The 144,179-nt window shown below is 36.5% G+C and overlaps 2 protein-coding genes across 5 annotated transcripts; both read right to left on the bottom strand.

Moving 5' to 3' along the window:
• Positions 1-15,971: 15,971 nt before the first annotated feature.
• On the bottom strand, positions 15,972-17,751 carry LOC131035581 (DNA-directed RNA polymerases II and IV subunit 5A). Its single transcript, XM_057967313.1, has 4 exons — positions 17,483-17,751; positions 16,421-16,597; positions 16,191-16,304; positions 15,972-16,097 (listed from the first exon to the last, which is right to left on the bottom strand). Exons 1-4 carry the CDS (start codon positions 17,687-17,689, stop codon positions 15,972-15,974), a joined length of 624 nt encoding a protein of 207 aa, XP_057823296.1. The 5' UTR covers positions 17,690-17,751.
• Positions 17,752-52,895: 35,144 nt separating this feature from the next.
• LOC131034392 (hydroxyproline O-galactosyltransferase HPGT1) lies at positions 52,896-114,296 on the bottom strand. 4 transcript variants are annotated; one of them, XM_057965861.1, is made up of 13 exons: positions 113,978-114,296; positions 113,145-113,580; positions 112,467-112,530; positions 111,570-111,619; positions 111,217-111,410; positions 95,218-95,281; positions 95,035-95,107; positions 79,671-79,794; positions 76,903-76,990; positions 76,668-76,718; positions 54,355-54,426; positions 53,682-53,794; positions 52,896-53,478 (listed from the first exon to the last, which is right to left on the bottom strand). In XM_057965861.1, the coding sequence occupies exons 2-13, from the start codon at positions 113,249-113,251 to the stop codon at positions 53,456-53,458; spliced, it is 1,023 nt and encodes a 340-aa protein (XP_057821844.1). In that variant the 5' UTR covers positions 113,252-113,580; positions 113,978-114,296; the 3' UTR covers positions 52,896-53,455. The 4 variants fall into 4 exon arrangements, with proteins under 4 accessions (XP_057821844.1, XP_057821851.1, XP_057821862.1 ...); XM_057965868.2 differs by having other exon boundaries at positions 113,918-114,281; XM_057965879.2 differs by having other exon boundaries at positions 114,077-114,281.
• Positions 114,297-144,179: the final 29,883 nt, after the last annotated feature.

Raw genomic sequence — 144,179 nt, 5'->3', positions numbered from 1 at the left:
AATCATAACATGTTGAGCCAAGAATTCTAAATTGTTGAGTAGATGGGCAATAATCAAGTCAAACTTCATATAGAGTCACCTCATGAAGAGGAAATGAAGAAAACCTATCGTGAAGATAAATAATTATTTTTGCTACTTATGTCCAAAAATATCACTTTATTCCTTTGAAATATAACATTTCCCTCACTATATCTGCAACAATTCTATTCATTCTTTGAACTACATCATTTTTTTGGAAAGTAACTAGAATAGTGAGAATTTTCTTAATCCCTTTTGACTAGGATGATACTAAAAAGAGGTGAAAATTCTCCACCATTGTCTATTTGAAGAGTGTCAATTGGATTTAGACTTAGGGTTGTATATGGACCCTTATTTACCAATGTATCAAACTGCCATAATGCATCAAGGTCGTCAAAACTTGATTTATGGAGACACCCAACCGCTTCTCAGGGTTGATGTCCTTGGAAATCATATTCTATTTACCTATGCAAGAAATTAAAGCATATGGTTAGCACAAAGAACACTTATAGGAGGATAACCCAATTTTAAAGGGAGGAACATGTTAAAAGGGTTTTTCTCGGTTAATGTATGAGAGGGCTTTTGGCCCTACACCCTTAGGTAAACAAACTTTAGAACTATAGAATTAATCTTGGCAATACTAATGTAAATTGTAAAATCAATCAAAGAGTGTTCATCATACATGTATATTCGTATTAAATATGAGGATATTCTAAAATGGACAATTTAAATTTTGGATTAAGCAAATTCTAGGTACTTATTATGGTGAAACCCCTTTTAAGTCCTGCTGATATAGAATAATGAGTTATGTTATGTTAAAATAGGGAAAGGATCTCTAAGCTATTTTGCCAAAAATGAATTCTTCAAATTTCTCAATTATCTTGGTTGAAGTGGGAAAACCTACAACACCATTATGTGTATTATTTGAATCCTTTCATAATTAACATGCCCAAGTATTGCATGAGATAAAAGACTATAAAAAATATTGCCTTCTTAATTGAGGTAAGCAAAACTCCTTGAAATAGTTGAACCTCCTTTGAGTTTTAGTAACTTTAGATATTCCTAACTAGTTAATGTGACCTGATTATTAGACTTCTTTCAAACTACCATTTGTCCCTTTTCTAATAAAATGGAGTGGCCTTGTTGCCAAATCAATATTGGATACAAGTTGTGCTATAGTTGAGGAAGTTATAGTACATTATAAAGTAAAAAATCTTAAGTCCTAGCAAATTGAGCTAAATGGTTTCTTTTCCAACAAGCTTGAGACTTGCTTATCACCAAATAGATAATACCCAAGCATTATGTCACGACTAGATTCACTGAAGTGTAATAGGAAAAATCTAATATGAAATCATAGATTCATCATGGTTGCTACCATATATGAATTGAGTTACTCTTGATACTTTATCATCATAGTTGCTTATATAGTTTTGCTTGAAATATTTTTCTATTGTGCCACATGATGTTTATATTCATGGGCTTAGTGACTACCTTTTTTAGCACATCATTTATAATATTTGGTCTCTATCACTTTGGTTGTCATATTGAAATTGCCATCAAACAAATTATCTCCTCCCCCTTTATTCCTCCATCGGTCTCAACTTTTTCCTCAATCATTTTGACCACCTCTAAAAGAAAAAATATTATCATAAGGCATTCCTTTTGTTGGGAAATCTTTCTCCCAAATGTTTTCATCTTGACCACTACTAGCATCAACATCTTGTTTTATAGCTCAATTTTTCGAAGCTAGGCTCATGACATAACTATTTTTTCATTCAATGTTGAACAAATACAATTGTAATTGAATGAGTTTCAATTTGAATATAAAATTCATATAGAGTTGTTGACTTTTTAAGTTTATCCTAAACTATTTTACACCCTTGTGTGTGTTAAAACACATCTCCATTAACTAAACCTTTATGAAAAACAAAGCTTTAGAATTCTTATACTTCCAAACTTCATTATCTAGTAGTTGTTCGCTCTATATATTTATTGTCTCCATCACCAATATTACACAAAAAATGTTGAAAATGAAAGCAACTTCTATTTTTTTTTAGACTACAGGAATCGAGTAGTCCCCTACAAACTGCAATGCGCTGGGTAAACTTTTTAACGCAACTGGTGGCATTGGCACGACAAGCCCTTCAATACATATCATTCTATACCAATGTATTATCCAATTGATGTCCCATTGACCATTGTCATAATAGATTACATTTTGAATATTGCAATGCAAATGAGATGCTCCTTATGATTCCCCAACAATTTAGAGGTACAATGTCATAAAATATAATGTTTACAACTGTTTTAAGTGATAGATGTCATGGATGAATTGTAAATATGAATTAGAAGCACCACTAATAGCAAAATTACATCTTTTAAAATTTAATTATATTATAATACAAAAAAAAAAATCATTTCATAAAAAATAACTTATCTATATCTTTTTGGCAAAAAAATGGTTGTAGATTTGAAACCCCAAAACTTAAATTATTCAATTACTTGCACCACTCTTCTATGATTTTTTTTTACTCAATTCTTCTTGATCTAAAATATATTTTTTATTATTCTTTCTTTACTATTGTAAAAAAAGAAATATTGTAAAGCACAATGTTTTATGGTCTACTATTAATGAGTACCAAGCATTGCTCCAATTCATGAACCTAGGTTGTTTCCAAACTCTTTTAAACATAAATTCTATTTTCTTTTTAACACATTCATAAAGAAAGATAAGTTCTTAACTACATTCATAATTTGACTTGCAAATTTTCCAACAAATCTTTAGACTTTCCTAATATTTCAAATGATCAAAAAAAATGTGTATACGTAATAAGTACAATAAAAATTTTACTACATATTCGAAGACTTCTTCATACTACACCCATCTGTGTATACGTAAAAAGTACAATGAAATGTTTACTACATATCTGATGGGTTATTGGCCCTACACCCATCTGCTTCTTGTGGTTGATTTCCCTGGAAAAACATATTCCATTTGGAGGGTTCTTGGCAATATTGCTCAAGTACAACAAGAAGCAAGCAATTCCTACCACAGTGAATAGGATTACAAGATAGACCCCAAAAATAGTAAAATAAAGGACAAAAAGTTTACCACCAGCACACTTGGAAAAAGATATTAGAGATCAATTTTATTTGTCATTGGTATGCTTACTGTTGTTGATTGGGTTTTATCAAAACCAGAATGTCAGCACTGTAGAGATGAGTATGTCTCAAAATCCTCCTCTTTGATATGCTTCAAATTGTAATGAGTAATCCCTTTAGCAAGCAATTTTATTAATACACAAAAAGTAGCCCCAATTACACCAACTTTTGCTAACTTCCTTCATACAGGTCTAAGATTCAAGAATTGCCAATGCTGAAGTTTTATTGTAAGGAGTTAAATACTGGAAGCACCAAGAGTGACATCAGACCGTCTACTTTTGAATTGTGATTGTAACAATCGGTAACAAGCAATACATCCGACCTTGCAAAAAGGGTAGAAATGTCTTCATCTACACAGTTACCACTTGAGTTATACTCCTTGTTGGGCTCTTCAGACTTCATATTTTTTGCTGTGAAAATATGCAGTCAAAATATTAACACCCAACTCTAACAGCTTAACTTAAAATTGAATTATTTCTTTCTTAATTTTTAAATAAAATTCTGGTAGTCTACAAACATAACTCAAAAAGATACTTACTTTTTAAAAGGAACCAATATTTAACTCTCAAGAGAAGCAACTTTGAAATTACTGTTAGAAGCCTAATAGTGGAAGACCAAAATACCATTTAGAATTCTACCTTTTAACTGTCATATTAGAATTTCGATTATAGGTCTCAACAATGAGAATCTAACACTTCAATTATTTTCATCTCAAAAGTAAGCCAACCTAAGCATTGAAATTTGAAAAACAATTTGGTTACAATTACACAGAAAACCCTAATGATATTTGATCATCAGACTAATAAAGAATATTACCTCAAAAAATCCAGACCGATAAAGAATATTACCATAAATCTATAGCATACAGGTACAATTAATGCAACTCTTGGTGCTTCCAAAAAGCCTTTTGATATACACAAATAGATGAGAACATAATGCTCTATAGCAACTCAGACAAAATAACCAAAACTTGTATGAAAGGACTCTTAGATACTTGTAACAGTGATGGTAAACAACACTCTCAACTTTCTTTAAAAATTAAAGCTATATATAGATGATAGCATGTCACACACATTTTTAGATCAATACAGTGAATAACAGTGGAAAATATCCTAGAGATATGCTCATGGTTTTAATTGACATCGATATTTCCAGTTTCAAAATCCTAGTTCAAGAGAAATGCTTTAGCGATTCTATTAGCAATTCTACCACTGTTCATAGGTAATAAATTTGTCTACAAACTCAAAAATAAATGAAAAAACAGAGAACTTATTCTGAATTTTCATAGATCTTCTAATAGCAGTTGTAGCATCAACATATTGCACAAAGCTTCCAAGTGTTGGAGTGGCAATTTGTTCAATCTGTTGCCTTCTCTGTCTAGGCTTATTCCTGCTATACTATTTTGACACCTCTATTTCTTGGGCCTTACGCTCAATGGAATATGCAACATCAACATATTGCACAAAGCTTCCAAGTGTTGGAGGAGTCACACTTTGTTTAATCTACTGCCTTTTGTGTCTAGGCTTATTCCCACTATACTATTTTGTCACCTCTATTTCTTGGGGCTTACACCACCACAAGTAGATAATTCCGCAAGCAACTAAAATCAAAACAATTCCTAGTGCCACTTTAGTAGTTACAACTGTAACATGTTTCCATTTAATCCCTAGGGATTTATGATCTATACCCAACTTAACAGTAAGGCCTTCCGAGGTGGTATAGAAGGTCTCTTCTCTAACAAGAAATTTCATTGGCTCAGAGTTGAAATGAACTCATTTCTACTTACTTTTGGAAATGAACAATGTGAGCCCTATGCTGCATTCTTTTCACAAAACGTTGAATTCTCCTCATCCTCCACAACAATTTGATCGTGAGGTTCTTGATGAACATAATGTTTTACATCAATGGTAAAACTGCTCGGCTCTTGAATGGGAGAGACGTGTAGAGTCTGAATTCTCTAATTGGTTTCATCTTTATTGGCCTGATCAGTAGCCACAGTGGCAATCTTACTCATACTGGAGTCTATAGGGCGTGAACTATTCATGGGCAGCTCAAATGTTTGGTTTGATTTAAAACTAGAAGAACAAGAGGAAAGATAGGAGGAGTTGACAAGCTTTCCCACAAATTCAAAATAGTTTCAGCTGCATCATGATTCGGTCCTGATTGGGCTAAACGAAGACATGCTCTCCTTATGGAATGCTTCCAATACCCGACTAGCATCCTCACCAATTTTATCTTGCATTTGTTCAACCTTTCGAATTTCGTGCACCGGTGCAAGAGTAGCAGTGCTCGAATCTCTCACTGTTTGTCTCATAGAACTATTTTTGGGCCTGCTAACCATGGTAGGTTTTGTTTCTTCAACTATTTCTTGTTTCTTTACCTAAGAAAGGGATTCATTTTCTTTTTCTCTTTTTTCAACCTGTTTTAGCTCTTGCAAGTGAAAATCACTTAGAAGATATGTTTAGGTTAAAATAATACAAACTCTAACTTTTTAATCAAAAAAAGTCTTGGCAGCCATTTCTGGAGACTTTACTTGTTGCTGCTACAATTCCATTTTTCAATTTAATTCATCAAGCTAGGATTGAACAAGATCCCATTGTAATCTAAGTTCTTTCATTTCCATCTCCATCTGCAAGTTGACCTAACTTAAGTTATTTTCTGAATGGATGCAGAAATCCAAAATAACAAGAATTGCTCTTCATTTATAATAATCATATCCAATGAAAATACCTTTTGAATTTTCAGCTCCTTCTCCATCAATAATGATTCTGAACATGTTGTTGTGATCGATTCTTGTGTATGCAATTCAGCCTCAAGCCTTGCAACTTCTTTCTGCAATTGCTTGACCAAGTCCTTATCTGAAATAACCTATTTTGGGACAAACGATTCTAAGTGAGCCTTAAATCATATATTCACTTCTACATCTATTGAAAAAAGTACAACATACCATATTCACTTGTGCAGTGTTTCTCCTTGGCACGAGTAGCAAACATAAGTGTGTTTCAAGACTGCTCAACATGAGATGACGTGGGTTCCCATAACAAGAAGAACCCTTTCATTTTCTATGATAAACTCACTCTTTCTGTAAGTGGCAGAGGGCTCATATGGACACTGTGATGATACACAATACTGGCACCCAAATAATTATTATCCAGCACTAGCCAATCAAATCTAGAAGTTGTGGTGAGCAATGCAAGGAACATAAATAGAGGTAACATCATCTTGCGAATGACAGAACTATAGCTTTTGAATCCAGCAATGTTTGTGTTAATTCCATGGGCGAGGAGGAGTAGAGAATTGGGGTTGAGCTCTATTGTATAATCTGGTTCTTGAGGTTGTTTTGATTCTTGTGTAGTGACTTCTCTTCTTTGATCCTCCAAATTAGGTGGGTCTTGGGCTAATTGGGGACCATGGGACTCATTGAAATATTCTTCGATGACTTGAGATTTTTCTCCATGTTATAATCTTGATCTGCCTCTGCCTCTGCCTCTGCTTCAGACTCTGCCTTTGTCTTGGACTCTTCTTCTGATCTTTGGATGTCAACAATAGGCCGGATTTTGTGTATGGAAAATTCAGGAGAGCTCTTTCCATACCTTAAAAATCTAGGCTTGGGAGCGCATGCGTTGTGGAGTGGATGATAGGAAGCCACTCCTCTAGCTTGAATGATCAGGGGATTGTGCTAGATTCGCTCCTCTAGCTTGAATGATCAAGGGAATTGAATGATCAAGGGATTGTGCTAGGTTCGCTCCTCTAGCTTGAATGATCATGGGATTGTGCACTCAAATCCATTGTTATAAAATCCTCATCCTCTTCTTCCTCACCGTTTTCTTCTTCTTGTTCCTCCTTGAATTTTGTAACCTAAATCTTCAAATCCTCCAGAACTTCGTGTATAGATTGGACATCCCAATTCATCATTGAACCAAAAGCTATTAACATGTCAAAAAAATAATGTCTTCTTTTGTGCGGAAAAGTATCAAAAACATATGCAGCCTTATCATCCATCTCTTAAAACAGTCTTTAATAAATTTGAAAGTTGAATAACTTTGTCTTCTCAAGATTTGAAAGTTGAATAACTTTTGTCTGCTCAAGATTTTCAGGACATAGAAATGATCATTCTTAGTTAGAAATGTTCAAGATTTTCAGGACACAGAAATGATCGTTCTTAGTTAGAAATGATAAATCGTTTTGCTCAAGATATTTACAATGTAGGTTATGAAATCTGGTCATATGTAAAACTTATAACCATAAGTAACCTCCTTCGACCGCAGGCCATGAATTCTTTTTTCTACTGTTTCGTAGAAAATGGATTTGGACGAAATATGAAAACCTATGTAATTATTCAGATAAAAATGATCTTTTATCTTTCTATCTAACAATAAAATGATGTTTTTTCTATGCATTTTTTCATTTGTAAAATAAAATTCAAAAGAAAAAAGGTTAAAAAATCTTATGGACAACCACAATAATGATTTAATGATTTTCATCCATCCTTAATTAAATTACACTTTATCCCAATAATTATCTTTATGGAAAAAAGGTGTTAGGAAGAAATATATCTGGCATAAATGTTAAATTGGGGTACATATTTGTGAAAATATTATCTGGTTGAGAAATTAGTGCAAATTAGAATGAGAATATCATAAGAATTTACCTTTTAGGTTGATCAAATTTTTTCATTCATTCATACAATTTTTAGAAGTGTGAAGTCCTTCTATACCTATATGGCTTTGTTAATTGCTTGGCATCCTTGATCATGTATTTCATAGATCCAAGATTGAGTGGCTTGAGTCATTAACTTTGTCTTCTCTAATTCATCTAAAACATATATTATCAAGATAATATGAGGAATAAGTGTGCCATTATTCTTTTGGATGGAACACACAAAATGTTTGGTATTCACTTATAAATAGTTTAATTATGTCATTCATTATGCTTTAGTAAGCTCATCTTTTTTTATCATTTGCATAATTATAGACATTAAATCTTGTAACTATGTAATTTATTGTATTTTGGTGCTTAGACCAAAGTTTAATGTGGATATCTTGAAATATTTGCATCTCATTTTCTTATTATTCTTGTCAATAAGAAATATAAAAATATTCACAAACCTTGACCCTATGGTATCTCTAGATATATGAGAGTGCACCCTAGCCTTCTTCTCCTACTTTAGCTGCTCAATTTTGTATAGAAAAACAGCTAAATCCAAAGAAGGCCTATCAATTATAAGTTTTTTTTCTTCAATTGGGATTCTAATCATTCAAGAGCTATAGAATCACTATCAATGGAACATTGTTGAAGAGGAGAATGACAAAGTTATTTTTGGTCTTTTACTTCATTCACTTTAAACTCATTCCGACCGTAAGCATCTCTAAATTATTGTTCTTTTTGTATTTGCTCAGTTGAAGGAACCCCTACTACAATCTCCTCTGTGATTTCTCAAAAGGATAAATAGATTGATCCTGATTTATTTTCTCAAGAACCTTTACATGCTAATCCTTTCATTTTTTGATAGTTCAACATTATCATCCTGGGTAGGAGAAGAAGGAGGAGAATTCCTATGAGAATTCACTTGTACTTTTAGTCTCTCATAAATTTTATTGATTCCCTCAAAGGATGGAGGTTCACATATACATTACATGGAGGCAATGCCTTGTTATATTTTGAGATCAAACAATAGTAACTTCCCTAGGGAATTTTTTATTAAGTTGGGGGGATAAGTCACAAGAATGGAGAAAGGAAGGGGCACGTAGATATGGTAGTTGGTATGGTAGATATGGAGGAAGCTTGAACAACAAAAGTGATAGTCATAGACTTCTGGGGAAATGTGGATGATAGTACTGGAAGAATGGAGAATAGAGTTGAAGAAATGGGAACAAGAATGATGGAAGATGGTAGCAAGGTGGACTCAAGGATATAAAATGGTATGGTAGAATTCATAATCTTAATATTTTTATTTAAGAGGTATAATGTCTTGAGTTGTAGAAACAACCTCGTGTAGAGTAGAGGTTAGTGGTGGGTGATAAGATTTAGAACCATGCATAGGTGAAGTAGTGATGAGAGAAGGCATGGTGTCATATGGTAGAGTTGAAGTGGTATAATGTTCTTCACTTGAAATTTATTTCATGTTCCTTTTTTCTCTCTTTGGGATTGGATTGATAGAGCCTTAGTTTGTTTAGCTTAGTCATTATTTCTCTTATAAACATTGGTACACATAATTGGTTGCCTTTGAATTTCTTCAATCCTCTTCTTTGTTCCCTTTGCTATATCTACTCACACAGTTCATCAATTCATCAAGAATCATTAATTCCTCTTTAGACTAGCCTAGAAGAGGAATTGGTGTAGAAAATACTATTCTACATTCTTCATCCCATGTTAACTGCCCACTAACTACTATTTTATCAATTTCCACAATTTTTTTAAATTTTCTTACATAGTCTAGTGGAAGTCTAGAAAATGATATCTTTCTTGCCTCATACTCATTTAGACAACTAACCCATAAGTCCCCAATTTGTCTTTCATGTGCATAGTTCCTTTCAATATTCTTTCTCAACTTGTTGTAAAAGTCAAAATGTTTCCTTGCACTATGTGGTAGAGGATGATATATTTGCATCTCAACATTTGAATATTGTATTGACTAAGAGAAGGGACTATGAAAATAGTCCTATCCCTTGGTAAGAGCATAAGGAACACAAGCCCAAACTTTAATATAATGAAATTGTTCCCTAGTTACTTCTAGTAGAACCATTTTATTTGTGCCCGATACTATGGGAGCCTATTTTGTGCCCGTAGGAAGCATTCAATTTTGATATAAGTAAATTTTTCAGAAATAAATTAGTATCCAAATTTATTTACTAGCTCCATGTCTTGATTAGATAATACTTTTTTTAAATCACCTTGTAGCAACCTCATGTACATTATGATTGCATCATTCACCTTTTCATAGTGTGATAATGAATTCCATAATTGCATTTGTAGATTATAGTCATATATTTTTAGCTCCCTAGAGCATTATGAATAATTCCTTTGCAAGTCAATCCTCTATATCTTAAATTTATAACAAAAATATATATCGCATATGACGTCATGTGAAATATTGTAGTTTTCTTCATCATCATAAACTATTCAAGTATATTTTATCACTTATAATTCTTGTGCAGTAGATATTTGTATTACCATCAAATATTTTTTCAACAAAGTAGAACATCCAATATAAGTGAAATGAAAATTTTGAACTCAAGCTTATAATGTTGCTTGATATGGTGACCAAATTATTAAACTTGAAAGATAGAATCACTTATATACAAACTTTTTGGAATTTTACCTATTGTTATTTTGTCTTCTTTATCCAATTTCCATTGATGATCTTCAAGCATTTCTTAGACCCTTGATCATAGACCTTTCTAACCATGTTATTTCATCACATCTACTATAATCAGATAAAAAGGGATCTTGAATGTCTCTATAATTGTTGCAACAAAAAGATCAACTAAATCTCTTCTATTAAATGCAATAATTTTCCTTGATTCAACAAAGTAATATACCCTACATTCAATGAAAATCTTTGGACACTAGATCAACGTAGGAAAATTGGTAGTATAATAACCCAACCCTTACCAACTAAATAAAAAACACAAAGAATGTGTGTGTGTGTATGAATATATGTATATATGTATATATATGTGTATATATATGTATGTATATATGTGTATATGTAAAGGGCAAAATTTGATTTAGCAATTTGCAACATAGAAGGGAGAAATCACCAAATCAATTTCGCTTGAAACATTTACATTCAAAAGAGGGAAGGGAATCCATTGGATTCACTCACAAATCAGATAGAGACTAAATACTGAATGGATTGGATTAATTTGTGAATGTTTTTCCTCTCTTTTGTTAGTTGAAATGCTTAATTGAGACAAAGTACTAAAAAATAAAGGTAAAACTGAGAAAATAATGAGCTACAAATGTGGGATTTTCGCATGCACTTGGATCTGAGTAGTATAATCCGATTCGGATCTAATCTTCAGAAACGCTCCTAAAAATCTAGGACCATGGCCCATCACAACGGTTCTCCAAACTTTTTGTATTCCAAAGGGGGATGATTTGTCTCTGTGAATGAAGCTTATTCTGAAGAGTACAACTTTGTACCTATTTCCTACACACAAAAAGAAGGGGAAAAAAGTTGGGAATAGGGGCTTGCCTTAGGTCAAACCTTGGTTTTGGAATTAACCATGAAATTGAAATAAAGATAATTGAAATGACTGTAAGGAAAGATTCTCCTTTTGAGGGAGATGCTGAATTATGACTAAAAATTGAATGATGGTACCTCCTTTTGAAGTTTTGCTTACCTCCACATGGAATTAGGGTTTCATGAAATAGGATGCAAATCTCCACTTCAATGCTTGAATCTTGACTTTATTGCTGCTCCAAGGCTTGAAGGAAGACTAAAAATGCTCAACTGTTTGATTGCATGTGTGTGCTCAATACTTCTTGATTCTTCCTTGATCATCAAACGAGATGGGAAAACCTCTTTATATACTTTCCCATCAAAAAAACTCATTAATTTTCCAACATGAGCCAACACGGAGAGGGGAATACCTCTCAAATTTGAAATGTTGCATTGGGTTTTGGGTGGACCTAAATTAGGGTGGACCATGGCATGGTGTCATGGTCTTGCCCTATTTTTGGGTAGGCTTAAGGTGCTTGATAAGGTGCATTTTGAGATTTATGTCATTTGTGATGAAAATGAGCATAATTAGGTCTTCAATCAGGACAAGAGGCGCAAAGACTAAGGTGAAGACCCAAATATGGTCAAAATTGCAAAGGGGTACAATTTTAGGATGGTAGATTTAGCTCCCACTTTAGCCAGAGTATGAAGTCAATAATACTCTCGGTAAAGTACAAAAGGTTCACATTGAAAAAAAAAATTCACCAAATCATCGAGGCAAGATACACCAAGCCCCCAATGGACTTTAGGATCTTACAACTTCAATGATAAGTTAAAAGGGAAGATCATGAGAGAGAGAAAGAGAGAAACATGACTACAAACTAGTAAGGTTCTCTTACTATGACCCATGAAAAGAAAAATACGAAAAATTACAAAGAAAAAGATAAAGTTCGCTAAGGAACTTTAAGTATCAAGATATGCAAAGGAGAAAATCATTGAGCGGAGTGTATGCCCCCATGTTAAAGCGATTGCGTATAGCTTGTCAAGAGAAATTTCTTTAAAGTAGGATACACCCAATTGATGACTTAGTGGGAACAAGGTTCGATGTATCCCATACTACACTGGGTGTCTATCCTCATCCTAACAAGTCAACTATACCACTTCCACATAAATATATGCCCAAATTATACAAGGTTTGGTCAATTATTACCTACCTATACTTTATTAGAAATTCCCTTCCTTGTAGTCCATCGTACGACTAAGCAACAAGGACATCCATCACCGACATGTCATTGGCCCCAAGACCCACATGCTCCTGTTGGAATCTGTCCAAAACCCTAGATCCAAGAGGGGTATCCCTCGCCTACATGCAACTGGCAATAACCATCCGCTAATTAGGGGCTACGACTGATAGTCTACAGGCATAGTACGCTCCTTGAATATTGTCAATCTCGAGCGGATAAGCTTATCTTATGCAGTCCATATGATTTCCATTGGTGATCTCCTTAGATGGAGAAGGGTAGCCTATGCAATGAGGTATACAACCTCTACCTATGCCATCATAGGGCCCTTACTCTAACCATAACCATAAAAGTCAACAAAGTACATAGCTTAGCACTATAACTGGAAGAGAGGTTCCCAATTCAGAACAAATAGATCATAATTGTCTAATATAGGAATATACACAAGTCTTATAGGTCTAGGATTAAATCATACAACTGCATAAGATCACTTGAATCCAACATAAGATTGCCTCTACACAATGGCTAAACAAACTGACCATGAGGTGGTCTAACTTTACACTTAATTAACTTAGCATCCAAAAACATGAAATATTTTAAGTACGAGTTATAAGGCTTTCTTGACTCCTTCATAATCCTCTAATGCCTATTTGGCCTCATTTGAAGCCTACTAAAGAGGATAGGTTGATAGGTTAGGAACAACCCCAAACCTTGGAGTTATTCCCCCCCATAGACCCTACCCCTACAGACTTGAGGTCACAGGGGCACCCTTCACCTAAGGACCGCCTATGTTCCCGCTTCCAAATGGGTCAAAGTCACACGTAGTTCTCCTCACCAGGTCTCTCAAGGGGCCTACACACAACTTCCCAATTTTAGTAACCTTATAATACATCACCTCTATTCATATATGTCAAAATCTCTTATTAGACATCACCATAATTATTCAGCAAGAATATTCTAATACCTCTTATAGGATCACCTATTTGACACATATGTTCTCCATAACAAAAGGTTTCATTAATTAATAACAAATAGTAATAGTTTGGATATCATAGCAAAGTTCATACTTTACTAACCCATACTATAACACTTCCCTCCACATGGGTCGTTATCTCAAATTAAACCTGGTCCCATTGTTCAACATGAGTATTCTAAATCTATTATAGGTTCACTTTCGTAGCACAAAGGTTGGGTGGTTTCCTAGATTCTCTTTGTTCACATAAAATACACTAATCATTGGACCAAGACACCATTCCATGATTGGATCATAAACAAGAAATTACATTGGTGTAATCATAGTTACCAACTTACCACATCCAAGAGTTATATCTTGGGTGCAAATCATGTGAGGTTTAATCAACTAGGTCACCCATTAGACACAAGATTATAGAGTTGAGGTCCCTTGCTACTCTAATTTAAGTATGATTAGTGCCTAAGCCATACTCAAGATATATAGCATCACAATATCATTATATCATCGTATGAAGATGTATACTCAATAATATGATTAATAATATTCTTAACTCACTCTAGTTTTTCCTTTACACTAGCCCTATACTATAACCTCTTATTATTGTGATGGTCTAGCTTATAGACTAGATAATCTATTTACACTTAACCATTTAAATTCATAATATGACCTTAATGTCAACAATAAGGTATTAAGAGAGGTTGCATATCATGTTTATAGAAGGTAAAACATGGAAATATCTTTATTTCAAGAAACCTTAACTCTACTTATATTCAATTTATCAAATGAAATTCAAGTTCATTGCCACCCAATTTATTCAAACATGGACTAACATTATCAAAATACAATCATACTTAGGAATATAGAACATCATAATCAACATAACATAGTTTGAACATAATCAATTATGAGACATAAATGATCAAGATCTGTTTTTGAAGCAATAATTATGTAAAGCTTCATATTGCTCTTATGAATATGTCTTACTATATAACATGGGTCAATGATTTTGATAGAATATTCCTACAAGGTCCAATAATTATATATCTAAATGAAGCACTATCATTACTCATCAAATTCTTTTGATTTAATCTATTCAACATATTATCAACTTACACCATCCACAAGTAATTCATTAATATCCTATTACAATATATTGACAATAAAAATAATTGTCATGATATAAAGGTAGTAAGGTGTGAGACTATTGTCAATTAAGAATTTAGGTTCAAATTACCTCCTACCATAATTATATTACTTGCCATAATATTGGCCCAGTAATATTTATGGTATAACAGGTTATCAGAATAGCCAACATATTATAGTTGATTTTTAATTGATTCCTCAAATATATTGCTTAGTTCTTGAATAACATAATGGCATCATGCCTATATGCTTTATCTAGGTTCTTGACAGTGAAGAGTCAAGAAGCATAATCCCTTGCAGAATTTATCAAACTTCCTCAATAACCAGTTACCCTATAGTAGGAATCTTTTAACCCAAACAAAAAGTTCATAATAAGTTAAAATAATTATTTTCCTCTTAATATAATACTATGAAAATCAATCATGTGATGTTCTTATACAAGTGTCAAGGTATATGGTTTTGTCATATATATTTATCATAAAACTATATTTCATATATCTAACATTGGTCATAATAATGATACTTATCATCTTACATGTATCAAGGATATGGATAAAATAATTATATGCATTCTTGTGAAAAATTGTCAACTACTTCTATAGGATATACAAAAGATTTCCAACCCATGGTTACTACTAAATACATCTAATGAATATCAAACCGAGGGTTAAAATACAATTAAATATATTTTTGGTATTCTTTCTCCCAAAATCCACATAGGGCACAACTCGGCCTCATCCCTTATGGTGTTGGAGCCTTACACTCCGCAAGATTTGATCCTTGGTGGACTCAATTAAAACCTTTCAACTTCACCAACAAACCAAGGGCAATAATTTAATTTTAAAAAATAATATCTATTAAAAAATTCAACCAATAGAATAGTTTGTTTATTTATAAGAAAATAATATAATGAAGAACTTTCATTAATTGGTTAATCATTTCAAAAATAAAATAAAATATTTTTTTATTTTTAAAAAGTACCATAGACAAGATGTGTATTTTATTATCATATATTTGTTGAATTTTTATTTTCTTTCTATTATATAATCTATTTTAGATATTAAATTGTATTTTATGACAAAAAAAAATAAAATAAAATGATCATAAGACCATCAAATTTAAACATGAATACCAAAATACTTCAATTGAAAAATGTAGAATCCAAATGTGAGAATATAAAATCAAATAACATAACCATAGGTCACCTCGGTCAAATGATGAAATTTAGCAATTAAAAAATATACAATCTAAGTGGGAGAATACAAAATCAAATAACATAACGATAAGTCACGTATCTTCCTGCTGTTTCACTGGGTCGAATGATCTTTACAATTTGACCACGTACTAACCCTAAATATCTAGCCATTGCATCACTTTTCTGTATTCGTGGAAGCTGAACACAACAATATAATGAGATCACTTCAATCCAAATCAAACTGTGTAACAATTCTCAATATGCATAATCTTAGATGGTAGAATAGTTTACCTGTGTTTCTTTTAGTGTGTATCGATCCAACAATGTCCTCTTTTCTTCACTGGTTAGAATTTGATGTGTGGGAACCAATGTATGCCGGCTAATGTTAATGAGCAATTCTGTTTCCTGTGCATACAAATATAAGACTTAACACAGACTAAAACAATTCTAATTATAATAGTCATATAAATCTAGATCAAATTGATGTAAAATTTTAGACAATTAGTTTGATTACAACTTACGTTGAAGATTTCTATATTATGTTTAGTATGATTCAGAACGAATTTTCTGGCCATGGGAGAAGTGCTCTGCTTAACTACAACAACTGCCCGATTTATTTTGGCCTTTTCCAGATTTGAGTAGTAATCTTTTATGGTCGACATTCCAAGCTTTTCGTCCTCAGGGAACAGTACAATTATCTGCCAAAATCATAATTTATTTCAGAGAAAAGATTTCATCATTCTGAGAATTTTTAACAGAAACAAACTCCTAGTTAAGGAACTCTTACTCAAATTTAAGAAATGGATTAGACTGATTGAAGATACAATCTGAGAAGGATGTGCATACATTGGCAGAGAAAGATAGGATGAAAAAGAATAGCATGGTTTTCAGATGTTTGTGTTGATTGTATATAATTTTTGGAAAAAAAATTGATAGATCGTATAGGGTTCAACTGTGTAGTTTTTGAGTCAAACTCATTGATCCATGTTTCATGAGTAGGGGGATCTATAATGAATGGTTCATACGGCACAACACTTGCTGAAGGTTTTGCAAATGGGGCTGCAAGCTAAGTGGGTTTAACCTTGGAGAGAACTCTGTGGTTAAGCGTGCTTGAGTTGGAGTAGTAATGGTTCATATCTCAACAAATTGTTGTAATTTAAGTATCTATAGTATCATGTCTTTAAGACTCTCTAGAGGCAAAAATGAATTCTTTCTAGTTATTGATTTTTCTGGATTCAACTATGTAAATATTTTTATGTCTTATGTTTCAGATCAAACTCTATGATCCAACATCAGGAAATGAAAGCGTGATGGATCATAGAATTCTCTATCTCATTCTTTCATTCCCTCGTGATGGACCCATCATGCTTTCATCCTTTATGATGGATCCATCATATTTGTCAGAAACATTGAACATAAATAAATCTACAGTCTAATCTTAAAAAATCAATAACTAGAATATTATAGACTTCATGAAACGGATGAGTTCTCCCATTCATAACCTCACAGAGTAGGGCTGGTTAAAAGTTCTGTTCAATCAAAAACTTTAAGAAAAATGAAAAGAAAAAAAGAAGAAACCTAACCTCATCTTTGACAGCCCTCCTGGATTTGAGAATAGTGAAGTCTCTCCTTGTTGGATTTTCTCCAAACTTATTAATGAAATCTCTTTCGCTCATATGAATTTCAGTGTCATGAACATCATAAGCCCGGTCTTTGAGCATTTCCATTATCGTGCGGCGGATTCTGTAAAGCTTTCTTCCCTCCCCTGTTAACCCAACTGCACATTCCATCTTCCTTTTTCCTTCCCCCACACAGGACACAAATGATCATCAAAATTGGGAAGAGGGTTTACAGATTTTTGGATAATCAACCACATCTCAAACCAAGATTTTGTATATTGGGCCAAATTTAAAATTGGAATGTAAACTAAACAATTTCATATAAACTTAATCATTAATTAACTTGTCGGTTGTTTCAACTGTTTCAAGAAATTTTGGGCAATTGCAGAATCCAACTTATAACTAAAATTCACTACGTTAACCCCTCCATAGCCATGAAACTAATATTAGGTTTTTATTAAAAAATGTTTACCATGACAAAACACAGAGCATCAGACAACCACCACCTTCAATTTCTTCTTAGCCCACTCTTCTGCATTCTCCAACTTCTTGGGAAGCCCCTCAATCATATCCTTCAAGAAATGGAACACTAATAGTAGGAATGTTAGTATTGTTTAGATACAGGAAATAAATAAAAAATGTGAGGGAAACATTCAGAAGTAGTTTATGGTCAAAATAAGATGGGATTAAAATGTCTATGATATCAAATACGAGTGTAAATATTTATTATATCAAAAAATTCTATCAAATAGGAAGAGATCATAAGGAAATACTACCAAAAAAATTTAAAAAATTGTGAGAAGGTCTATTATATAAAAAATGGAGTTAAAAAGTCTATTACATCAAAAACTTCAATCAAGGAAATCATGAGGAAAAAGCCTACATAGAAACAAATATTAAATGCAAAGCGAAGATGCCAATAGCTCAATTGAGAACTATCACTTGAGATGTGAATGGGGTAGATGAATGATACCTAAGAAGAATGAGAAAAGAGAATGTGTGTCTATTTTACAACACAAGAGTGGTAGAGACAAAGCGACACTTTATCATGGAGTGCCCGACACATAGCGACATCCACAACAAAAATTAGGACATTCTAAAAACAAACAATTTGAACAATTTGTTTGAAGAAACAAAGATGAACAAAACAACAAACCTACTAAAAAAATTTTACAATCAAGGGCAAATCTAAAGAGGAGCTTACAAATTGTTTAAAGCTTTGGTGTCCTGTTTTTGGGGGTATGTGCTATTCTTGGGTCCCATAGGCTGCTTCAGCCTTGTAGACGTCATTAAAATCTATCATTCATTCATTCATTGGAGTATTTTGTTAAACTTCATGAATTTTGTATATCCATCTTATTTTCCATCATTTACTCGTGTTTATACAATTTGTGTGAAATCATTCTTCTCCTTATTAATTTGTTTAACTGACACCTACCCAAAATTATACAATTTGTGTGAAGTCACTTTTCCCTTCATGAATTTTGTATATACATCTCATTTTTCATCATTTATTCGTGTGCTGATACAATTTATATGGAGCATTCAAAATTTAGTTTGACTCCTATCCATTTCTTTCCCTTCTAGGATAATTTATGATTTATCGTTGTTTCTTTATTTTTAAAGGCAATAGATTATACTCATTTTTATCATGAAATAACATTGAAATAACATCTACATTTACAAAGGAGTGTGTTGGAAACATTTTGGTTGAAATACTTAAAAGAACTTAATTTTACATCACATCATTCTAAAACATTTACATGGTTGGAGTTTGATGTCTTCAATTATTTATACAAGTTTTGTTGGGGTTAACCTAAGAGAACATGCTCCCTACCAATAATCCTATATAATTCTTTCAAAACATTGCCGATCTTTAGTGGAGAGAAAAATATAGAGCAAATACAAGTGGACCAAATGAACTAAAGAGTAAAAGTGCACATATAGCAAAATTAGATCCATACAACAAAGGACAAATCTACAAACAACAAAAAAAAAAAAAAAAAAAAAAACCCTATTATCTTGACCCAAGATAGAACATAATTATTGCACATAATTGAAATGTTTAAACAAACGCATAGATATTATTTTTAGATTATAAATAATTCAAGGTTTATGTCCAAGACACCTATTCCTTATTCATAGAGCTACATGTACCCTTATTCTTTTTGCATTTACTTTTCCTAGAAGAGCAATTAAATTATAATTAAATTAACCTATGCATTTGTTAATTATTAATCTAGCTCCAAAAATCATATACTATAAAAAAAAGTGGAGGCCCCTTAACATCTTTTCTTAACATTTTATCACAACTAATTAAAAAAACATTCAATTAATTTCTTATTTTAACAAAATACAAACATAAAATACTTTAAAAATCTACATTTTAATTAGTTTACAGTATTTCAAAATTTATAACCTATATGTCACTCTCTAGTGGGCCAAATTAAAAAGTTAAAGCATTGTTTATCATTTCTCTAAAAAGACTATAAAACAAAATTGAACTTTCACACCATTATTAAGAATTTGAGGAGACCATTCAACTCAATTGACTGCCAAATAGATCTAAAGGGGAAAAGGGGACTATTCTTCATAGTGATTGTATATGATTCTACAAGAAAACCTTTTACTTATCTCAAAAATTGGGGGACAACTAGTATGAATCTTAAAAGATCAAACAATACCATGCCTTTCAAGTTTGTCTTACCTTTAGGAAACCCATTATAAATATTAATCTTTCATTTCAAGTAGTTATGTGCATTGAGAGGGAAGGAGAGTAGGAAAGAAAGCAATGGGAATGCGAGTGGAGCTATAACATTTGAAATTTTGAACTAGGATTCTAAGGAGGTGGATCATGTGAATGATCTTTTATAAGATGGATTATGATAGAATGCCCACTTCCTTTAATTAGAGATTGACCATGGGGAACCAAGGGGCTCCCTAAAATTTTGATAACTAATGTGGGTTGTGGTGATCTCAAATGAAATAAGTAGGATTTTAGCCAAAGTCACAAGTTGGCTAAGATGTATATGGGACAAGCTTCAAGGGCATCTTATGGAGAGCCTAACCTAAAAGAAAGTTGGTCTCCTAGTTAAAATGTAAAGTGAACCAGTATAAATATAAGGGAGCTATACCAAATCCCCTAGTTGCTCTTGTTGTGAGACTAAATAAAGGCAAGTAAAAATTATTGTAGATAGAGGGTTTTCTAATAGAGAAGATTATTTGTTTGGTATACTTTTGGGGCCCCAACCAAATATCGATTTAGTTATATCATGGGATTCAAAGAGGTGGAAAATCAAAGGAAAAATAATTGTTGTAATGGCTAGAGAGTTCTTTTCCTTTTCATTTGCATGTGAAGAAGGCCTTCGAAGTATCTTAGTTGTGGGTCATGTTTTTGGGGTAAGCCAAATGTTTTTATCAAAATATGGTGTTCTAGGTTTGATCCATCAAACAAATCTTTCAATGTGGCCCTAATACGAGTTCATTTCCTTATATTTTTCTATGGTGTTCTAGGAAGAGGAAATCTTCAAAGGCGTATAGCTAGTGTATTTGACCAACTTTTGGCCATTGACCTTGACAAAGTCAAGAAAATGTTTTGGCTATGCCGACCAACTTTTGACCATTGACCTTGACTAAGTCTAGAAAATGTTTTGTCTATACTATAACTTATGTTTGTATAAATGACAAAAATTTCTTCCTTCACATATTTTTATTGCTTCAAAGATTAGCTTATGGAAATGTGACCTACAATTTAAACAATCTACATTTTCATGTTTGATATGCAAAAAGGTTGGCCATTGGGAAGAGTGTCATTTGGGTAAGCTTTAACTAAAATCGACTATGGTACAGATGGAGTGAAATATGTCTTAAAGAAAGACTCTATGAATGGGGAGGATAATAGTGAATATTGAAAAGGGATCCAAGGACAAACCTTAGCAAATATTGATAATTAGGTAACTTTTATTTATGAGGATCTTAAAGCAGCGATTCAAGTTTAAGTTTCTAAAATTTTATCTAAAGATACGATTCTATTTTACGAGGTCTAGAGTTCTCAGTTGCCATCAAAATAAGTGATGGGAAGTGGGGAAAATGTTAACCTTGAGATTGGTATTAAAATGTCCGATAAGTATCTTAATCTTGAATCAAATATTGAAAATTAGATAATCATTTTTCTATTGATATTCCAAATAAAAAATGATACACGCTTAGTCAAGGTGGAGGAATAAAATTAAGAGAAGGAAGGACTTCAAATTGGAATAGAAGAATCCCTTTATTTTTATGTTAAAAGTGAAGGTTATTTAAATGACTACAAGGATGGAGAGCCTTAATATTATAGGGTCATTGAAAAAAAGTAAATCTTTTGTACTTAATTACAAAACAAATTTGAACTTTCACCATGTTGATAACATTGGGTAAATAAAAAAAATAGAGAAGAAAATCCTATTTTTAAGCAACTTAGGTGATAAAAATTAGATCTAAATAAAAAAATATATCTTTGGTGTCACTGCAATTAAATCATTGGGATCCATTGTGCCCAAAAGAGGTATTGAACCCAATACAACCAAAATCAAATTCATAATAGAAATGCCTCCTCCCCCATAACTCCAAGAAACTATACAATCTATAGGTAAAAATCCAAACAATCAGAAGGTTCATCTCAAATGTTGCAGCTAAATGTTAAATATTCACACGTCCACTCAAGATGAATATTGTATTTTATTAAAATAAAGAATGTCAACAAGATATTGAGAAACTTAAACAATATCTTTTAAACCCTCAAGTGCTAGTTCCACCTATTCCTAGAAAAATGTTCCTACTCTACATCTCAATGACACAATTCACAACAAGAGCTCTCATGGCCTGACATGATGATCAAGGATGATCAAGGAATAGAAAGTTATATACTATCTAAGTCAAACTATGGTATCATATGGACTCAATTCCCAAGTTAAGAAGGCATGTCTAAATGTAGTTTTGATTCTGCAAAATTATGACACTATATGCACAAAAACAAAACCTAACTCATTTGAACAATTTATCCTCGAAAGTATCTTCTATCAAAATCAACTCTCATATGAAAAATTGAAAAGTGGGTTTTGTAACTTAGTGAGTTTGATATTGAATGTGTAAACTAGAAATCTATAAAGAGGCAAGCCTTTGTAGATCATCTTGTTATTTAGAATCACTAAAGTATAATCAACCTCTGAGCATAGAGTTCTTAGATGATCCCATTTTATCTCTTAATTTTTTTGGGGGTTGAAAAGTTTATTTTGATGGCTCATTCACTAATCATGGGTCATGGTACAAATTGTGCTCCTTATGACCTAAGGTGACTTGATCTGTAAAGCATTTTGTACTAGTTTACCTAGCACCAACAATGTTGTTGAATATATAACACTCACATTAGGCCTCACACTAGTAGTCCAATAGAATATTCAATATGTGTCAACCTATGATGACTCTAAACTCATCATTAAACAAGTCAACAACAAGTATCATTTTAAATATGACAAATCTATCATTTCTAAAAGAATTGTTGATAGCCTAATAGGGTATTTTAAGCATATTATCTTTGAGCACATTTATCATAAAAATAATAAATCAAGAGATGCATGACTACTATTCATTCACTTCTTGAGATGTAATAGGATACTTGATATTCAAATTTTTGAACCTAATTTCCCTTGGTATCATGAAATTTACACATATCTCCATGAAAATGTCATCCCTCTTTCTCCCTCACATAACCAATGCAAATCATTTATCTAGCATGCAACCCTCTTCACCCTCATCACAGACACCCTCTATCAAAGGGGCTATGATGATTCCCTATTAATATGTTTAAATGTGGAAGAATTTATCTTAGAGATCAAGGAAATTCATGATGGATTTTATGGAGCATATACTAGTGGTATGGTCCTAACCAAAAAGCTACTTAGAACATGATACTATTGGCCTACTATGGAGATAGATACTTAATGTTAGAAGATGTCTATCTTGTCAAGAACATGGAGACCTCATTCATGTACCCTCTCAAGCATTACAACCAATAACAACTCCATAGCCCATCTCTACTTAAGGTTCAATCTCATTGGGAAGGTAAATCCTTCTTTACCCAATAGCCAGAAACATATCATGTAGATACTAAATATTTTTTTAAACGGTTAGAATCCATTCTCCTCACATACATAATTAAAAATAAAATATCCAAGTTCACCCTTAATCACCTCATTTGTCATTATGACATCCATTTTACACTTGTCATTGACATGGTATATCCTTTAAAAGAAACAAAGTTAAATCCTTTTTGATCGATACCATATAAAAAATAAGTACTCAAGGTAATGTTCAAGCCATTGTTTATGATAAAACAATCATTCAAATCCTTAAGAAGATTGTCACATTAGTCATGATTCATGTCTCCAACTCTACATATCTTATGAGCTTATTGTACTACCATTCACACCTTATTCCCTTATTTTTGGAGCTAAATCCATCTTACCCATTGAGATCAAAGTACCCTCTTGTGTATACCTTTGCATGATCTAATTGATGTGAAGAATATTAGGTTGCATGTCTTCATTAGTTGTAACTTAATGAAAAATGATTCAATGTACCTGATCATTTGAAATCATATCAAAATAGGTTACAAAGATGCTCCAAAAGGTATAAATCCAAAGAGTTTGAAGTTGGTGATCTTGTCCTTGAATAAAATCAAAGAAGTACATCAACCGGGATCATGAAAAAAAACTTGAGTTTGAGCCTAATTAGGTATGTCCTTGTGATATCATTGCCAAATTTAAGTTAGAAGCATATATAAGTTGGCCAAACAAGATGTCCATCATAATTATCATTGATCTCAAATGCGTCCATGCCTAAATGATTTTATGTTGCAAAAATAAAATTATAAAATAAACATAGTAAAGAGAAAAAAAATTGTTTATAGGTGAAATCCATTCGTATTATACCTTGGGGTGCAAGTACCATGATCAAAACCAAATTATGACATCTTGTATAATTTGTTATCTAAAAGTACCTTATGCTTTAGGGTGAGCCCTACTCCATTACAACCCTTAGTATTCTCAATTTTATTATCATAATTATTTTTACCTATCATTCCCTCCCACTTTTGATCTTGATTTAAGCATGGACTACATCTTGAGACTTTTTAAAAAAAAATTGGTGTATCAAATCCTCTTTAGAAGCACTGCTACCCAAATATAAAAAATAGAAATAGACAATAGGAAATTCAAAAAAAAAAAATCCAAATACAAGAAATTTTAAAAAGTCAAAAGCATGAAAATTCCAAAATCCAAAAAATAAAAAATAACAAAAAGAATCTATAAAGTTCAATCACAAATTTAAAAAACTAAACAATGTCATTGGTTCTATTAAAGTTGCTATTCATGTTAAACATATCATTGGAGTTCTATTGAGATATAGTAGTCCCAATCCAACCTCCTTACATACATTGTTACTTAGAGGCACTATCCTTCTCAACAAATCTTAGATTTTAAAATAGTTATGAACAAACATTTGACTTTCTTTTTTTGTTTCGTTTTTAGTTTGTTTGTTTTGATCATTTTGGGTGATTTCTTGTTAAATACTCTGCTTGCATTTTTGCATCACTCCTTGTAGCATTTCATTTCAGTTATGTTATGATGGTCTTCCATATCATAGTGCATCCTATTGTTAGTCTAGTAGAGTTTTATTCATGTATTACACAAAACAACAATGTTATCATGGTCTTCCATATCATTGTGCATCTTATCATCTGCCTACTTGAATTTTTTTCTTGTACTACACATGACAACAATGTTGTCATCATTATACAATCAATTCATTGTGGAGAAGAATGCTATTTTTTATGGGCTCTATTCAAGCAGACTAAAATAGATAGAGATGATTGGATAGCAAATTTCCTTGAGTTTTTCGGATTTTCTCAGCTTGCTTTAGAGGAGAAATTGAAGGATTGGGTTGAGGAGATCCGAGACATTTGGGCTAACAATGGTGTGGAACCAGATCATGAGATCGAGTGCTCTCCCAAGCCAAAGCAGATTGACTGGGGCAGTCACATTCCAACCATTCTAAATTGGGCGTCGACTGATTCTGCTTCCATCCTAGGTTCTCCATCCTCGGATAACTAATCTTTTTTAGAAACTATCTATGTTTTCCTATGCTATGCATATTTTGATTAAGTATGAATGGATAGATCTTCTAGATCTTTTTGTTCTTCAATTCTCGAATTTCTGGTTCGACCTAGCTCTTTTTCTAGGCATTTTGTATTTTTTTTGGTTTTCTCCTTGAGACTTTGAACTACTTCCTTCTGATGTATACGAGTTGTTTATATTAACTACTTCCTTCTAATGTATACGAGTTGTTTATTATTAATATACTTATATGTCGGCTATAGCCCTTTATTGATAAAAAAAAAAACAATGGTGTCATCATCTTTCATATCATGGTACATCTTTTTATATTTTATAATAAACCAAGATCCAGAGATTTAAAATTTAATACAAAATTTACAACATTCATGATTACACATTTCTTCTCATTAACTATTACTCTTCTCATTTTAATTGTCTATTTATAATTTCCATCCCCACATGTCCTCTCAAGGGGGCATCTCTCTAACCACCATGCCACTTGGAGTACTCTATTACATCAATTCTTTGTTTTCTTCTATTTTCTTTGAAAAATTATTTCTTTCAATAGCAACATGCTTTCAAAGAGAAGAAAATGTAGACACTTAAATTTCATGACCATTTATTATTAAGTCTACACCTTAGTACATCTGAGATAATTCACTTTAATATCACCATGTTGATTAATTAATTTAATTAGTTAATTAATTCCACCTTATTATCACATTGCATTAGTTGATTGTTTATCGTTAATTAGTTAGTCAATTCTTTCTTAATTAAGTAATTTATCAATTAATTAATTTTTTTCTTTTTTTTTTTCTTTTTTAATTATAATCCAATGATTAGTGATACAGAACCCAATCCCATTCCCTATCTCAACCAGCCTATTAACCATTTCCTCTCTCATTAGATCTTTATTTGTAGCCATATAGACCTCAAATTCATCCAGATTGCAGCTCTCACCAACACCAATCTTGGAAAGTCTCCATGCCTTGTTCATCTTAGTTTTCTTGCCTTCGGCATTCAGATCAAAATACCCAATCATGACTCCTAGATTTGGAACCACCTTTTAGGACCACCTTCACACCTACAACATTATCTTCCTCAACCATCATGTCCACCATACCATATGCATTCAACACGTACCCCAATATTTTCACAATCAAAGAGAACAAGTTCTCATAAACCGGCCATCATGGACATGTCCATTAGCCTAGAACTCGGTCTTGAGAATGTCGATCATAGTGAGTTTCAGTCATGGTTGAATTGGCTCTAAAACGGTACGAAAAGTCAATAATACGAAATTTGTCAAAAATTACAGATCTTTGATTGTGATCACCAGAATTAAGTGCGACTTTGATTCTTCAAAATAAATTGAAAAAATAAATAACACGAATTTTATAACCCAGTTTTGAAACCAATTTATCCACATCCATGAGTTTCTCCTCTTCTCCCCTTTCTAGAAAAAAGCCTTTCAGTTTGCTCTCTGAGGGACTCCTTGACCTCCTCCATCGATGCACAAATGCATTTCACCCCGAAGACCTCTGCCATTGCTCAATCTTCCCCAGAGAATTTTTGGATACCTGATTGTTACCAGCGGGTTCGAATATATAACAGAGAGGGTACATATTTCCAAACCTGACACAACATCAGTCAGAAAGCCTCCTTTTTTGAAAGCAAACGATGCCTCTTTGGAAACAATCTCATCCTTCAAATCCGAAATCAAATATGCATCGGGATATTGATGCAGCATAATCCTTAGGAGGACCGACTTTCTATGTTGGGTCTAATCTAGAACTTATCTTCGATTCTTTTCGATGGAATTCCTCCTCATATAGCTCTGCTCTAAATCTTAAGCTTATTTGTCCAAATCCTATGATTGTCTGATTTTTTGGAATCCCCTCCATTTTACCATCCCAGATTCATCACGTGATACCAGACTCTGCATTTTGTAAGATAAAGGAATCCACAGTACCAATCTTAGGCGTGTGACACTATTGGGATTCGATCAACAAAGCTCTTCTCTGTACTGAATCAGTCTTGGGACTTCTTATCCAATACCTTCATGGAAATAGAGCTCGAAGATTCATCGTCGATAATTCAAACTAACTCCGACCATTCAGAAATATTATCTGTAATTCCTCCCTGAACCATATTGATACCAATGTTCTCAATGAAATCAACAACCTTATTTGCTTCTGAAACACATGGTTGATCTTGAAATCTCTGATACTCTTTAAGGCTGGGGTCTTATGGAAGGGGGCTTCCTATAAAATAGAGTTGGAGTCTTTAAGATTTTTAAGGAAAATTTTAAAGCTGGTGGTCCCATCAAGTTTGTAGTGTAGTTCAGCTTCAAAATTTAAGCTTCACAATTTAAGGAAGCGGTCCCATCAAGTTTGTAGTGTAGTTCAGCTTCAAAATTTAAGCTTCACAATTCAAGGAAGCGGTCCCATAATATAATATCTTTGTATGTGCATAATAAAAACAACTTAAAATAATTTATTTCCCTCCAAAACTATTTTTTAATAGAAATTAAACTTAAATGTTTGACAAGTGGCAAAGAACATCCCTAAGCTGGTGAGGCAATTTCTAGCCCCACCCCTTTTTCACAGGCTCAAATTTGTATGCCTAAAAAGTAGGGGCTTCTATTTTTTTGGATAAGATTCCAATTAATCCCGCAGCACAAAAAAAATTTATTCATGGGACCACCTCTTCCTTAAAAATAGAGCTTAAGCCCCCCTCATGGGAACCCTGCCTAACCTTTTGTTGACCCTTTTAATCCATCTGTTTAATTTTTAATGCATTGTGTCTCCTTTAATTACAACATTGATAACAATCAATGAGTCCCCCTCAATATGCAAGGACTGAATGCCCAATGAATTGCAAAGGGAAAACTCTCCAAGGCCATAATCTCAGCCAAACTAATTGGTTGATATAATATTGATAGACAATTCCCTTTACAATCTCTAATAATTCAACCAATCTCAGCCTTACCTACATTACCTTTGATGACCCATCCAAATTCAATATGAATCTCCCCAGAACAGGTTTGATCCATTTAGCTTTGCTTCTATCAACATTATGTCTGATGAAATTCCCCTGAGGAGGTCTGAGTCCACTCCACTACTTTTGGATAGCTTCATCCCACTTGCTAACAAATTTGACCCTCTTAATTCTAACCTTTTCGATGACCACTTCGCAGATACCATCTTCAATTCCTTAATTAACTAATTCACTCGAAGAACCTTGTCTAAAAAAACTTGTCTATTTCTCTCTTTCCATACATGCTAGACTCCATTGATGGGGCAATCATCCAAATGTCTCCCCATAAGGACTTTTTATTGCAACCAACCAACCTTTGATGAAATCAAATATATTACTATTTATGGCGTTGCTCCATCCACAAGCCGAAAACAACCATTCCCAACAAATGGAGGCAAAGGGACACCAAAGGAATAAATGATTGTGTTTCCTCGACAGCTAAGCATAGGGTACAAGAAAAATGGTCAATCACACCGTATTGCCTTAATCTATCCCTGATGAGTGCCCATCCATGAAGTGTGATCCAAACAAAAGCACCTACCCGAGGTAAAACAGGGAAGCTCCAACAAAGATTTGCAAGCCAATCCGAACACACAGTAAGATTTCTTTGAACAACATATCCAAAATTAGCTAAATAATTCTTCGATTTAGCAGCACACCATATTATATCATCCTCGTCTGTGGAAATAAAGATCAATCTTCTTCCCAATATCTCAACAAGTATACGTTTCACCCAATCCAGAAAAATCAGCCTATCTAAAGATTTCCAACTCATATTGTCTAAGTTGACATAATTGCAAAGAAATTCTCCATTATTCTTCTTTGCCTCAACTATCCATTCTTTATCTTCAAATGCATTCATAATGCAATCTTCTCCATTCCATGAATCCACCGAGAACCCACCTTTCCTTCCATTTCCTATTTTCCAGGATAGATGATTGAATATCAAATGACGAGATTCCCATAAAAATCTCCAAACCACCAAGCCTCTAGATGAATTGATCAATGTCAAGATTCTTTATGGTTCATTACTATCCAAATATTTACATTTCATAATTTTGCACCATGGTTTGTTAGGATACTTGTATAATTTTCATACAAGATTTACCCCGAGAGCAAGATTCTGCAATTCCATATGTCTTAATCCAGCTCCGCCTTCTTCCTTTGTAAGGCATGTTGTATCCCAGCTAATGAGTGGGATTCATTTTACTTGCTTCACTTCTTCCCAAAGGAACTTTTTCATGAAACTTTCAAAAGCCGCCAACACTCTACAAGGCATTTCAAAACATGACATTGCATATATAGGTAATGCAGCTAATACAGATTTAATCATGGTTATTCTTCATGCTTGAGAAAGCCACTTATTAGTCCAAGCTCCTAATTTACTGCTACATTTAGCAATGATCCTTGCCCAATATGCAGATTTGGATTGACCCGCAAATAAGGGCTCTCTCAAATATATTCCAAGAAGCAAAGAAATTGAGAATCCTAAGATCCTTGCAATAATCTTTTGTTGTGCTTTTTTGGTATTGAAGAAATACATTGCTAATTTTTATTTATTCACTTCCTGTTCTGAAACTCTTGCATATATTTTTAGGGCATTGTCCATTACTCTAGCCTCTCTAACCTCTGCACATCCAAACAAAATTGTATCATATGGGAACTGAGAATGAGTGATTAGATCCAATCTATGATAAATTGTTATTCCTTTCCATACTTGTAATTATCTTAATTTCCTGATATGACGCCTCAAGACCTCAGCCGTAATTACAAACAAAAATGGGGATATGGGATCTCCCTATCTCAGCCCATTGGAAGATTTGAAGAACCCAAATAGAGAGCCATTTACAAGAACAGAAAATCTTACAGATGATATGCATACTTGAATCATCTTAATCCAATTTTTATCAAAACCAAATCTTTCCAAAACAGAGAACAACAAATCACATCATACCTTATCATAGGCCATGTTGATGTCTAGCTTTATAGCCATGCCTTTGATCTTCTTCAAATTGATTGAGTGCAATGTTTCTACAAAGATGATGCTATCAACTATTTCCCTTCCTAGAGTGAATCCAATTTGTTCATTTGAAATGAGTTTCCCCAATATTTTCTTTAGGCGATTAGCAATGGTTTTGGAGACAATTTTATATATGGTATTACATAGTGAGATTGGCCGAAAATCATTCATATCCTTACATTTGTTTCTCTTTGGAAGTAACACAAGTGTTGTATTGTTTATTTCTCTAACAAACCTCTTATGCCTTCTCACATCTTCAACCATTTTATGGATGTCTTGACCCATAAATTTCTGGCATTCTTGAAAGAATTTTGTTGGAAGTATGTCAGGCCCAGGAGTCTTTTTTGGATGTAGTTGAAAGACGACCCGTTTAACTTCATCCTCCATAAAGGGATCTAAAAGGAGGTGGTTATCCTCCTCTATAACTAGTTCAAGGATAGCATCAAGAAGTTCGCTATATTCCCCATCCACCTGAACACCATTTCCCAGTATTCCTTGAAAATAATTCATAGCAATTTCACTGATCATCTCTCTGTCCTTGCGTTCCATACCATCCTTATCCCTTATTTGATCAATTTTGTTAATTACCCACCTAGCTTTTAGCGAGGCATGAATTTTTTTTGTATTTGAATCACCATCTTGATCCACCTTTCTCTTACTTTGTCCAACCAGAAAACTTCTTCCCTAGCCAATAGTTCTGACAATTTTTCTTTTAACTCTTTCTCTTTGACATAGTTCTCCTTGAACATTCCTTTTTAGATAATTTTTTCATTCAATTTTTCCATTTCAAATTCAACTATGAGCTTCTCCATAAAAATGTTTTTGAAGACCTCCTTGTTCTACACTCTCAACTTATGTTTAATATGCTGCAATATTTTAATGAAACAGTAACTAACTGTGCCTTTGAGCTTGATGTTCTCTTTCCACCATTCTTCAAGGAGATTTATAATACTCCTATCTATTGGTGTAATTATTTATTCATTATCGATATAATTACACTTTACTTAAGTTTACTTAGGTACATGCATAACATTGTAGTTTGCATATAAGACACTTAGAAAGATGTGCATACATTGGGAGTGTGTAGGAGAATTTCCACCTTTTATGATTTGATCTTGTTATTACTCTATCATATTCACTTATTGTGGAGTGATAATTCCACCTTCGGTGGGTGATCCACCTCATGTGGAATATTTTACTATTTCTCCTACCTAGCCCTACCTACCCTTGCATCTCATTGAGCCACATATCATCATTGTGTGCTCTCTTGTCTCTTAACCTTGCCTTTATAAACAAACTTATCATACATTGTATGGAACAATGATTATTGATCCAATTGATCTCTTTTGTATCTTGATAAGAATACAGTTTATTTTTGTCACATTTTATCTTCTTGTCATTGTGCTATCTTATGGTCTCTTTGATCTTGGTTGCTTCAAGCATAATCTCACATGGTATCAAAGTAGTTGGAGAACCATTACATAGTCTTTGGAGAGATTTTGAAGGAGGTCAAGAGGCAGATCTGAGGAGCAGCATCTTGTAGAGGCATCCTAGACTAGATCCAACCTCACCATTGCATTCGAGTGACCGTTTCCATGAATTTTGACTACAAATATGTTTATATTCTGGGTAAAATTGTTTTTGTAGAAAAAAAAAAAAAAAGGTCAAAAGACCATTAGACCCCCCCTCCCAAATAGCAGCTAGCAGAAATTATCATTTATTTTCTGCAAAATTTTCTTAGATCTGGATGTAATACTCTGCACATTATTGTTCTTGGCAATATTTGAATTGTGGGCGCACATTTTTTTTAATATATCTGGACACATATTGTATATGTTGGAAATATCTTGTCTTTGGAGTATATCCTACGAGCAGGTCTGCAGGCTTGCATTATCGACCTTGTCAAATTCAAGTCGGATCGTATGATTCTCACCCCACTCTCAGATTTGTTGACAGGGCCATGTGTTGCAACATTTCAGTTGGCGCGCATTGATCGGCCTAAATATGTTGGCATATAGTCAGTGTGGAGGTGTTCTCAGTCCATCTATTGTCTAAAAATAATATTATGGATTGATCGGGTTCTATTGCGATGTGAGCACAAATGTAGTGCCGAAGCCTTCTTTACATGGAACAGCAACATCAAATGCATTGCGTCGGATTGGCAGTGAAGTCATATACTTGGGGCCCCTTACCAACTAATCGTTCGATATTTCTAGGTGCTTTATCTACTCGTCATCTATCATATTACCTCTGCCCGAGTTGGAATTTGGTGAAGTCTAAGTAGAGCTTACTGTTTGTACGGTGATCAAGTTCCTTTATTTGGAGATTTCCTTTTGTAAGAAGTGTGGGTGAGGCGCACGTGGCCCCAACATATTCTCTTTTTTAATTGTTTTTTTTTAAAAGCCACTTTTTTGAGAAAAATGAAACTTTTGCAATATAAAATGATTTTTTAATTCCCACAAGGAATATGCTGCAATATATTTTCTGATGACATCAGCAGGTCAATCTCCATCTTGGTCACCCCTTTCCATTGACAGTTTTCATTTTGGAGGCAAATTTCAAACATTCATATTTCGGTCATATGAGCTCTTTTTTCAGTGCAATTTTTTTTTATTTGGGGTAGAATTTCGTTCTCTTCGCAGTGGTGAAGGTGGTTTTCCATTTTGATGTATAGATTTTTCAGAAATGCAGATTTTCACCGTTGTAGCTGAGTAATCCATGTTTTTGCAACTTTAGAGGCTCCGTTCGGGCTCTTATGAACTCTTTTTCGAGTGCCGTTTTTTTTTAAAGTGGATGATTTTTCGTCTAATTTCATAATATGTTATCAGTTTGCAATGATTTTGAGTAGAAATTGTACTTTCAGCATATGATCATTCTTGGCCAATTTGGCACGTGTATTGCATAGATCTATCTTTCTAGTCTTTTGCGTTGTAGTTCTCAACCTATTGGAGCAGTTGCAAAACAAAATCAGAAGTCCACTTTGCCATTGTTTGCAAGTGGCTTATTGTACACAAATTACATATAAAGTGACAAAATCATCATTTTTTATTTTATTTTTTGTGTGTGTTGGGGGGGGGGGTACTTTGATTGAGTGAATTTGGGGGGGTGTCTCTTGTGCTCTTTTTCTCTTGTGTTCTTTCATTTTTTTTCTATGGGTTCTCTCGAGTTTCCTCTCTTAACTCCACATAATTATGCTACTTGAAAAATTGATGCATGGAGTAAACTTATGGAAAAAGGATTAACTCATTACATTGATGGAACTATTGTTTCTCCCGCTGATCCTAAGGCTGATCCCAATGGTCACTTGGATTGGCTCACTAAAAACATCATGGCAATTAATACCTTAAGAAAGTATGTATCAAAGGATCTCATCTTTCATATTGAAAAATTTACCTTAATTAACGATGCTTGGCAAAAGTTTCAAGACTTGTATGGTCAAGTTGATGAGATTAGGGGATATCAAATTGATATTGATATCACCATGCTAGATCCTAAGAACTTTGATACTATACAAGATTATGTCACTAAGGCAAATGAGTTGAGGGCACAACTCAAAGATTGTGGCATTGATAAGAAGGATACTCAATTGATCTTCAATTTGATGGGCAAACTTCCACAAGAATATGCAGCATTTGTTTCTAGTTTCCAAACCCAAAGGATGACAATGGGTTCAAGGTACACAATGCCTACCTTTGATGCTTTCACCGACATGTTGATGATATAACAAACTAAGTTGATAAGCATGGGCATTCTTAAGACTTCTAAGTCTCGAACATTAGTGGCAACTCAAGGAAACAAAGGAAATCAAGGAAAGGACAACTCAAACAAGAAGAAAGGCAAATCAAAGCCTAAGGACAAAGCATCACCTTCTCCACAACATGGAGATTTATCCTCTTCCAAGAAGGATAATTCGCCAAAGAAGGAGAGACCTACTTGTGCCTATTGTAAAAAGGTTGGTCATGAGGAGCGTCATTGCCATTCTAAGAAGATTGATGAGCTCATACATATCCTCAAAAAGCACAACATTGATTTGCCTAATGCCTACAAGAAGGAGGATTCATCACCTTCCACTTCCTCACACTCAAAGGGGAAAGGGAAAGCATTCATGGCCTCTACAAGTGGGAAGACTCACTCTTTTGGGAAAAGAAAAAGAAAATCTCTTTGTGCTACTACAAGTCATGATTCAGGGAGATGGCTTCTAGATTCAGGGGCTTCTCATCATATGGCATCTTCGTAGTCATGTTTTCTACATTTAAGCCTTGCACCATGTCGCAGATTTTGATGGGAAATCATAGATATGTGGACGTGATTGCAAAAGGAACTATTTTCATTGGGGATAACTCCTTCAATGATGTGTTGTGTGTATCCCATTTGATAAACAATCTTATTTCCATCTATCAAATCACACATGTGGCAGCAAAGAAAATTGTGGAGTTCACATCTGAGTCAGTTTTCATTAGACACTTGGAGAGTAGAGCTATCATTGCGACTCGGGTGGTGGATCATGCATCTCAATTATACTCTTTTTCAAATTTTATTGATGAGGATGATTTTACATATGATGATTCTTCACATGATGATTCAACATATGATGATTCAGATTTTGAGAACTTTGGGTACTTGAACTTGGGGATTCTCACATGTGACCCCGTTCTTGAGCCTTGCATTTCATCTCCTCCTATTAATATCACATTACCTATTGCACCTGATGATGCATATAGTGCGAAAATTTTGCCTTCTTGTGATTCAGTGCAGCAGGATATTCCTTGTCTTCCAGCTTCAGTTCATTGGGATGTCTACTTGGCATACATTGCAGGTTTGTTTGTGGAGTCCTATATTGTAGATTTGGGAGATATCATTGATGATATTCATCTTCTCTTTGATGAAGATTATCCTTCTTCGATTGTTGTGAGGGAATACTCTGACCCTCTTGTTCATTATCTACATGATCATTCTTTTGAGGTTGACATGATTGTGGATTCTTATGTAAATCAGTTGGAGGAGGTCTCTTTATCTTTAGAGGAGACATGTGATTCTTTGGGACTTGCTCTACTTTCTTCTCGTCTAGATCTTGGAGTGCATGTTTTAGCAGTGTGGAGCAGTTCGCCACCTTTGGAGGGGGTATCTTTAAGAATCGACATGGGGACACTTGAGCAGTTTTTAGAGATTCCATTCATCATGAGTTTTTCTCCTACATCTTCCCTTCATGATTGGGAGACTTCATGGCTACACCTTTGGTTTTGTTTCTTCCCAAGGGAATGAACGTTTTTCGGTGTTCATAGAGCATTTTCTTCCTTCATTCTCGAGCTTCTACTGTTGGTACAGATTCTACATTGAGGGGGGGCTACCTATCTTCTCTTCTTCTCTCATATGGGGGGGGACTTTTTCCTCACATGGGGATTTGTTCTTCACATACTTCTATGAGAGTTCTTTGTATATAGTTTTCATCTCTCTTTTGGGGGAGGGTTTTTTCCCATTGGGTTTTTCTCTCTTTTTCGGCTTTATGAGAGATTGCATTGGTTTGCATTTGCATTTGTACATGGGCACCTAACATGGCCTTGTAGTCGGGACCCATCTTGCATTGTAGACTTAAGTGCATTCCCCTAAGTTGCACTTAAGGGGGGGTGTTGGTGTAATTATTTATTCATTATGGATATAATTAAACTTTACTTAATTTTACTTAGGTACATGCATAACATTTTAGTTTGCATATGAGACACTTAGAGAAATGTGCATACATTGGGAGTGTGTATGTAGGATAATTTCCACCTTTTATGGTGTGATCTTGTTATTACTCTATCATATCCATTTATTGTGGATTGATAATTCCACCTTCGATGGGTGATCCACCTCATGTGGAATATTTTACTATTTCTCCTACCTACCCCTACCTACCCTTACATCTCATTGAGCCACATGACATCATTGTGTGCTCTCTTGTCTCTTAGCCTTGCCTTTATAAGAAGTCTTATCATACATTGTATGGAACAAAGATTATTGATCCAATTGATCTCTTTTGCATCTTGATAGGAATACAGTTTATTCTTGTCACATTTTATCTCTCTTGTCATTGTGCTATCTTATGGTCTCTTTGATCTTGGTTGCTTCAAGCATAATCTCACACTATCTCGCCACCACATACTTTCAAATTTAAAATAACTACCATTGAGCTTACGAGTGTACCCAAAATCCGATTGAATCGAGAAGTGGTCAAAAATAGAAATAGGAATGATAGAGGATGAAAAGAAACATCTTCTCCAAGCCACCTCGCCCCATAGAAAAATTGATCGAGTCTTTCCGCAATATTAGTAAAACCAATTTTACAGTTAGTCCATGTGTAGATCTCATTTCTTGGGGCACAATCTATTGCCTCAATATCTTCATGAATGATTTGAAATCATACATCACCTTCTTGACTTTATTTAAACCCCCTTTTTTCATACAAGTCCAAAATTGCATTAAAATCTCCTCCCATAACAAACATACAGTAACTTGACATTCTCAATTGATTGTGCAATTCATTCCATAATGTAGCCTTTTCATCAACCCGAGTTGGTCCATAGGTGTTGATTGAATAGAAGAAGTTTCTATTATCTCTAGTATGTATCCTATATTTGACCCATCCTTTACTATGTTCAAGCACCTCCACAAATACAACAGTGGGATTCCAAAGAAGCCACAATCCACTTGAATGTCCCTGAGCATCTATGAAACTACCTTCCCATTTGTAATAGTATTTCAGAAATTTCAATCCATCTTCTACACACAACTTAGTTTCCTGTAACATGATTAAATCAACTTTTACCTTCTCCAATTGACGCTTAATCAAGCGTCGTTTGTCAAAGGTCGTTAGGCCCCTGAGATTTCATGAAAGAATCCCCATCTCCCTCCAAGGGAGGCCTTTCCTCCCTTGGACCTTTTAAGAAATTCTGCCACATTCAACCATCTCTTCTTGATCGCTTCATCTTCTCTCTTTTGTTTATTGGATTTCCTCCCCTGCCTTTACTAGCCAACCCTAACAGTTTCACCACAAACTGGCTAAGGGTTCTTGGATCTAGTGTGTCCAACACATCTTCATCTGATTCTTCATCAACCATGTCGCTATCATTCTTAGAATTGAGGTTGTCCCCCATGATTTCCACATTTTCATTTTCACACCCCTTAGATGATTCTCCCTTTTTAGTGTCGTTGATTGGCTCTACATTCCGAATGGATTCCACACCATTCTTTTCTTGCACTGCCTCCTCATTATTTTCTGTACTAATTATATCTTCATTCAGTATGTTGGGAACCAATGGCAATTTTTTATTTTTATCAATTTTCACATTCCTTTGTTTATTCTTGGGGATCCATTTTTGAGTTATTTTTTGAGGTACCCTACACTCTATCTCAAAATGGTTTCATTGCCTGCATCTCTAGACAAAAGAATTTGTCTTCTTCAATTTCAATGTTCTGTATCCAAATATTTCCATTCACCTTCAATTTAATTTCTATCAAGATGGTTCTTATAGCCATGATTTTCAATCGTGAATATAGGTACAAGTCTTCCTCTACATTCCCCCATCAACCTCTATTAGGGTTCCCAACAATCTACCTATTTTCTCCAAACATTCTTCCGCCCGATATTCAATAGGGAGATTGTACAATTGTATCTAAATTGGGTTTTCATAGGGATTCAGTTTTGTTGGATTAAAACTAGGGTGTCATTTATGAAAATATAGGGGGGAATCATTATACCACCATATGCCACTTTGCAAGATCCTTGTTCCTTCTTCTTCTTTTGCGAAAATAACAACAAAGAATCCCTTAGTAGAAACTTCACTATGTGCTTTGTTTTCCATGTTCTCTGTATCCATTCTTTGATTTATCCCCTTCCAATTTGGGGGCCAATGAAACAACAGTATATTCCTAATTCCTCTAAAAAGAAAAGATTGCATTCATCTCCATCGTGACATCAATCATTTGAATGTCTACTCCAAGGTTTTGTCCATTCTTCCTGGCCGAGGGGCATGGATTTTCTTCTTTTAACGGATAGCCCTCGCAATCACTATGCTCTGCCAATGTGGGAGCCATTTTTTCTATATTTATTTATAATTAATTCTTATCTTTATCCAAGTAACATCACATTACAATTAATTAATAATCGATTAATGTTTTCCGAATAAATCTACAAACATATTAATTAATTGTGTAAATAATTAATTAATTATCTTCTCAATATATAATTTTGAAAAATCAATCTATAAATATTTATTTCTCTAATTTATGCTTGTACATGTCTAAGTGAAATAAAACAAACAAATTAATATCGTGCAAGTATGTTTTAAATTAAAACCAATAAAAGTAATTAGAGTTATTAAATCAAGGAAATCGACCTTGACCATTCATCTCCTCGTTTAACTATATGTAAACATGATGCAGGAGCATTCTAGGATGTGAGAGCAATATTGCATCAACCAAAAAAGAATTATTTAATTTTTCTATAGTTTAGTTTTAAATGTTTTGGTAAATTATTTGATGTAATAAGGACTAAATATTTGATAAATTATTTGACTAGGTCGGAAGGTTTTAGCATTTAGAAGAGAGTGACTCATATTAGTAGTATCTTCATGGCATATTCTTGAAATCTTCCACTTTGACCGTGGGTGGTGGTGGTTACAAGAGAGATTATTTTAAAATATTGCATTTATCATTTACAAGTGCATGTCTTCATAGGTAGGATCCCAAGGGACACTTGGCAATTTGTGTCTTATTACTGATTCTTGTGGAGTTATGGAGTTGTCATAGTTGACATGTTTGATTGGTTGTTAGTGGAGGTGGCCATGTGTAATATAAATGAAAATTTCTTATTTTATTAATTATTTTATGTTGACATTGTTAGACATGGGATTTGGAGAAAATATGATTTTACATTCATAATTTATGTTTATTTTCATTGGTGGAAATTGAGGTGGACTTGTGCAGCATTATGATAGCATTTAATGCAAATTTGAATATTTTTTGTCATATTTTCAATCTTAATGTGGGATTTGGTTGCGTTACCCAATAATGGGTAGTGCTAACCATAGGGGGGTTATTAATGGCATCACATTTCATAAAATTCAAGACAGGAATTGGAGGATTCGGTTTGACAATTACGGGTTGAAGGACAAAGATTTGACTGAGTTGTAGCTCAAGTGTGGGATCAATTCCTTATACTTTCCTCTTGTTTGTTTTCTAATTTATATTATATTTAAGATGTTCCTTTGATGCCCATGTGGTCATGTGATGGTGATTCAAAATAACTATGCAATTCAGAAGTTAGATTGAAGTAGAAACTAGAGAGGAAGGAGATAGTTTCTTCTAATTGTTCTTGTTTTCATGTGGACTCATTTTGATTCTAATTTATATCATATTTCAAATTATTTTCAATGCCCATGGGGCTGCCATGCGTTGTATTATTTCAGATTTGCATTGTACTTCCAATTTCAAAAGTATTTGAATAGAAAGAGCATAATCTTGTAGTTTTCATGCCCATTTTTTTGCATTTATGGGTTACAAATGTGTTTAAACACATTATGGATTTGAGAAATCAGAATTAAGTCAAATAATACAAGTGATTTACATATGTGTTGTGAGATAGGGGACTTTCCCTTCATCAATGGTATCAGAGTTAATGTTCCTAAGTGTGCAGGTAGAGCACAAACTGCGAAGCAATTTGCACCAAGACTTGAGGGTTGATGTGTGTGGATTTTGCTTGCAGATGTATGTGCAAGTTGCAAGAGGATCTACTTAGAGGATGTGTTGGACGAAGTTTCTTGTGGTTGTAAATAGATCATCGAAGGAGGCACTTTGCAATAATATTGTAAGAGGGTTTTGTAAACATATTGTTGAACGTGAGGGAATTTACTTGTGTTGAACCTAAGTGTTTTGAAAAAAAAAAAATGTGTTTTTGAGGCTTTGTGAATCCATGAGTATGGAAAAGGAAAAGAGAAAAATGACTTATTATTAGATGAATTTTGACAATTTTTAGGCTTGAAAAAGACTTTGGAAGATTAGAGAAATAGAATAAAAATATATGAGAGTTGAAATGATTAAAATGAAGCAGTAGTAAAAGAAATGGAAGAAGAAATTGACAGGAGAAAATCAACAAAGAAAAGAGTTGATGGTGATTTTTAATATTCTTCTAATGATGTTTTGCTTGTAAGGAAGAAAGGTGCAGCAAAGTGTCGTGAATGTGGCACCGAAGAAGGAGAAGAATATGCAGAAGTTGGTGAATTTGAAGCTAAGGAATGTCTATTGAAGGCATGTAGAATGAGATTATAGAGATTGAAGCGGCACAAAGTCTAATGGAGCACATTGAAGAATGGGGCAACCAAGTTGCGACAATAAAAGAAAAGGTTAAACTTACATTTTGTGAGTTCATTGATGATTCTAGTTTTCATGTGAATGATATGAATGGGGTGGATGGATATGAAGAGGCTGAAAATTATGTTGCAATAGTAAGGAAAAGAGAAATATCAGTTTTGATGAGGTTAAAATCACATATTATTTATGATTAAATGATTTCATGAGTAATGGTGAAGAAAGAATTGTAGCAATGAAGGTAAATGATGTAAAGTTTATTTTTTCTCAAAGTTATTATGAAAATGGATATGAGGATAATGAGGTTGCAGCAAAAGAGAATCCTTTAAGGAACACATATCAAGTTGATAATGATAATTTACTTTTACAGAGTGAAGAAGAATGGGATTAATTAATTGCAAGTGAAACAAGAGTTGCAGCAAAGGGTAATGTGGTAAAATCATATTTTAAGTTTGTTTTGACAAGATTGAAAATAATATTGCAAAACGTAGTGTGTAGGTAAAATCTTCTCTCAATACTAATTTTCATCTTTATTTGGAAGATTTAGTGAACTCAAATGAGATGGTTTAGTTAGATTTTGCTAGTGATGTATGATGCAAAAAAGGATTTGTCTGGTGTTGCAGAATTTAGTGTAGGTGCAATTTGGTGGAGGCAGTCGGATTATGGTGTGTTGAATCCCACAAGATTGGAGGAGAGTGCGATATACACTTGGAGGAGGTGGTCAATTTATGGTGGAAATGGCTCCATATTTAGGAAGTTGAGTGTAGAGTAAAGTTGTCAAACAAGGATGCTTGTTCTAGTTAGGTGTTGGAAGGGGAGAAAGAAAAACAAATCTGAGGTGCCAATTTCAGTGATGGAGTTTGTTGAAGATTCCTTGCAATTTGAACGGGTGTACTACCACTCAACTCCATTTTGCAAATCCATATTCACAAAAAAATTCCTACCTCAAGTATCTAATGCAGGAACATCCTAGGATGTGAGAGCAATCTTACATCAACCAAAAACATTTAATTTATTTTTTCTATAATTTAGTTTTAGTTTTGGCGAATAATTTATGTGATAAGGCCTAATATTTGATAAATTATTTAGCCAAGTCCTAAGGTTTTAGCTTACATAACAAATTGATTCATGTTAGTATCATCTTCATAGCATATTTTTGGAATCTTCCACTTTGATCAAGGGTGGTGGTGGTTATAGGAGAGTGATTATTTTAAATTATTTCATTTACCTTTTACAAGTGCATGTCTTAACAGGTGGGATCCCTATGATGCAAGAGCATCCCCGGTTCACAACAATCTTGCATCAACCAAAAACATTTTCTCTTTTGTTTTGTTTTCTATCTACAGTTTCAATTTTCCTTTCTATGTGTCCTGGTTTTGGCTCACTGGATCCTGTGGAGTTGGATTCTACTTGAAGACTTGATCATCTTTCTTGCTTTCGAACCACATCTCATTTGGATCACTTTCTGGCAAGATATCGCTACCGGTTTCCATGACAGTTTCTTGTTATCGGTTGTTCCTTTGTTACCGGTTGCCTGAGACCTATTTTGGTGATCTACCGGAACCCATTCTGAATCTTGCAAAGCCTTGGACGTTGATCTTGATGTTTCTTGGCGTGTGGTTGACCTTCTATGTTTCATCCTTTGGATTTTCCAGAGGAATCTCTTGGCGGAGGCCAACCTTGTTCATTTTTACATGTTAGGTCTTGTTCTTCGGGTTTTGATCCTTTTTGGGTCGACTGGATCCTTTGGATCGATATATATATTTGTAATCATGCTTTAGAATGAAATCAATTAGAATCAATAGAAGATCAATCAAAATCGATTGAAGATCAATTAGAATCAATCAGAGATAGATTGTGCCTAGAAGATAGATCTTTTGATTCGAGGTCCCGGTGTGACCTATTCTACCAGGCCTATGTGTCGGTATGTTGTAACCGGTTGTTACCGGTTGGATGTAATCAAATTTCATGCAATAAAAACTTTTTGTTCTATATTGTCTCCATCATATCTGTGTGTTTTTGTTGTGTTTACTCTTGTTGACCGGTTTGGACTAATCTCCTTGAGGTCCCTCCTCACCAGTGACTGCTTCAAGTGGTATTAGAGCGAAGTTTCATTCCGAAGGTTGCATGTCCTGAATTTTGTTGCAGGGTGGCGGATTGTGGATCCGACCTGCAATTGCAGAGGACTAGCGTGAATCAATGGCACGAAGAGGAATTAGGAATGGTGGAGCGCGTGGTAATGCAGACCCTGTTGTGATGGAGATGTTGCAAGGAATAGAAGCTTGGTTAGAAGTCGTGGAGACAGTCCAGAGAAGAGGCCGACATATTGAGGATGTGAGCGAAGATGAAGGAGAAGAAGCCCCGATAGGACAAGTGAACCTACCGGCAATCGATTCGGATGAAGAAAGGTTTTTAAGGGTTTTGAGTAGGGCAAACACTAAACCTCATTTTACCCCACCAGAATATGATGGGAAGTTAGATTTGGATGAATTGATGGATTGGATCTCAGAGATGGAGAAGTATTTTGATTTTGAAAACACTACAGAAGAGAGGAAGGTGAAATATGCCTGTACCCGGTTGAAAGGTCATGTGTCACGAATCGTTTTATTTAATAATGTGCAATTTAAATATGTAATGTGATTTTGAAATTTAAAATAGATTAGATCATTCATAATCTAGTATGAGGAAATATAGTATGCTTTTTACTCCTGCAATTGATATGAAATTCGACATTTAATATTCTTTTGGGTTTGTCAATACTAATAAACTTTTGAGTGCAAGTAATGCAGGATGAGGTGAAGGAGGTCGAAGGCGAGAACACGAATTAGGTAGAATTGCTTTTAACTAAACAACTTCGATGGAAATGGGAATCTCTCACACACCATAGTAGAAAAGTTTGTTTGTGCAATTGTGACTTCTTCAATGTATGATTTTGTATTAGAAACAAAATGATGTGAGTATTTGGTAATCGTTACATTGATTTCATCTATAAAAGTGAAAGTTAGTTTGCTATTTAGAGTTATGAAATTTATTGACTTAACGTTCTTTATTAGATGACTTAATGTTTCTAGAAAAAGAGAATGCAAATATAATTTGTCTTATTTTAAAGTGATTAAGATAATTTTTATTTTCAAATTGAAATATTATGTTTCAAATATTCTTGTATATGATTTAAGGATTATATATATATATATATATATATATATATATATATATATATATATATATCATCTTTATTTTTAAACATTTTTACAAATAGAAATAAATAAATCGGACATTAATATATATATAAAAATACAATTAATTTATATCCTAATGTTTTAAGTAGGTTTTCTTTTACATTTTTTAAAAAAAAACCATATTACAAATATATTATTATATATTATTGTTTTATTAAATATATCAATAGTAAAAGGTGGCGGGTTGAAAGGGTAAACGACTGTTTGAAGCCGAAGTTAGAGCCATTTTGGTCGGCTTGGTAGTCGACTTCCTCCACCCACGGTAGCCATTGTCAAACCATTTACGCAGGTCAAAGCACGATGGGAGACTTAACACTCCCACGACCCTTGGTGGGTGACTTGGCATGCAAACCCGATCCTTGGTGGATAAGCTGAGAAGTCGGCAGATAACGTAAACGCCTCCATGATCCATGTGAAGCATCGACTCATGCAGCAATTAAAGCTCCAACTGAAACCGGTGCAAGGTTTAAACAATAAAAAGTCTTGATCTTGCCACGAAACGAGGGTTTGTATTTAATTTAAAGACATGCGTGGAGATTATAGTTACAACCAACTAATAAACGTGACAATAGAAATAATGGTAACAGTAAATAAAGGCCCAAAGGATAGCAGAAAACGTAGCTTAGGATTAGAATAAATAGAAGTATAAACACACACATTCAGTCATTCTTGCTCACAAGGAGAGAAGAGCGATAATTTTTTGAAGGGAAGGTTAGAATAGTTGGAGAGAGGAGAAGATATTTGGATAATATCGTAGAGATTGAGCGATAGAGATTGTTGGATAGAGAGATAGTTTGATATAGAGATAAGAATAGTTGGAGAGAGAGAGACTTGCGATCAAGGCGTGGAATCATTTGACGAAAGAACGTCAAGGTCAAAATCTTACAAACCACTCTAAGTTTTCAAGAGGTTAGAATCCTTTGTTTATGTTTTATTTTATTTATTATATTTGGTATAAAATGTGTAAAAATGGAAGTTTAGATAAATAGGTATGTACGTCCAAATGGGTAGCAATTTTTATTATTTTATTTGAAATGCTTTGTAAACCATTGTGGAATAAAAGAAAAGAATTTAGAGAAAAGATGTTGTTAATATCGTATTTTGCACAAAAATAATTAGTTCTAATTCTATTTTAAGAATGTGTTTGCGTACTTTTGGTTATATATGAGATTAATTTCATACATGTATAACACCTTCTTTTGTATGTACCTTATTTAGTCAAAAGATTGATTTTAAGATTATTGCTTATAAAAATTTATCGTTTCCAAAATATGAAAGATTGTCTTCGATAGATATATTAGACAAGTAATGATTAGTAAGGAAAAATTATATCTCTATTTTTTGTTTTAAAAGAAAGATTGTATTCTCAATGGAATTTGTGTTTGAGGGAATCAAGCTAGGGTTAAGCTTGAGTTAGAAAATTTACCTTTCGGGACGGGTGCCGAATGTGGATTTTTTTAGGGAGAATAATTGATTTTTCCAACTATTATTTTGATGTGTATGGCATATACTCGGCCGAGTTATTGTTTGAATTATCTGTAGAAAATGATGGAAATTCCTTATTTATGCTCTCTACCACATCCTAGTATGATAGCAAATGCTTGTTTCTTAGAATGAAGTAGGAAAAATGAAAATGAATATATTATCTAGGCATGCACCAGATTCTCTCTTGCTTTCGAATTCTTTGGTTAAACCAATTCGTGCAAGGTCAGGTATTCTTGATTGACCAAGAATTCCGGGGAAGCGTAAGCTTCAAGGTTGGGCGGAAAAAGCGCCTGATTCTTGTTCTCGTCTGCGTTCAAAAGACAAAAGGAAGCAACTCAAACTAAAGATCGACGAATGCGTCTTATTGTATATTCTTAAGGCAATTTGGAAGCCTAAGTAGGAAATAAGAACTTCTTAGTATGAAATTGTATTATTCATGTGCATTATAATGATATATCTATGAATGCTTTTATATCCATATTCGATGTTGTTTATATCTTGTATAAAATATGCTTAGAGATTGAAATTTAAGTTTATTTATGAATAAAGAGTAGTTTAGGTTTAGATCCTAGAAATACATCTTTACATCATGCATCTCTTTGGTAGAAGCACTTGCAAGTTGATAGGCAAAGAAGAGGTAAAGAAAAGATTAAGACATGGGATAGGATGATTGTTAAGTTAAAATCAAAGTTTGTCTCAACAAATTATCAAGTGGATTTGTTCTGGAAATTGCAGAATCTAAGACAGAAAGAATCTAGTGTGGAGTACACCAAAGCATTTTACAAATTGAACATCAAATCCGGACATGTTGATGATGAAGTTGAACAGATTGCAAGATATTTGAACACATTGTGGATGTCTATACAAGATGAACTCAGTATGATCAAATTGGAGAGTGTTGGCTTATCAGTATGCAATAAAGGTTGAAGAGAAATTGAACAAAAGACATGAGCAAAGACAGAAAGGTAGAGGTGGAAGGTTTATCGGAGGAAAATTTCAAGGAGGAAGAGGAACCAATACAGATCAGAACAAGGACAAGAAAGTAAGCAAAGAAGGTAATTCATATCGGAAGGATGATAGAAATTTTGATCGGAGGAGAGAACCAGATGGTTACCGGAATGAGAACTTTGGAAGACAAGACAAGAGGACATTTAGAGGAACCTGCTTTAAGTGTGGAGGAGAAGGACACCGTGCATTTGAATGTAAGAAGACAAAGGCCACCAGAAGAGCAGCAATGGTGGAAGAAAACCCCACCGGATCAAATAGTAAACCGGAAGATGGAGAACTATTGATGATGAGGAGAGCTTTGTGTCATACCGGAGGAGATGGAGAACTCATGCAGAGGAAGAACCTATTCAAGACTAGATGTAAGGTATCTGGTAAGTGTTGTAAAGTTGTTATTGATAGTGGTAGTTCAGATAACCTTGTTTCAGAAGAGATGGTGAATAAGTTGAAATTGGAGAGATTGAAACACCCTAAGCCTTATTAGATAGCATGGATTTGGGATGAACATAAGTTGTTAGTAAGTGAACAGTGTTTGGTAAAATTGAAAATTAGGAATTATCATGATGAAGTTTTGTGTGATATTATGCCTATGGATATTTGTCATCTTTTATTGGGAAGACCTTGGCAATTTGATAGACAGGCAATACATGATGGGAGGAAGAATACATACACTATTGTGGCCAATGGGATTAAGTAAATCTTGTTACCTTTGGAGGAACCTTTGAAGAGTGAAGTATGTACGAATACCAAAATTTGTTTAGTAGATGGAAGGAAATTCATAGATGGACTGAGACATGAGAATGTGTGTTTTGCCTTAATTCCTAAGAAGACTGAGAGACCGGAACCGAAAGGAGAGCACCCAACAGAGATAAGAGATTTGCTAACAGGATATGAGGATATCATTTCAGATAATGTACCTGATGGATTGCCCCCTGTTAGAAGTATTAGTCATTGCATGGACTTGGTTCTCGGAGCGAGTTTGCCTAACAAAGTTGCACACCAGTTGACACCAGTAGAAAATGAAGAACTGAATAGACAAGTGCAGGATCTATTGAAGAAAGGTTTGATCAGGGAAAGTCTGAGCCCTTGTGCAGTAACAATAGTATTAGCACCTAAGAAGAATGGAGAATGGAGGATGTGTACCAATTCAAGAGCAATAAACAAGATCACAGTGAAATACCGGTTTCCTTTGCCTAGGATGGATGACATAATGGATTGTTTGAGTGGAGCAAAATACTTTACAAAGATAGATTTGAAGAGTGGATATCATCAGATCGGGATCAGGGAAGGTGATGAGTGGAAGACAACATTTAAGACAAATGAAGGACTATATGAATGGTTGGTGATGCCTTTTGGATTGACTATTGCACCGAGTACTTTCAAGAGGCTGATGAATGAGGTATTGAAGAAATTCTTGGGTAAGTTTGTTATTGTGTATTTTGATGACATTCTAATTTTCAGTAGAACAAAAGAGGAACATTTGTTGCAGCTAAGACAAGTTTTACAGAGGTTGAGAGAAGAAAAGTTGTTGATCAATATCAAGAAGTGCACTTTCATGAAGGATGAGTTGGTCTATTTGGGCTTTTTGATATATGAGGATGGTTTGAAGATGAACCCTGAGAAAGTGAAAGCCATTGTTGAGTGGCCTACACCGGAAAGCATTGGAGAGGTAAGATCATTTCATGGATTGGCTAGTTTTTTATCGGAAGTTTATCACAAATTTCAGTTCAGTTTGTAACCCTATGACTGAGACCATGAGAGGAGATCGGAAGGAATTCAAGTGGGCCACCGGAGAAAACAAAAGTTTTGAATTGTTGAAGCAGAAAGTGACCGAGCAGCCTTTGTTGGCTTTACCGGATTTCAATAAGGTATTTCAAGTGGAATGTGATGCAAGTGGAATAGCAATAGGAGCAGTTTTGAGTCAAGAAGGGAGAGCGGTAGCATATTTCAGTGAGAAATTGAATGATGTCCGGAAGAGATATTCAGTGTATGATCAGGAATTTTATGCCATAGTTCAAGCCTCGAAGAAATGCAGACATTACTTGTTGCCTAAGGAGTTTGTGTTGTATACAGATCATCAATCTTTGCAGTATTTGAACAGTCATAGTAAGTTGAATCAGAGACACATGAGATGGGTAGAATTCTTGCAGAGTTACACCTTTGTGTTGAAGCATAGAAGTGGGAAATCTAACAAAATTGTTGATGCATTGATTAGGAGAAGGAATTTGCTAACAAAGATGAGAGCGACAGTATTAGGTTTTAAAGATTTGAAGACCTTGTATGATGAAGACCTGGATTTTGCAGAACCTTGGAAACTATGTATAGAACCAGTTATGGTTGATAGAAGCAAATGGTTGGATTATTTCATTCAGGATGGGATGTTATTCAAGGGAGTTCAGTTATGCATACCTAAAAGTTCCATGAGAGAGAACCCGATAAAAGAGAAACATAGTGGAGGTTTAGCTAGACATTTTGGCATTGACAAAATAGTTGCATTAGTGAGTGAGCAGTACTTTTGGCCCTAGATTCATAAGGATGTTAAAAGATATGTGCAGAGTTGTAGAGTTTGTCAAGTTGCAAAAGGTAGTAGTCAGAATGTGGGATTGTATAAACCTTTGACAGTACCGATAAGACCTTGGGAGGATATAAGCATGGATTTTGTACTTAGATTGCCTAAGACACTGAGAGGGAATGATTCTATATTTGTGGTAGTGGATAGATTTTCAAAGATGACTCATTTCATACCTTGTAAGAAAACATCAGATGCATTGCATGTAGCAGGCCTATTTTTCAAGGAAGTGGTGAGATTGCATGGATTACCTAAGAGCATAGTTTCAGACAGAGACACTAAGTTTGTTGGCTATTTTTGGAGAACACTTTGGAAGAAGATGAAGACAGATTTGAAGTTCAGTTCTACTTTTCATCCACAAACTGATGGACAGACAGAAATACTTAACCAAAGTTTGGGAAACTTGTTGAGATGTTTAGTGGGAGATAAAACCGGAAGTTGGGATTTGATCCTTGCACAAGCAGAGTTTGCCTATAACAATTCAGTGAATAGAAGTACTGGAAAAACACCTTTTGAGATTGTTACCGAAGTGCATCCTAGAGGAATAGCAAAATTGAGAGACATTAGCAGTGAAGACCAGAAGAGTTCAAAAGAAGAAGATTTTGCAAATCACATGGCAACATTGCATATTCAGGTTAAACAACATTTGGAAGACATGAATAGCAAATATAAGGAGAAGGCAAATGAAAAGAGGAGACATAAGGAATTTGAAGTTGGCGATGAAGTGATAGTATACTTGAGAAAAGAGAGATTCTCGATTGGAACTTATAATAAGTTGCAGATGAAGAAGTTTGGACCCTGTAAGATTTTGAGAAAGTTCAGTTCTGGAAATGCATATGAAGTGGAGCTACCAAATAGTCTAAGTATTTCACCTATATTCAACATTGCAGATCTTCATGAATACCATGAACCAGAATTCAGTGAGGACAGTGTTGCAGACCTTGAGAAACAATTGCCCCAAAAGGAACCAGATCAGATTGAAGAAATTTTGGACAGTAGGATTGGATGTAGTACTCGCAACAGTCAATACAAAGAATATCTTGTGTAGTGGAAGAGAAGACCAGTTGAAGATTCATCTTGGATTTCTCAGGCAGAGGTATATCGCCTTGGTTTCCCTCTGACCCCAACAAAGTGAGAGGCTCACTTTTCATTAATCTCCAATGTCTCTGATGCACGAGCATCCCCAGTTCAAAACAATCTTGCATCAACCAAAAATATTTTCTTTTATGTTTGCAGATTCAGTTTTCCTTTCTGTGTGTCCCTGTTTTGGCTCACTGGATCCTGTGGAGTTGGATTCTACTTGAAGACTTGATCATCTTTCTTGCTTTCGAACCGCATCTCATTTGGATCACTTTTCGGCAAGATATCCCTATCAGTTTCCATGACAGTTTCTTGTTACCGGTTGTTCCTTTGTTACCAGTTGCCTGAGACATTCTGGTGATCTACCAGACCCATTCTATATCTTGCGAAGGCTTGAACATTGATCTCGATGTTTCTTGGCGTGTGGCCGACCTTCTATGTTTCAACCTTTGGGTTTTTTGGAAGAATCTCTTGGCGAAGGCCGACCTTGTTCATTTTTGCACGTTAGGTCTTGTTCTTCGGGTTTTGATCCTTTTTGGGCCGACTAGATCCTTTGGATCGATAAATATATTTGTAATCATGCTTTAGAATGAAATCAATTAGAATCAGTAGAAGATCAATCAAAATCAATTGAAGATCAATTAGAATCAATCAGAGATAGATTGTGCCTAGAAGATAGATCTTTCGATTCAAGGTCCTGATGTGACCTATTCTACCAGGCCTGTGTGTCGATATGTTGTAACCCGACTGTTACCGGTTGGATGTAATCAAATTTCATGCAATAAAAACTCTGTTATGCATTGCCTCCATCATATCTGTGTGTTTTTGTTGTGTTTACTCTTGCTGACCGGTTTGGACTGATTTCCTTGAGGTCCCTCCCCACCGGTGACAGCTTCAAATCCCAAGGAACACTTGGCATTGCACGTCTTACTACAGATTCATGTGGAGTTATAGAATTGTCATAGTTGACATGTTCAATTAGCTATTAGTGGAGGTGGCCATGTGCAACACAAATGGAACTTTTGTTTAATATTTATTATTTTATGTTGGCATCCTTATTTGGACATGGAATTGGAGAAAATCTGATTTTACATTGATAATTTATGTTTATTCTCATTGGAGGAAGTTAATGTGGACTTGTGTAGCATCATGATAACATTTAATGCAAAATTTGAATGATTTTGGTGTGATTTTCAATTTTAACATGTGATTGGTTGGGTTACTCAATAATAGGTTTTTGTAACTATAGGGATGTTATTCATGGCATCACATTTCATAAAATTCAAGACAAAAGTTCAAGGATAGTTACAAGTTGAGTTCAAAGATTGGAATGCAGCTATAGCTCAAGTGGTATGAATTCCTTGTATTTTCCTCTTTCTTATTTTCTTATTTATATCAGATAGGAGATGTTCCTTTGAGGCCCATGTGGTCATGTGATGGTGATTCAAAATAGCTATGTAATTGGAAAGTTAGATTGTAGTAGAAACCTGAGAGGAAGGAGATAGTTTCTCCTAATTGTTCTTGTTTTCATATGGACTGCTTTTGTACATGATTATATCAGATTTCAGATTATTTTTAAAGCCTATGGGATTGTCATGCATTATATTATTTCAAATTTGCATCATACTTCCAGTTTCAAAAGTATTTGAATAGAAAGTAGGAGCATAATCTTGCAATTTTCATGTCTATTCCTTTGCGTTTCTAAGTTGCTAATGTGTTTAAACCCATAATGGATTTGAAAATTCAGATTTAAGTCAAATTGTTCAAGTAAATTGCGTTTTTATTATTGTTTCTCATTTTTTTATTTCATTCTAAATTCATTGCATATAGTCACATTGGAGTCAACTTTCACCTTTGATTTTATTCTAAATTCATTGCATACAATCACATTAGGGTCAACCCTCACCAAAACCACATATGAAGTATTTGAACCTTGTTAGATGACATAATCAAGGAACATACTATCATCCTCACCAAACAAACAACAAACCACTACTAAAAATTGTTCTTTTCAAGCTTAAATCATTTGAATAACTATATATGATTTTGAAATCTCGACTTGCAACATCTCTTATAATACTTCAAACAAACTAAACATATTCAAAGAGTTTCATAATAAAACACTTCAAAATAAAATATAATAATTCTTCATATGATTTCAAATAGAATACTGTTCATGTAGACTTTAAAACGTGTGAGCTAAAGATGTTGAAGCTTAGCTTTAATATTCAGATGTTGAAGATGATAAACTTATCGATAATGTAATTAAAGTCCATATCCTTCTAAAGAAAATATATAAAATGATACATAAATTATCATCCATCATCATCCCCAAGATGACAAAATGATATAGGCATTAAACACACATCCGTCATTTCTGAAACAAGATAAAATTTAAAAATCAAGCATCATAATTATTCATGAAAAATAACAAAATACAAAAAAATTAAATAATGAATAATAGGAGATACGAGCTTATTTGAATTAGGAACTAGATACAGTGTTTCAGTTCGGTGCAAAGTAAATGGTCAGAGAGGCTCTGGCAGATTGACCTACCTATCTTTACGTTACACAACTTGAAAACCCTTACATTGAAAATTGGGAACATTATGCTGAATATGCCACAAAAAATGATTGGACTGGGATCTCCTGTTAAAATTTAAAAAATGATACTAAGCTCGAATTGCTTAAGAATAAAAATGCTTCTTTAACAAACAAGCAATGAGGATCCTCTGGGTCTCCATAGAGGATATTCGCGCTCTTCTGTAATTTTGGTGGATCAACACAAGGTAAAATTATATTCCTGAAGATGGATGACATAAGATGAAGAAAAAGGTTGAGGAGTTCTCTTTTCATTGAAAAGAACAGGCAGCATCCCCATGATGACAAATTAGCAATGATAAAACAGCATTCCTGAAGATGGTTTACCCACAAGCTGTAAAAACATAAGCCAGTGGGTTCCCTCAAATCTTTCATCCAAGAACAGGCAGCATCCTTGATAAATAACTAGGCAGTTGCACATATTCCACCTGAAAATTATTAAACAAGTCATGTTTGAATTAGAACTTATATGATATTACCACTACAAAATTATCAATGGAAATAATGCTAGTCAATATTCAAAACTTAATACAAACTCTCAAAATCTCTCCACTAGAAAACACTGACACATTTAGACAAAGGAACAGATTCAATAATATAAATGAATGACAAGGAGAAAATTAGAAAGAACCTTGTACTGAGCCTGAACAGCAAAGTTGAACTTCATCAATATGCTTAACTGATAAACCCAGCATCCACGATCCAACAGATATATCCTCATGTGCATACACATGAAGTATAGCACTGAGAGAAGCAAAAATTCAGAATTATGACAGAGTGAGATTTGAATTTTTTCTGAGAAGAAAGGAATCGATGAGATGGCATACATCACTCTCAATTTTGTAATGACATCCAGTCTTTGGAAAATTGAAAATTTACATATGCAAACATAGTGTACACATTTCAAATGTCATTTCACATGCTGTTGAATCTTATCAAAAGCATTTACAAAAAAGTATTTGCTTAAACGAAATACTTCAAAAAAATGCATGCACATGCTTCCTGGTGGAAAATGCTTGAGGTCAATATGATAACTTCCAACAATGTATCTAAAAATGTATAATAGAAAAGTAAAATTGTAGTGTTTTAGGTCACCACCAAGCAAGACATGAATTTGGTACACAAGGACACCCCTTTATGCAAAAAATCTGCAAGGGGATTGCTTTTTCCATTTACCCTTCTATTGTTCCAAGGTGTACAACCCTATCCCCCCCGCTTTGGATCAAAACATGTATGATTAAAGCTTTTCCTTGAGCATGCTCAAAAGCGATGTGTTTTTAGATAGAGTGGAACAGAATACTCACTTGTTTATTGAAATGAACTGTGCCACAGTTCGTGATATCACATACATTTCTCCAGACGCATGACGAAAATATCTGATTAAGCAATAACCACTATCAGACATATTATTGATGAACAGATGTAAAAATTATAGACATTCTACTGAGAATAGTGCATTTGAAGAAAGTGCACCAATCAACGTCCTAAACAGCTAGCCCAGTAAGCAATTTGACCCAAAAGAAATCATATTTTATGCCCACAAGAATTATCAGAATAAACTATAGTTATGTTGGCCTTTATTTAACATCATAAAATATTCATAACGCTACAGCTAGAAAGTTAGGTCACCTTCGTGATACAACATTAGGTTTGAAATTGCAAATTGCAGAAGGTAACACAGAAAGTTGACAAAATGGGATTATGTTTAATAAGCTTACTGTCAGATAAAGAAAAATTACAATTTGGAACATTCAAGTTCAAATAGCAAGTGATAGCCATCACATTAGATTAGTCTATAATTCTCCATCTGAACTGCATTGATGATTCTACAATCTTTAATAGAAATCAATCCTCAATTGACAACAAATATCTTGGGTGAAAAGAAGAAAACAAAAAGATGTAACTACTTCTTGTATTATTAAGTTGTTCAAGCATCATACCAAATTAAAGAGAATCAGGGACAAGAAGAAATTAAATTATATACAGATGAAAGTCTTCCAGGAAGGGAAGCTAAAGGAATCCTCAGATATATTTACAGTTAAAATTCCCTATAATGAATCACAATAGAAACATTCTTAAAAGTTCAAGGAGTCAAAAGGACACTAAAGGAAACACTGGATAGATTCCCCTAGAATGACATATTACTTTTGAGTACTCTATAATTGATGATTCAGATATAACTCTCAAATCTCAATTACATGTAGAATTATAGACTGATCTCATGTGACAGCCATCACCTATTCTTTAAGGTTCATTATTTTTATGACATCATTGTGGTGTAGAGATGGAAAGTGCATACTTCATTTTTTAATCTCATTTTGCACCTATTTTGGTGATCACCAACATACCAATGATAGGCATGTTTTCAACCATTTTTTCCCTCTCAAAACCTGAACTACCACAAAAACACCACACCAAAACCGAAATCAAACTTCACCTACTAAAAAAACCCTAATCTACCCATTACTCCTGAATCAATTAGAAGTAGGGTGTGTGGCCTAGTCGGCAAGATCTTCCTCCACTACGTCTAGAATTGGTAGGTTCCTCACAACCTCTACCAACTCATTCCACGTACAGAGTCTTCACCTCTCCCGACTACGGCTTCTACTCACACTCCTTCTCGTTGGACTCTTTAAACCTTCAAGGATTTCTCTTAACCGTCGTCTCCTTTCACTTTGTTCTCTCGGGCGGAGAGATCTTCGTATCGATGTTTCTCCCTCTTCCTAAGTGTTCCTAGTACGTCGATCTTTGTTTGGACGTAGGGGCATTAATTGTCGTGGATACGACGTCTGCTCGCATCTCACTCCTCTTCCTCCCTATAGGTCCTCTCTTCATATCTTTGCAGTATCTATTCCCGATGTCCTTCTCGGTTGCTTTCCTCCCATTGGCCTTCCAGTTCAATCAGATTCCATGCAAACAACTTTGGAAGACTTCCGAGTGGATCGAAGACAGCAGTGTTCATTGTGAGTTCGCCTAGCATCATGCCTTCAGGGACCGCTCTCTCTCGAGCTTCCCTCTGCACGTACTGAGTGACTGAAACCTCCCATAGGTCTACCAAGTCTTCCGTCAATTGATCCTCCCATACTTCCACCTATGTCACTTCTTCTTGGGTGTCACTTTCGGTTAGCAATCATAGAAACGAAAATCGCCATGAATCGCCTAAACTCGGCGAGTCCGAGTCTGAGTCATGCTCGCCGAGTCTCTGGGACTCAGACTCAGACTCGTCTGAGTCTGGCGAGCAAAATCGCCAGACTCGCCGAGTTGGCGGCGAGTCTTGAGCCCCAAACTCGGCTACTGGCTGGGTTAGTAAAATGACAAAAAAAAAACATTTTAAAAAGTTTTTTTTAAATGAATGGTATCGTCTTTGTTCACTACAACCTCCGCCTGAGAATGAGAAAAATTAGGGTTACAACATGCCAACCAATAGAAAAATAACACCCGACAGCTTTATTAAATAATAAGTCTTTTTGGCCTCGCGGGGCGCTGCCCCTCGACCCCGCCCTGTATCGCGACAGGGAGCGCACAAGGGGCGCTGCCCCCAAACCCCCATTGAAAAATATGGGGGGAAACTGCATCGATAGAATTAGGGAAAATTTAGCCTTTGAGTCTAACACTGATTGGATCGACCAGGTAGATATAGAGGCTGAGACTGTAGCCATGGCAGAGGAGGAGCGGAGAGCACGAGCATAGACAGGAGATTCAAAGGTAAATAGTGACACGGATGTTCCTGATGTTGGTGAGCATGGCATGGTGTCACGGGGAGCGGCTATGGCTGACGAATCATCCAAGACCTACCTTAGACACCTTCGCAGGGGGCCGAGGCCGGAGGGTGCAGGCTCCTCTAAGCCATAGGCTTGTAGTTGTATTTACCTTTGGTATTTGTATGAAACATTTGATGATGATCATATGATGACATGGATTTTTTATTCCATGAGTTTTGTAATATTGTATACATTTGACAATATTTATATATGTATGTTTGTTATTTCCTTCAGCTACAATTTGCGTTTATGCTTATGTGAGTGATGTATACTTGTGTATGTAATCAAATGAGCCAAGTTTGATGATGTTATTGTGTCTTTAAGATGTATTCAATGAAGAGTGCCTGAAACAAGTTTTAAATCTTTAAAAATCTCTAAATTTCTTGAGTTTTTCACTTTCCCGAGTCCAGCCGAGTCTGACGCCGAGTCTCGAGTCCCGAGTCCGAGTCCGAGTCGGCCTTGCCGAGTCCAGCCGAGTCTGGAGCCGAGTTTGACGCCGAGTCCCAAGTCTGAGTCCGAGTCCGAGTCGGCCTTGCCGAGTCCAAGCCGAGTCCAAGTCCCGTTTCTTTGCTCCTGATTCCCAGTCACCCTAGCGTCTAGACACCACTGCCAACACTCATGTCCCCTTGGGTGCTAGCACCTGCACTAGTGTCCCCCACAAAACCTGAACTACCACAAAAACACCTCACCAAAACCAAAATCAAACTTCCCCTACTATAAAAACCCTTTTCTCCCCATGACTCCTGATTCCCAGTCACCCTAGAGTCTAGACACCACTGCCAACACCCATCCCCTTGGGCACTAGCACCTGCACTAGTGTCCCCCACATTCAGTCCATATTTCCTACCTGATGATCATCTCCCATTCAACCCTAACACTAGTATGTTTTTCAATGGTCAAATCATCCCCAAACATGTCTATTTAACGAAACTTCCACAAAATACAAAGTTTACATCATACATATTCTCCTTCATCCTCTTGCACACATCACCACTACTACAACTCCATCAATACTCATAGGATCACACACACTCCAAATTTACCTACTTTCATGTTGTAAAGGGCTTGTCCAAGGGACACCATTTTCCCCTCTTAGATTGATTAAGTTTTGCCATTTTTGGAACAAACACGGCAGTGATAGAGATTAGCACTCACAAGTATAGACAAAATTCTGACACCAGTGCCCAAAGTCAACACAATTACACCAAAGGGACAAGAGTGTGGGACCTTGGGACACAAGCACATGGGACAAGACACTAGCAACTAGCATCAGACATTAAAGTTTTCTGATCATACTCTGACAATCCAAGACATCCAATCAACACTTGTTGTTTTCAACCCTCTGCAATCATCTAAGCAGTCATGCTTTTCTCACCCTCTCATTGTTGTTTCTACTTTTAACGCAACCTCAACTCTTGTACTTAGTTTACTTGTTAAATCTGAAATTGCTTTATTGTTATTGTTTTTGGTGAAATATCAGATTAGCAAGTAATTAATACACTAGTAATCAAATCTAAACACCTAAGCATAATAGTTTTCTTTTTTTCTTTTTTCTATTTTTACATCTTGGCCAACCCAACATTCCAACACTGCCAACCTTTGGCAGACACATTCTCCTCTCAAGCATCTTGATTGTCATGCTTCTTAAAAAGCCACTATTATAAAAACCCTATTATTATTCAAGGTAGAGAGGACCCCAAAATGAATAGGTTCTCAATATGAATGATGAGATGAATAAGAGATTCGTTCTTTTCTCAATTCTTCCAATTGTTCCTCTTAGGTTCCTTCATCTTAACATGCATGACTTTTCTTGCTCTTTTGATAACATAGGGTTTCAAAATGAATGTTTGTATTTACAATTATTACAATTCACACTTTAATGAAAACAAAAACAAACAAACAAAAACCTCATTCATACATCTTTCTCATACCTCAAAAATCTAAAATTAATTTTTCCCTCTTCCATTTACAATCCTGAATTCTTCTCTTAACATACACACAACTCTCCTTTCTCTCTCTCTATTACTTTCAATTTCAAATCTAGTGTTTTGCTCTTGTTTGCATTTCCCTTTCTCTTTCCGTTGCACCTCTCTACATTCTATTACCCACAACACCCTCTTCTTCTCCTTGCACTAGTTAGGGTCTCCTCTCCTTCTTTATTTCTTCATTTCCTTCACTTCTATTTATCCATCCATTCAGCCCCTTAAGTACCCTTTGCTTTCTTCTACACTTAACCATTCACTTCATTTTCAACATTTGACTTCAAGTTCATTTTAGGGTTTTCATATTCTCAAACCTACAACCCACCAACTACTCCCTGATTTTCCCTTATTCTTGTCCATCACACTCTCAAGCACTTTCCAACATTCCCCTCCAATTCCTATATCTTCTTCCACCCACACCCTTCTTACATTCAATTTGTTTAGACATTTCACTTCTTCCTACTCATAGCCTACCTACAATCCTATTCCCCTTGCCATTACTACCTTACTTCTCATTTCCCTTCCATTTCCTACTAGTTCCTTTTTCATACACATTGAACCTCTCTTGTTATGAATACCTTAGTTCCAAGTCCTTTTATTCTTCCATATTTCCACCTTCTCATCTCTTCTTCACGCTACAATTTCCTTAACTTTCCTACATTCACCACTGGCCACCCCTATCCTCTATGCTACCTTACCTCTTTCTACCCACCCATTATCTCCTTCTCTTTGCCATTGGCCTCTGCCATTTACGTTAACTCCCTCCATGCAAAGTTTATTGATGCCCACTTCTATTGCCAATTCTTCTACACTCACCCCCAAATTCTTGCACATGCAATTTTTTTCTTTGGCTTAAATGAATTTTCTTTCTCCCTCAATACTCTCGTGGATCACTAACCCATTAGCGTACATTTGTCCACTTCCTTGGCACTTACAACCAAACCTTAGATACTATTATGTTGTTTGCTTCTATTTCTAGTCCACCCCATTCTACTCTATCTCAAACTTATGTCCCACATTTTCAACATTCCTCTTATCCAATTGCTACTCCTCACTTCACAATTAACCATAACTCGTAATCTGAGAATGACAATACACGTTTCTTTTCCTACTTGCACTTTTCAGCATTCTAATTTACAAACATTTCATGGGATAGGAAATCTTAAGATATGGGTACAAAACAAATTCTCTTCTATAAATGAATTTCGTTATAAGAAGAATAACGTTTTCTTTCTACCTTTCCCCTCATATTAAATGATAATGCAATTCACAACACCTAACTAATCTAATAAGATGTCTGCCCATTTAACATTGATGGTAAAAGCTCTTACTGTCTCAGAGGTGTTTATAAGATATGACATTAATTAATAAAAGGACAGTACCCCAATAACAAATCATATGAATCATAGCTCCTACAAATCTATGATGTCATTGGGGTTTTGGTTAATGAAGATACAGTTCTGTAGGATAAACACCCCCATATCATTATTGAATCAACCATTTTCTGCTAACACAACTGTTATTAACAGACAAAATAAAAGAAAAGGGATGAATATAAATGCCACCAAAGTCTAGCTACTGCAGCAGCTAGACAACATGCTATTCAATTTCTTCATCACATGGTACAACTAGCACCATGATTTGTTGCAGCATCTACTTTCAAATTCTAGACTATTTGACAACCCTGGTTATATCACTCTCATTACCAGTAACCCCTGGCACAATTAAAGTGAACTACAGTGGATATCATTGATGTGGACATCATCATCGGAGCCTGTTTCAACTGCAACCACAAGCAAGAGAGCTTGCTAGGAAAGTGCTTCAATTCTCTCCTCAATGGAGTCACCCTGCAAGCTGAAAAGTATCAAGGAAAGTAACAGAATATTAAAGATGAATTGCATAAGTTGATACAACTTCTGGGATGAGCTGAGACACATCTCCAGATGGTAAGTATATGTTGATCAACTGTATTCTTAGAGAGATCAAAAAAGGTTAGAGATAAAACAACTTGAATCCTAAATGACATGCCATGAAGCTTTTCGGTTTAATACAACAGTTTTGGCAGCTGAGGATGCTATGCAGTTCCTATAATTGAAGAATTTTCTAGGTCCCTAGTTCAAAAATTACACACCTGCAATGTGAATATGGAAGCCAGAAAAGAAAGACCAAAGTACAAAACTATGCATAGCCACCTCTCTCATGGATTTGCAGTCATACTTGCATGCCACTTTCAAGACTGAACATAATTGATATTGTAATGTCCCCTTTTTAGGCATCAGCTATTTCTAGAAGTTAGCCTATGATTTTGGTCCCCGTAGGCTAACATGGTGATTAGGGGACTCTTCTGAGGGTGTTCTATGGCTCTATAGCTGACCTTTTGGTGCTTATCTCAGTGTTCTTCAGTTCAATGTCCCACTTAATTTGTGGTATGCCTTCTTGAGATCATTCAGGAATCAGGGCCCTTTAATACACACTATTTTTAGTAAGTCACTTGGAAGTTTGGACCATACTTACTATTTATAGCAAGTCACAAGATGATTAGTGGGCATCATGGATATGTCTGGAAAGTTGCAAGATTAGTCTCATGAATTGTTATTGGCATTTATCAGAGTTTAATGATTTAATTTAATTTACTAAAGTCTTATCAAGAATTGACTTTAATATTATTAATCACATTAAATGATTTTATGAGAAGGGGTTATAAGGGATTAAAAGAGTTAAATATATTAATCTCATTAAATGATTAAATTAAAAGCCATAAAGAGGGCACCAACATAGGGAGATATAAGGTGAATATAAAAATTAATTCCTAAAGTGACTTTATGCTAATTAAAAATTATATAAGGGGTCACTTTATTATTATTCCCAATTGCAAGTAAATATGAAAATTAAAAGAGGGAAAATTAAATGGGTTTTCCAGAAGCTTCCTTGGAGAATTATAAATAGGCTCATTTGGAGTTCATTTGCATATGCTTAGCTTATTTTATTTCTCTTTGAGAAGCTTGAGAGCTTTGGCTTTCATTTACAAGAAATTTGAAGACGGAAACCCTTTGAATTTCTCAGTGGTTTGGACGGAAACCCAAATCCATCTTTGGTGTGGATTCATCCAAAACTCATCGTTATGCTTCATTATCAGATTGTTGGAGGTTACAACTGGAAATCTCTCTAGAGGGTTTGACAAGCAAGTTCTTTTGAAATTTGTGAAGTTTTTGAAGATTTGACGTGCTACTATGCTAGGTCAATTTCAGTTTAGTTTTCTAGGGTTTTCGATGAATTGCTTTAGATTTGGAAGCTTAATTGCCATATTTTCATAATACCTTGGATGGCTAGGGTTTGGAGGTGAACACCATGTTTTGGAAGGGTTTTATGTGATTGTTGGCATCTGTCATCATTCAGATTTGTGTTTCAGACGTTGCAAAATTTATATCAGACTTCAGTTTAGAAGGGTTTGTATTCGTTTGAGCAAGGGCTTGATAGAATTTCATTGCTAAGTTGTACAAAAGGTTTGAGAACTTACCTTGGAGACCTAGAGCTAAACTTTGGAGGTGACTTAAGAAGCTATTTCAGACATTTGGGACAACCCCATCCTTGTTTCAGGTCTGCCATAAAAAATCAGATTTATATTCAGATTTGTAATCAGCATCTGTACCTTGTTCATTGGCATTTTATGCATCATAACATTAAAGGCAACAATCAGGTATGTCATCGTATTGAAACTCATTGAATTCAATAAGAAAACCTTGCTGTTCAGAACTATACCAGACTTCTGATTTTAAATCCAGTCCATATATTTGTTGTCATTTCTTATGTTAAATGTTTCTATAATTGCTTCATATCAAGGCAAAAACATCTACGCATTGAAAACTCATAAAAACTAAACCAAAGCACTCAAAAACAAACTTAGAAGATTCAGACCAGCAATCAGAAAAAACAGGGCAGAATAAGGGCGGGATATTATAGATATCATATTTACCATTTCTGTACATGTAAATCACAAACATAATGTCCATGTAAATTTCTTATTTCTGAGTCAATTTGTTGCTTTATAGCTTTTGTGATCTATTTTATATCTCTTGCACTATCCATCTAGTTATGATATTTATGATAGCAATATCTACTAGTTAAAAAGAAATGCATGTAGTGTCTGTCTTTTACAAGACTAGAGAAAACAGAAAAGTATGAAGTAAATTCATAAAGGTTAAAAACTAGCTCATTGAAAAACTGTCATGGAGAAATTCATTAAGAGTGTACTCTAGTTTAGATTTTTCATAACCTAGATTGTTTTACAATATAAACCAAATGCCATTTGACTCATCTAAAGCAATTGGTACTGAACCAAATCAAAACAGAAGGAGGTGCTATTCTGGGAAGATAACTAACAACGATATGAGAATATATAAGATGAGATGGCCCTTTCTCAAATTTTATAGAAATATCTAGGGTTCCACGGGGACACATCCCCCCAAAAAACTCTCGCATTTCCGGGGCAGGGGCATTTCTGGGATGTGGGGACCTAGGGCAAATATCCCCCCACCACACCAACCTCTCATGGTCCCCAATCAGGAAACTCCATGTGAAAATTAAAAAAAGGCAATAAATTTGTGAAAATGGCATTCATCATGAAGGTTTGTGAGGTATTGGAGGCCTTAATTTGGGCTTCTTGGTGGAGGCTCCACCCCTCGACCTGCACTATATTTCAATAGGAAGCGAGCCAGGGGCATTTCCCTAGGACCCCACAAGGGTCATTGCCCTTCGACCCTCGCAAGGGATGCTGCTCCTTGACCCCACTAGGGACTCTACCTCCAAACCCCTGCAAGGGACACTGATTGCAAAGCTCCACCCACCATTGTTATTGTTCAATACAATCATTGCCATGTTTATAATGTTTATTAGTTTAAATTTTACTTAGTATGCCAAAGTTTCATTTGCAATTCTTATAATTATTCTTGATCTGCTCCCATACTTCAAAACCTCTGCCCACCTTGTTAACATTCAATGCAATCATTGTCATGTTTTTAATGTTTATTAGTTTAAGCTTTACATGGTATGCCAAAGATTCATTTTCAATTCTTATCCTTATTCCTTACACATCTTTTTACAACTAGTTTTTCAAGTACTATATGTATTTGCGCCACCCCTACACCTTCGTCCCCCTGCCGTCTCCAAACTTAGGCCCTTGGTCCCCCCATCCCCAAAATCCATCTCCTTGTCCCACTGTTTCCCATCAAGAAACTCCATGAGACTAGAAATATCCAAACTTTGAAGAATTTGCCTGCAGTCAGTAATTAAAATTGTCATGCGTGCCAACCAAGAGAGTGGCTTGGATAATTCTTTATGCTAAAAGCATGCCATTCATAATTTCATGTTCTATTTAACATGTTTGGCAACTCAACCATTCAGTTAACTCTTTAATGCCAACTCAAAATGAAAAAAAATATCAAAGTAGAAGCGTGGCTTGAGCTCAATAATAAACAAAACTTGGTTTTCTTCATCAAGGTTTTAAACTTTTTTATACAATTTCTGGACCAAATAATGAAATCTGGCTCATTTTTTGAGATCTGAAACTCAGTATGAAACTCAAATTTATGTCTGTTTGGAATCTAATGGGACATAAGTTGTCTGTACTAAAATCTGATTTAGCATATGTGCTGTGTTCCAGTCATACACCACTGGAGGTGATGAAGGAGAAGCTTGGAGTATATTGCAAAGACAAGAATGGTTGCGTGTAGAATTTTTCATATTTGGCCTCTGCTCATTGTTGTTGATAGAATACGTAGTCTTTGGATGCATATCTTTAGTTTATGGTTGTATGTTTGTTCTGATGGATGCATGTTAGTATCCCTTATTTTAACATATAGAGATAACACCTCCAATTGCTCCATTTTGAAGCAATACTTGTCCACTTATGAGTCTATATTTTTCAACTTGGGTACGTGGCTTCTCCACATAACAGACTCCACAAACAAAATTGCACTGGCATTCATCATCATGTTTAAAGTTGTCCCCAAGGAACTCGATTTCCAAAAAAAGGCATATGGTAGTTCATACATGCGATCTGAAAATGATCAGACTTTATAGCACACAATCTCCATCACATCTTTTGCCCAATGGATAAAGCACTGGCTTGGAATTGTATTTCGCACCAGTCAATCTTCATGTGTCACCAAGTGGTCTAGCGGCCCCACTGTCATGTTAAGTTGGTCTAGGTAGGTCTTATTATATACCATATATCATTACAAAGGTCCCTCTTAATTTTTATTTTTCTTTGCAAATGATTAGATTTATTTAATTCTTTTTATAATTGATCAATGTTGTCGGCATAAATTGCCCGTTGTTATATTTGTTATCCGACAATGTATTAATTAATTGTATTAAGTGGGTTGTCAGTCTCGGGTAGTTATGTGTCGGTTGGTTGATGGTTGTGTACCTCTCGGCAACCATCGGGTCCTTTAAATATGTTGTGTACTGCCAAGGAAGTGATACGGTATTGTCGAATCTATTGTAATCCTTGGCCGACCATCCCTAGTCTCTTCTCTATAATAATTGCATGTGCAAATAAAGATATATTTTACTATCGGGTCTGGTATGCATTGTCATGTACATTATTATTTTTGTATTAAATTTACCAGTTGTAGCGGTAAACATTTTGGCGTCGTTGCCTTAAAAGAAATCGGGCCAGCCTTGAGTGATTCATGTCTGTAGATCCCATCAAAGGTGAGAAGAGGCCACAGGGTGGTCAAGACCAAGCGATTAGGTGATTTGTCGACCCTCGACCGGAGGGAGCACAGAGACGAGTTGAAGCCTGGAAGTACTCGGAGTGTTGGGACGCTGGAGGTGGACGTGTAGAGGACGCATGCATGTCTGAGAGTGCAAGGAAAGCACCGGAACGTAGCAGTCGGAACAGTTCACTCAGGTCCGACACACCTGTAAGTACTCGAAGTGTTGGGGACGCTGAAGGTGGATGTGTAGAGGACGCTTGCGTGGCCGAGAGTGCAGGGAAAGCACCAGAATGTAGCAGTCGGAACAGTCCACCTAGGTCCGGCACACAAAGCAAATACACACGTACCTTTCGAGTGGAAACAATGGTGAACACCCAGGAGAAGCAAAAACTGCCCAATTTCATGGGACACGGGTTGGAGGACCCGGTATGGCATTGCAAAACATGCATAACCATTTGGGAGGCAAATGGCCAAGATGACAAGGACTACTAGCTGAAGGCATTTCCCGCCACCCTTCGAGGGATCGCCATTGACTGGTACACAAACCTCGACGCCCAACACAAGACGAGATGGAGTGATCTGAAGAGGGCGTTCCAGGAGGAATTCAAACTCTTGAGGGATGATAATGAGATCGTGGCCGAAATCTATAATACTAAGCAAGGGGAAAATGAGAGTATACGCGCTTACAACCGTAGGCTCAAAGAACTGTTGAACAAGATGGAGAACCAACCAGCCGACGGGTTGAAGAAGAGGTGGTTCATGGAGGGATTGATACCCTCACTACGCAAGAAGATGAAAGTAGTGCCTCCATCCTCATACACCGATGCTTACAATCGAGCGATGGACATCGAGAGTGAAAATAAAACCTCCTCCCGAGAGAAGAGGAAGACAGATGATGATGAGAGCACCGAAGGTAGCAGTGACGAAGAATCCAAAACCATACGAGCCCTTCGACGGGATATGTTGAGAATGATGAAAGAATTGAAGGCTGAGAAAGGAACCAGCAAAGAAGGTAATGAACTATGGTGAATTGAGTGCAAAAGGGAGGGGCACACAAAAGGTAATTGTCCTAGAAATATGTTTTGTGAAATTTGCCAAATGTTGGGGCATTCAATCAAGGAGTGCCCGTACAATTTGAAGATGAGAAGTACACAAGTACTCTTCACATAGGGAGAGTCTAGCCCATCGAAATCACAAAATGTATCGCCAAGTGGTTATGGAAATCAATGAGGGCGAAACCAAATACAGTACGACTCCAGAGGACATCCTATCATACAATGTCGACAATGTAGTGAATGGGGACACTTTGCGAGAGACTGCCATAACAAGAAAGACACCGTACAATTATTGTGCAAATGGTGTGGACCAGGTGACCATGAAGACACCAACTACCCGAAGCAGAAGGGTATTAATATGTTGGACGTGGAGGAACAAGAGGACTCAGTTTTGGCAATCACGAGAGCATAGACAAAGAAGGCGATGTATTCAAACTCTGGTACGGAAAAGGAACGAGCCGAAGTAGAACAAGTGTTGGCAAAGGAACGAGTAACTTCCAATGGAACTACAAGTACGTCATTGCGGGAGTCAGAGAAGAACATAGTCCGGCAGGTGCTACAAACAACCGTACCCATCAAGGTGGTAGACCTTCTTCAAACTATGCCGCAACTGAGAATGGAAATTGCCAACACAGTCAGTGACGACACAATCATCCAGAAACAATGTAAGCCACACAAGGAGGAACTGACGGGAAAACCATCACTCGAAGGGAATGAGTCCAGTGATCCAATGTTGCTGATGGTGAGCATTGGGAGGAAGCCGGCGGTCGTCCAGATGGAAATAATGGGGAAGAAGTTGACAAACACCATTGTCGATGGAGGCTCGAGAGTAAACCAACTGCCAGAAGACACTTGGAAATGTTTGGGGAAGCCGATGCTCTGGCCGCCAACCTTCCATTTGGTAGGTGTCGACCAACACGGCATCCAGCCGTTGGGAACATTGATGGCACAAAAAGTAATGATTGGGACACAACAATTTTTCTTGGACTTTGTAGTCATCCCATTACAAAAGAAGGCGTACGACGCACTCCTCGGGAGGGGATGGTTGATTACTGCCAAGGCAAATCATAATTGGAAGCGCAACACACTCAATTAAGAGTGATGGGAGAAAGCACGTCATTGACTTGAGGAACTAGTCAGTGAGTGAAGAGCTGGAATCCTCCGACGTAGAGTCTGAGGGTGGAAACGGCATGGAACCCAACGATGAAGTGGAAGATTGCTCTGAAGATGAGACGAGTTCCTTGAATGGACTATTCCACTGGCAAATGGAGAACTATGAGGTATTTTCACCAACATGTAATTTTCTTGAAGCTACAACTCCTAGTGAAAAGCAATTGTTGGAAGCATGTAAAGTTATGAGCGATACATTTGGTAGTACGGAGATGGAAAGTGGACGGAAAAAGCACACCGGCGAAGGACAAGGGTTGTACAAACAAAGGAGCTTGCACAAAAGGAAATCATACCTGTACGAAGTCAGATCGTATGCAAGCATACTATCAAAGAATATGGAATTGAGAGGAAAAATCAAACAAAAGGAACCGTACAAGCCACAACGGATTCCATCTCAGTCGTATGGCACCGGATGTACACCCTACGCAGTAAGGGATCGCACAACAAGGAGACCATACAACAAACAAAGATACGCGGAGAACCTAACCCATACACTACATGGGGATGAAGAAGAACTGGCCACTCTAAGCACATTACGCAACTAGGAAGCAGGAGGAACTCAACGCAAAGAAGGCAATAAAGGCAGAGGAAGTAGTCCATACAGGGCCGTAACAGCAACAGGGAAGTGGACCATACACATCCGTATGAGCCACATCCGGCCATCCATACGGGGTGTGCAAAACCACATAGAGAAATCCGTACGGGGAATACGGAATTGCAAGGAGGAATCCGTACAGAACTGACTAAAGGAGAAATCCGTACAGAGTGCGCAGAATTGGAGAGAGAAATCCGTACGGTAATCCGTACAAGGCGTGAGGGTGTGCGAAGGAAATTTGCTGAGATTCATACGAAATTAGCTTGGAAGGTAAGTCCGTACAATGGCAAGCACAACGCAGTCCGTGAGGAGGACGAAATTGATCATGCAACAACCACCATCTGTCTGTACAAGAACCGTACAGAACTGCCAGACAAAATTGGAGAAGTGTGACCGTACGGCATCAAGACGAAGGAATTGGTAGAAGGCACCCGTGCGAAACTGTGCAAGGCAACAGAAATCCATACACAATCAGTACCGAATTCGCATGAAGGAAAAAATCCATACATAGTTCGTACACAATCAATTGGAGGAAGGAAATCGTACACAATTCGTACGAACTTAGCTGAAGGGGGCCACGCAGGCAGCGTGTACGGGGACCAATCGGGAGGGAAGCCTAGCGTGGGGGTAATTCCGTATGCACAAGTAGAAGAGGAATTTTCATACGAAGAGGAGAGGTGGTCCGTACGTAGTCCAGACCACATGCCGTGTGGATTTGAGGTAGAAATCAATGTTTTTGGCGTCTTAAAAAATCACGAAAATCATGTGCGCCATGGAGTTCTGTGTGGTTTTGAAGGTTGCAATTTGGTGTTGGCGGCGGGGGTGCTGCCCCTCAACCCTGCCCTGTACTGTGACAGGGAGCGCGCCCTGGGTGGTGCCCTGAGACCCCGTGAGGGGCGCTGCCCCTTGACCCCCATTGGGAGCGTTGCCCCCAAACCCCCATTTGATTTGGCAGGTACACTACAAGTTGGGGTTGTCCAATCGAAGTCACTGTCTGTCGTTAGTCTTCCCGAATATCACTTGATGTTTGCTTGTCGTTTGGAAGACGACTTTTTCTTTTGGGGGGGATGATGTTGTCGACATAAATTGCCTGTTGTTATATTTGTTATCTGACAATGTATTAATTAATTGTATTAAGTGGATTGTCAATCTCGGGTAGTTATGTGTCGGTTGGCTGACGGTTGTGTACCTCTCAGCAACCGTCGGGTCCTTTAAATATGTCGTGTACTGCCAAGGAAGTGGTACGGTATTGTCAAATCTATTGTAATCCTTGGCCGACCATCCCTAGTCTCTTCTCTGTAATAATTGCATGTGCAAATAAAGATATATTTTATTGCCAAGTCTGGTATGCATTGTCATGTACATTATTATTTATGTATTTAATTTACCAGTTGTAGTGATAAACAATCAATTATTAAACTGTGTAAAGATATTTAATTATGTACCATACTACCAAGACATTAATTAATCCTCAATTGTAGCTAAGGGTGTGACTAGAGGAAAAGTGGAAAATTGTCATACCATGCAATGTAATAAACAAGGGTTAGAAGTTCAAAGTTTCCATCTAGATACCAGTACACCCTTCTCTCTTACTATGTAACTTTATAATTTTCTAATTAATTTGAATCAAATAATGCAACTCATTTTTTTCTCATAAACGGAAGTGGTAATCTCCCTTTTTGCAAAATCTGATTTTTCACTTGAATAGAATCTATCATGCCCACTAAAACATTTTGAGTTGCGTGTCATGTTTTCTTTCTCTTTCATACTTTTTGAGGCAAGTGTTTGAATGGTGAAGCTTTGTATCACCTATTGCTAAATCTGGTCAGAATTTTGTGTTTTTGTAAAATTTCAGCTTGTCCATTATGCAATCACACAACCATTTGCATTGGCACTGGGGAGGAGAAGTTTTTGATATGATTTATTTGCCTCTTTTACTAAATTATCCAGGTGACCTACAACTCACTCCACCAAGGGTTTCTCCCTTTCTCTTTTCTCTTTTAATTTCCTGTTCCTTTTTCAGATTAAAATTACATAAAATACAAAGCCCCCACCATATGAGGGAGCTGTCTCTCTCAAATGCAGAGGGATATTACCTTGTTCATATTGACATTTCCATATTCTATAACAAATCTGCCGTTTTCCATTGAACAAGTCACTCATGTTTTGCAAAGGATCAATGTGGCAAATTTAAATGTTAACACATCCAGCTGGGATTTTCCTTGTTAATATTAGAAAAATAAGTTTTCACAGATCTTCCTCAATAGCTTCTAAGTTTTCAAGGGACTGTAGATCGTGCAAAAAGAAGAGAGGCAAACAGCCCCACCAGGTTCTTTCCACCAAGCAGTAATTGGTGAATGCTCAACTTTTCATAAGGAATTACCATCTGCTATAGGTGCAACAGGAAAGGGAGAGGAAACACATACTCAAAAGTTGAGGAATGTGTGTATGGAAGCTAGAGATGGTAGCCCAATTCTTAAGAGAAACTGCAAGATAATATCCACAGATTGGCTACCAGAGATTTGATTTGTCAATTCCTTGGCATGCAATTCTTTGTTATGAATGGGACAAGTTACCGTGAAATCAGATCATGTCAAGAAGATATTTTATCATCAATTTTGACTCCAAAGCTGAAATGTTCTAGCTGAATGTGTACTAACATGAATGTTTATTTATTTCTTGACAACACGTGTACAAACAGAAATAACTAATCTAATATGACTCACTGGAATGCCAAGCAAACAGATCCGAATTCTGGAGTGTCCTTGGTGCCCTAGATTGCAAACAGATTGCCTTGCTGGTTTTGGACGTCCTGGACAGTATCCACACTTGAGGGTTTTCATTCCCAAGGCTGTAAACAAGTCCGAACTTGATGGAGTAGGTCCTTGAATTCCATACTGTTGTAGCAGCCTTCCTCTTCCTGTAGCTGTAGTTGAAGTTTGTTTTGTTTTCATTTGCAAATGATTTTCTTCTTTGCCTTGAGTGCTCCCTTTAGACGCCCAACTGCAGCAAACTCCATTCAATGGAATTCAATTCCATAGTTGGTGGTAGTAAGTTAATAACTGATAACTAACTCCCTCTTAAATGGCATAACTAACGACAACTTCCTTAATTAGCTGAGATAACTGACAATGCTAACTGGGAACCAACTGAACACAAAACTGACAACTTTAACTGAGAACTCATTTTCCTTACTCCAGCTGAAGACTGAAGACTTAGTCCTATATATGACTTAACTGCCAACAGGACCTTTATATTCTAACTACTTGCTGACAGAAACTCCATTCAGTGCTCAGATTACGAAAGGGACATTACAAAGGCTGATCAAGAGAATATTTTCTAGGGGGAATAGTTTTACTGCAATGCAAGATATATTATGAAGTTTAGGCATGTTGGTGTAGCCTACTGTGCAGATGCCTCCTGAGCTCCCATTTATATTAAGATCATATTCTCTGACACATGATTTATCATCAAAGTGTGTCTTTACAATGGTGGGAGACTTCATGAGAGGATATATTTTTTTGTCTCAAGCAACCTTTGGTTGAGGGCCTTTAAACTATGCAAGAATATTCATTGATCTCAAATTAGATCTACTTGTTCTGAAAAGTATGAATCTGAAAGCAGAGGCCTTGAGTGGATCCAACCCATAGACTGTGAACGAATTCCCTCTAGATGCAAACTGTGCCATTAATGCAGTCATATGGCTCATAAATATCCTCTAGGGGTTAAACCTCAAACCATAGTTACACATAAAAATCAAGAGAAAATAGAAGATGGCTTCCAAAAGCCTCGAAGGAAACACATCATAAAAGATAACTGGGTTAGAAACTTAAACTTGTACAAACAAGCAATAATGATCCAGGAAAAGTGACAGATGCAGCAAGAGGCTCAAAAGAATCCTCATACAAACAGGGATGTCATAAAAATGAAAGAGTACAATGATCTCATAAACGAGTTAGATTTTGGAAGGAGATTTCTTTGAAGCTACAGTGAAGACATGAATAGATATAAAACTCAGGTAGAAAGTTACAAAGACGTTACGATATTGTGTTGAGAAATTGAACAACAGAGTGTTGGGGAATGCTAGAAATGACTGCCAAGATGATGAAATACAATTTAGAATCTTAGATCACCTTCAAGTTGATTTGGAAAATGATAAGAACAACCTAATATAGATGGTGCTATAAATAAGTCCTGGTGTGTTGCAAAACAAACAATAGATATCCAGAAAGTTGATTTTGATTTAAAAGGAACTAAGTTCCAAATCAATCAAAAAAATGGGAGGAAATACCCAAAAAGTATAAAAGGCAGTGGGATAACAAGCACGGAAAAATACATAAGGAAACCATGGCTGACTTCTCAATCTCAACTCAAAGCTTCCTTAAGAATATACAAAATACCCTATTTCTGCAACTTTGAAGATCAATGAAAAATGGCTGCAAATGAATAAGTTTTGGAAGACTTCAAGCAAAGAAATAAAGCAAAATTTGCAAAGCTTGTAAGCAATGAGAAATGATTGGAGAAAGCAATTGAAATTTTATGGAATAATACAAAAAGTATTGCATATTGAAGAATGTAAGATCCCTGCTGGTTCTAACTCTCCTGAAATACCATTCCTGTTGTGTTTTTGGATTTTCAAGGTTTTTGAACGATTTTAAAGCAAAAATAACACGTGCCAGGCAAGAATTGCACATAGAACCAAATAGAAATGAAATTGAGAGCAACTCAAACTATATTATGAATAAGATAACTGCTACAATAAATTCTACTGCTAATTGCATACCCACAGGTCCTTAGCTTATTTTAAATGAAGAATTCTAGTGTTTGCCACCCAAAACTAGGAAACTGACCAAAATTGGTGTACAAGACCGGAAAGTGATTTCTCTGAGCCAGAAAGTTGATGGAATAGCCTAAATAGGCTAGGCGTTGGGAACTGTGCACTCAAAATACAAATTAGGGAGGCGTTTCAGCCTCCAGCCAAAAATGTCCTTCCTAGAACCCCCACATGGCAAGCTGAAAGTGTACGGCCAGCAAAGGAGAAGTGTACGACTGCCTTTGTTGAATTCAAAATGTTGCAAATGGGACGTCTAAACCTGAATGCCCCTCTTCTTATTCAAAATCTGCAAATAACTGAATAAATTAACCTCTAATGAAGCACAATAAGACTCCTGAATGAAGCCTTCACAATTGCAATAATTCAATTGATCTTCCGCAACCTCACAATCACAGATCCACGAAGAATTTCCGTTCTCCAATGGCCAAACCTCTGAAACCCTTGTCAAGGAATTCCACAGAACAAAATAGAAGCAATGTCAAATAATCAATAATGAGTTTGAATTGCCTTCAATTCCCTTATAACCCCAAAAGCACAAATTCCAAGAAAGTACGCCCAAATGCATTTTTAAATACATTAAATGTATTTAAATCACTTTTCAATAGTTTAAATTCACCTTGGACACACTTTTACATTTAAATGATTTAAATTCACTTTTAATATTTTAAGCAAAGTTCCGTGACTCGCGGCGAGTCAGCAGGTCGAGTGACCCCTGTCGGGTCACGGTGACCCTGACCCAGGCTCGAACGAGTCAGGGGCCGTGACTCCCCTGACTCGCTGAGTCAACGAGTCACTCCATGACTCGCCGAGTCCGAGGGTCGTGACCCGGCCGGTGTCACTTAAAAAAGTGCAGTCAAAAAAACAAAAAAAAATAACATTTTTTAATGATTTTTTTTGCCATTTCCCTTTCTTATAACCCTAAAAGGGATTGGCATTCACTTTTTTGAGTGGAAGAGAGGAAAAAAGAGAGGAAGAGAGAAAAATAGGAAGCCATAGTTTTGCAACCAGCTGAGAGGAAAAGGTGAAAAGCAAATGTTTGGGCCTTCAACCCCAAACCTTCAAAAAATTGCCATCCGCATATTGAGCCAGCCATGCAGCGCTTCTGGATGTGAGCGCAACTAGAGCATGTTTGAGCACATCCACTCGAAGAGGCGAAATAGATTGTCTGTGGAGAGGTTGAATGATCTAGTCTTTGTTCATTACAACCTCCGTCTCAGGACCAGATAGATTTTGGACGCTGACTCCTCTTCGATCACTCTAGAGGAAGTCGACCCCGAGTCCGATTGGCTCACTGAGTCCACCGATCCAGTCTTCACTGATGAGGACCTTGAGTGGGTTGACCAGGCTGACAGAGAGGCTGAGGCTATGGCTATGGCAGAGGAGGATAGAGCACGATCAGGCACAACACCTATGGCTACTCAGACTAGCACATCACAAGCAGAGACTATGGCTACTCAGTCATCCATGACCTACCTTAGACGCCTTTCTAGGAGGCAAATAGACGAGCCTGAGCCATAGACTTTTTTTTGTTTACACTTTACAATTACATATATGTTTGGGAACATTTGAAGTCATGGATTTTATATACATTGGACAACATTTATAGCTCTATATATCTATGTTTTCTAATTCCTTCAGCTACAATTTACATTTCTACGCATGTGATGGATGTATGTTTATGTATGTGATCAAATTAACTTCTATTTGATGATGTTATAGTGTCTTTAAGCTTAATTCAATAATGAGTGTATGAAACAAGTTTTAAATCATTAAAAATCTCTAAATTTCAAGGGTTTTCTTATTTTGCCGAGTCACGAGTTGAGTCAGCCTTACCGTGTCAAAGCCGAGTCTGAGTCTGGGAACTTTGATTTTTTATAAAGTCACTTTATAATATTTAAGTGGCTTATAATTTTAATAAAGTCACTTTATGACTTTATAATATCCAGATAAGTTAATTAAATAACTTAACCACTAAAATATTAATATCTCCCTCAATATTCAGTCTTTTGACATGTTGTCAGAAGCTGGAATCAACACTGAATAACCCCCATGTGTCCAGGTGCCCTAACTAAAATATCACAACTGCCAAATTCCCTCAACTAAGCCCATACTCTGAATGCAAAGGCCCTAGAACTGAAACCAAGACTGAACTGAAGAAGTGGAACTGTCATTGAGACTCTCTATCCCGAATGTTAGCCTACGAGAGTCCAAATAATAGGCTAATCCCTCGAACTCTGATGCTCACGAAAACGGGGACATTACAAAGAACAAAAAAAGACATGCATTGAAAAATTAAGGAATAATTGATGCACAAAGAAAAGTGTGCATGCAAAGAAAAAAGATAGAAAGGATCAAAGGCAATCATGTGAATGTCATGCAATCCTAAAAGTAAAACCAACCCCTTGTATGCATGCTTTTATTTTAGATTGCTTTTAAATTTTTACTGGTTTAAATTTTTTTAATTTTATGTTGTTAGCATGTAAAGTAATAGTTTTACATCTCTTGAAGTAATTGTGGAACTTGGTGCCTTTTTTGATAGTATGATCTTAAGTTTGAACCTTTATCCAAAAAGAATCTGGTTAAGCGTTCACTATTTTCAATAGTTATCAACAAGATATATTGCGATATTGTCCCAATATTTTTTACTATAGAAAATAACAGGCATATTTTTTAATTACCATTCCTCTGTTCATATAGTTCAAGAAATGGCATAATTTCTCATCAAACTAAAGGAACTGGAAGTGTTAACAGATCTCTATAAAGTTGACATCCAACATTGGAATATTAGTTTATAGCTGGTAAAAAAGTCTATTGGATCGATTGAAAATATCCTACAATTTAGTCTAGCAATTCAAATCTCACAGACAAAGACTTTCACCATAGCTTTCCCATTGCAAGAAAAATATTGAGGGTAAAATAAATATTTCATAAGAAAACTTAGTAAAATATAAACCGCTAGTAAAAGTTGGCCAGGAAATGCCCAAAACTTTGCGCTTAAGAATCTTGCAATTATCTCAACAATTCAATCACTCAGCTTTCAATTTTACTTTTTGCCTGCAATAGACATATATTCATCTTATTAAAAGAATAACCATTGACTATTCACAATCTCTTCAAATAGGCTTTATAGTTTAATGTTTTTGGCAAATAAAGTATCATAGCTTGCGGCACTCCAAAGATAAAAGAGTTCAACCCTCTCATTTTTGTACTAGTCTAAAAATATCAAGAGTTTATTTTAGGATTCAAATTCTTTTGCTTCTTGTTTCTGGACATATGAGCTTTGGTTGCAAGTATTTAACAAAAGAAACCATTATCAAAATTTGCTTTTAAAAAAACCAATGAAGTCCATATTCAAAATGTTTCCACCACAATTATGACATGGGGGACAATTTGCACCATTAATCTCACCACATTTATAGAATATGAAATAACAGCTTGCAGCTCCTCCTTTCACAACAATATTTTATTTTTATATATTACAAAATATTTGAAAATACTTACGATTTACCATCACCAAACTTCCATGAGTCTGGTTCATACCACTTATGATTCCTGGAAAGAAAAGTCTTGAATGAAAACCAATACAAGGACAAAGCAAATTTTAAACCATAATTGTCTAGGTAAAGTACTGATATTTGATTAGGAAAGCAACTCTTAGATTAGAGAAAATATATCCTGTTTTCATGTCTTCTTGAAATTTACAATGCAAACTTCATGTTACAGAAAAATAACTTACGAATTAGTGAAAACCTCTCCTGATTTCATGCATCCAATATAGGCACGTGGTTTATCCCAATGAGTGGCAAGCATTGCCCCTAGCTTATCTGCAAAATGAACAAAACATACAAAAATCATAGTACCATTTCCATATGGCAGCTTAAGTAAAAAGGACCAAATGACAGGAACTGGCAATATACAATTATTACCAACATTTAAAAGTGAGTTGTCTGTGCCTAATTAAAATTCAGTGACAGAGAAATGAGATTTATCTGATGTAGACTCACTGTATTTGAAATTGCAACACAATATATAACATGTCATGACTAATAAGAATCTTCAGGAAATTAATAAGTCTATTCTCAACACAAGTTTGAATAAGTCCCAATACCAGAATGACATAAAGATAAACATGCAGACTCCAAGAACACAACCAGATAAACATATCGTGTTAAAATGGTCACCATCATCTCTAATAGGGAACTGAAGATGTATTTATGTTAATATCTGTGTAAATTCAATAATAATGAATATTGCATCTGAATGTGGATACACTGAGTGCATTGAAGCAAGAAGGGTTAGAATTGTTCAAGTTATCAAGATTGTCTTTTGACCTCTGTAATATTTATTCAAGTTGTCTTTATTTTTACCAGTATTAAATAAAATAGCACTGAAAAAAGTAGAAAACCAATACCCATGTTGCAAACAACATCCAAGTAAACTGGGAAGTACATCAAACATGAATTCAATGTCTCAAGAATCCAGCCATTGTAGGCATTGAAAAATGTTCTTTCTAAGTTATCTCTGAGGCTCCCCATTGACCTCCTTCATTGCTAGACCAGGCTAGTGAAAAATAAATTGAATGAATGATTCAATAATCGGATGATTACATTGAACGATATACACACGTATATATAGAGGTTACAAGACGATGTTCTATATTTAGAACATAACGTTAAAGTAAAAGATTAAAGAGCTAAACGCTAAATTAAGCGTGAAAGCTAAATTAAGCTTAAAAGCTAATTAACTAAAACGAAAAAGCTAAATGCTAAATAAAGCTTAAAAGCTAATTACATAATAAAAAGATAACTTAACAAGCTAAATAAGTCGACAACTTAAAATAGAAGATGACCATTATAGAAGATATTAATATTATTTTAACAGCTAGCACCTATACTCTTACAGATGAGCTCCTTAAAAAGGATCAACTGATACATCAAGAAAGAAACTATTTATATACTCGGTACAATAGTCTTGAAAATTCATTACCATGAGATGTATTAATTTAAAAATAATAGGCAGGGTTAATAAATTCTTCTGTTGTTAAACTTGGGTATCTCTTTGCACATACAAAAACAATACTTAATCATAAAGGCCTAAACTCCAGCATTCAAATAAATTTTTATTATTATGGCCTTCGCACCTTTTGGACTCCAGGAAATTCCACATCCTTCCTCATAACCTCTGGCATATTTGCAGCTTTTTAACCTTACTGGCCGAGGACACAATTTCATGAAGAACATTCAATACACACTTTGTGCTCTAGCAGATCTGTCAATACTTTTTGCTCCATATCAATGCAATACACTATTTCCTTGCTCAGCATACCTGCTTGCCATGATCAACAATCCATTTGAAATGTAGAAGCCACCTTGGCATGTAACAAATAAGAGAATCAAACTTTTGCTAGATTTTCCATTACATTCACATTTGTAGCTCGTTTACATTTTGGACTGCATAGATTGGATCTCAGACTACTTGTGTAATATTTTAACTCTAAGTTTACTGCGCACTTTGAGTAGACTCATATCCCATTTCACGATATAACTATGCAACAACAGTTTCTCATCCCCATGTTTCTAAGCAGGTGAGGAGGCTGCATCAAACAACTTTGCTTGTTTATGGTCCAGTTTGACATTAGATACACGAACAAGCAAACAAAAAGGTTTGTTCTCACCGCTTTTCTTTTTTTACTGCAAATCTTATTAGGCAGCCTTCCTTTTAGCCAGAAGGAACTTCCTACTAGGAATCAATTTTCCATTAGTACCTTCTAACCTGCCAATAATACCCTTCAATGGGTTGACCACATCATAGGCATGAGTAGCTACAAATAAGTGAGCCTGAATCCCAAAAGGTTAGATGACAGTCATGTCACATCAGTTGCTTCAGAAGTCAATAAGAACCCAAATCCTCATAGTGCTTGGTTTGGATGCTAACTACACTCGAACAGTTTCTCATTTCGCAAAGTTGATAAAGGAAGAAGACATTAAATAATTGTAAAAATGAATATATATAGTTTTTCCTACTTTTTCATTTCAATTTTTTTTTTTTGTATGCCACATTCCTTCAAAGAACAATGATCCACTACCACCTTCAGCCTCTCAGTAATATATTCTTGGTGTGCCATATATTGGCAAGATATTTTTCTCTTGTACTAAATTTTATGAGAAAGAATTGTGAAATGATTCAATTCCACCATGTTCCTAATGTCAATGAAAATATATTTTTCAGATATTCAAGGAATGCAAACATACATGTATCTTAAATAGTGGGGCTGCCATTTGGATCATATATGTGCTAACCATGTTTTGACAGTATACCTATCACGATTATGTTTTGCTCTAACAATCCTGTGTTGGTCATTGAATATAATCTGATTCAACAAGAAGTTGACAGCATTCTGTCCCAGATAAACAGTTTCTGTTATATTGATGTCACAATTTATGAGAGGTGAAGTACAGATATATTTCAAAACAGAATAAAAAATTTCCACTGCAATTTTCTCACCTATGTTAACATATACATTATCGTTAACCTTCGCATAGAAGTCAGCGTCCCATGTATCTGCTGCACTGCTGAAATATAACTTACTCTTTAGAGACAATTCTTCAGAAGACTCCACATGGTTTTCCTGCACAGTTAAAACATTTGTTGAAAAAGGTTAAAAGAAAAAGAAATCACAGCTGCATTCAAAGGTAACTTACACAAACTACAATATATTACAAGAAGTAGAATATTCATGCACTACTATTAGACATAAATGAAATGTGATTCCTCACAAAAATAAAGACTATAGATGCAGAAATAATATATTCCTAGAACCTTAGCTAGACTGCAAGGCTTCCAGAAGCTGCACCAATACCATGAATCCATAGAAATAAAGCAATAAATTAACAAACAACCCATACTTCTCATAAACAAACTAGCGTACTTTGGTATTTACTAAAATTTAAGAAAGCCAAACAACTTTTCAGCAGTTCAAGAGACTTACCAATTCAAAACAACTTTTCCTAAAATGATAGATGTCTACAAATAAGAATAGCATATGCAGCTATTCTTCTATTCACAATATTCTGTATATAACATTAGTTTTCACTGGGTAATAAAGATGACAAAATAAACAATCTCTACAAACCGGCACATATTTTGGAATTACTTGCAGGGAAATTGTACCAGAATCAAATGAGCCCTGACAGAAACAAATAAAGAATAATGCATATCCATCACACATAGTTTCAATGTCTTGGTACTTTGCAAATTATATTCCACATGGTATGGGGTTTTTGAAGCTTAGGCAACTGTGACAATTTCTGCTTTGGAGATAGACTTTCTCAATTCCATTTCAACTGTGTAATATCTAGTTTCTCTATTTTCTAAATGAATGAAGGGGAGGAGAGGAATCTCATCCCTCCCTATTTCATCTTTCATAACAGACGTAATAGCAAAGCCAACCATCTCCATGAAGGAGGTTGTGGCAGCAATGGCACCAGCTTGAAAAACAAAAAATAAAACATGGTGCAGAATCTAAAAACCCTTGATTCGAGCTCTATCTGAATAAGATTTCTATTGTCTTTTTGGATGAAAACAAGACAAAAAAGAATTTATTATCTCTTTGGCTGAATTTGAAATGCGAGTTCCAAGAGGTGCAGCTATTGTTGGAAGTTCTCTAAACTTGGGCCACAAAAAGCTGGAAAATGAATAAAATAAGTGGTGATATGATTGTGCCCGTAAGGGTGTTTTATTGCACTTTTCACTAGTCTGATTGGGATAAAGTCTTGGGAGGAGGACCTTATTTCTTCAGGAAAAGGAGCTTCTTAATGAAGCAATGACATTTGGGATTCACATCTACTGAAGAATTGTCTTTGACTATGCTTGTATGGTTCCAATTGTATGTTCTTAGGGTAGAGTTCTTGTCTAGTTATGTTTTTTATTCTTTTGCATATTCAATTCAAAAGGTGGTTGAAACCACAAAACCTTACCATGGAATGGAGTTCACGAAATAAGCAAGAATGTGTGTACCTGGATCTGACAAGTCACAAACCCACTCCCAATAAGTATCACTCTAAAAGCAACAGAAATCAATTGACCCAATGCCTCGACTCTGAATCTATTCTCCTCAGATGCAAAATCTGTCATGAGTATGATCATCTGAATAGAGAATGCTCAGCAGCTTAGGGAGCCTTCGATCCACCAAAAGTGCATAATTTCAGATGATATGATGGCCAATGAAGCATTCATTAAACTAAAAATTGAATGTGATGCAGAGAGAAAAAAGTTGCTAAAAAATCTACATTGGGAAAAGAAGAAACATCAAAAAGACAAAAGCCAAGAAAATGGAGGAATCTGTTTGAAAGTAATATTTTTTGAAGATGGAAACTGAGGAGGTGATGCAGGAGCATTGTGTGGGTGGTGCAATCTTGCACCACCGAAAAAGAATTAAGTTTTCAAGCACAGGAAGGCAAAATAAAGTGAGTTATTTTTATCAAGGATTCAAGATCATATCGAGTACGAAAGAAGGCTTCATGCCATAACAAAGAAGGCAAAGTAGATTCAGACAATGACAGATTGTGTAAAAAAATAGATGTTGTTCTGCAGTAATCACACTGTTTCTGCAGAAATTGTTCCAAAGCAACATCATAATTGGTGTAGAAAGTTGTTACACAACAACCGTGCAGTGTTCAAGTCACAAAAGGTTGTCCCACAATAGTCATAGTTGTCAAAGGTCATTCACAACAGCTGAAAAGCCATTGTTGAAAGTCATTGGCAGCAGTACAAAAGTACTGCAAAAAGTCATTCAGATTAGCCGCACATGGTGCAAAGATCATTAATAGTAGTTATGCAGGTCCTACAGGAAATTGCATAGTTGTTGCACAGAGTCATTCCCAACAATTGAAGAAGATGGAGCTGTTGTCACAGGCACAGATGAGTTCAGCCAAGCCAAATGAGCTTTGAGAGCATAAGCAACATGGTTAACGGAGATCTTTCCATCCAAATGGGCATTCAGAGTTGGCAACTACTATAGAGCTATGTACAGGAAAAGCAGACATGTGATTAAGTATCAAAATGAAAGTAAAAACATGTGCTTGCACTCATAGTTTCAGAAGCTGGCAGGAAGATATGCAACTGCAAGAGGATCTGATAACTGAGAATACAGAACACAAAAAAATCAGAAGACATAAATGATAGCGTGGAGAACCTGGTAAATAATATTTTTCTTAAAACAGCAGCAAATGATGGATGCCACCAGACTATGATCCACAAAGAACTGGACGCACAGGATATTACAGTCAATAGGCTTGGAATACGTGGCAGCAGTCTGAGATTTTTGAAATTGTTTATTATCTGCAGGGATGGTGCTCAAAGAAAATAAAGATGTATTTGGCATCAATACACAGCAGTTGCATTATCATATCTGGAAAAAGAAGCATCACAGCAGTTTCAACCCAAGAAGCAGATGAATGTGAAGAGCCAGTTCGAATGCAAACGGTTGGCCGGAATGAGAAGAGACATGAACTTGTTGACGTGTCTAAAGTCGCATTGCTGCAAACTCCATACGGCCAACGCAGAATAGAATAAACCTGCTGAGTATCCTATCCTCTCTTGAGATAAGGAAATCCCTAATGCTATTTTCTACGTTTGATCAAAGGGGATAACCTCAAGGTTTCGTTTGTCAGGTCTTGACTGCGGGATTGCTCAGTGGTTTGATGTGTTTTTGCTGGAAACACAAGGGGGACTTACGGTGAAATGGGTAATTGCTGGATGAGTTCCCCGGAACTTTAATGGTCTTGCTTATCAAATGGTTTAAGTCGGGTCGATACTGCTTTCAACAGGACTACAGATTCTCTTGGTAAAAAAAAGGGGGAAAAGGAGGGATAGAGAGAGAGAGAGCTACAGAAAATGTAAATTTTAACTGAGATAGCAGATTTAGTAAACAGACAGACACCTCCAAATAACTAAATTAAGCATTACCAGCCATTTAAGCACAATACTTGCATCAATTTAGTGCGATCTTCAAGGGAAAATTGAATTTTCATGTTATTAAATACAACATCAGAACTTTGACATTCATTCAGTGAGCATTCAATAACCGAACTAAGCATATGAAAGGTTCAGATTAACCATACAGAAGGAAAGACAATCAGCCATTCCTTAATGGTATGAACAACGAGGATTCTATCAGATGTTTACTTAGAAAATGCTATATAAAGGAAAGAAACATAACTGAAAATTCTAAATTAATGAAGAAGGAGACCATGCACTCACAGGGAAACTTGAAACAGTCTTAACTTTGCATTAAATCCTGTAAATTTCGCCAGAGCTTCGGCAACAATCCAAAAAATTCTTACAAAATGAGGGAAAACCAGTCCCTTAAATAGGCTTCAAAAATGGATGAATGGCCAAGATCTAATCTAAACTAAAGGCTCAGATTCATCCATAAAACATGGCTGCCCATAACCATAAATGGGAGGCAAATATTAGCAACTACCTCATAGGGAGTAATAACTACCCCAAAAGGTAATTAGAACTTATCCAAAAATAATCCAAAAAGGTGCATACACAAAGTTTTACATTTAGTTGACTTGGAAGTCAAACATGACCCTTTGGCCAAAAAATGCACTTTTCAAAATTCAAAAGAAAAAAGCACTTTAGGAGAGCACTTTTTCTTTTTCAGCTTCACACCCCTTTTCCAAGAATTCATCCTCGTCGTGCAAATATTCTCGCCAAAGGTCCCGACCTGCTGTACGTTCCTCACGAACATATTCCTGGAACTTGAGGCACAATTGGAATAGCAAACTGAATGGAGGCATTGGAGGATGGCGAATTTTATACTGCATGCCTTCAAGGTATTGGTCTACGTGCTTCAAACCATCCTTCCAGCTGGAACGATTACGCTCGAAGCACAACATGTCTGGCTGGAACTGACCAGCAAAACTTAGGTCCTTAGCGGAATAGGTGATCCTATCCGTCCCTAGTCTTTCCTCTCAGTCCGGCTGTATCACTTCATCGGATAGGGCATTTTGCCATCCCGAGACCATTGATTGGAGGATCATTTTGCCGAGTTCTTGCATGGTGTTCAGAATTGTCTCGCATGCATCATGTTCTTTATCAATGATTTCTCTTGTGTCATTCTTCATGGTGATAGTCCAGTACCATTCCTTAAGAGTGTTGATGTTATAAGGATCTAGGATGGTGGACAATGCAAGAATCTGTGCGTGGGTCCAGAAGAGAGCTCTCATGAGGGGAAGAGTAGTGGCAGCCACTTCATGCATTTTAACGGATTCCCTCTTTACCTCTAATAGCCAGACCAGGGTGGCCTCTCGATGGTGAGCCATCTCTTTTACTTCTTCGAGGATTCGTTCTCCCCTCCCTTTGATGCCCTGTATCCATTCTCTGACGGCCCTCGCAGTATCCCGTACTCCTTCAAATTCTGTTGTGGTCCTCTGTGCCAAGGTCGTCAGGGGAATGTGGGATTCGGAAGCATTGTGCAATGGTCTCAGGAGTTGATCAATGTATCCCTCGGCCTACTCGGCACGAGCTCGATACATGTCCTTTTCAACTGTTATCTCTTCAAGTTGCTTGAGCATGTTCTGTACTGAATCCTTGAATTCCTCCTTTTCCTATTCCTTAGTGGCTCGTCCGATGGAGACGGTTGTGATGCTATAATCTGCCAGTGTGATCTAATCTGTTGGCTTGTCTACAAGCGGGGTGGCGATGTGAAGAGTACGGTTCCTTTGCTCATCTTTGGTCATCCTGGAATATGCCTTGGGCTTTTTCTTTCCCTTGGCTTTAGCTTGATCTATACGTGAGAAGATGTCTTCCAAGTCAATGGGTGGCTTTGTGGCGCCCTTGCACTGAGCTCAAGCAATTAACCATTCTTGAGGTACAGTCTGGGCTAATGCTATTGTTAATTTTGCACTCTGTTCTTTGATGTTTCCAACTGACTCATCACAAATTTGCAGCTGTTCCGTTACTGGAGGAGTGGAGGAGGTGTCAAGCTCTTTGCTCGCAGCAGAGTTTTCTCCCACTTCATTGAACAATTGTCTGGTGCCTTAGTGTGATGGTAGCTCTTCAGTCTTTTCGAGCTCGCAGGTCTCCTCTGTCTTTTGCTCTCCTTCAACGATAGAGTCATCTTTGGCAGTGTTATGGAGCAGCAGTTCATGGCGACTCTGTTGGGTGGGTTCATGTACTTTGATCTCCTGAATGGATGGAATCTCTCCTTCCTCAATTTGGTTACCCGGCTCAGCTGATTCAATGACTCTTAGCTCGACGTCCAGCATGTCGGGTGCGGGAGGATCATCAGCTCCAAATGCATCGATGTCACTCTAGGAAGGAGGAGCAGGTATATAATCCAATTCTACTACATCGGCGGACGAACTGAGGTCCTTTGACGATGAAGTGACCTTTGGCCTCCTAATGTGAATCTTCTCCCTTCTTGTTCTCTTGGATGTCCGAGTTCCTCTATTGGCTTTAGCCTTCTTCCTTTTCTCAGGCTTTTCAATTTCTTCCTTAGGTGCACTGGAAGTTCCCTCATCTTCGGAGGACTGAGAATCAAGGCTACCCATTAAGTGGTAAGTGAACTGGACTCCTTCATGAATTAGTCGCTCAATTTGTTGATGCAACCATTGGTCTGTATATCTTGTTGGGGCTGCCATGACTGCCTCAAAATCAGTGATTGGGTCTTGCGACCAATCAACGCTTGGCAAAAGATGCCTTACTGCCTCAAATTCCTGGACCTGCAGGCAATTTCTTGAATCTGTGAGTTGATCTGGGTCCCAGCGGTATTCAAAGAGTCGCATTTGCTGCACACTTAGCCTAGAATATTCACACCTTCGGACCTCATAGTCATCAGAGCAGTTTTTCCAATAATCTTCAACTAATTCCTTTGCTCTATACCGCTTGCCATAGGCTCTCTTTGCCAGATTGTCGTGGTCAAAGCATTTCCTTGGAAAATGCTCCTGTAGGCCATAGGAGGCCAGCTCTGCGAAGGATTCCTCTGCTTGGGTGGGAGTCTTCAGATGGACATCCTTGTTGCCTATAATCATGGGGAACGCGAATCCAGCCTGCTTGTTGTCTCTGAGTAAGATGTCGGCCAGACGTGACTGCCTTGCGACCTCCATAAGAACTATCTTGTCGGTTGGGTACCGTGGAAGCCGGAGAGGGGCACCATCAAAGCCAGCTATCCGGATATAGGAGAACCTTAGGAACTGGATGAACCAGGCTCCGTATCTCTGTACAAGAATAGTAGCTTGCTCCGAGAGCCTTATGTGTAATCCTCCCTGCATTAGCCTGACCATGCACATTGTGAAGGCGTCATTGACGCGCTCATATTGACCAACCGCATAGGCCGAGCTGTTCTTTTCTCTTTGAGCTATATCCTGATAATGCAGTTGTGGGTAACAATCATATACCTTCACCTAACCAGGCCCATTCCCAATTTCTCCTTTCATTATTAAACCTGGCAGTGGCTGGTTCTTGGCGAACATGTAGACCAAATAGGAGGTCATAGTGAAGTACTTCTTTGTCTCGAGTTCAATTAGCTGAGTGTGGATGTTCTCGCTTATAATCTGGGCCCAGTCAAACTTGGACTTCCCAGCAAAGACTTGCTCTGTGAAGTAAAACATCCACTCTTCAAAGTAGTTGGATTTGGGAAGTCCCATAACCCTGCTGAGCAATGTGACCATGTCCCCATGCTCATTGTGAAAGTCACTTCTTGGGGTCTTTTTCCCAATTCTGACGCTTGGAGGTCTTCTCTCCTTGTACCACTCTTCATTGATCAGTGTTCAGCATCTGGCGGGATTCATATCATATGCCCCCTGCGCTTCATCTATAGTCGTGGCTGTGGGATTGTTTGGGAAGGGAATATCAAATGCGTCACCAATGGCCTCAGGAGTGAAGTTAGCGAGGACCATGTCCTCAAGGAGCACAAATCTGGAACCTGGCTGGTAATGTCAGGCAGCCTCTACTACTAACTCATAGTTTTGCACTGCTGGGGGAAATCTCGCTGCTTGGGCGATGCCACTTTCCATCATCTGCCTAGGCCTGCCGTAGGCATTAGGGGAGAAGACTCGGTTCCTGAAATTTTGGATATCGATATGGCCTAGGTCAGTATCACCGACATTGTCCCAGACACTCTGAACTTTTGACTCTCTCAATGCCCCTCTTTGATATTGGTACTTCATCCTTTCGACTTGGCGAGGGATATCTGATTTGGATGCTCGCGATGTCTCGGCTGTAGCAGGCGTCTTTGATGATTCTACCACTGATTTAGGCATTTATCCTTCACAGTCGGACGCGGATTACGAGGCGATAAAAGGAAGCAAAGCGAGTTAGACAAAGAATATGCCAGCATTCAAGGATTAATTCAAAAATTGGAAACAGCATGATATTGCTAGCTAAAAGCTTGATTGATTTAAACCTGAATAGTTATGAAGCTTTTGACTATGGATTCATACTAAGGCATTTTCAGGATCAATTTTCAAAAATGGACAAGGCTTGAGAAATTTTCCTAAGTTTGAAAATGCAATGTCTGGTTAAATCTTAGGAGTAAATTCTGATTTCGATTGCTTTGCATGACGCCTTATAAACGGAAAGATGCGATTCTCAAGATTTAAGCATTTTAATCAATTTTCTGCACACACATCTATCCAATTTGTAAATACTTCAGACAACCAAGAGAGGTAAAGCGTACTTACCTGGTGAAAATGAATGGCGAGAAATTGCATGATTTGCAAATTTGAATAGGAGGGTTCTGCATTTGAATTCAATGGTCAACTTTCTAGTCAAATTTTCGCGCCAATGGTTTGAAAGGTAAATGCAGATTTAAACACTTGGTCATAACCATTTTACCTTGGGCGATTTGTAATCTTAACCTGGGTAACTTAGTTGAAACGCGACTCTGAAAGGGGACTGTGGATGGCAAATTTCGAAGAATCGGAGAGTTTTGAAAACCATTTAAAACTTTAAACCTTCTTTCATACTTACCCCAAATCGCGATTTTGGTGGTATGATAGTCTGGAACGATTGCAATGTATAGGAATCGCGATTTTCCAGCTACACGAACCTCGACACTCTGCGTGTTATTGCAAGCATTTGAAAATCGCGGCACTTATGCCCTTTTCCGGCGATTTCTGGAGAATTGGGGGGGGGGGTTTACGCAGAGCTCAAAATCGCGATTTTTGCCTTATCGAACGATTTGCTTTACTTCCCTTTCACAATGCGGTTTTCGGAGGTTTAGAAACTTCGGTATTTCGGACCAGTTTGCCAATTTCGGAATTTTGACAATTTTCACCCCTTTTGGCAAATTTTGGGGATGGAGAGGTTTTGAAAACTATTTACTTTTCGCACCTTATGCCGAATTTCGGCACTATAGAGCACTTCGCAAGGTTTTAGCCCCTTTCGCACTTCCTCGGTTTATCGCCTAAGTTCGGCGTTTTTTAGTGGTTTTGCAAGCCCTTTACATTTTCTGCACTTTTACCTTCACGCGATTTTCGGTGCTCGTGAGGGTTTTCACAAAGTTCGGACCTTTTGACGATTTTGTCAACTTTGGCGACTTCAAGCGCTTTGAAAATTTCATAATCCAAGTGCCTTTAGTGAATTTCGGACTTTTTGTGAGTTTTGCCAATTTTTCAAAACTTTCGGACCTTTTTAGCTATTTGCAAACTTCCTTCATTTTGGCATTTTGGCATTTTGGCCCTAAGGTCCGAATTTCGGCCCTTTTGGCCATTTTGTCAACTTTTTCACTTTTCTCTCATTTTGGCCTTAAGGTCCGAATTTCGGCCCTCTTGGCCATTTTGTCAACTTTTTAATTTTCTGGCATTTTGGCCTTAAGGTCCAAAATTCGGCCCTCAGTTGGGTGTTTTGGCACCTTCTTAATATTCCTCAGCTAGCAAGAATCGCCATTCATACAAATCTCGCAAACTTATAAAAGCAAACATCATGTAATCTCTCTCATCGTTTTACGCGAAAACTGGCAACTTTGGGTCCTCATGCGACCTTCGGACGCGTTGTTCTTTACTTGGCGGAATTCGCCAGTCTCCATCATCACACGCCCATTCAAGGCGATTTCACAAGTTTGAACAATTTCTTTGAATTCATGCCCGAGGGCTCGACTAGCCTAAAGGACGCGAGACACTCTATGCGAAACTCAACAAGGCGAAGACAGAAAGGCCCAAAAAAGGAAGGGGGACCCTGTCGACGACAGGGAGCGTGTGCAATGCACAACAGAACTATGCTCTAACCTCCAAGTGTCTCATCGCACACATTTGCGGTTTCTTTATTCTCCCCCAACTTCCACTAAATGATCATGTTGTAACGAGCTTCACCCTTTTTATAATTCTCAATTGTTACATACACCCTCTCCCATCATGTCTCTTATCACTAGAAATAACTCTACACTTTTTTGGTGGCTGTAACCTTGACTATTCTACCCATATATCCCTTCCTATCACCAATTTATGTTCCCTCTCTCTTCCCACCATCAATTCCATGTATGAATTCCTCTGTCAAGCCCTTGGGAATGTTGCCGATGAATCTTGTCCCACACTCGCATTATCCTTGACCTCCTTTCCTCCACAAATCCTGCCCTATGAATTGGTAGTTTATTGACAAATGCAAATCTCTAGACCAAAAGCTACGGCCTTCACCAACACAAAACGCTCCCTCCATGCCTTCCATTTGTAGAGAATATTGTTATCTTTGTTGCAAGAAGCAGGAATTTCTTTCTTCTTAGCAAATTTTTGTCCTTACTAATCTTCACCATTCCCCCAAACACTTTTGATGCACTGTTCTCTCAAGGGAACCTACAGATATAGCCTCTGACATTTGTCCAAATGTGTAGATTTCCTATGCTATCTCTCTTTATGATGTGCCCAACCAACTTGTTGTCATGGTCCCCACTTCACCACCAACTTCTATCTTTTTCTCCACAGGTGATGTCAAGAGAGTTATTTTGAAGTTGTGTCAACAAGGCATTGGCCTGTGAAGGCCTCTAAGCTGAATTTATAAAAAAGAGTGGATTCTCTGACCTCCCCTTTTTCAATGAGAGTTTGTTTAGGCTTTCCTCAGTCTTGGTCTAAACATATAAATCATCCTATTCAAACTTTTGGGGATCTCTCCACTCTTGGCAACTACAAGACTATCACGATTGGGCATGCATCTACCAAATTTTATGCCACGGTATTAGACATGCAATTTTCTAGGTACCTAGAGAAAGTTAATCTTCGAACTCATGAGCAAGTCAACTTCGGGAAGATTATCACACCATTGACCCAATCTTTACACTCCAACCTATTATTGAGGAGGCTCACTGCCAATCTTCCACAATCTTCTATTGTTTCATATACTTCAATAAGTTCTTTGACTCAATTCTAAGGCATGCTTTTCCAATGGATGCACGATACCAACATTTCTGACTCTCCCATTACTGCTGCTTGGAGGCTTTATGAGAGTTATTGGGCAGTTATGTAGTGAGGAGTATCAATGTGGTCAAACAAATTTGTCCTCTCTCTAACCCTCTTTAGCATCTACATTGACGAATTAGAAGAGTTTCTTAGACAACATACTCATATGAACAATATTATTCTTTTGCATAAGGTGGTTATTGCATTCATTTTTTTGTTAATGATATCAGACAACATACTCATATGACCGATATTATTCTTTTGCATAAGGTGGTTATTGCATTCATTTTTTTGTTAATGATATTTTTACTCGCATTTTGTTGAAGGATTACAATGGCAACTTGATGCCCCTACTCACTTTTGTGAAGTTTGCCAACTTGTGGTCAACCTTAAAAAACCAAGGTCATGATTTTCGAAATCTCTAAATATCTTTTTTCCAAATTCCAATTCTTTTACAATGGAGCAGCCTTGGAGATCGCATCTATTTACATATACTTGGGGTCCAATTTTCTAGTTCCTTCTTTAGCATGAAGCCTACCTCACATTCACATCTTTGCAAGGGATATGCCTCTCTATCTTGGAACACCAATAATTCCAAATCTACTTCCAAGATATCCCTTCAAAGTTCTTTTTTTTTTTTTTTTTTTTGATAACATCATCAAGCATAGAATTTTGTATGGCTTTGAGGTTTGCAGGCCTAGCCTAGGTTCCATTGATTAGCCCCATATTAAAAGGGTCTACGAATCTCATGCTATAGCACATTATCAAGTCAAGAAAACTATTCATCAAAGCATCCATTCTATCTCAAGACTATCTTCCGACTTACTTTCTACATACACAAGCTTAGATCCATGGGAGATTCTACTTTTGATCATGGCAAATTTCCATACTTAGCTCTTCATTATTTTGAAAGAATTGCTTCATTGGGCCTAATTTGGTGCCATCATTGTTGGTACTCTGAGACTAGCTCACTCCATTCTATTGGCATCTCTATTGATAGGCTTCCTCCTTTCAGGTATTCCTTGGACACTCCATGGTCCCTTCCTTCAAAACAAACCATCACCAAAGCAACTACAAGGGATATCTACAAACAATATATTCAAGTCACCTAGACCTCCCCTCCGATGCCACTCACCTTGAAGCTTTCATTTTACATTGAGCATTTCTTATAGGTGAAGGATGGTAGATTATGTCATGTTCATTATCTCTAGCATCATTGGTCACATGGCTTGAGGTTTCCCCTTTGCCAAATAAGGGTGTGCTCTTGCCAGCTAGAAGATGAGACGGACCATCATATTCCTTACCCTAACTAGATCTATTGTCTGTGTTCCCTCCAAGACGTGGCGATCGAGGAGCATTTCATCTTCAAATGCCCCATCTACTATGATATCGAAAGAAGATATTACTGCCTCTACAAGGACTCGAGCGATAATATTTATATTTTCTTTAGATTCAAACCAGCAATCTTTGATTCTTTAGCTTCAAGAGGCCATCACCCTTCAGCACAAATCCATACATGAACTCTCTCAAGATTCTAGAAACCGAGATTGACCACCTCCTCCTTCCAACACATCCAAAAGTCCAATAGCTCTAACCAACATTTGAATACTGCTACTTCTCTTATGGACATGATAGACTTGTGAGATGACATCTCTCACAGCTTCTACCTCAACATGTTCCCACTCAACATCATGGTCCTATTTCTTCTCAATGATCCTAAGGAGAGTATTTTGCTTAACCCTTCCATCTCTTGGCACTCCCCAAAGAACATTATCGAATCTTGCATGAATCCCTTCATAGCAATCAATGAAGGTACCAATGACTTCACCATTTCAAATCTAGACAATGGTACTTGGTGATCTCTAGTTTTCTAGAACCTTGGTTATTTAGGGTTCTCATTCCCCCTTCTTGGCTAGTGTACTGCTTTCTTGAGCATTTGCGTTGGCAGTACCTTGTTTTGTATTTTTGCTTTTGTTCTTGCCCTTCGCGGGGCCTTTATAGGTTTCACTTCATAGAACTTTCTATTGTAAATTGTTGTACTCTTGAGGCCCATTGACCCACCCTTGGTCATCTATAGACATTAGTATAAATTTTTTCTTTCTTTAAAACATTGATATTTTGATATAAAAAGTTCATTCTAAATCCCTAAAATCAGGTTTTCTTTGTAACCTTTAAATAAGCACTTCAAACACGAGACATTTGAAAATGATAGTTGAATTTATGCTTATGCTGCAGTACCTTCATTCGAGTGTTGAACCTAGATTTTATGTGTGATTTGTGTGTTTGGATTGCATTGATTGGATTAAAATTTTAATAGTGAAGAATAGTATCTGGTTTTGTATTAACACTATGATAAATCTCATTTGTAGCTTTGCATGCATCTAAGTTATTCAATCTAAGAACTCTTGCATTGTTAGTGTGTGTTAGAGATAGTTCGCTTATCCTATTTTCGTGTATGCAGATTTACAGGTCTCCAATTTTAGCTACTTAATGAAGTATCTGTTGTGTCTAGTTCAGTTGATGTTTAATTCAATAGCAAGTATCAAAACATAAAACCACATTTGCAAGAGAACAATCATTTCAGGACTTGCACACATTCTCAAGACAAAAAAGACATTGCAGGATTTATTCCACTTATTTCATTTATGCTCCAACCCTGCCCCCTAAAACAAATCTTGAATAATGTTTATATTGTATAGTTTGTTCAAAGGTTATAATCGAGGGTAATTTTAGTTTTCCAAAGAGCTTTCACTTAGAATTTGAAGGGAGGTTTATCATCACATATTGTTCCATTTTTTTTTGTCCCATATGAGACAAATTAAAACACTAACAAGAATTGAGCCTATGAGATTCAAATTGCAGAACTTAGCAGCATATACAATATTGTGTTGAATCTAATGATGGTATCAAACATATACTCTGAGACAGTGGAAAGTATGCAAGTCTTTCAGGTCCAAAGCCCAATCCTTGACACTCTAAAAGAACACTGAGTACCATCTTGAAATGGCAACTTTCCACAAGAAGATGCAAACTCAAACCATGGAGATAAGCTGGATATTTCATTTGCAATGTTCTGTTATTACCTTTTTAAGGATATTTTAACTTGAAATGTGTCAAGACCATGGTGGTTTCCATACACAAATTAAGTTCCAATCTGAGAAAATTGGGAAGTTATAAAAGATGAAGTATGGATCCCATCCTAAGTTCCTAGCTAATCTGAAAATTATGAACAGTACTATTCGGAACATGAGAGGCCATAAGCATGTTGTGGATTGTTATGATGTTTGTCTACAATTCTAAACCATCAGGATGAGGCTTACAGTACTGATGGACACAGAAAAATTCATAATATAGAGGGGGATTGGCCTCTTTCTTGCTGGTGGTTTCTTCTGCTTCTGGTCTTTTTCTTATCACATGTCCTTTGTGTGTCTCTTTGGTCAAAAATGCTTTGTAGTACCCTTACTGCTGCAGTCTTGATGTCCTCTTGAATCACCTCATTCTTATATTATTTACAAAGAATGACAATATCTATATTTTATTTATCCCACAAAAAAAATCCATTAGTACAAAACGATCAAATTTTTCATTTGTAACAAGAGTGACTAAAGTTTAATTCCCCACATCACAATGAGGCAACCCACAACCTAGTGGGAAAGCACATGTAATAATGTGCAGGACTAAGGCCTGTTCGTCACTAGAGAAAGTCTAAGCCCAGTGATGTTCCAAGTAAACTGAAAAAATAAATTCAAATTTTTAACTAAGTCTGTGGCATAGTACTGGAATATACAAAATCCCTCATACAATAACACAGATAATTAAACAATCATCCAAAGGGTATTTACAAATGAGACAATTGGCACATTCAAAAGAAAACAACACAATAAATTTATATAAAAAGAGTGAAATAAACTTTTCGCATAACGCATAATATCAAAACGGATCACCGAACATACAATTCAATAGCCTTTGATTATCACCAAATCCATGCACCTACATTTGTTGTTTGCCAAGATTTTATAGTTCTTAATAAAGCAAACATTTAAATTTCATCAAATATTCTTGTAATGACCAGCTTTCCATTAGCCGAGAATAATTGCATGATCCAGCCAAATCTTGTTGAAATTGGCAAAAAAGAAATTGAAATTGACAACTAACCACCAAAAAATTTTAGAATGTGGTTGAAAAAATGAGTTGCACAAACTGCATCATTAACAAGCCCTTGGGTTCTTGTTTAATATCATTATTTGTAGGCATGATAAGCATAACAGAAAAATATAACTGTACACAGACAACAGTAGTAAAATTATACTAATTTATGATATGGTTACAATGCATGTAGCAAATAGCTGCAACTTACAAAAATACAAAATTATTTGCATCCTAATTTTTTGAACTTGATAACCAACACCAACAAAGTAAATCCACTGTTTAGGAGTGTTTAACTATACATCTAGCAAAAGCTTGCAACTTACAAGAAAAAAAAAATCTTTTGTTTTGCTGTTTTCATCATCAATAGCCTTGTCAGAACTATCTCCCCTATTTGCACTGCAGGAAATGTCAAACACAAAATTAAAATAAGAAAACTGTGAAAGCGCTGACACAACAAACATAGATATTAATCAATTCTTTTACATTTAAAATATGAATGATCCTACCTTCGACCAATAACGAAACGGATGATGATTCCTTTGTCTTCTTCCAGTTTTCTCAATGCTGAACCTGCATGGAATTATCGTTAAAATAGATGATAAAGCTTTTCTTAAGCAAGTAATAAAATACCAATTGTTATCTCCATATTAAAGTATACCCCCCCACCCAAATGCCATAATAATAATTGGTTTTCTATTTTGATGAGTGCACACTTATACTAAGAGGGGCGGGGGGGAGTTTGAATCAGTATAAGACAATTTTTTTACTTTTTCAAAACTTTAGAACCATAACAATATCAATCACACAAGATCTAACAATTATGCAACACAAGAAGAACACTAGATTCACATGAAAATCCTTGTGGAAGAAAATCACGGGCAAAACACACACACGCATGCACACACACACTTATAACTCCATAAAATCTGCTCAAAATTGCTTCATAATTTGCCTCCTAAAATGCTTGCTTCTGCCTCATGAGTCTGCTTAAATCTGCCTCATATATCTGATCAAATCTGCCTCATACGCTTGCTTAAATCTGCCTCCTATATCTGATCAAATCTGCCCAATGTCTGATCACAAATCTGCTATATTGTTGATTTATATCTGCATGCTATATCTCTGCTGGTGTATATGATTTATCTTCAACACTCCACACACTTCTCTCTTGACTAATAGATCTTCCTTTCTATTCCACACACATCTCTTACACTACTTCATTGCTTTCTCTCCAATTTCTCTTTACCTTTATATCCTCCTCATGCCTTTTCATGAAAGGAGGCATCCCTTTAAATGGAGACAAACCTTTTATAAAGATATGACCATTTGTTAACAAACCACCTTTAATCCAAACCTTTCTATAAATTATATGTCTTTAATACTTCCTTCACAATATGAAGCATTGCCTTTATTAAAGCCTTTACAATTACTAATTGTGATTGCTCCTTTATTCATTTTTAACTGGATGCCTTTCTTTAATACGAATCACTGTCCTTGTAACTTAAATTGCTGCTCTATAGAATATATTCACTGCATCCTTGTATGATAATATTTGCTGCCTTTTAATCTATCATTCGCTGTTCTTCCTTTAAATCACATAAATTGCTGCTTACTATAAACAATAATCTCTGCTCTATTTTAATCTTAATCCCTGCTCCAAATTAATCTCAAATACTACACATTTTATTAATTAATGCTCTCTCATACTTTGGCAAATATGTATATGGGATTGCCTTAGACATCTGATAAGGTGGTCGGCCAGCATTTGATTTAAATACCTTTGCCAAACATGAGGTCGCCCAAAATAACATAAGGTATTTTCCATAAATATAAGGTTGGCCAGCATGATATTAATTTATAATTCCAAAGCGCTAAGAGGGTTGGCCAGCCTTCAATTATAATCTTCGCATTTGGTCTACATTAATTGCACGATTCTGAGACCTCTTGGTCTTGTGACTGCATTCTTTACCTGAGATTTTTTGGACACGATTAGTGACTGTTGTGACGTTTTCACACATCGCCCCATTGCAAATGGGGACCCCCACTTTTTTTTTGCTTTCTAGGATAGTAGTAGTCTTTTGCTATTAGCCTTCGTGTCGAGGAGGTGCAGTTTCTCAGGTGTCCAGAAGGAAATCAAGTCAAGTCTCTCTCTCTCTTGATTAAGTGAAGTCAGTCAGTTGTCAAAGCTTAGGAAATGAACGATTATATGATGATCATTCCATTTGATCATCATCATTGACTTGTGAGATGTGAGATGAGGTGTCTAAGCAAAATTTGACTAAGTATAGGAAAATTTCCTTTGCCAGTGAAAAAGTCTGAAGTCACTTCCTTTGCTCTTCAATGGCATTGACAGTGACTTCCTTTGGTCTTCCAAGGCATTGACAGTCACTTCCTTTGACCTCATAGAAGCCCCGATCAACATAGAAAACCTTTTGATCAAGGATGAGAATTTGATGTCTTGTAGCATTCCTTCTCTTGCATTTGAGTGAATGAGGTTAATGTGTGGTCATTAATCCGATTGATCAAAGCCTATGGTGGCAAAAGATTGAGTGAAAGGTGTCAAGTAAGTAAGCAAAGAGGTTTGAAAGGTGAATCCCTTGGATGAAATTTCACTAAGTATAGGGAGATTTCCTTTGCCACCCAAGAGGTCTGGTTGCACTTTATGGAGAAGTAAGTCGCATGGACAAAATTTGGCTAAGTATAGGAAAATTTCCTTTGCCCACTTAGAGGAGCGGCCTGACTTCCTTTGCTACTTGAGAGGAGCAACATGACTTCCTTTGCCTTCTAAGAGGTCCGAAATGTTTTTGCTCTTCATAAATTATGGTTTAGTGCCTTTGTTGAGTAATGATTTTAATCTTCTAACCAGCAATCAGGCCTAGTAGATTTTTTTATCATCCTAAGAGGTTTGATGTAAATGCAAGGCGTTCTTGGAAGGAGAGTTGAAAAGCTTAGGTGAATGGAGGAAGAAATTAAGCATTTCTTATGCTTCACCTTGAATACCACCTTGCCTTTGCTCATTGACATGGCATAAACAAGTGAAGGGATCAAATTGATGGAAAAGTTGATGGAGATGGCCATTTTATCTCACTTCCACTGCCCTCTAGGAGGAGCGGGCATATTTCCTTTGCTCCCTTGAAGGAGCAGCATTGTTTCCATTGCCCTGTAGGAGGAGTGGGCAAACTTCCTTTGCTCCCTTGGAGGAGCGAACTTCCTTCCTTTGCTCATTAAAAGTTCGATTTCCACTCTATGATCTTACCAAGCAGCGGGAGGAATGAGTATTATTGGCACCAAGAGTTCAAATTTAATAGAAAATGTTAAAATGCAATCAAGTCGGCTGTGCATGAAAGTAATTCAGGGAGGCATATATATATAGGAAAGATTTCAACAATCAGCAAATTTATCTCAAAGCGATTCAAGGAGCTAATTTGGTGCAGACCTGAGTTAGGTCATTAAAATCAGGCCTAATGCAAATTTATCAGACCTGATGTAAAGTTAAAACTCAGTCAAGGAGCATTTCCAGATTTGCATTTTCTGATTTTTCAATATGATTTCCAGATTGGGAGGGGTTTTAGGAAGGGTAATTTGCTGAAGTATAAGTATTATTCTCATCGATTGCTTAATGTTTTGATATAAAATCTTTTGTCCTTCGGGTTTGATCCATTAAGAGAACTTCACAAGGGACACCTCAACGGTGTGGGAATGATTCACCAATACAAGAATATGATCCACACATCCAAGGATGTGGATGAAAGAATCAACAGCACAAAGGGAATCACAAAGAAGGAATTCCAAAGGAGTTAAAAAGCAGTTGTGACATCAAGGGTTCATTCCAAGGCAATATCAAGATTCAAGACTAAGAGGAAGTCAACATTCATGGCTTTCAGCATTGAGACATTCAAGAGGATAGTTCCTGAAGAGTTAATCAAAGTCAGAGGATTAGCTTAAACAACATGATATAGTTTGGGAACATGCCCTCATCATCATCACTGCTGAATCTTGAGATGTTGAGTATCAAGAGATGTTATCCAAGACATCAATATTCATTCATGATGACATATCAAGTACAAGCAAATTGAGGTGGCATTCTTGTCATCACTCAACCAATCAAAGGGTTCTATATCAGCATGTCTAGATGCAATGCACCTGACTCATCATATGGAGACACAAACTTTGAGCTACCTACCCCCATTTTCTATTGGTTCACATTCAATACCGAACCTAAATGTAATTTTCTCATTGGCCGAAAAGGAGTTGTTCTAACAAACCCTAATTAGGGTTTCCATCGTGTAATCTCAGCCATTGATTGTGAATCAATCTAAGCCACTCATTGTAAAGAGCTCTCTGTATAAGGCTCAAACTTCTCATTTGTAAAAGTTAATAGGAGGCTAATAGTTAACAGTTAGTAGTTCAAGCATAGTTTAGTAGCAGATAGCAGCTAGAGTAGAATAGGAAGGGAAGGCAGAAATTGTTGCCAATTTTGTAAATAAACATCCTTTTCATTGAAGTTATGGTGGAATGTGTTGTTTCTTCTACAATTGCATGGTTTCTTGTTGGATCTTCATGTTAGATAATGATAATTAGATGAATGAAAGAACTTTGTGTGTGATCAATGGTGAAATTTGTATTTCCATACTACTAGCAGTTTTTTTGATTGTAGACTCGCCTTGCGTAGTCAACTGGATCTATTTAACCAAGCTTCACTTCAATTGATACTTCTTCATTGACATGCATCATCTTGATGGTGTCTATGTTCGTGGTGGTGATTTGAACATCATATGTTTTCCTTAGGAGATCGCACTAAGCTTTGTGGAGTTGTTGCTTTGCATGTCAAAGCAAAGCTTAGTAGAGTTTCACCAAAGATTATTCATTGTCTCTTGCATTCTTAGGAGTAGCGTAGTCTCACTAAACCCACCTCTTTTGCACTTTTTTATTCTCCAAGCAAGTAGTTAGAATCTAAGTTCCAACAATTCAAGCATTCAATTATTCAACGTAAGTCCCCTTTGATTACCAGCAATCACATCAACCATTGAGCTTATCCACGAGTCGTGACCCGACAGTAGAAACCTTGGAGTTGTCTCATTTGATCACGAGAGACTTTATTCAAGAGAGGATAAGATACTTTTGGTATTTTGATCTGTGTTTGATTGTGCCTAAAAAACACATCAACTGTGACCTTTGGCCTTCATTCAATTTCATCCACATCAATGAAAACCACACACCTTTGACATCAATGACAATATTTCCAACAGATTTGGCAGAAGTGGAAAATAAAAAGGTCCAAGAAATGATATTTAAGAGTTTAGAACTGGCAAATGACAAACAAATGAAATATGTTTAATGTGTAAGAGATTGCAGCTCCTCATTTCCCTCAAGAATTGGAGGAAAATTTCTTCAATGTACTACTCGAAAAGACTTCCATGCAAGGAAGAAAATCAGTACAATTATTCCATGGAGTGAACTTCAAACATGTTAATGCTTTACTCTAATGCTGACAAGCTTGCCAACAATGGAGCTGTCTTGGGCATGGACACATTAATGCCCACTACTAGTTGGCTTTCCCTTAATCACTCGCTACTATCACTATTTCAACAAAAGCCCATGAAACAAGAAAATGGTAGTTGTTCTTTGTTTAATATAGAAAATAAAACTCATTTGAACCAAACTATATATGGGTAGAATGGACCACCTATATATTAATCATACCACCTATATATTAATCATACAAGCTTTAGGAAATTTAAAATACAGATACAAGATTTAAGACCTTAATTGATAGAACTATTAGAACCTTCAACAGGCTCAAGGGAAGATGAATAGCTTGAAAAATTGTTCACACAAACGGGAGCAACAAGTCAAAATACATTAAAACATAAGCACATACTCAGCTGGCTTGACATGGAAACCCATCGCATATGGGCTAGAAGATTGAATCCTTCCTAGACTGTGTGTATGCACTAAGATACTAAATCATCCCCTATATAGGAGAAGGAGAAGGCCTCTCCTAGTGTAATCCCGAAGTCTCAATGGAATTAAGCAATGTACTAAGTGGGTAACATTTATACAATATGGGTAAACAATAATGCATACACCTAAATAAATGAAAGACAATATGCAAGGCAATAAGTGTGACGACACTATGAGTTTGAATGACAATATATATCACAATAAGTCAATTGGAGAGAGGCTAGTGATGTTAATTATAAAAATAAGGCAGCATGTCAACCAATGTAAATGCTAAACATACAAGAGATGGAGGGTAAAGATATACTTACCTATGTGAGAACCTATTGGCACAACAATCTCCCCCTTTAGCTAGAGGTTCTATATCACAAGGTTCAATGGCTTTGGTTGAAAGTTTGGTTGGAAAGAGATATTCCACAAGTCATGTAGGTACTTGCTCCTATGGCTCTAACCTTGATCTACAACAAATCCTTAGCTCCTAGTATTCAAGTCTTGAGTTATTGCATTCCTCGGGGAAGAATCCTCTTTGTCCTCCAAAGACACTAAGTCTACAACCATCAATAGGTCTATAATAGTTGACAATGCAAGGTCGGTTTGATTGTTATCCTTCAGATTTTAGCCTAGGAATTGAGGTAAAAATATGGCTACCAAGACTCAAGTCAACACTCAAAAGTGCTGACATTGCAAGCCATGGTTATTGAAGTCAACCTTCTAAAGTGATAAACAGTTGAATTGTCCTTCACTGTCCATGGCCAATGATGTCAAATAGAGATGGTGAAATAAAAGGTCTAGAAGGCTGAATGGGCCAAGAAGAGACAAAAGAATGAAAGGGAGCTAAGTTTAAGGTATAAAGGTATGTTATCATGACACCAATAGGTGTGTCTAGGAATAAATAAACCTAAAGCATGCTAAAAGCATCTAAATCATTATAATGGCAACACAGTGGCTCTAGCCAAGCTCACCTCAATATTACACTATATCAGTGAAGGTACATGCAAGGAGCCAATGCATTCCTTCACAAAAGAATGTTAATAAAGCATGTTTAGAGCATAGGCATATGTCTTGGGGAGGCTCACCACTTCCCATGCTATATATTAAGCGATGGAGCCTAGTGAAAAAAAGGTCAAAGAACAAAAAAAGAAATAAAGTAGAAAAATAGTAAAACAATCGAATTGAATAATGTTGAAAATGAAAATGAAATATACATGGTTTGACTTATCTTTCTGCTTAAAATGCATAAATTTGTAAGTCTGCTCATAGTGGGCACACCTAGTGCTCGCTTCATCTTAAAAAATTACATATGGTAACCCCTATGATGTGTAACTTACATGGACATATGTATTTCTATGAGATGTCCCATTCCTTGGTCCTAGGGTTTTTTGGGTTAGTCCAACAGTTACAATGAAAGCACAAAAAGCTTCTTAACATACAATCTGCTGTTTATGATAAGTATGCAGACCCTTTTATGACCCCTGGATTTAAGCTTTTGATTGCCAGCTCAGGTTTAGATCAGAATTTCCAAATATTCTCCATAACTAAATAATGAACTCAACATCAGTAGTACACCACAGTGCACAGCAATAAAAATATAACCCAGCAGAAGTTTATTCATAAAATAATGAAGCAAAACAAAGATTATCTCCAAGGCACTACTTAATCAATTTAGTGGAGCAATCATTTTTGAATTTGAAATGAAGCTTACAGCAATTAGAGTGTAGGAGGTATTTATGACTGGATGTCTGGGTGATAAGATCCTCTAGTAAATGTATACACGGACCAGAGCCATGGAACCCGCAGTTGACAACCTCCAATGACTCTGAATCTAGAACAGTGAACAACTTCTAGGAAAAAATGGCCTTTGAAGACTGGTTACCATTCCTAAGGTTAGGTTTGTAACACACAATTCGTTGTTGTGGGATTGATGATAAATGACTGTCAAAACCCTTATGGTTCTGTTGCAGGTCTTCAAATCTGAAGTTGCAGCTATCTCTTGCTGCCAAATTTGCCACTAATCTGCTGCCCTGGTTGTCCAAAGCATTGTTTCTAGACTCACCGAGTACTCAGCAGGACTCGCCAAACTCGCTAGTCTGCATAGCGGCTGCGGCAAGTCTGGCCGAGTACTCAGCTGAGTCCAAGCAAGAAACTCACCAAGTTCTAGGCTTGAACTCCCAAAATTTTGCCAATCATGCCCAACCACGATTGAAAGCGAAAAAGATTGATTTTTTTTCATTTTTAGCTCTCTTCCGTCCTTCACCCCAGCCAAACAGTGACCTAGCAAGGATACGAGAGGAGACAACAAGTTTTTGGGATCATATCATCAAACAAGTAATTTTTGTTTTCTTGATTTGAAAATAAAAAAGCTTGAAAAATTAAGGGAAATTCTGTCAAAATTTCTTCCATTTCCCCTCATACCTTACTTCCTAACACTTCTAGCTTGTTTTTGGATTCTATTTATTTTGAATCTAAGTTATTGAGTTCGCACATTTTACTTGGCGCACTCGCACTAGGTTTGCTCAAGGGTTCGCCGAGTGCGCCCAAGCTATGTCCCAGACATTCCTAGTATGTTGTGGGTACACAGGCGCGTACCCATGCATGCGGGACACCTAGGACGTATCTTGGGCATACCCAGGGCAAACCCACAGGAAACCCATGGGAAAAAATGCCCGCAACATAAAAGAAGCAAAAAACACTCGAAAAAACATTTTTTTACTTTTTTGGGGGGCTAAAACCCTAATATTTTGAGGCATCATTTCACTCTAGACAAAGCACATTTTGTATCTTCACTCTCTCTTTTCTCATTTTGGCATTTTAAAGGGCAATTAGTTTTTTTCCAGTGATCCACGGGGATGCATTCCCCCCCTCCAGGCCCACATCTTCGAGACGGGAACGTCACCAGGACGGGGAGACGGGGACATGGCTTCCCCCACTGTCTTGCCACCACCACCGAATACGCAAAGACGTCTTGGCATCTCCAAGGACTCTTGCAGACCTCTCGACATCTCCAACACTCCTTAGAGACATCCCAGCGTCTCTCGAGGGGCAGGGAGACGCGCAGAAGTCTCTCGTCACATCTCCCCTCTGAAAACGTAAGAAAGAGTTTAAAATTTATAAAAAAAAATATTTTGAGCACTTTTTTAGGGTTTGGGGGTAACCCTAATTTGACGTGGGCCCCACCCATGCACCCTATGCATTACAAAACCCCTAAAATTATTGATTTCACTCGCATTTCTATTTCTGATTTTTTTTACCAGCAAGGTGAAGAGGAGAAAAAACTTAGAAAAGAGTAAATGAAGTGAAAAGAGTAAGGGCAAGTAACGGGAGTGACAAGGAGCAAGAAGAAGATGAGGAAGAGGATTCTACAACATTTTGGAGAGATTTTTCAAGCACAAGTTAGGTTATTTCTTGTTTTTTGTTTGTTTCATTTTCTGCTTTTCAATTTTTTTTGTTGTTTAAACTTGTTTTTTCTTTGATTCATTTCAAAATCAGATTTGATGTCGAATCTTGAGTGCAATCATTCATCATTTTGCCCTCAAGATTCAACATCAAAATTTAAATTTTAAATTTTGTTTTCAAAATTGAAATTTGTTAAACTAGGCTGAAACTACATGCTTATTGAATTTATTTTTCTTTTTATTTTGTGAAATGTAGTGTCACTATCACAATGAGCTCTCATGACATGAATGAGGATGAGATGGAAATCCATTCTCATAGTGGAAAAGATTCAAATTATGAACCTAGGGCTGAGGGGGGTGACCATGGGGCTGATCCTGGAACCCAATCTAGTTCCATGGCAAGTGCATGAGCTAGTATAGGTTGCCCTTCCAAGTTATTGGCACAGTATGCTAGGGGTCCTTATGATCCTAAATCTCCTCTCAAATAGTTTGCGTCAAAAATAGCAGGCACATCAAGGACAAGTGGGAGCACAAGGAAGTGGCAATGCAACATTTGTGGTCTTGCATGGTTTGGCAGCATGACTAGAGTCAATGTACACTTCCTTTTTTGAAGAGGAAAAGGTGTGGATCCCTGCCGGTTTTTGGAAGAACCTAAAAACATTCAATATAGAATTGAGATCAACAAGCTTTGGGGCATTCCTAATGACAGTGCAGTTGCAATCCCTACTACTTTGTCTGGTAGGGCACAACTTCAACAAAGCCAACAACATACTTCTTCTCATACATTACAGACGAGAGGAGTGATATCAAGACCTTCATCCACTTCCACTTCTAGTGTTGTGGCCCAATCACGCGAGGTTAAGGGGACAGGGAAAAGCAAGTTGCAAAGTAACCCCATAGCTGATTTGTTCAATGTGCAGCTAAAGGATGAGATAGATGATGCCATTGGCAGGTTCTTCATTGCCAATGGCATCCCATTTCATGTAGCTCGGTCTCCTTATTATAAAGAGATGATGTTGAGGGTGGCGAAGGGAGGACCATATATGTGCCACCAAGTGAGACCAAATTGAGAACCACAATCTTGGATAAGAACTATTATCAGTTTTTGATGGAGAAGATGAAGACATGTCGGGTGGACTCTAGATGCAACATAATTATGGATGGATGGCCAAACATTAGCCATCGTCCACTCATCAACATCATGGTTACATGTGCACAGGGCCCATACTTTCTCAGAGCAGTTGATTGTACAAGGCATCGCAAAGATGCTGATTTTCAGTTTGGGGTCCTCAGGGAGGCTATTAAGGAGGTTGGGACACAAAATATATTCCAAGTAGTGACAAATGCAGCACATGTGTGCAGAGCTACAGGGAAACTTATTAAGGCAGCCTACACACATATTTGATGGACTCCATGTTGAGTGCATGCCATGAACAATGCACTCAAGGACATGGGGAAGATTGACTAGATTAGAGGAGTGGTCAGTGATGCGAGAGATGTGCAGATGTTTATCTGCAACCACCACACTTCGCATGCACTCTTCAGGACCTTCTCGAAGGAGTTCTTGAAACCAGTTGAGACCAAATATGCATCCTATTTCATTCTCTTGGAGAGAATGATTGAGTTACAAGAGGCACTGCAACTCATGGTTATGACAACAGAGTGGAATAGATGGGCCAAGGCCAAGACAAAGCAGAGGTGAAGGGTAAAGGAGATAGTGAAGAGTGATGTGTTTTGGACTGATGCAAAATACACAGTCTCCATCATTGCTCCAATTTTCCAGGTCATCAAATATGGTGGGACGAGGCCAAGACAAAGCAAGGGCGAAGGGGATGCACCTAACCTTAGAGAGGTGTATGAGTGCATCAATTCTATGCTTGACTAGATGAGAGTTGTGCGAGCGAAGGACCCCACTTTAGCATTCTACAATGAGCACATTAGGCCAATCATTCAGTGCAAATGGGACAAGCTCAACACTCCCTTGCATATGGCTGCCTATGCCTTGAATCCTAAGTGGTACAAGGCGGTACAAGGCTAGGCCTGGTAGAGTTACACTGATTCAGGATGATGAGGTAAAGGCAGGGTTCTTTAGGTGCATAGAGAAGATGTATGATGCTAGAGATGCCGGCATAATTTGCACTGAGTGGACGAAATTTGCCACTCTTAGGGATTATTCAAACACCGTAAAGATGGATATAGAAACTATGGCATAGGAGGACCCACTATTGTGGTGGGATCGTCGTGGTCATAAATCTTGACTACCACTCTAGCAATTCGTATGCTATCCTAGGTTTCTAGTTCTTCAGCAACTGAGAGGAACCGGTCTACACATAGCTTCATCCACTCTTTTAAGAGGAACAAACTTACCTCTAAGAAAGTTGAGAAGCTTGTGGATGTACATAGTACTTTGTGTCTCATTGATCGCAAGACACTTGTGTACAAAGAGAGTCCAACAACACAATGGGATGTAGAGCCAGAGGAGCCATCACAAGTTGATGAGGATGCTACCACTTCAGATGCACGCTTGGTTGGTGTTAGTTTGAGGGATCTTGATCGTGAGGAGTCCAGCAGTTCCAATGATGAGGAGTTTGCAAATGATTAGAGACCTCCCTTTACTACATTTTGACATTTTGATATTTGTACTTAAAGACTTATTTTGATATCATGCTAGTAATTGTAATGCTATTGCTACTCAATGTAATGATGTAATCAACTTTATGATATTCCTATTTTTGATATAATAGAAATCTCCAATTCGACAATTTCATTTGTCAAATTTTATTTAGCATTCAAGATATCTTCGTATTTAGTATTTCAAATTTTGCTATTATATACTTTTACTAATTTTCCATAGTTTCATTTGAAATGTAATTCTTATACACCTTTTCACAACTAGTTTTCAAGTACTAAATGTATATCAGCACGACCACCCCACCACCCCCCTGCTATCCCCAAACTTAGGCCCTTTGTCCCCCCATCTCTGAAACCCATCCCCAACGGCCGTGGAACACTATCCAAAGGAGATCAATCGAGGAGTGCCAAAGGAGGGAAGATAGCTTGCACAAAGGAGATTTAATCATCTAAGGTAAGTGCTGATGTGGTTTTTAGGACACTTTGAACACAGAATAAAATACTAAGTATTCTATCCTCTCTTGAACAAACAAACCTTATATGCTGAATGATGTGATCAAATAAGGAGACTCCAAGGTTTACGATACAAACAATCGACTTAATGCTCGGGATAGTATCAGTGAGTTTGATGTGATCTTGCTAGTAATCACAAAGGGACTTATGCTTATGAACACCGCTAGAACGTGGAATCTATACTAACTCACTTTGAAAATAAGGACAAAAGGAGATAAAGGATAGGAAATCTAATCTACTTCTAAGAACAATGATGATAATAGATTATGCTAAGATACACAAATTCCTTCAAATCAAGTCTTGCTTTGTCATGGTGACAACAACTACACAAAACTGATGCAATCTTCTAAGGAAATGGAAGATTTTCATACTACGAATACATCATCCAAATACCAAATACAGGTACAACTTCAACAAGTGTCCACAATCGAACTTAGCACAATGATTAGGCTCAAGATAACTTAACACTGTAGCTTACAATCAGCAAACCACAAAAAGTATGAACCAAGGGATTCATCACACATCATTGCATTTCTCCATTAAGATCAATGAACTTCAACTAAATTTGAGAAGTAACAAGAAACCATGCAAATTGTAGAAATAACACAAAGATCCACCATAACTTCAATGAAATCAAGTATTTATTTCAAAAGTCTTGACAACAATCTCTAGCTTCCTCCTACTCTGTTGCTACTTCTAACTGCTAACTATTAACTATTAACCTTTACAAATGAAAAGGCTAGCCCTTTTATAGATATCCCAATTACAAATGAATGGCTTGGATTGATTTGGAATCAATGGCCGAGATTACAAGATAAAACCAAAATTAGGGTTAGTTACAACTAACTCCTCTTCAACCAATGAAATAATTACAATAAACTAGACAAATATCCTTCTCCTTGAATTGAAACAATATTTGATGTATCACCATGTGACACTTGCCCCACTTTTGGATGAGTCATTGAACCTGGACGCACTAACTTGGAATAACTTGATTTGTTGAATGATGACTAGGATGCCACCTCAACTTACACAACATGTAAATCATCACAAAGTGTTTATGATGGGGAAATATCTCTTGAAACTCAACATTATCCAGTTTTGCTAAATGCAATGTTGATAGGGCATGTTCCCAAATTGTATCATCTTTGGGTGATCAAGTTTTCTAACTTTGCTTAACTCTTTCGAAACTATCTACTTGATCAACTTCACTCTTCTTTCCTCTAACTTGGGAATTCACCTCCTTGTGATGCATTTCAATCCTTGATCCCAAATCCTTCACCTTCAAATGTATAGTTAGGCTTGGAATTTCCTTGATGTGCTGACCGTGATCTTGGATTTTCGTAGGAAATTCAAGATTGTTGCAAAATATCCTTCATTGTAGAGTAATGTCTTGAACTTGAACTCCTTGAACTTGATCATCCTCTTTGTCACTCTTGAAGTGTGAATCTTGTCCTTTCTTGTATTGTTAAGATGTCTTCATGTTGTTGAGTCTTGATGCATCATCCTTCATCTTCTTGAACTAATTGGCATTATCCTTGATTGTGATGCGCAACCTCATCCTTTGTTTTATGAAATCTTGATGTTCCCCTTCTTTGGTTAGGGTGGAATTGCAATCCAATCTTGCAATTTCTTACCTCTTGTATGAATTTTGCATGACACCTATGCAATTGTGCCCTCCTTGGGCAGGACTGCAAGCTCGTTGTTCGATTGTGCCCATACTTAGGTAAATTTTCTTGGAATGTCTTTGAAGATCCTTGACTTCACGTGATTGAGTCCCTTATTGCATTATTGGAAAGGGGAATGTATAACTTTGAATATGATTGATCTCCAATCAGCAATAGCAACTTGTTGTAGGCAAAATTACAAGGTTTTCAAACCCTTGAGCAATATTGCAAAGCAATGAAGAAATTGCGCCTTTCTTGTGTGGAATTGTATGAGTCAACGGGAGATTTCATCAACTTAGTCAACATGAAATGGTTTCAGGCTTGGTGTAGGGTTATTCACTTTGCGGAGGCTTCTTCGTCCTCCTTTCTCTCTCTCCTCTAGAGGGGGGTCTTTTCTCTTTTTAGGAGGGAGTTTTCTCCTTTGCCTCGTTTATGAAAGATTGTTGTAAATGGGTACCTAACGTGGCCTTGTAGCTGGAACCCATCTTTGCTTATTTTATCACTTAAGAGGGGGTGCTAGTGTAATATTTTATTATTTTGGGTAAGTTTATCCTAAGTATAACATTGCACATATTTATTGAAGTTTACTTAGGTAATTTATTTTAATTAATGAGATAAAATAGGTAATGAGTTGCACATTCTCCTTCTTTCATAGGATTATGCTTTTTTCTTATCCTCACAAATTTGGAAATTTTGATTAGCAATTCCTTGATTTTTGGTTTTATGCCTTATTCTCATCTTCATTTGATTTGGAAACGATAAGTCTATATATTTGTAACTTTCTTTCATTCCTACTAATATCAAAGCAAGCTGTTGTGAGCTTTTTCATTTCTTTTGAAGACTAGCTCCTTTTTGGTATTTTGATTTCAATATCATTTACATTTATAGTGTACTTAATTCTATTCACTGCACTAGATTCTGGGTTATATATCTGTTTCTAGATTCTAACATGCACCATTCATCTTCTAAATCATAGTTACAATGCAATTGATATTGTAATGTGTCTCAACTTCTCATCTAAGTTCCAGCAACACATGCTCTTATCCCCTAGATACCCTTTAGGTATAGAATTCTGAATTCTCAATGAAACAGACCAAAATGAAATAATGAATCAAGTATATCTGCATAATTTCCTTAAAGGCATCCTATTTTCCTTAAGTGAGCTCCTCGCAAGTTGAATCAAGATGAATAAACTCCTTCTGATTGATATTGCATTTAGCTACCCATAATGTGGACAGAACTCATGGTGATCCAAAAACAAAATAATTAAAGGTAAAATGTGTAATTTAAATTAACATAATTGAGCAATGAAAACTGTATTAAGAGTTTCCATTTGGACCAAGTATTACAATGTGCATCACAAAACTCCTTTAAAAGAACAGATCCTTTGGAACTGTAACAAAATTCAGCAAAAAAGGATAAATTGCTTTCTTTGCAAAGAATGTGCTTATTCAGAGTTTTTTCCTATAGTATTCTTTGAGTTCTTATTCAAGTGCACCTGATTTTATAACTAAACAGAGCCAACTATAACGAGAATAATGTTACACCATGCCTAGCCATCCCACATCTTCCATAATAAAATTCACCTTACTAATAGATTCCTTGAACCAGTACTAGTGAAGCTTTACACCCTGATTGAAAATAGTCACTACTCTGCCCGTTCGTGAGATATAATAACTTCCAACTTTAGAATTACCTTTTTTCATTCTCCAACAATTTCCTCTCACTATTGGTATTGCTTCATGTTTCATCATTTATTAGTTATTACTAAAATGTTTAACCAAATACGAAAAAGGAAAGAGAATTTTTCCTCTTAAAAGTCAATCTTTCATCATCACAGTTTCTCCCCTCGATTGTCTAATAATCTTAAATGCACACTCTATGATTATAGGTTTGTCTCCAACATCCAAAAACAATATTAACATTCAATGTTATCCGGACCCGAATTACTTATTAAGACAGAATATGTGGTTATTTTTTCCCTCCAATTCATTAAATGACTTGGATAGAGCATTTGTTTCCTAGATTAATCCCTGATGTAAATGGATCGGAATAATAGCAAACAAATTCAGTTCAAAACTTCAATCCATGTAAGGAAGGATAAATGCACTGCACTCGATGAAATGCCTCTAAGAAAAGAATCTAGAATGTTATGTAAATTTATAATATCTTCCCAAAATTAAACAAAAAATGACATAAATAAATATGTTGCAACAGAAGTTTCTTTTGTTGCCAGTCAAAACATTAGTGAATTTGATTTCAAATAAATCAAGATAATGAACTATTTTAAGAACATAGCAGATAGGAATTAGGATCATAGGACAATAAAAATGGAAAATACCTGTTGGCATCCATGACTTCCGTATAGAGTCTCTATGGGACTTATGACCAAATTCTGTCATGATACCAATTACAGCCATTAACCTTTTGCCTGTCATTGTCGCATTGTCCGCCACTGAATGCTTAGGAACAAAACCTTGTTGCTTGGCTGCAGCTAACTCCATCTCCAGTTCTGCTAACCTTCTCTTTTGCTCTCTGTAAGAAGACCCAGCAAAATTTGTTAAGCAAAACAAAATCAAATTTCCCCAATGAATTACAGCATTGCAAGAAGTAGTAGGTAAGAAAATGCCTCATAAGACACAAACTGCTGAATCTAAGGCCTTATAGACTAACAACATAATTTTTCTGACTTACCTGCAACCTAAAAGTTTGAGTGTATCATCAACTGAAATGGCCGGTTGTCCCTGGAATCGTAATTTTACACCCAGTTAACATGAAACGTGGCCTTGACTCAAGAGCATGATTAATAACAAAATACAAGTCATTCTAAGAAAGAAGCACAAATCTCCACATAACATTTCCAGTCAAGAACAAAACAAATTCTACTCTATTCAATTTGTTTTAAAGGTGCAGGATTGCAGCTCGGTAAGTAACTTAGTATCTCACAAAAGCTCCTTTGTATTCAAGTGCCAGGAACCAATAAAAAAATTCATTACTTTTATCCTAACTTGGGCCTATTTATATAGAGTTCTGAAATGCACCGATAGGTACCATGAACCATCCCATTGTTTTTTGTCCACCAATCCAAAATAAAAACAAATCAACATGAACACACAAACATTGTGTTCTGCACCTATCTATATATTTCAGACCTGTATTTGAATGGGCCTGAGCTTCTCACTGTGTAATGACTTGAATATTTTTTGGATGATGGTCGAGGAAAGAAAGGTCTATCCAAAGGGACATTTCAGCAAGCTTACAAGTAAAAGAAGAATGTTTATTGAAGACAAGATTATAAGAAATCTTTCAACAATTTTTAACTAACAGACAGCTTTCACATTATGATTAATATCGTCTGAAGACTCCTAACAACAGGCAAAAGCAATGAGAATGACTGCTATAATAATATTATGTGATTGATAGGTAATTATTGGCACAGAAAATAAACTATATCAAAAGAAACTGGACTTTCAACAGAATCATCTCATTTTCAGTGGCTTCTCGCAGCTCACAGATATGCAACATGACTTTAAAAAAAGTTTAATTGCGAAACATGTACATATCCCAGTCATGGAAAGGTGGCAGATTTACCTGACCAGTTCTCCGGTCAAGCTCTTTAGAAAGGTAGATTCTATTCTCTGCATCCTGCCATAAACTGTTAAGGCCAATTTCTCGTCAAATAAATGGAACATATAAGGGCTCGATACCCAGAGTCAAGCCATGTCAAAATAAAATTATTACCACTAATAAAAATCCACAACACCAAAACAATATTAAGAAAAAAAAAAAGTGACCTTCCAGAATGCTTTCTCGATGAAATTTATGGGAATACTTTGCAAACAAGCAAACTTCTGTGACAATTTTCTAAAGTTCAACTCACCAATTGGCAAAACTGTGATGAAAAAACATTTACCAAGAATTTACATAAAGTTGTGCATCCAAAAAAAAGTTTCAAATAACTCGCATAAACTGATCTAAAGATTTATCCAACGAAGGTAAAGGGATGCATTATTAAAAAGAATGGCCCGGGTTCAAATCCCCCCATCACAGTAAGCAGACCTTCACAGGGGTAGATGAGATTTTAGAGTGTTAAGGATATACATCTGTATGTGTAAGACTGCCCTTACCCTCACGTCCATGAACTAATGCCAAAAAAATATGTCCTCTGAAATTTTTCGGATCTGTTCCTTTGACGTTAAAAATCATAAAAGCACTGAATTATCTACTGATTTTACATAACAGCAGCTCTGAAGAGTTAGAAAATCATACCGTCCTGCCACATATATAGACGACATAATGGCGGCCATGGAGAGCATAACAGCTGATATACGAGTGCGAAGCATTATACTCCGAGCCTGTGATCCTCTTCCTTTCATCTTTCCTGTAACTTGATCCCAGTCAAGTGCCCAGGGTGGTATCAAATGCTGAATTCTGCCCCGTAGTCTAAGCGCAATTAAGTGCCCAGCAGACGAGGCATGATGGACCTTGTGAGGACATTTATTATCCTTTAAATAGAGTTTTTCACACGCTAAAACAACAAATCCTTCAAATTTTTGTTTCACCAAACCACCCGATCATGGGAAACCTTCCAAGAAAAGGACTTTTAATTCTCTCGAAACAGGCTGTTGCGTCCCAACGCATTGATAGAAGATAATAAATTATCAGTGCAGGGTACGTTTTCGGCTAGATAAATATACCGAATTTTCTGTGCAAAGGAAATTTAAGTAGTGTAAGGAAATGACGAGGAGAAATCCAGAAAAAGAAAAACAGAACTACAAAAATAGCAACCACATTTAATCGACAACTAGTAAATGCGATCAAAGTACCCTCCTATTAGCCGGGATCAAATTAAGATAAAGTGATCATTGCCCCAAACCCTTATTAACAATTCGGTTAAAATTAAAAATTAAAAAATTCAATCAAAAACAACCTCCAGCTGGCTTATTTCTTCTGCGATTTAAATACATTCAGAGATCAAGCTCTGAATTCCTGATTCCTTTACAAAACTGAACTACAATTCAGATACATAAGAAGCAAACTACCTGTAATTTAAACTAAATTGCTATTGAACTTGTGCAGAAAAGTTATTATTAAATTTTTACTTTTGTTTTCGCCTGCATTTGCAGAAAAGCGATCTGAGGCTATTTGGTATGAATTGAAATTTAAGCAACAAATACTAGATATTGAGTGCGACCGATCACCCGACAGTTTACTTGACCGATCCTCAACCCATTTTTAGGCCCACGTTTGTGGCGTTTGAAGATCCACCTCAAAATTATGATAAATCTCCGCTACTTAGCATCTCATTTCAAATCATTTAATTTTAAGTTAACTGCGGGTTTCGATCTCGCGACCTTTTGTTCCTGCGCGAGAAATGTCATGGTAGCTGACAAATTATATTATATTAGAAAACACGGCAGATTGAACATGTCAACCGTCGTTAGAAAACTTTATCTCGAATGTCGTATTTAGGAGGTTCTATGGTTTACAATATTTTTTAAATAATAATAAAAGTTTTCCAATTTGTTTACATGTTTTAGTTGGTGGATTATCAATTAAATAGGGAAAAAAAATATCAAAAGAGGAAAAGAAAATTAAAAACATTATTGTCCATCAAATCCATAATAATTATGGTGATGATTAAGATCTCATGGGTTTTAGTCCACGTTAATTCCAACCTTCATATAACTAGTATACCTATATTTAAAATATATATGTAAAATATGCTCAGAGATATTTTATAATAGAAGAGAATCATCTATAAATTAATGTTCTTCTAAAATACTAAACACCAAGAATACAAATCCATTAAAGTCTTGCATGCAAAAAGTTGTGAATCTAGCTGGAGACAAGTGGCAAGGGTTCAATTTTATTTGGAGTAATGAAATAACACCTCCACAAAAGCTGAAACATGGCATATTTCATGCATTTACCTATCATTTGCATGTCAAATTGTTTCAAAAATGGATTTTTGTTTGCGAACATTTTGATGTCATTGTAGATGCCTCTTGGCATAATTATACATTTATACATGGTCTAATTTTACATGAAGTTTCTTTATTTTCTTGTTTGGTATTTGTATTTATTTATTATTACTTGTCATTAGGTTAGTACTATTGCAATTGATTGTACTCAATTTTCTTTGTTCTTCTAGGTGACTCGATGACTACTTCTCGCAAGGTGGTACTTGGCAACACAACCTTTTTCTTCTTTTGGAAGCTAAATAAAGCCACTTGGGCATACTATCATCTTGTTGCTCACCTTGAGTGGTTACTTGAGCATTTACTATGTGGGTTTGTGGCGGCTTCTCTTGCTCCTCCTCTTCTTGTTTCTTTTTATCTGCATCTTGGTGTTGCTCATGTTGTTGTTGTACAGACTCCTCATGTTGCAAAAAGGTTGTGAGAGTTGTTGAGCAAGGTTTTCTTGAAGCACTTGCTTGAAGTCCTGTTGTTGTTGTTTAGAAAATTCTTCTAACTTCTCACCCACTTCTTGTTCAAAGACCTCTTTATTTACTTCATATTTTTGCTTTTGTTGGCCTTCCTCCAACTGCTTGAGAAGTTACTCTTGATCTTGAGGGGTGAGTATTAAACAGTCATCTTGCTCATCAACCTCAATGGCTTCTTATTGCACCTCATACACCTATGTTTGGGTGGTCTCCATTGTTTGGTCTGTGGGCTCATCAGCAGGTGTTTGAGTAGGTTGCGCATCTTGAGGGGTGGTAGGCACTTGTTCTAACATTGGTTCTTGTCTAGAGGTAGCCCACCTTTGCATGAGATCTTCCTTCTTTTTGCGGGCTACTATTGAAATGGGTTCATCATCATCATCAGAATCAGACTCAATGTTATGAATAGTTACCCATTCATGAGTCAGCTTGGTAGCTTCTACAAGGGCTCAAGAGGAAGGATAGGGTTGTTCAACATCTTCTCCTTGTGATATGCCCTCTCTCGAAACAATGCTAAGGTGTGATTTATTATTGGGGAATAGCGAGTAACCCAATGGTTATGCCATGCTCGGCTATTGTCTTTAGGAGTTGAGACTCCTTCATCTTTGCATCCAAGACTCACTAATTCTTCTTTTACGATGGCAGTCATGAGAGCTTCTTGATCTACAGGAGTATTTTTCCTTAACTTCGATCTTGTTCTCCTTATGTATTCTTGAGTAGCCTTTGACTGAGGATTACTAGTGGCTTTATTCTTCTTCTTCTCTCTTGTAGTACTTGCTCGAAGCCTAAGACTTAGCCATTGTCAGCTTCTCTCAACAACTTGCTCAAAGACATCTTCATTTTTTACATTTTCTTTCTCCAACCATCTAATTGGTGAGAGGGGCCTTTGGTCCACCTACATTTCTTTATAAGTCGGGTCCAATAGTTCTCCATCATCCCTAAAATCTTTAGGAATATTGTCTTGAAGGTCAAATTCTCTCATTTGGGATGTTGTCAACCTATAGAATCCTCTTTGCCTAGCCTCGAAACTATCTTGCATACCTGCACAAAAGTCTTCTAATGCAGCCATATGCCCCTCATACTCTACCAAAATCATTCCTTTTAGCTTGTCAAATGGATCATATCTAGGTCGAGCGTAGTCAAACTCTTTGAGGCATAGATCTTGTAACTCTTGAATGCTTGTTTTCGTTGTCTACAAATTGTGACATTTATAATGCTCCAAGGCAAGTGGGAATGTCACTCTAGTTTTATGTTTTTGGGGTCACAAGGGCTTGCACCCCTACAATCTGTCTTGCATGCTCCAAAATAATGATTCTATTGTTGCAGTAACGAGGGAGAAGGAAGGGGTTACCTATGAATCCACTCAAGCAGATGGAGGTAGATTGTTGGTCCTGGATGAACCAAGTTCCCCATTCTTGGATTAATTTCATTGCTTCAGGGGATAGACGGTATCCCACATCACCTGTTAGTTAGCAGATGACTGCATATATAAAGGCATCATTGATTCTTTTGAAATGGTTCTTAGCCTATTGAATAGGTAGTTGAGTGTAGAATTCCCAAACTTTCCTGTCTTTTGGACCTTCTCCCAACCTACCATTAGTGTTTAATCTTGGATAAATTCCACTTCTAGCTACAACCGAAATCACATAAGAGGTCATAAAGAACTTCTTGGTTTGAAGTACGTTGCACATTTGTTTATGTTCATATTATCATATATGATTTGTGCCTAGTCAAAATATTCTTTTTCCTTAAGGATGTTGTTGATATAAAGGTACATCCACAAGTGGTAGTGTCTATAATCTTCCTTATCGAAGGCTCTGTTGAGCATGATGATGAGGTCACATGGTGCATCCTTGAAATCTGCTCTTAGGATATTATCTATGGCTTTGAGGCCTGATTTCCTCGGTTCCTTGAGTCATACTTTGTTTATATGATGCTTTTTATTTATAACATTTTGGTTAAACATTTGGACAGCCTGCTCTTCAGTCATTTGTAGGACCTTATCATATTCGAGGATGCCAAATGTCATAGCCAACATTTCAGGTTAAAGATCCACAACCACATTTCCTTTTGTGTCCACACATTTCCTGGTATTTTGGTTGTAGTGTTGAGTAATTTCCAATATTAACTCTGTGGATTGGACTACTTGGGAAAAGATTGTAGCTTCAACAAGTCTCGATCACTCGATTCCTCTATATGCAACATTAGGATCGTGGCTAGATACCTCCCTTTTGATTGCCTCCAATTCAATGTGCCCTATCTTGGTATCTATGACCCATTGTATCTCATTTTCAAACTTTGAGACCAGAGTTTGGTCTTGGTACTAATATTTCATAGTGATGAGATTTTTCTCCAATTTTACCTCGTTCCTAGTCTTCTTTCTTGGGGTTGCAACTACTTCCATAAGAGATCTTCAAACTGCAAAATAAAGTGCATAATTAGTACCTTAGAAGTTACATTCAAAAGCAATGAACTCCAAAATCCTGGGGTTCTGGGTTCAAAAGAAACCTTTCACAAAATTGTAGCATGACTTCAAGATCACGAAGTTATGGGGTTTTAGAGTCAAAAGAACCTCTGTAAATCTTAAGTGTGCCTTCAAGATCCTGAGATCTTGGGGTTCTGAAGTCACAAAACCTCAAACAAAACTTAATTCGAGATTACGAGGTTCTGAAGTGAGAAGCACTAGAAACTCATCATTTTGGGATCCCGAGATCCCAAAATGCAAAAGGGGAGGTCACCGTTTTTCAGGATCAACCTTTACAATTTCGAGAACCCATAGTTTTGGAGGCTTGAATGGGATAGCCCAAAGGGCACTTCAGGATTCCAGGAACTCGAGTTTCCATAGTGTAACAAGGGCACACCAAAATACACTTTTGGAATCCTAGGAACTTGGAGCATCCGAGTGAAGGAACTAAAGAATCAACCATGGACAATTCCTTCGGCATCTTGAAAACCAGGAGTTGTAGAGGGGAATATCCAAAGCAAAGGCTAGGATCTTGGGAACTTGATATCTTGGAGTGGTAAGGAATCAAAGAGAGGAGGGGCCAAACTGTTGAACACAATTTATTCGAAAACAAGAAACCCTAACTGTAGTTGAAAATGAAAATGAGGAAAAACAAAACAACGAACCCAAAAAAAGAAACCCTAGCCTAAGAAATATAAAGAAAGAGGAGAGAGAGAAAGACCCCCTGCCTCAAAAAAAGAAGTGAGGTGAAAGAAAATGTGCACATGAACACAAGAGAGTTAAAGGATAACTAGAACTCTAGATTGACTGATTGCGCAAAAGAGAGAAAAACGAGCCACAGAAAGATATTTATACCCTCTAAAAACTACACGAATCGAGGCACAAGAAGCTTTGGGGTTTCGGGATCCCATAGTTACAAGGTCAAAAAGTGACTGGCTTTGGGACTCCAGAGTTCTAAAACTCCGAAGAGATGATGAAACACAAAAAAGAGAATTCAAGATTTCGGGATGTCGAAGTCTCAGGGCTCTAACAAGGAAACCAACAAAGGGGCTCGGGATCTTGGGAACTTGAGGCTACAAAGCCACCCACCAAACAAAACAACAGAGAGGACTTCAAAGTTTCAAAATTCCAGGACTCTGAGGTCCACAACCACGCAAACAAAAGGGGAACTTCAAAATTTTGGGATTTCAGAATCTCGAAGTTCTAAAAAGAAGAGAACGAAAACACTTCGGGGTTTCAGGAACTCGAAACCCTGAAGCCTAAAAATAAAGGAAACAACACAAATAGACACTCTTTGGGATCCCAGGATCTTGAGGTTCCGGAGTGCACAAAAATGAAAGACAAAATCACACTCCAGGGTTTTGGGACTCTGAAACTCTGAAGTAACAAGACAAGAAACACAAAGGGGAAACAAAAACAAAACAAAAAGGGGGGACCCACAGTTCTAGGCATAAAATGGAGGGGGGCAGTATGCAGAGCATAATAGATATGTCCAATGATGCTTACTTTTTACCAATCCCAACATTTTTTTGAGAATTCACACTACAATAGAAGATGGTTAGGTGTCTCAAGTGTAGAGCTAGAGAAGACGCAATTAAAAATTTTGTTGATTTCCATTTGAGTAAGCCGATCACTGACCTAAGAATTTTTTATTAAGGGTAAGCATGAAAAAGCTCCATCTTTTGGTAATATAGCTTGGTTCCAATAGAAGTGAAAGGCTCTTGGAGAGTTTGAGGTTCCTTGAAAATTCAAAAATTCACATCCCCTTTTCACATTGCATGACCCTGTAAGCGAGACAATCCATAGCAAGAAATATTCATTTGGTGTAGGGTACATATCTCTTTGACAAAGAAAATTATGCAAAGGTCTTTTTGGGTCTTTGGAAAGGTTAGATTTGAAAAGTCTCTCCATTTAAATTGGATAAGATTATCTTCATGATGTCAATGCATATAGTCTCTAACTTTCAGACCCCAATGAGATTTAAGAACATCTTTACCATGATCCAATGCTTGAATATTGGCTAAGGGAGGTTGGCCATACCAAGAGTCTTCCTAGAACATTGCCTTGTTACCATCCTAGATCACCCAAGAAAGGTGGGGAAGGATCATTTCTCTGTATCATGTTTTTGATAACAACAGCAGCCGAAAATGAGGGGGCTGACCCATGGGTACAATTAAGAGAACAATGGAAGGACCATTGTCTACAAACAATCAGCACAGAAGCAGCCTTTTACCTCTATTAAAAACAAAAACCATCATACGGGAGCTTATCAGTAATAAAATACTGCCAATCAGAGTATACTTCCAGTGCCACGCAGGGCTATAAGCATTAAAATATAAACATAAGCCGAAACTAGACCTATCCAGCCTACTACACCGCATAGACAAAAAACTTCTCCACATGCAGAAAGTTAATTCTTTTTCCCATGGCTCTTCTTAGGGATCAGCTTCTTAGCCCATTCCTTAGTGAGGAACTTGAATAGACCTTTAAAGTCCTCGTCCTCCTTGCCTTTTCCTTTGTCCGCGTTATCCTGCAAAAGGCACAAAGTAGTGGTCGAGCATCTCATGACATTCAGAGCGAATTTAGACACATCATGCATCTTGGACTCCGTCGCCTCCAGTCTGCTGGTAATCACCTACAGGCTGTCAGAGAGGGCTTCTATCTTTTTCTCGAGCTCAGCCAGGTTGGGATCTTCTTCCTTCACACTACTGGCCTCTTCAACAACCAGCATTTTCTCAATCCTGAAGGTCGGGGAAGGGAAATTGGCAAGTTCCGGGCTCATAGAGGCAGTCGGGCTATCAGAAACATGGGTTGAGCTCACAGAAAGGGGGGAATGTTTGTGCTGGGCTTGGGGGGTTTTATCAGTCAGAATGGAGTTGCCCATGTCATGCGAGGAGGAGGGGTATATTAGGGATTTATCAGAGGGTTTAGAGGCCAATCTGGTAGAGCGTTGAGGCGTGTTGGCGTCTTCGGTAAAGTCTGAGTCTGAATCAATTTCTTGGATTTTAACTTTTTTAGGGGTTCTGACCTCCTCCGAGGAGTGATTCTTGGTTTTCTTGTTGGAGGAGCCAAGTTCCGTGCAACGAGGGCTTGAATCATTAATGGCCAGAGGTTGGGTCGAGGGGCTGATATTCTGCACAGAAATGGAACGAGGTGGGCAGAGGGCGAGGTGGAAGTTGAACAGACAGAGCATAAGGCCTTGGTGCAGGATAGGAAAGTCTTTTCCTTTCTTTTTGGCTTCAGCTATATCTTTAACATTAGCATCCATCGAGTGCAATAAAAAGAACGGAATGGAAACGAGGTCTTTGTTCCTCAAATGGTTCAGGAAGGGGAGGTGGTAGTAGTAGAAAATGCCATACCTGCCTTCGAGCGTAAAATACTTCATCACAATGTAGCAGAATTTGTCCCAAGGGTGCGGGAGTTCCTCTCTGTTAAAGCCTCCGACCCTCTTGACAGGGTTCTCGCCATGGCGGAAAAACTGGTTAAGGCTGGTAGAATCCACAATGCGGCTCTGTTTTTTCCATTTTCTGCCCTCCATTGAGAGGCCAGTAGCCTAGGCTATGACCTCTTCGTTAATTTTGAAGGAGATTCCTCCCACAGTCACCCTTCTGTCCTCCCAGGAGGACATAGAGAGTCTCTCGTTGTTGCCCTTCATGTTCTCCATAAATTTGTCAATGCCTCCTTTGGTGCACACGAACCAGGCCGCTAGTTTGGATTTGAACTCCTCAACTTTGTTGGGTTCCAGCCTGAGCCTGTCCCCCCCCCATTTTAGAATCCTCCAGCTTCACAGTTTGAAAATAACAAAAAGCCAAAACGTAGAGCCGAAGCAAACTCAAGACGAAATGGTTAGGAAAAATGTGCCAGACTTGGGTTAAACGGTTGTAATAATCATAGTTATTATTATCCTTTAAGGTCTCGTAGATATCGCTAGCTGGAGATCTACTCGGAGTGTGCGAGCCTTTACTTAGGCCAATGTGAGTTGACAGCTCCTCAACGCCGCCTTTGTCGTCGCTAGTTGGCACCATCCGAGTCATAAATGAATGGTAATCATTCCCGATGTCAGTCCTTTCTTTATAAATTCGTCCCCTGTGGTAGTGATGACTCCGCATATCTCTACTACGTGTCCATCTGTGGTAGAAATTGGCGGGATCTCCGTGCCAATTTGAAAAAATTAACATATTTTCCTTCATCATTGGGCGGAAGGGTTAGTCCTTTCCTGGCACGAGGCTTTTTCCTTATCTAGGATTTCCTTAACTATGATTGGCAGCGTATTGGGGTTCCTCTAGCATCGTAAGCCCATCTGCAGCCTTCCTTCAGCCGCCATGGAATCCGTTGCTCTGTTTCCTTCTCTGAAGATGTGGTCAATGGTGAAGTCCTCCATTTTGATCAGCAAGTGCCTGATATCCCTCAGAATGGGTTCCACTTTCCACCTAGCTGAAGCCTTCCCTTTGATAGAGTCGATAATAACTTGAGAGTCTCCTTCAATTTCCAGATGCTTTATTCCTATGTCATTAGCCATTTTCAGCCCCCAGAGGAGGGCCATTCCCTCAGCTTGGGTGACCGAACTTTCACTGAGGTTGCTAGCATAGGTTGCAACCATGTCCCCCAAATGATCCCTGATGACTCCACCACCAGCATAACTGTTGCATTGAGCAGAGCCATCAAAATTCAATTTAAACCAGTGAATTCTAGGGGAAGACCACCTAGTCATCTGTCTCTTTTTCTTGGTGTTGTTGTTGAAACTGTCAAAGCCAGGGGGAGCTTCCAACCGCAAGTGATCTTCTTATCCGTCTCATCAAGAGGATAGGGGGGGATTTTCCATTTTGTAGCTTCTAGATTCTCCGATATCAGCTTAAAGCAGGTGAGGGCAACAAAGTCCAGAGGGGTCTCAGTGTCTCTGAAAATTCTGTTGTTTCTCTCCTTCCACAAAGCCCAGCAAATGTGCAGAGGAATTTGTTTCCAAAGTTGAATGATGAGGGGATGATGGGAAGGGGGGGTCCAATCAAACACAAAGTTTTTTATATTCTTGTGGAAGACCCAACACAGACCACATTTCTGAAGTGTGACAAACCAAATGTGAGCTGCAAAGGGACAAAGAATAAAAAGGTGCTCAATAGATTCCTCATCCTTTTTACATAAGCTGCATCTATTGGGGAGATGGAATCCCCTCTTTTTCAAATTATCAAGCGTGAGGGTTTTGCCATGCACGAGGGACCACCAAAAGAAATTAATTTTGGGAATTAACTGAGAGTTCCAGACTTTCTTCCAACCTTCCGCATCCACAGGGTGTTTTAGGAGCTGAGAATATGCAGATTTGACCGAGAACTGGCCCGATTGAGTCTCTTTCCAGATGAAGTTGTCTTCGTTAGTGGTCATGGGAATTCTAGTTTTCAGCAATAAGAGTTGCAACTCCTAAGCCAGGGGGACCAGGTTCGGTTGATTGCTGCAGATGGGGACTAAGTCCTTCCAACCACTTCCTGGGATCAAATAATCTGCAGCATTATCCCCAGGATAGCCTTGAAATGGTTCCTGATTTGATGGAAGCAAGTGTTGATTAACGGTCTATCCTCCGTCCAAAAGTCCTCCTAGAATCTCACCTTTTTGCCATCTCCAAGATGCCACTTCAGACCTTCTCTGACCATCACTCTGTTCTTTAGGATATTGTTCCATAATTTGGAACCTTGGGGAAGGTCAGAAGTGTTGAGATTATAAAAGAAATGCTCCTAGTCCAAATACTTAGCTTTGATGATGTTGCACCAGTCTGCCTCCCCTTTAGCCAAGGTCCATCCCACCTTGGCAATTAGCACCTTATTGAGGGCATTAATTTTTTGTATACCTAAACCTCCCAGAGCTTTGGGTAGACACACGGTATCCTAGTTGACCAGAGTCGAGCATTTTTTTTCCTCCAAGCCAGTCCATAAAAAGTTTTTTTGAATGTTTTCAAGTTTTTCTCCCATGGTCCCTGATATTTTGAACATGGAGAGGAATTAGACCAGAATTCCCTGAAGGGAGGCAGCGAGGAGTTGGAGCTTCCCCGCGCTATTGAGAAATTTCCCTTTCCATCCCGCAAGCTTTCTCTGCATTCTTTCCAAGATAGAGTTCCAGAAGGTGGGGGTGACTTCCTTGACAGTGAGAGGGAGTCCCAGGTAGGTCCCCGGGAGAGTAGCCATTTTGCATCCGAGGATGGAGAGGATTATGAGTTGGAGGTCATTTGGAGTGTTGAAGAAGTAGAGATTACTCTTCTCATAGTTGATGCATTGTCCCGACGCCTTGACATAGTCCTCCAGAAGGGTCTTCCAACCTTTAGCCTCCATGACAGAAGTTCTGCCAAAAAGGAAAGTGTCATCCATGAACTACTGGATATTAGTAGGGGGGAGCGTGGAGGCCGCTTTGAATCCTTGGAGCCTACCATTGGTGACTAGATGAGTCACATTCCTATTTAGGACTTCAGCTATCATGATAAAAAGATAAGGGGATAAGGGGTCGCCCTGTCGGATACCCTTCTCAGCTTTGAAGCCTCCCCTAGGAGTCCCATTAATCAGGACTGAGAATTGGACCGTGGTAACACATTCACGAATCATACTCACCATTTTTTTGTTGAATCCCAGTTTTAAGAGCACTTTGAAAAGAAATTCCCAATTAACCTTGTCATAAGCTTTTGATATATCAAGTTTAAAGGCCATACCTGGTAATCTGCTCCTATCCATGGAATGGATTATCTCATGAGTTGTAATGGTGGCATCCAGAATTTGTCATCCTGGGACGAAGCCTTTCTGAGATAGACTGATAAATTTTTCCAAGAAAGGTTTGATTTTGTTTACAAGGACCTTGGAGAGGATCTTGTAAATGGTATTGTAGAGGCTTATGGGTTGATACTCCTTCAGGCAGCTGGGAGTGGTGGTCTTGGGGATGAGGACAATGAAAGTGTTGTTGATCTTTTTAAGCAATCTCCCTATTTTGAAGAAATCTTGGATAGCTTTAGTAACATCATAGCTGACGATATCCCAAAAGTCCTGGAAGAAGGCTGGGGGGAAACCATCGGGGCCCGGTGTTTTATAAGCTCCCATAGCAAAGACCGCCCTGTGAACTTCCTCAGAAGAGATGGGGGCAGGAGTTGCCGGTTGTCGTCTTCCTCAATGGCCATCGACAGTTTACTAATGAGGCAGTCCTAGAGCGGCGAGGTCGTTCCACCGTCCGCATACAGACTAGTGAAAAAGTCCACCGCGTTCTATCCAATCAGAGAGTCATCAGAAATCTCCTGGCCAGTTTCATCCTTAATACTTTTGATGTAGTTCCTCCTCTTGTGGTTAGAAGTCGATCTATGGAAGAAGGCAGAATTTATGTCCCCTTCTTTCAACCACTGGATCCTGGATCTTTGTTTCCAGTACACTTCCTCCTTGGCAAGGATATTTTTCTAGCTTTTGCGACAATCTTCCTCCTCCTTCAAAACGGGGTCCGGGGGGTTACCAGTAGCCATTAGAATTTGAAGTTGTTCCAGTCTAGATCCCAGGTCCTTTTTCTTTTAAAGATGTCTCCAAAGGTGTTCCTGTTCCACCCTTTGACTTCCTTGCTGATTATCTTTAGTTTCTCCATAATTCTGAACATGGCAGTCCCTTGGATCGGGGTGGACCACCAGCCTCTAACTAAATCCCTGAAGTCAGGATGGGAGGCCCACATGATTTCATAGCAGAAGGGGGGTGGACCCTGGTAGGGTCTATCTTTCCAGTGGAGAAGAAGGGGGTTGTGGTCAGACATCGTCCTTGGGAGGGATTTCAGGAAGGAACTTGTTCCCAAATCCCAATTGGTGGAGATTAGGAATCTATCTAGTCTGACTTGGATGAGGTTTTTGCCTTTCCTGTTATTCGACCAAGTAAAAGGGGCACCCTGAAGGTCAATATCCTCTAGGTTTGAAGCATTGATGAAGGTGGCAAGGTCTCTCATGCTGTTAGAGAAATCCTCCAGGCCACCACACTTCTCGGAAGGGTAGAGGGGGGCATTGAAATCCCCAACAAGCATCAACCTTTCCTTTTGATTAGTCATAATGATCTTAGAAATTTCCTCCCACGGGTTCCGTCTTCCTGCCCTAGAGTTGGGGGCATAGATGTTGAACATCTGCCAGTAGAGATCACCATAGTGGAGAGAAACCGCTAGGAAATATTGGGAGCTAGCGAATAGCTTGCCTTTTATTTTAATGGGATTCCATAGGGTAGCAATACCTCCAGACGCACCCAATGTGTCAACATACAGGTAGTCCACTCCAGGCCATAGTTTACTAGCAATTGCAGCGAAGGTTTGGGAAGGCATCTTAACTTCTTGAATTAGACAGATGTCGATTTTCATCTCAAGAATGAGTTGTTTTATGGCGAACTGCTTTTGGGGGTTGTTCAGACCCCTTATGTTCCAAGAGAGGAACTTCATTTCTTACTTTTGCTAAGCCCGTCCAGGTTCAGTTGTCTGCCCTTTGCAATGTCCCTTGCCATCACCTTGTGTCTCAAGACTTTTACTGTAGGTCTCCCAACTTTGCTTTCGTTTCCCCCCACATCAGCTTTCTTGGCTTTGACTTTCTTCTTTTGGGTTATCCATTCTTCATTATCCGTCCGCAGAGAACACGGGGGGGGGGGATACTTTCAACGGAGTTGCCAGGGATTTTCCAGAGTACTCCTCTTCATCCCTAGTTGAAGGGGAGGAAGGGGTTGGAGTGGTGGGTAAGGAACTTCCAATCTTGAGAGGTTTAACCACAACTGGGGTGGGGTTAGGGAGGGCATAGGGTGGGGGGGAGGCAAAAGGGCGAGGGATGGGGGACATGGTGAGGGATACTGCCTAGGGGATCTCCCCCTCTTCCAGGGTGTAGTTAGAGTTTTTGAATGGGTCCGTTGGGGCTTTTAAGATCTCAAGGATCTTGTCTGTGTGTTGGTAAACTTCAGGGATATCATTCTCAGTAGTCAGCTCAGGAGGGGCCGAGGATGACGGGTCACCAGGGTTGATGGGTTCAGACCAGATGGCTTTATTCTTGATCTTGGGTTCTGCTACTAGAGGGGCTTTACAGTCCGTATAGGAATGCCCCTGAGTATTACACTTTTGGCAGTACAGGGTGGCATTTTCGTAAACAATGGCCTGGGACCATTTTCCCCATTTGGACTTTAGGGAGATAAAGTTCGAGAGGGCTTTGTTGATCATAACATTGACACAGAAGCGAGCATACACCAACCTAGACTTGTTGAGAGTGACTGAGTTCGCTGCAACAAAGCAACCAAACGAGTTTCCTATCCATCAGAAGATTTGTTCATCCCAGAACTCCAGAGGGAGTCCGGGTAGCCTAACCCACACTGGGGCCATGTGGTTTAGTTATGCAGAGGGGTCAAAACTAGGTTTCCATTTAGCCATGGTTAGGAAGTGCTTTCCATAAGCCCAGGACCCCGACAGGACATAAATCAGATCCTCCTCAGTGATAAATTTGAATAGAAAGAGTCCCCCCGACATGGCAGAAACCTCCAGGCTTCCTTTAAGCTTCCAGCGAGATTTTGCCCAATGCCTGACCATGTCGATGGAAGGTCGGAAGAAGAAGAAACGACCAACTATCGCTAGGTGAAGGGAGGTGGCGATTCTATCCATTAGGTTGTTTGGGAGTTTGATTTTCGCTCCATCTTCCGTTTGGGAGAAGGAGGCCACAACATCAAGAGGGAGTGAATTTGTTGACCCAAGGAGGGCGTTCTTCCAGCTAGACTTGGGATTCACCTCCACAGTATCCTTATCCGTCTGACTGGCAGGAGTTTCTGGTCCGGGATGGGGTATATTCCTTTCCTCCCCTTTCAATCTAGAATCAGTCAGACTTGGAGAAGTGGAAAGGGTGTGGAGATTGTCATTTTCTTCCGTATGGTCCACATAACGTGGGGACCCCGCAACAGGCCCAGAGGCATGTGCATCGACCGTGGAATCAGGCATTGGGTCCAGCGGGGGAGGGGGGGCCTCCCCAGAGGGGGTGGACATCCAAGCACACATAATCTTAAAATGAGCGGGAGAGTTGCAGAGTGGGAGAGTTGTTGATGATACTATCTTTCTCTGTATCATGTTGAAACTATCACATTTTGAATAAACTTGACTTAAAAAATTATCCAGAAATGAACATTCATTGAATTTATTTTGCTCCATGCACTATATATTCAATTTAATTGAGTGGAAAATGTTGAAAGAAAAAAAGTTGTACTATATTGAAAGCTATGTCCTGTCAATCTAATTTAAAAAATAATTATTAAAATATTCTCTTAAATTTATAAAAAAATTATATCCAATTATTTGAAAATAAATTTTAAAAATTTGGAAAGTAAATTAAATTAAGAGTTTTACATTTTATTATTTATATCATTTTAAATTCAAAACATATATCACTTTAGAGGGCTCCAAGTTGAAAAATCATACGTGTGTTAGATATTTCTTTTATAAAGATGAGATACAACTACAAACATTCACCTTTCTAAGGCTATAATTATTGACTCATAGCATGAGATAATAGTAAAATGTATATTGTGGTTGTCCATGTGATGTTTTATGGAGTATGGTGGTGTCATGTATGGTTGGAATATAGTTACATGACTTTTGGTATTCTATGGGTTGGTTGAACAACTAAATGATATATTGTAGATTGAGTCCCTGAATAAGTTTTGAAGACCTTGTTGTATTGGATTGATGTTGATTCTAAATTATATAACCTTGAACATATTTTGGTGGTGGTTCATCTCTTTTAAGGGTTTACTACATAAAATATTTGTGTCTTGTGTAATATTATGGATGCATACTATTCCTTTTATTTATGTACATGTTTTTAGATGGATTTTTTGACTGTTAACTAAATAGACAATCGTAAGTTTTCATCATTACACATCATCAATTATCTATGATAAGAGTTAAAGATCATCAAGGGTCATGGCTATTGGATGTAACTTCAACTTACCCACAAAATGGTTAAGATTTGTGAACTTTTACTATTGTTTGATACATCATTGCAAGTGACTACAAGAATAAATAGTATAACATTAGGGAACAATTCACTAATCACATATATGATACATAAATGCTTATGAGCTTTCTCGAGGCATCAAGATTTTTATTTTAATGAATTATTCCTAAATATTCTTTGATATATTCTTGAGTCACTTGCAAGAAAAAGGTTATCTCTTTAACAAGAGAATAATATTATCCTTGCATCAACATGAGCCTCTAAAAGAAGAGCAATTTTTTTCTCTCTATTTGTATTGCAATACGTACCTTAACCCTTATTTGAAATAAAATGTCCATTCTACTCTTAAAATGGTGTAGTGTTTAAATAAGAATAATTACTATACCTTACATATCTAATATATAACAATAATGACATTGAAATGTACATCCAAGTCATTTTTTGAGATCATCCATGAGAAATGAGAATCATGAAATGAGTTATGAGAAGTAAGTATGCTAGGGAAATTGGTGAGAATATCAAAGAGAAATAAATCTTGTTAATCTATGCAAAGGGCATGGATGCTCGACAATCCATGCATAATGTCTTGCATTTCTTGAATCTTACTCAAAGAGGAAGTTTCTTACACATGCTAATTGTATGTTTCATTTACCCTCAATGTTTAATAAGGAAAAATTCTTGTTTAGAAGTGTTTGTTCCCTTTTTGGTAAATTTATGGATATAAAAGTTGGTCAACATAAACATTTATCAATTAGTAAAGGTCATTTATTAGAAAGGATCTTAATAGAAGTAACATTGGTAGTTGATTCATCATCATCAATGGAAAGTGCCATAATAACAATGGTCTCATCTAGTTGATGCTTAGTAAGAATCCTTCCATATTATTTTATGGAAAGGGTAACATGAAGTTATTCAGCACTACCAATGTATTCTATAGGTTCATTATGTTTTAGGAATGCTTGGTGGGCATATACCATGTTTCAAAATATTTTGCACATATTAACCAAACTAGTTAGAATGGTGACATTTTAAAAAATTGTCTTATTTTTCTATTCTTTGATAGATTTTGCATTCAATTAAGAGGAAAACAAAACATGTGTCATGTTAATATCCTTAATCATCTCACAATTTTTAGTGAGCATTTTCTCAAACATTTGGCATTTATTGTTGTAGATGGAAATTCCTAAAGCATTATGTCAAATGCTTTATGAGCATAATATGTTTTTAACATTTTTCATTCATGACTAGCATCTATTTGTAGGTTCAACATATGATTAACAATAATCTTAACTATGTTTTGATCAATGTTAGTTACATGCTCCAAAAATCCCATCTTGATACAATTGGCATGAGGATGCTAGCAAAAGTTGCAAAGAGGCTTAAGGATGATAGCAAAGGTGCATAATTTAGTTTTAACATGCCAATCGTGTTTATTTGAAAGTTTCTAAATCCTTTTCAACACACACACACACACACACACACAAAAGTTGCACATGGTTGCTACATAAATCTTTGTAGTTATAGCATCTAACAAACTTTTACTTCCAAAACATGCTTTGACAGTGACTATGCCACCTTTTAGAACATTTGTTTCAACATATGCAAGGAAGATTTAGGTAAAGGACATAAAATATTCCATTTTATATCTACCAATGGCATTTGCTTGGAAACTTCTAATATTTTTTAAGAAATCTATTTTGATTGTATCTCAGTAACCACCTACTCCATGGTGCTCCATATGATTAATAATCCTTATAGAAGTTTCCATGTTGACATACATGTTTACCATAACATTTATAACTATCAAAAGTCCATTTTCAAATATGTTTAGATAAATGCCCATCGTTACATTAGTTAAGACAACTACATTTACTCAAGAATTTCTAAAACCTTTTAAATAAATTCATTTTGTGAATATCTTAATAATTTCCACCATGATATCAACATCTTCCACCGTGCCTCGATGAATGCTTACATTCAATGTTTGTGGAGGGTTGAGATAGAGGTACAAATTAGAAGTTGTAAATTGATTGGTTGGCTATTGCATAGGTCCATTTTCTTACCTAGAAACACATAGTCTTTACTTGGATTTTATGTAATTGACCATTTTTTTAAATACAGCATGAGAGGATATAGAAATTTGTGGGCGACATTATATATTTAATATTTTTTCAACGTGATTTGCGGAATTAATGATGGTGAAAGAACGAATCGTGAGTACAAGACAGCTTAACAAATTTGTTGTTGTGTCATTTAATCCCGGACATAATGTAATTTATAGAAAATGAAGCTTTGAAAATTGTTTCTTCCCCTTACAAAACGACAATTTTACATGGACGAAAGTCTTCAAAAAGGGATGCATGCATGCAATTTAAGCTTATACCTTGCATTCATATCGTTTGCATTGCTTTGCATATACGTGAGTTTTCTTACACATTACATTCTTGTTTCCCCGTAAAAATCATTGGAATATAACTTTTAATTGCAACTGTAATGGAGACTCCACACAATACCATTCTAATTTTGATTTGATTTGCACTTTTACTTAAAAACATTGATTTGAATTGCACTTTTACTTAAAAACATGATGTGAGTTTTGATTTTTTTTTCTATTTAACATCACAATTTTTATGATCATTTTTGTAATTGATGGTTCAATGTTATGATTTCGTCTATATATTGATGAATTTTCTATTGTACAAGCAATTAAATTTTTTGTTATCTAATGATATATTTCATGTATAATTTATAGTGACTCGACTTAGATGATTTTATATGGTTGGATTTAATTCTTAATCATCTTATAACTAGGATTGGTTACTAGCAACTTTAAACTTGACTTTGTTCAAATAATGAAGAATTTTTGTAGATGGGTTGAAGTACACACAAGACCATTAGAAAAACAAATTAATTGATATGCATAAACTTGGAGAATGCAAAAAGTTTAAAATTGTCATGATTTGAAATGGGGATAACAACTAGCTCCAATTGGGAATAAGGACTTCGAGGATGTAGGAGAAACCCTAAAATCCCAAGTTAAAAAAATGTTTTATCTATTGGGTCATAGAGTCATCACATTTTAACACAACACCATGAGATATACAAGAAGACTTTGAATACAACAAAAATGAAATAAAATAAAGAACTCATGCACTACAAAATTAAAATATGCATGACAAAAATTCTAAAGTAACCTATGTCATTTTTGGGTGATAACTGACTGGATTACTATTCTAGAAATTTTACCTAAAACCCATTAATAGGTTCAAGAAGTAGATAGCTACATGAAACAACGAATTGAACCTATGGAGTGTTTGTTGAATGAATTGTCTTCCTACATTCTCTATGAGAAGTCTAAAGTTTTCAAAGTACGTTTCATGAACAACCTCTCATGCCTTGTTTTCCATTATTTTCTATACAAGTTAGAAGTTTGTACAATCACTTTGACACTACATTGTATGTCATTTATCATTCCTCCCCAAATCATATCATTTTTTTTTGTTCAATGCTTCAGTATCTTTCAAATAATGTTCAGATAGATTCTTTAGTTTGATATGCTTTATGTAAATATTGAAGTGAACGAGTCTCTATTTGGTTTGGGTACATATACACTTTATGAGCAATAATTTACATATGTACATTGAATCACTTTCTTTATAATAATAAAAAAATCGCCCTTCTTTAGAAATTTCTTCTCCTACTGATTGATAGATGGAAGAGGAGAATGACAAATGTGTTTTCTTGTGGTCATCACCAAAGCTACCTTCTTTAAGAGTAGATAAAGAAAACTAAATAATATCTTCTTCACAAAGAAAATGTCTATTGGATGCTTCGAGAAATTGACATGAGATAAAGATTTCAAGATGTCAAAAGTCTTCAAGAACTTCTTCTTATTAAGTACCATTTGTTTGTTGTGATTTCAAAGCTTACACTTCCTCAATTTTTTCTTGATTATGGGTGGTGGTTTCTTTTTTCGGTTCTTCTTGGTTTGGATCTTGGTTCTACTATATCCTCTAGAGTTGTTGGTGTTCTAGTTGAGTATGTGTCAACTGGATGATCTTCATTTAGGAGATGGTTATTATGATGCCATGTGTAGCTTGATATCAAAGTTTAGTAGGGGATTTAGTAGTGATATAAATTTATCATTTGGTGATAGATGATATTTTACAATGGTTTTGATGTCATGGAGGAGTTCCCAGAGTATGTTCCTTGTATGGAATGAGAACTCTTTGACATATTGAGTATTATTGATAGGAGATGGTCATATTCATGTGATTTAGAGATGTTGATATTATTGTCCCCACATGGAGGACTCTTGAAGTCTTTGGTTGAAGTGTTGGTTACAATTTTTTAGTTTGAAAAATGATCCTTGTTGAAAGGATGAATGATATTGTGCCAACGTGGACTCTTGATTATGGATTAGGTTTCTATCATGATACAAGTGGTCTTGGGAGAAAATAAGTTCATTTGGGACATATGATTTTGTTTTAAGATGTATATCATAACATCATAGATAGTTACTAATTCTAGAATTGGAGATTTGATGGTGATTTTGGATAATCTAATTGATGAATGGTGTGATAGATTTTCTTGTGGGATCTTGGTTACTATAGTGTTGCATTGGATTTTAGTTGACATTTGATGATCAGTTATATATTCATTTTAAATTTGGGTGAGACTAGAAATATTTTATTTCTTGGAGATCATGTGTTGACATGGTTACTCTTTGATGAGGTCTTAGCAATAAAACTAAGGAGCCTACACTTGCATTGGGTATGAGTTCAACATTGACCCATTAAAGAGATTGTTCTTGGAGGAAGCCATTGTTGCTTGGTGTGACTTTGTGGAGAAATCCCATTCCCCACTATTGGTCCTCTTGATGGTGAATATTTTGATAGAAATTTACCACCTTTTTTTCATTTATTTTGCTTAATTATTTATTTTCTCATGGCAACGAGTCTTGATCTATGGATGTTAGTTCAGATGTATTATTTGAGGATTTCTTGGCATGAGTTGCTTTTCCTTTATATTTTGATGTGAACACATATTTATCTATGGATATTAGTTCTAGAGGACTATTTGAGGAGTGTAGAGGATGGTTTTGATCTTATTTCCTTGGTTTTTAGAATGAATTGGTTTGATCTCTCTTTATTTCGAGAGGCTTACATCTTTGTCAATATATGGTTGGGTCTCAATAAGGCTTTTCTATTTGGGGTTTTGTGAATCATATCATACCTATCATATCTTGAGAACTTAGAGGTGTTGGTAGGACACACTACACGTTTTTTATTTGGAATTTATCTCTAACGGTCTCTTGCTTCTTCCTAGAGGTTCGTGTTCACATGAAATTTAAATTGAGATTTGTGTGGGGCTATTAGATCACTATGTTTATGGTCATGGAATGTGGATGTTGTTTAATTTGTTTCATTTATTAAGGAGAACCTAGGAGAGCTATGGAGACCAATGGTGATTTTTTTTAGCAATAGTTTTATTTTTAAGTTATGAATATCATTGTGGATTATCATTGGTATGACATTATTGATGATATTGGCTACACCTTCTATATGAGTTATATTAGTGGATCCTTGAATTCCTTGATTATTTTTAATTTTTGCATAACCCATGTAGTTGTTTGTATTTTGGTATGGTTTTGTCATTGATGTCAACACCTACTAAACCTTATCAACTCTGGCACTTTAGAGAATCAACAACATTCAACGGCAAGCAAGTGACTTATGCACAGTCACTAGTATCTGGTACGCCGACAAGATATAATGATCACCGACACTTGGAATGGCATGGAAAACACTTTGTTATGTCGAAGACATCGTTTGGACACTTTGTCTTGAAGATTTGTTTATTGGCATATTCGTATTAGCATATTTGTTGTTACCGACAAATAGGTCCAGGTTATACACCGGCAAGCTTATCTTTCCCAGATCAGCATGGCACGCTATGGAGATGATTTATTATTATTGTAAATGCATTAAGCCAACATGTTGAATTGGTTATTGCATCAGAAATTAATTTATTTGTAAATTGATTTTATTGTAATATCCTTTAGAGCCGACCTACTAAAATTGGTCCTAGGTTATGATATAAATGTAAGATCTTATTTGTAAGATCGGGCGTGGAATGCAAAAAAGGATTGTGTGAAGGTATATGCGAGAATAAGCAGAGCTATACACGCAGACATCATTTGAAAGTTAAAGAGGGTTTTTGTGAAGACAATCAGAACTACACCGATACTGAATCCAACATAGAAAGATGCTAACTTGAGCAGTACATCCTTATTGGATTTAATCATCCAATTGTAGTCAGTGTGACTCCTATTTTGTGTTTGAGCAGTGAGCTCTAGGCACTTGGCCTTTTTGCATGTGCAGATCCCATTTGTATACACTTACTATCTGTAGTAGTATCATCTGATTGTGGGTAAGGTTTCCCACCGTGGTTTTTCCCCTTACAAGGTTTCCACGTACAAATATTGGTGTTATGTGTTGTGGATGACTTTGTCTTTTTGTTTCATGCATTAATCCTTACCGGTATTGCAATTAATTGATAAAACTATCTACGGGTATAAAAGATTGGTTTATCGGTATTAAGCATTAAGTTGGTAAAGTTGTTTTTGGTTTGAATTTATTAGACAACTGATTCACCCCCCCCCCCCTCTCAGTTGCCTCCGGGACCTAAAAATTGGTATCAGAGCCTAGTCCTCTTTTTTTGCAGAAGTTTAATAGCTTGAGGAGATCCAATGTCTACTAACTATTTTAGGAAGGACAATCCTAAACTTGATGGAACCAACTATGGCATATGAAAGATCAAAATGGAGACACATTTAAATTGCATTGGAAAGGACATCTGGGAAGTTACAAAGAATGGCTATACTGCTCCTACTCCCGGTCAACCTAATCCACCTACCTTGGGAAAAGATGAAGAAAATGATTGCAAAGCAAGAGAAGCACTTTTGAGTGCATTAATAGATCAACAAATCATGGGATTATCAGATAGATCAACTACTAAAGCTATTTGGGATCATTTGTAAACACTGAATGAAGGAGATTCTAGAGTCAAAATTGCAAAACTTGAAAGCTTCCAGGTCAGGTATGAAAATCTGAAAATGGAAGAAGATGAAAGGATTTCTGCTTTTATGGAAAGAGTTAATGAAATTGTTTTGGGTATTAAATGTTGTGGAGGAACCTTAAGTGAAGATGAAATTGTTTCAAAAGTTTTAAGAGGATTTCCACCGGTATATAAAATGAAGGTTACTGCTATAAATGAGTTAAGAACAATGTCTAATACATCAGTAACTAGGGATACATTGATTGGAAAACTTTCAGCTTTTGAAATTGAGGAATTTGGTCCTGTTGCTACTATAAAGATAGATTTAGCTTTTAAGGCATCAACATCATCTGCACTGTCATTTGACAAGTTTGATTGGAAAGCCTTTTATGCAAGAGAACTTGAGGAAAGCAGGAGAGAAAATGAAGAACTTGAAGCACTATTTGCAAGAAAAATGCTTAAAGGTCCAGTAGGAAGTAAGTATGAAGGTAAAGCACCCTTTAAATGCTTTAATTGTAATAAGATTGGTCATATGGCTTCTAGATGCCCTGATAGACATGCTAGACTAAGAGAAGAAGCTAGAAGAACATACAAGCCTAACCCTGAATATCAGAGATACAGATTTAAGAAGAATAAAGACAAATCTTGTTATCTCACTGATGAAGGAGTGACTGATGATTCTGATGAGGATCCAACAGACAATGGATGGGTTTTTGTTGCTATAACAAAAGATCAACCGATACCTACTATTCAACCGGTAGAGCAAGCCCCGACAGATAAAGTTGAAGTAAACGATGAATGGATCATTGATTCAGGATGCTCACATCATATGACTGGAGATAAAAGTAAATTCTTGAACTTTCAGGAATATAATGGAGGCTTAGTGAGATTTGGAGATGATAAAGCTTGTTTGATCAAAGTTAAAGGTACAATATCTCTTGATGGTAAGCATAATACTAACAATGTTTACTATGTTGAAGGTTTAAAGCATAATCCTTTGAGTGTTGGTCAATTAGTTGAAAAAGGATTTCAGTTATAATTCAAAAATGGAAAATGCAAAATCATGAATAGAACTAGTTTGGAAATTACAACCAAAAATAAAACTAGACGTAATAACTTTCATTTGAATAATAGTGAAAAGACATGCTTGATTGCACATATTGATGAAAGTTGGCTATGGCATAAGACACTCTATCATGTAAATTTTGATTGCATGGTAAAAATCAGTACTACTAAGGCAGTTAGGGATTTACCTAAAATTGTCAAACCACACAATATAGTATGTAAGGAATGTCAATTTGGAAAACAAGTTAGAGCTACTTTTAAAAGTATTCCAGAAAAATCAAATAATGCTCTTGACTTAATTCATACTGATTTATGTGGTCCAACTAGAACTAAAAGTTTGCAAGGTGATAGATATTTCATGCTAATCATTGATGACTACTCTAGAATGTGTTGGGTTACTTTTCTCAGAGAAAAATCATAAGCACTTGGAAAGTTCAAATTGTTCAAAGCAATGGTAGAGAATGAAACCGGTAAGAAAATCAAATATCTGAGATCAGATCAAGGAGGAGAATTTACATCTAAGGAATTTAATACATTCTGCGAAGTGAATGGAATCAAAAGACAACTATCAACACCCCAGACACCACAACAGAATGGAGTTGTTGAAAGGAAAAACAAAACTATCTTGGATGCAACAAGAAGTATGTTATCAGAAGCAAATCTACCACATGTGTATTGGAGAGAGGTATTAAGTACAACGGTCTATACATTCAACAAAGTTTACATCAAAGGTGAAACCGGTAAGACCCCTCATGAACTATGGTTCGACATTACTCCTACTCTTAAATATTTCAGAATATTTGGAAGTAAATGCTATATTAGAAGGGATGAGTATATTTGCAAATTTGATCCTAGAAGTGATGAAGGAATATTTCTTGGTTATTCATCTAAGAGCAAGGCATATAGATGTTTTAACAAAAGATTGTAGAAAATTGTTGAGAGTACAAATGTGAAGATTGATGAACAATTCAGAGAGACTTCAAGGTACATAGAGTTTGAACCGACAGCAGAGATTCTAACAAATGAACCTACATTGAACCTACCGGTATAGAATGAAGATCTAGTTACATCGGTATCATCTGAAAATTCCACAGTAACTGAGGAACAGTAGCAAACGAAGACACCCCGGTATGTAAGACTGAATCATGCTAAAGATCAGATAATTGGAAACAAGTATAAAGGAGTTATGACAAGAGGAAGATTGGAAAATGAAGAGGTATGTCTTATTTCTCAAATTGAACCATCATCTGTTAATAAGGCATGTGAAGATAAACACTGGATTAAAGCTATGGAAGAAGAATTAGAGCAAATTGAGAAGAATAACACTTGGACATTTGTTCCCCGACCTAAAGACAAAAATGTGATTGGAACAAAATGGGTATTCAGAAACAAACTTAATGAAGATGGTAAGGTTATCAGAAATAAAGCAAGACTAGTGTGTAAGGGATATTCTCAGAAAGAAGGAATTGATTATAATGAGACCTTTGTACCAGTAGCTAGAATTGAGGCAGTTAGATTATTCTTAGCTTTTGCAGCACACAAGAACTACAAAGTATATCAAATGGATATTAAATGTGCATTTATGAATGGAGATCTTGAAGAAGAAGTTTACATTGAACAACCTGATGGATTTTCTTTGACAGCTAACAAAGATATGGTTTGCAGGTTAAGGAAAGCTTTGTATGGGTTGAAGCAAGCTCCAAGAGCTTGGTATGCAAGATTGGATAAGTATCTTTTGAAGATTGGTTTTTCTAAAGGTAATGCTAACAATAACTTATATTATAAAGTGACAAATGATGACATCTTGGTTATAGAAGTTTTTGTTGATGATATAATCTTTGGAGGAGAAGATGGATTATGTAAAAAAATTTCTATTGAAATGCAGCAAGAATTTGAAATGTCTATGATTGGAGAAATAAAATTCTTTTTAGGATTGCATATTTCACAGACTGATAAAGGTATATTCTTGAGTCAATCCAAGTACTTGAAGGAGTTATTAAAGAAATTTGGGATGGAGAACTCTAAACCGGTAAGCACACCTATGGCTACAAATGACAAATTATCACAAACGGATGAATCTACACCTGTTAATCCAACTAGATACAAATCTATGATAGGAGGTTTACTGTATTTGACACAAACAAGACCTAATATCATGAATGCAGTATGTATTGTTTCAAGATTTCAGAGTAATCCTAGAGAAAATCATGAATCAACAGTAAAAAGGATTTTCTGGTACTTACAAGGCACTACAAATCTTGGATTATGGTATCCTAGAGATGAAAACTTTGAATTATGTGCATACACAGATGCAAATTGGGCAGGAGATGTGGATGATAGAAAAAGCACCACTGGTGGAGCATTTTTTCTTGGAAGCAGATTAATTTCTTGGTTGAGTAAGAAACAAAGTTGTACATCTTGATCAACAACAGAATCGGAATATGTTGCAACAACAACTAGCTGTACACAAGTATTATGGCTTAAGCAAATGTTGAAGGATATAAAGGTAAAATGCAAGGAACCTATTACTATCTATTGTGATAACACTACAACAATTGATATATCTAAGAATCCGGTATTACATTCTAAAACCAAACATGTTTCTATCAAATTGAATTTTCTACGGGAAAATGTTGAAGCAAAAGAAATTAAAATGGTTTATGTGAATACTAAAGAGGAGATTGCAGATATTTTCACTAAACCTCTGCTTAAGGAGACTTTTGAATATCTCAGAGATCAGCTTTGGCTCATACCCCCACTGGTAGAGACTTAGGAAGTTGATGTTAGTCATCAACCGACATAAATAACAGAGAAATCTTTTACTCCGGCTTTGATGAGGAAGCTACTTCTCAAGGGGAGTAGTTGGTATACTGAATTGGTTGGTATTTTGTATCTGAAAAATGGTTTTTTATTTCTACTTTGGCATTTGATGTCAAAGGGGGAGAGATTGATATGGAAAAACACATTATCTTTTGGGGAGAGATTATTCATTGGGGGAGAGATTGTTACTCTTTGTATCTGTATTTTGATTTCTGGTTATGATCTCTTTTGGGAGATTGTTGGCTTTTGTTGGCTTTTGGTATTTGGCATTTTTGTTTTGGCACTTTGATGGTTTTTCCATCTTGTGTTGCCATCAATGCCAAAGGGGGAGATTGTTGGTATTTTGGTATGGTTTTGTCATTGATGTCAACACCTACTAAACCTTATCAACTCTGGCACTTTAGAGAATCAACAACATTCACCGACAAGCAAGTGACTTATGCACAGTCACTGGTATCTGGTACATCGGCAGGATATAATGATCACCGTCACTTGGAATGGCATGGAAAACACTTGGTTATGTCGAAGACATCATTTGGACACTTTGTCTTGAAGATTTGTTTATTGGCATATTCATATTAGCATATTTGTTGTTATCGGCAAATAGGTCTAGGTTATACACCGGCATGCTTATCTTTTCCAGATCAGCATGGCACGCTATGGAGATGATTTATTATTGTTGTAAATGCATTAAGCCGACATGTTGAATTAGTTATTGCATCGGGCATTAATTTATTTGTAAATTGATTTTATTATAATAGCCGTTAGAGCCAACCTACTAAAATTGGTCCTAGGTTATGATATAAATGTAATATCTTATTTGTAAGATCGGGTGTGGAATGCAAAAAAGGATTGTGTGAAGGTATATGCGAGAATAAGCAGAGCTATACACACAGACAACATTTGAAGGTTAAAGAGGGTTTTTGTGAAGATAATTAGAACTACACCGGTACTGAATCTAGCATAGAAAAATGCTAACTTGAGCAGTACATCCTTATTGGATTTAACCATCCAATTGTAGTCAGTGTGACTCCTATTTTGTGTTTGAGTAGTGAGCTCTAGGCGCTTGGCCTTTCTGCATGTGCAAACCCCATTTGTATACACTTACTATTTGCAGTAGTATCATCTGATTGTGGGTAAGGTTTCCCACCGTGGTTTTTCCCCTTACATGGTTTCCACATACAAATATTGGTGTTATGTGTTGTGGATGACTTTGTCTTTTTGTTTCATGTCCTTACCTTTATTGCAATTAACTGATAAAACTGTCTACTGATATAAAAGATTGGTTTACCAGTATTAAGCATTAAGTTGGTAAAGTTATTTTTGGTTTGAATTTATTAGACAACTGATTCACCCCCCCCCCCCCCCTCTCAGTTGCCTCCAGGACCTAGCAGTAGTTGGATCTCTAGGTTTTATATGTGTATTTTAGTTTTTTTGGATGTTCTCCTAATACTGTGAAGTTGAGGGTCTTGATGTTCTTTATCACATGTTTATGTATTATTACTTTAGAAGACTTCTTTATATAATATAGTGTATACAAATATACTTGTGATTGTGGATTGGATTTGATGTAATAATGACATAAGGTGTACTTGTTAAAATTAATATACCTTTGGTTTTTAGGCATGGTTAGTTGGATATGTTAGAAACTAGTCGTGGTTTCTAGCTATGGTGATTAATTCGTGGTGACTACTCGGACTTATTTTAACATTAGATTCAGTGTTTGTCTTTTCTTATCATTTTGAGGTAGTATTCATGATTTTTTGTGTCATATCTTTGGATTTGATCTTATGTATTGTGCATGGCATAATGGAGGGTGAAAGAGTTCTTGCTCGAGATGGTGCTCACCTTGGTTATTATTATATATATTTTTATGAAGCTTGTGTAGCACTCAGATGTTTTAATGGTACATGTTGGCTATAGGGATTTCTCCCTTAATGATCACATTTAATTTTAACCCCTTATCCAATGTATATAACAAGTGGGAGAATGTTGGTAAAAGGTGTGTTGTTCACCTTGCATAATTTTTATAACATAAATCAATATTATTTAGAGTAAACCTAGGGAATCTAGTGATGTGTGCATCACATGGGTTAAAAATTATTAAAAATATTTTGTATATTTTATGTAACATTGGGATAAATGTTTAATGTGGGTTACACATTGGGTTCAAATATTTAGTATTGGAAAAAATAGTACTGAAATATTTAAAGAGGGGGACATAGTTTTGTAATCTTGCGGTATTAGACACATGTTTATGTAATGTCCCTTGATGTCTTTGTGCAATATTATATTTATAAAGAAAGAATAAGGGTACTTATTTTTGAGGTTGGCTATTGTAACCTTTGGCTTGCTAGATAATATCCTTCTAAGTTTCATTTGTGAAAAGGAATAATGGATTGGGATGTGTAACATGATTCACATTTTCTTGTTCAAATGAAATTTGATTAGGGAGCACCGTGTTATAGAAGCCTTACATAGAAACTCTTCAAATGAATTGTAATATCATCTTAAGAAAAAATGCATTAAATGTGTGAGTTCTTTTAGAGGTTGAGTTTTTCCTTCATGATTGTTCTCCCAAGGTACACTTATGTCACCTTGATGGCATGTTTATCCATTCTTTTGTATTGTGGCTTTTAAATATTTGTTTACATATTTTTCTCCCATGGGATTATGTGAAAATAGTCTATTATGGCTACAAAATTCTTTTTAGTTATAAGGAAATAAATACACCGTAACAAAGTGATATATGTAGGAACTCCATTTTGAGAGAAAAACTCCCACTCAAAATTAACTCATTGTATTTTTTTAAATGTCAGGTAATTTTTTTAAATGTCAGGTAATTTTTTTAACATGACCGATGATGTTGGCATGACACACCCTTTGATACCACATGAAATGATTTTTACCCAAAGCTATGAAATGATGAGGTCACAAATAGGAGACCTCATCCCCATTTATCAATGTTGACGTTCAAACCCGTGAGCACATTGGATCAACAAAGGTACAAGCATGTGATCACAATGGTCTAATGAGGGTTTGAACCTTGTTGGGAACAACAACACCACCAATTAACCAAAACATTATGGGATGAACCCCAAATCATTTCAATGTATTATTCAATAATATATCTCATTCTTTCATTTCATACCACATCACCAAATCCTATTCATTCATATAAGGATGTTGCCCTAATCCATTCCTAAACCTAGGCCTTATCTTTCATGTGGCACTTGACACATGATTACAAATTTCATCCAAACGTGAATCATCATTCAATAATATTCATCCATCAACCAATCTATCTTGGTCCTTGATTTCCCTCTTGTAAATTTTATATATTAGAGGCCTCTCACCCTATTTTGATATCTACTTCTTCCTAGCCTTATACTGCTAAACTTTTTATCTAATCCTCTATTATCATATCCTCATCATTTGATTATTTTATCAATCACCATCTCAATCCTATCATCATGGTTTTGGTTTTTTAAGCAACCACATTTCCATATCAAATGACAAAATAAAGTGGATCTAGGATGCACTCTACTTCATCTCATCTGAAAAGAAGAAGGGTTTTAGTTGAAGGTATTCTGTGTGTATTAATTTATCTTTTATTTTATTTTCCTTCAAACTTTTCTTGTCTTTAGTAATCAAACTTGACAAAGATTTACTTATCTTATAATTTATGGACTAAGAGGCATCACCCTGATTATCAGATTGAGTCAATAAGGCGGAACCCCCATACTAACTAATAATCTATTGATAATCTCTCAAGGTTGTGCAAACATGTGCAAAATATTTGTATTTCTTTAATAATATCTTATCCTTAAGCATTGGTTGAAGCTTCTTGGTGAAAAATCATTGTTTGTCAAAGTCCAGGAGCGCATAAGGAATATGTGTAAACAATGATTAATACCTAAAAATGAAATCAAATACTTTTTCACTAAGTAATTGTTTATAGTGGACGAAGTTAGTAAAAGTGGCCTTCAATCCAATGTTAGCCTAGAAGTGTTGAAGGAATTGATTATTTTAATTGCTCAAATTAATAAATATACTTATTAAGAAGAGAGAAAAACCAATCCAGCATATCGATATCTTTCAATGACCACAAAATAGTTTACTCAGTAGTTCATCCTAAAAGATAAAATCACTACATAATGTAGTGAATGTAGAGACAAGAGACCGAGGGTCCCCATTTCTATTTTATATTTTGGATCTTGATACTTGAAAGCCTCAAGGAAGAGGCATGTTAAGGATATGGAGTGTTAGTGGGCTATGTTAATAGTACAGTTGGATCAAAGGTTGTTAATAAGTGTTTGATAAGTTAGCAACTTGACTTTACAATTCGCTTGTATATGTTTTGTAAAGCATAAGCTCTATTGTAATTTTAAGTTCTCACCCAATTTTCACTTCTCAACCCACTCATTAAAGTATCACAACACACAATCTATCTAACAGTTAGATGACAAGAGAAGAAGAAGAAGAAAGCTTTTGTTTTTT

This window comes from Cryptomeria japonica, chromosome 5 (assembly GCF_030272615.1).
Source record: "Cryptomeria japonica chromosome 5, Sugi_1.0, whole genome shotgun sequence".
Taxonomy (NCBI): Eukaryota; Viridiplantae; Streptophyta; class Pinopsida; order Cupressales; family Cupressaceae; genus Cryptomeria; species Cryptomeria japonica.
This window is presented reverse-complemented; position numbering and strand designations above follow the sequence as displayed.

Excerpts from the sequence above, each read along its gene's own strand:
- LOC131034392 (XM_057965861.1), bottom strand. The coding sequence starts at position 113,251 with ATGAAAGGAAGAGGATCACAGGCTCGGAGTATAATGCTTCGCACTCGT. Across the intron at positions 111,620-112,466 it reads TTGACCGGAGAACTGGTCAG|GGACAACCGGCCATTTCAGT; the intron begins GTAAATCTGCCA and ends TTACGATTCCAG. Across the intron at positions 111,411-111,569 it reads CTCAAACTTTTAGGTTGCAG|AGAGCAAAAGAGAAGGTTAG; the intron begins GTAAGTCAGAAA and ends GTCTTCTTACAG.
- LOC131035581 (XM_057967313.1), bottom strand. The coding sequence starts at position 17,689 with ATGGAATGTGCAGTTGGGTTAACAGGGGAGGGAAGAAAGCTTTACAGA. Across the intron at positions 16,305-16,420 it reads ATAATATAGAAATCTTCAAC|GAAACAGAATTGCTCATTAA; the intron begins GTAAGTTGTAAT and ends TTGTATGCACAG. Across the intron at positions 16,098-16,190 it reads ACACACTAAAAGAAACACAG|CTTCCACGAATACAGAAAAG; the intron begins GTAAACTATTCT and ends TGTTGTGTTCAG.